Source organism: Capricornis sumatraensis, chromosome 6, assembly GCF_032405125.1.
Source record: "Capricornis sumatraensis isolate serow.1 chromosome 6, serow.2, whole genome shotgun sequence".
Lineage (NCBI taxonomy): Eukaryota > Metazoa > Chordata > Mammalia > Artiodactyla > Bovidae > Capricornis > Capricornis sumatraensis.
Genome location: NC_091074.1, coordinates 86,195,801 through 86,302,478, shown reverse-complemented (window position 1 = coordinate 86,302,478; position 106,678 = coordinate 86,195,801). Strand labels below are relative to the sequence as shown.

Genomic DNA, 106,678 nt, shown 5'->3' with positions numbered 1-106,678 from the left:
AGGGGTTATACAACCTAAAGATCCCCTTTAGCTAACATGTCTGTTCTCCCTGGAATTCCTTTATCAGCTAGCCTTTCCTTCCTCTCTAATTCATCCTCTCAGCCTCTTCCTGACACTTCAGGCTTCCTCGGTCTTTCTCATTCCTTCTCAAGAACAGTCAAATAATTCCTCTCTAGGTTCAAATGAGCATCACCATCCTCTTCTCTGAAGCCTGAATACCTACCAAGTCACTCTCAGGAGGCTTAACTTCCACCTGGGTGTAGGCTAACAAAGCATCTTCTCAGCAAAATTGTGCCTTTTCATACATGGATTTCTCATTCCAGCTGCTAAGTAGTAATATTCTCCATAATATTGCAAAAACAGTATAGGCAAAAGGCAGATCTGTGGTCAGGTTTGTGTCCTGCATAGCAGATGTACAGAATGGATTTGTGAGGGCAAGATGGAAACCAGGAAAATCACAGGTTCTTACCCTAGCAGATGGTGGTAGTGTAGGCTGTTCCACTCCAGGGCCCTCCCTGTGCTGCCATTCAATTACTTTGCTTCAGGCTAGAGATACAGACAGCTTCCTCCTCCAGTCATGTCCAACCAGAAGGCAGCTTTCCCCTTGGTGCCATTTCCCTAGACTCTCTGGGTCACTCTTACAGCCTCTTGAGAGAGAAGGTCTTAAGAGGCCTCTTAAGACCTCACCTCTTATTGTGAGGTCTATACCTTAAAGAACTGAAAAAAAAGACATTAAACAGATACCTGTATATCATGTTCATAGCAGAATCATTTATAGTATTCCTGAAGTGGAAATAAACCATGTCTCCATTAATTGATAAATGGATACATAAAATGTAGTATGTCCTCATGATGGGATATTATTCAGCCATAATAAGGAACTAAAGTCCTGTTTATTACAGGAGTAAATCTGGGAATTGTTTTTTAGGAAAGAAAAAAAAAAAAAAGAAAAGCCAGCATAAGTCCACAAATTGTATGATTCTATGACTATGAAATGCCCAAATCAGGTAAATCCTTAGAAAGGTGATTAGTGGTCTCCAGTGGCTGGGGGAGAGAGGAATAGGAGGAATGTTGCTAACCAGTATGGGGTTTTCCTTTTGGAACGATGAAAATGTTTTGGAAATAGAGGTGATGGTTGTACAACACTGTGAATGTCTAAAATGCCATTGAATTGTACACCTTAAAATTGTTCATTTTATGAACTTAATTAACTTCAATAAAAATAAATAGAATTGGTAGCTAAAATACTGAAAGCAATGTGAATCTTTCTCATAATCACTTTACAAACTCGTGGAGGGTTACTCCGGCTGAGCACTATGAGAGGGTTCCCTGGGTTTTACTTTGGAGTGAATCTGGCGGCCGGTTCTTGGCTCCTCCCTCACGGGGCGGGTCCAGGAGCGGAGCTTGGCAGGCAGGGGTGGGGCCCGGGAGCCGCCAGACGCCCTGACGGGCGGGGGCGCGGGGGCACGTCAGCACGAGCTTCGCCGGTTGCCCGGAGAACCCATGACAACAAAAGGCGCTGGCGGCGGCGGTGGCTGCGGCGCGGCGGAGTGAAGTGAAGCCGAGAAGTCCTGCGCTGCGCTGGCCGCCTGAGACGGGCTTTCTCGAACCGGTCTGTGAGTGGCAGGCGGTCCGGGCCGGACTGGAGGTCCGGGTCTGGTGCGGCGACAGCGCGTCCTCTGCGCCGGCGTCCTCGGCAGGCCGTTGGGAGGAGAGGGTGCGGGCCGGGGGACTGGGACCCGCCGAGGCTTGGCTGGCGGGGTGGGCAGTTGGGGCGTCAGCAGGACGGAGGAGGGCGCCCGAGGGGCCTGAGGTCGTTGCTGGGGTCCCCCGGCGAGTGGCCGGGAAGTTGGGTGTCCCATGAGATAGAGGGGCTTGAGGAATAGGGACGCGCGGGAACCCCGGACCGAGCCGCACGAAGTCGATCTTGTCTATTATCTTGTGTTCATATTTCCAGCTGTGGGATCTGAAGAGGGACGGGAAAGGCCCACCCTCCTTGGGGGTTTCGTTTTGTCACAGGCCTCCTTTTTCCATTGCGAATGTTGGAACTTTGCTGCATTCTAAGCTCTGCAGAAGTCTGAAAGCCCGCTCCCTCACAGCAGGAGATAATTGAGAGAGTAAGGGTGCCCAAATTCTTTCTTTGAAACATTTTTAAAAATAAAACTTCGCCCCCTCCCAGTTTGAAAAGCTTCGTAGTTTCCCTATCTTTGCTTCCTGTCTTCTTCGTCTAGTTCTTTATGCATTTGGGGCTCACTACTCATTTGCCAGAAAGTTTCTTACGAAAATATTTATTACTTACAAACTACAATTTTTAGATAATCACTACTATTGAAAAGCCAGAGGCCCAAGATGACTTCGGTATTTGGGACACTTTTCTAATCAGTAATGGCATCAGTAATCAAACATTTCTCCTTCCTTTGCTCAGATTTCAAACCTCCTTTGAGTGGGCGTAAATATCACCAACCAATCATATTTTACCTTTCTTCAAATTTATTGGTTAGATAATATATATGCTTCTGATGGCTGTATTTGATCAGTATCTAAAGAAGTATAAGTACTATGGATTTAAAAAAAAGAAAAATAAATTCTTTTATACTGATTTTTTTTTTTTTGCAAGCTATATGTTTATGGGCCCTTATTGGTTTTTAGTGATTAGAGTAGGTGGATTTCTGTTGTCTCTGTATTCAGATTGTTTATAGATAATCCTATTTAAAAAATCAATAACATGAAAACATTCAATTACACTTGTACCTTTTGTTAGCAATTTTATTGGAAGTAGTTAGGTTTAGCTTAACATAGACTGTTTTGTTTTAATGTGATGGTATTAAAAAAAACTAATCTGTGTGATAGAAACTCCTAATATAGGTGTTCAGAGACGTTTGGAAGAACTAAATCATACTACATCCCTGTGGTTTCTTTGGAAAAGTTCCCAATACCAAATGTTGTATAGTCCTTTATTATCCAAGAAAAGATTCACCAAATTTATGAGTATTTGTTTTTTCAGTGCAGAATTTCACTAGAATGATTAAAACTGCCAAGGTTAAGTGCATCTCTTTGGCCATTAAAGATAATTTGTTGACTCTGTTTTGGGATTTTATAGCCCAGGGGAGCTGCTATTTTTTTTAACTCTCACTGGGCTCTTAGTACAGTGATGTAAATGTTTTTTTGTTACTGTGATCCTTTTCAGACTGTCCACTCCCCAAATTATAAATGCACAGTACTACTGCAGAGTTCTTTTTAAAGGCTAGTGAATACTAAATGTGTCTTAATCAACATTTTCATTGCATGTAGTGCTGAAAATATTATTTTAGTCCATTAGTCTGCTCAGTTACTAGAGAGCCCTTCTCCATAGGGCTCAGCCCCACCCCAAACTGATTACTTTTCATCTGCATTTACTTGTTACTGATTACTTGATTGTTACTTCCTTTTTCTCTTAACTTTTATAGGAACAAGACTGTGAACATTCATTTACAACTTTTTATGTCAACATATATTTTTGTTTCTTTGGGAAATATACTTGAGAGTAGCATTGCTGGGTGAAATGATAACTGTGTTTTTAACGTTTTGAGGTACTACCAGCCTGTTCCCAATGGAGGAGGGCATGGCAACCGACTCCAGTATTCTTGCCTGGAGAATCTCATGGACAGAGGAGCCTGGCAGGCTACAGTCCATGGAGTCAAAAAGAGCTGAACACAACTGAAGCAACTTTGCACACGCACACAGGCTGTTCCAAAGTGGCTGTATCATTGTATATTCCCATAAGGGTTCTATATTCTCTACCTTCTTGCCAACACTTATGTGATCTTTTTTATAGCTATGTCAGTGGGTATAAAGTGATATCTGATTGTGTTTATGTATATATAATTTTATATAAATAAAATTTATTTATTATGGGCTTCCCTGGTCACTGAGCTGGTAAAGAATCTGCCCGCAAAACTGGAGACCCAGGTTTGATCCCTGGGTAGGGAAGATCCCCTGGAGAAGAAAACAGCAACCCGCTCTGATATTCTTGCAAGGAAAATGCCATGGACGGAGGAGCCTGGTGAGCTACAGTCCTTGGGGTCACAAAGAGTTGGACACTACTGAGCAGCTAACCACTACACTACATGATTTTATTTATTTATTATTTCTTTATTTTTTGCTTGGTCTTTGTCGATTTGCCCTGGCTTTCTCTAGTTGCGGTGAGCTGGGGCTACTTACTCTTTGTTGTAGTGCACAGGCTTCTCATTGTGGTGGCTTCTCTTGTTGTAGGCTCTAGCCCAAAGGCTCAGTAGTTGTGGCACATGGGCTTAGTTGCCCCGCAGCATGTGGGGTCCTGGACCAGGGATTGAACCTGCGTACCTTGCATTCCAAGGCAGATTCTTAACCACCGGACTACCAGGGAAGCCCCCTGGGCATTTTTATATCATCCTTGAAACTCTCTTTTCAGATCTTTTGCCCACTTAAAAATTTTTTTTTTCCTTCTGAGTTGTAATAGTTCTTTATGTATTCTAGACACAAATGGTTAATAGATATATGATTTGCAAGTATTTTCTCCTGTGGCTCAGCAGTATAGCATCTCCTGCCAATGCAGGAGATGCAGGTTCGACCCTTGGGTCAGGAAGATCCCTTGGAGAAAGAAATGGCAACTCAGTCTAGTATTCTTGCCTGGAGAATCCCAATTCATGGGGTCACAGAAGAGTCAGACATGACTGAGCGACTAAATAACAGTAGCATTCAGTGAATTGTCTTTTCACTTTCTTTCTGTAATCAATATTGTATTTTTTTATTTTTTATATTCCTTTAAAAATTTTTATTGGAGTATAGTTGATTTACAATGTTATGTTAATTTCTGCTATATAGCAAAGTGATTCAGATATATATATATATATATATATATATACACACACACACACATTCTTTTCCATTATGATTTATCACAGGATATTGAATACAGTTCCAGTGCTATACAGTAGGACCTTGTTGTTTATCCATTCTATATATAATAGTTTGCATCTACTAACCCTAAACTCCCACTCTGTCCTTCCCTCATCCTTTCTCCACCTTGACAACTGCACATCTGTTCTCTATGTCTATGAGTCTTTATCTGTTTTGTAGATGAGTTAATTTGTGTCATATTTTAGATTCCACATACAAGTGATACCATATGTACTTGTATTTGTCTCACTTACTTCATTTTGTATAATAATCTCTAAGTCTATCTATGTTGCTGCAAACGGCATTATTTTCCATTTTTATGGCTGAGTAGTATTCCATTGTCTATACATACCACATCTTCTTTATCCATTTATCTATTGATGAACATTTGGGTTATTTCCATGTCTTGCTTGTTGTGAATAGTGCCAATATCTTTTCATTTTCTTGATAGTATCCTTTGTAGTACAAAGTTTTAATTTGATTGAGTTCATTTTATCTTCTTTTCCTTTTACCGCTTATTGCTTTTGCTTTTGGTGATATAAATGAGAAACCATTGCTAAATCCAGTTCAACAATGAATTACCCTTGCGTTTTCTTTTAAGACTTTTGTAGTATATACTTGCTTTACAACGTTGTATTAGTTTCTGCTGTATAGCAAAATGAATCAGCTACTTTGTTGTTTAGTCACTACATTGTGTCCAACCCTTTCCTGACCCAATGGACTGTAGCTGGCCAAACTCCTCTGCCTATGGGATTTCCTAGGTGAGAATGGTGGAGTGGGTTGCCAATTCCTTCTCCAGGAGATCTTCTCAACTCAGGGATTGAACCCACATCTCCTGCATTACAGGCAGATTTTTTACCGCTGAGCCATCAAGGAAGCCATATATCCCCTCTTTTTTAGCTTTCCTTCCCATTTTGGTCACCACAGATCATTGAGTAGAGTTCCTTGTGCTGTACAGTAGGGTCTCATTAATTATCTATTTTATACATAGTTTCAGTAGTATATATATGTCAATCACAATCTCAGTCTCCCAATTCATCCCACACACCCCTCTTCCCCCTGGTATCTATATGTTTGTTCTCTCTGTTTGTGTCTCTATTTCTGCTTTGTAAATAAGATTGTCTATACCAATTTTTTCAGATTCCACATATATGTATTAATATATGATATTTATTTTTCTGACTTGCTTCACTCTATAGGTCTCTAGGTCCATACATGTCTATGGAAATGTCCCAGTTTTGTTCCTTTTTATGTCTGAGTAATATTCCATTGTATTTTGTATGCACCATATCTTCTTTATCCATCCCTCTGTTGATGAACATTTAGATTGCTTCCATATCCTGGCTGTTGTAAATAGTGCTGCAGTGAACATAGGGGTGCATATATCATTTTGAATTATGGTTTTGTCCAAGTGTATGCCCAGGAGTGGGATTGCTGGATCACGTATGGTACTTCTGTTTTCAGTTTTTTAAGAAACCTCCATACTGTTCTCCATAGTGACCATATCAATTTACATTCCCACCAACAGTGTAAGAACATTCTCTTTTTCTTCACACCCTCTCCAGCATTTATCGTTTGTAGATTTTTTGATGATGGCCATTCTGACAGTGTGAGGTGATACCTTGTTGTAGTTTTTGATTTGCACTTCCCTAATTAGTGATGTTTAGCATCCTTTATGTGTTTTTTAGCCATCTGTATATCTTCCTTGGAGAAATGTTTGTTTAGATCTTCTGCTCATTTTTTGGTTGGGTTGTGTGTGTTTTTTTAATTGAGCTGCAGGAACTGTTTGTATACAGTTTTGGCGATTAATCCTTTGTCAGTTGCTTCACTTGCAGATACTTTCTCCCTTTCTGCGGGTTGTTTTTTCTGTCTTGTTTATGGTTTCTTTTGCTGTGCAAAAGCTTTTAAGTTTAATTAGGTCTCATTTCTTTATTTTTGTTTTTATTTTCATTACTCTGGGAGGTGAGTCAGAAAAGATCTTATGTCATAGTGTTCTGCCTATGTTTTCCTTTAATAAGAGTTTCATTGTGTCCGACCTTACGTTTAGGTCTTTAATCCATTTTGAGTTTATTTTTGTGTATGGTGTTAGGGAGTGTTCTAATTTCATTCTTTTACATTAGATGTCCAGTTTTCCCCGCACCACTTATTGAAGAGTCTGTCTTTCTCCATTGTATGTTTTTGCCCTCTTTGTCATAGAAATTAGGTGACCATAGGTGGGTGAGTTTATCTCTGAGCAGTCTATCCAATTATTGATCTATATTTCTGTTTTTGTGCCTGTACCATACTGTCTTGATTACTGTTGCCCGGTTATGAAATTGGGGAAATATATCCTCCAACTTTATCCTTTTTCAGTATTTTATTTGCTATTCTGTGTCCCTTGAATTTCCATGTGAATTTTAGAATCAGCTTTTCAATTTCTACAAAGAAGTCAGCTGGGATTTTGATAGGCGTTCTGTTTAATCTTGAGAGCAGTTTGAGGAACATTGCCGTTTTAAGCTTTCCAGTCCATGAACATGAAATGTTTTTCCATTTATTTAGATCTTCTTTAGTTTCAACAATATTTTGTAGTTTTCAGAGTGTAAGTTTTACATGTCTTTTGTTAAATATATTCCTGAGCATTTGATTCTTCGTAATGTTATTGTAAATGGAATTGTTTTCTTAATTTATTTTTCAGGTTGTTCATTGTAAATATAGCTACCAATTCAATTTTTAGTGTATTAATCCCACTGGAGAATTTTAGAAAAAGTGCCACATAATTTATGAATGAAACAACAGTTTTTCTGTTAGTTTTGGTTATCTTTGAATAAAAAGTTTCATTTTAAATTTACATTGACTTATAGAAATCCTTTACACTGTTTTCATGGATTAATTTCTAACATTTGTGACAAAGGGGAGATGTTATTTTTCAGTACATAGCTGTAAAGTCTAATATAAGGGTTTGCTTTGTACTACTTGTGTACATATGTACAATTACCAGTTATTTCCTTGCTGTATGTTTCTAACTCCCCAGTTATTCAATATTTAAATAAATGAGCTGGGAAACATATTACCATTATAGAAAGAATGGCATGATTGAATCCCATTCACTTATCACTTTGCTTTATCATTTACTAACTCATGGCTCCCACCCCCTAAATTATTTTGCTGCAAAGCTGGGCATTGTATTGTTTCATCTATAAATTATATAGGTATACTTTTTCTAGACAGATTAAGTCTTTGTAGCTATCTTATATTGGAATAAAGCCTGCTCTAATTGACTTCACTTTAGAAGATGGTTAGTTTATTAGGAAAGAAGAGTCAATAACTAAATTTTGTTTTTATTTTGATACACAGGGGTCCAGATCTTACGTAAAATGGATGTGTCTCACACTAGATGATGGATATTAAGTAGAAAATCTATTTAGTAAAATCTAAGCTGCCATGGAAGAAATACCAGTTAAAGTTGCTATAAGAATTAGACCTCTGCTGTGCAAAGAAGTTCTTCATAATCATCAAGCTTGTGTGAGAGTTATTCCAAACACCCAACAAATTATCATTGGGAGAGATAGAATCTTTACTTTTGATTTTGTTTTTGGCAAAAATTCCACTCAAGATGAAGTTTATAATACCTGTATAAAGCCATTAGTGTTGTCACTCATTGAGGGCTATAATGCAACCGTTTTTGCCTATGGACAGACTGGATCTGGGAAGACATACACCATCGGAGGAGGCCATGTTGGTAAGATTCTCGTACTCTGACTTTTATTTGAGATAAGAGAAAGAAGTTGAAATACGACAGTGCCCGACACATAGTAGGTGCTTAGCATATTGATTGAGTGAAATAATGAATAGGATAATTAGATGTGTTCATAAGATCATTTTTGAAAGATTTGTTTTTAAATATTGAAGTTTCATTAAACAGTTTAATTTATCATGATGTTTGCTTGAGAAAAGACCTTTAAGACAATATTCAATGTTCAGCTCTTTGTCATTTTTTCACAGTTCTGAGATATAATTGACTTGTAACATGGTGTTAGTCCAAAGTATATAGCGTAATGATTTGATATATCTACATATTGCAGAATGACACAGCTTAACGTTAGTCACCTCATGTAACTGCATGTTTTTCTTGTGATGTGAACTTTTAAATTCTACTGTCTTAACAGTTTTCAAATATACAATACATATTGTTAAGTATAGTCACCATGCTGTACATTACATCCCCAGAACTTAATTATCTCATAGCTGAAAGTTTTTACCTTTTGAGCACCTTCACCCATTTCACCACCTCCCAACCCTGGCCTCTGGCACCACTTTCTCATTTTGAACAGAACTTCAAATAAGAGAGAAATGAGTTAACATGATCAGATTTTGCATCTTTTAGTATTATAAATGTTGAGAGCCCTGCAACTAAGACATAGAGGCAGTAGCAGAAACATATTACGTAAAGTGTTTTTTAAACATTTTCTAGCCAGATTTCTATTTTATCTTTCTAGCTTTATTGAGATATAATTGACAAATACAGTTGTAAAATATTTAAAGTGTACAGCGTCATTATTAGATAAACATATACAGTATGAAAGGATTCCTCCCATCCAGTTAACATATCCATCACCTCATGTATAAGCAAATTTTTACTTTTATAACAATATTTTTGGATAGAAATTCTGTTGTTTGTAATTCTAGTTGAGAAAGGCGGGATCATAGGATTTTCTTTAGAGCTGGAAGGAACCTTGAAAGTAGTTTCTCTTCCTTTCTTTGGCTTCAGCCAAAGAGCAATGAAGGGCTTGTTCAGTTAGGTGGCTGGTGATGGAGATGAGATTGAGAGCTAGGTTCTCTGCTGAGATCGTTTACTGTATTGGGTTTCCCCCCCGCCCCCCACTAAAAACAAACTTTGAATGTTGTGCATATGTATCATGGTCTAAAATTATTGTTAATATTCTGTCTATGTGTAATGATTCTCAGTGTGTTTGCTTTGATGCTTCTCAAACACTAAATACGTGACTTTCAGGAACATCTCTTTTTATAAGCAGGGATTGGTAGGGAGTTAGAGGGCAGCTGTGTTGTCTGATGCAGCTCTCATTCCAAGATTAAATGGAGGAGTCATAAGTGCCCAATATCTCCTACCCCTTCCTGTTTTTTAGAATCACAGTGATATACAATTAAGAGATTAAAGATACTAGATTATTTTAGTATAATATAAATAGTCTCCTGATAAATAATTCAGTTTTTTTCTACTACAGGTTGTGGGTTTTCTTGAGCACTTAGCTTTGTTTTTTTGATTGGCAAATGTTTTATGTTCTTTAAGACTCAGTATATGCCTTATACTAATAAGAGTTAAAAAATTTTCACTGCTTGGTGACATACAGCTAAATTGTTTTTTAAAAGGCCATGAATCCAATCTTAATTCCTTAAGGGAAAAAGTTATTAAAGTTATCTATTGTCCTAAAACATTTTAATTGGTCTAAATACTTCATTCCAAAAGAAATATCACCATTAGGAATAATTTTTGATTCCCCCCTACCCAGTTAAAAAAATTAATGTGAATTATAAAAAGAATTGCATATGATGCTTAAGAAATCAAATTGAACAAATGAAAGCTTTTCTCATTCCTAGGAAATAACAGCTTGCTGTGTACGTTACTGTCTAGAGTCCTCTAGACATTTTCTAGGCTTACTACAAGTATTCACACATGTAGTTTTTGTTTTTTTGTTATTTGTCTATTTAATGAGGTATTTTATACCTGTAATTCTGTAACTTTTTTTTTATTTAACAGTATAAAATATCATTTCATTTCTTCCCATTTAGGTCATAGGATTTCACCTTTTTTTTTTGACTGCACATATAATATTCCATAGTTTAAATGGATCATAGTTCGTCCATTCCAGCATTAAGGGACAGTATTAATGATTAGGTTTGATTTTTACTGTTATAAAAAGTTGCAAGGGGTTTCCTGGTGGTCTAGTGGTTATGATTTGGTGTTTTCACCACCATGGCCTAGGTTCAGTCCCTGGTCAGGGAACTTAGATCCCACAAGCTTCGGAGTGCCCCCCCAAAAAGTTGCAGTGTGTATCTTGGTACATTTAACTTTGGATCCATGTGCTAGTATTTCTGTAGAATAGATTCCTAAAAGTAAATTTGTTGAGTAATGGGTGCGTGCTAATTTGCTTCAGTCGTGTCCAATTCTGTGCGACCCTGTGGACTGCATACTGCCAGGCTCCTCTGTCCATGGGATTTTCCAGGCAGGAATACTAAAGTGGGTTGCCATGCCCTCTTCCAGGGGATCTGCCCAACCCAGGGATCGAACCTACCTCTCTTATGTCTCCTGCATTGGCAGGCCGATTCTTTACCACTAGTGCTACGTGTGTGCACATTTAAAATGTGAATAGATAGTGACAAATTATCCTCCAAAAACAGTGTACCTGTGTATATTTCCACTACCAATATATGAAAGCCATTTATTTGCTCTTATCCTTGCCAGTCACAGGAACTCATAAATTCAAAATATTTCTCTCACCATCTGGTAGGTGAAAAATTACACTTTGTTTGAAGTTGCATTTCTTGATGTTTTTGTGAAAATAGCATTTTCAATTTCCCAGGCTACCTATAGAGCACCAATTCTAGGTCAGCCATCTACTGTTTGATTATTGACCATGCAAATAATGTTTTTTTCTCCAGTAAATGATTGCATTTGCAGTGGCTAGGGCTTCCCTGGTGGCTCAGATGGTAAAGAATCCGCTTGCAATGTGGGACACCTGGATTCAATCCCTGGGTTGGGAAGGTCCCCTGGAGGAGGGGATGGCAACTTACTCCAGTATTCTTGTCTGGAGAATCCCCATGGACAGAGGAGCCTGGAGGGCTATATAGTCCATGGGGTAGCAAAGAGTCGGACAGGACTAAGTGACTAAGCACAGCACAGGGTACCATGTTAGGCACTGGGGTAAAATGAAAATCTTTTTTTTTTTTTTTCAGTGTAATACTTATTGAAAGTCACACTCATTTTCCTTCTTTTCAGAACCTTGAATTTACCAACTTTTACCAAGCATAATGTCTAAAAACTTTTCATTTGCATACTCTTTAAATAGTGTATGAAAGCTAAATGATGGCTGTTGAAGTATAAAACTTTATAGTTTCTTTCTGAAATAGTCTGTTTCAGGAATATAAGTGTGACATTGAACATGGGTGTTAGGTAAAAGACCACCAGGTACACCAAAAAATGTTTAACAGGCTTTAATGGCGAAGCGCTTCCGGGTGGGGTTCCCGGACCCAAGCAGGGCAGGTCGAGGAAATCCGCGCGCTGGGCCGTGTTGGAAGTTTGCTTATATACGCACGCTGCGAGGGATGGCTGGGCTAGCGGAAGGGGTTTGGATAGGTTGCCGGTTCGCGGCGTTGCGAGCTGATAGGTTTCTCTGTGCGGCTGGGGCGGGGTGGCTTATGCAGCTGAGGCCGCGCGGTTCATGCAGCTGGGGCAGGGCGGCTTTAGCTGGCGGAGTGTGCTGTCATTGGTCCCCGGGATCCGGGAGGCTCCCTCCGTTAGGGACTTCCCCCGTCGGCGGGGGAGAAGAGGGGGCGGCTCGTCATGGCAACCGGCGAAGTGTGCTGTCATTGGTCCCTGGGATCTGGGAGGATCCTCCGTTAGGGACTTTCTCGCTGGCGGGATGGAGAGGAGGAGCGGCCCATCATGGCCCCCCGGGGTCCGACCTTACAATGGGATCTTTTGGTTACCAGAATACAGTTTGAAGCTTTAATTATAAATATTATTTGTAATTCAGCTTTTTGTTACATCTTTTGAATTGCTGTGCTTTGTTATCTGTTGAAATGGGAAATGAATGAGCTATTTCTGATCAGCCTCATATTCTAAGCTAGAATGTATATATAATGTTGGAGTTTATAAATAATGCTATTGGCTAGTTCCTGGAAGCTCTCTAGAAGGAATTTTCACTTTCTTGTACTGGGAAAACCTGCAGCTTCCTTCACTTGCCACACGATGGTGATCTTGCATCTTTTTGGGGTTTTTTGGTGGTGCCCTGGGCAGTGAAAGTGCAGTCCTAATCACTGAACCACCAGGGAGTTCCCCTGTCTTGCATCTTGAATTAAGTGAATGACTGTCCAGGTTAATAAGGCTCAGGTTTTCAGAATGTCTGTTGCCTAAAATTTGAACATTGATAATCTTCAACTTGAAAGCGAGTTGTTTTTAAGGTTCGTTTGTAAGCCATTTTTTTTGTAGCTTGGAATGTATTTTCCATGAAAGTGAAGGTGTTAGTTCCTCAGTTGTGTCCAACTCTTTGCGACCCCATGGACTATAGCATGCCAGGCTCCTCTGTCTATGGAATTCTCCAGGCAAGAATACCAGAGTCGGTTGCCATTTTCCTGCTCCAGGGGATCTTCCCTACCCAGGGATCGAAGCCAGGTCTCCTGCATTGCAGGTGGATTCTGAACCACCAGGGGAAAAAAGCTCAAGCTTTTTTCAAAATGTGCTTTTTGGCTAAGTGTCAAGAAATATGACACCAATATATTTTTTTAAGGGTTCTTGCTAACATAAATGAGTTGCATTCCATTGATTTGGAATACAATAATAGTCTACCTGCATTGTAATAAATGGTCTAAAGAGAGATATTTTAGTGCATAGGACTGTGAGATAAGTTGACCTAACCTGGGCTCAGTTTCTACTACCTCTGTCTGTTTTGAACTTCATTGGTACCAGTAATGCCTGTTGCATTCCTGGGGCTTTTAGTGTTTCTTTATAAATCTTTTATTTTTGCCTTAAACTGTTTTGTTGTTGTTGTCTTGTCATTTGATTGTCAGCATTTTTGTTTTGTGCTTTTTCCAATTCTATACAGCATATTTAGTTTATTTTTGTAATATATATTTAAAACTTTTAGACTATATATGTATTTCTGAAGGTAAAAATTCAAGTATTACAACTATGAAAGTTTTCCTTTCTTTTCTCTCCCTGTCCTAACTCCCCAGAGGTAACCATTTTTTGTGAATTTTTTCAGAAGTACCCTTCACATAGATCTATATGTATGTTTTCTTCTACCCAAGTGAAATTTGCTCTGCAGTTTTTTTTTACTTTATGGATCTTAGACATCTGTTTAAAAATAGATGCATGATATACCGTTGTTAACCATTCTCCTACTAATGGATTTGTTAGCGTTAGAAATTTTTTCTCAATTACAAGTCATCTTTCAGTTCAGTTCAGTTGCTTATTTGTGTCCGACCTTTGTGACCCCATGAACTGCAGCACGCAGGCCTCCCTGTCCATCACCAACTCCCAGAGTTTACCCAAACTCATGTCCATTGAGTCAGTGAAGCCATCCAACCACCTCATCTGCTGTCATCCCCTTCTCCTCCTGCCCTCCGTCTTTCCCAGCATCAGGGTCTTTTCAAATGAGTCAGCTCTTTGCATCAGATGGCCAAAGTATTGGAGTTACAGCTTCAACATCAGTCCTTCCAATGAACACCCAGGACTGATCTCCTTAAGGATGGACTGGGTGGATCTTCTTGCAGTCCAAGGGATTCTCAAGAGTCTTCTCCAACACCACAGTTCAAAAGCATCAATTCTTTGGCGCTCAGCTTTCTCTATAGTCCAACTCTCACATCCATACATGACTACTGGAAAAACCATAGCCTTGACTAGACGGACCTTTGTTAGCAAAGTAATGTCTCTGCTTTTTAATATGCTGTCTGCTGCTGCGGCTGCTAAGTCGCTTCAGTCATGTCCGACTCTGTGCGACCCCATAGACGGCAGCCCACCAGGCTCCCCTGTCCCTGGGATTCTCCAGGGAAGAACACTGGAGTGGGTTGCCATTTCCTTCTCCAACGCATGAAAGTGAAAAGTGAAAGTGAAGTCGCTTAGTTGTGTACGACTCATAGCGACCCCATGGACTGCAGCCTTCCAGGCTCCTTTGTCCATGGGATTTGCCAGGCAAGAGTACTGGAGTGGGTTGCTATTGCCTTCTCTGAATATGCTGTCTAGGTTGGTCATAACTTTCCTTCCAAGGAATGTCTTTTAATTTCATGGCTGCAGTCACCATCTGCAGTGATTTTGGAGCCCCCCAAAATAAAGTCTGACACTGTTTCCACTGTTTCTCCATCTATTTCCCATGAAGTGATGGGACCGGATGCCATGATCTTAGTTTTCTGAATGTTGGGCTTTAAGCCAACTTTTTCACTCTCCTCTTTCATTTTCATTAAGAGGCTTTTTAGTTCCTCTTCACTTTCTGCCATAAGGGTGGTGTCATCTGCATATCTGAGGTTATTGATATTTCTCCCGGCAATCTTGATTCCAGCTTGTGCTTCTTCCAGCCCAGCGTTTCTCATGATGTACTCTGCATAGAAGTTAAATAAGCAGGATGACAATATACAGCCTTGACGTACTCCTTTTCCTATTTGGAACCAGTCTGTTGTTCCATGTCCAGTTCTAACTGTTGCTTCCTGACCTGCACATAGGTTTCTCAAGAGGCAGGTCAGCTGGTCTGGTATTCCCATCTCTTTCAAAATTTTCCACAGTTTATTGTGATCCCTACATTCAAAGGCTTTGACATAGTCAATAAAGCAGAAACAAGACCTCTTTGGTGATCCTTATATAACACATTTGGTTGTATGTGCATGTATTTCTGTAGAACTGTCTCTGAGTCAGAGAGTGATTATGGTTTCAACTTTTGATACTATCGAAACTAATGGTTCTCCAAAAAAGCTGTCCGAGTTTACATTCTCATTGTGTTTTAGAGGACCGATTTGCTCACCTTGAGGAAATGGGGCATAATCAATTTTAAAAATCTTTGCTCACATGGTATTTTAAATAGTGAATAATCATAGTGATCAGATCATTGTGAACACAATCTTTCATCAGTTACAACAGTGTGATTTTAATAGTATTTTAGTGTTAATAATTGAGAGAATGCTGGTTAATTCAGTCTTTGCTGTGTCTTAAAATAATTAATAGCATTGCCCACTTCCCCTTTCTCTACCCACTCCACGTGCCATCCACCATCCCACGTCTCTGCTCCTCTTTGTAGCAGAACTTTGAAAGTGTCATTCATCTGTGACTCATGGTGTCAGTTCTCTCCATCTGATACGGCAGTTGTCAAGATATCACAGATGACCTTCACTTTATTAAATGTGTTGGTCATTCCAGTCAAACTGGCCTTTCAGCAAACTTGGTACATACTCTTCACTTGGATTTCAGGTCACCACATTCATAGTTTTCCTCCTACTCTCTTGCTAATAGTTCCTCTTAAGTGAACCCACAAATGGTTAAATGCCCAGAGCTCACTCTTTGGTGCTCTTCTCTTCTGACTCTCAGCGGTTCCTCTTGATCTCAACCAGCCCCATGATATTAAATACTGTTAGGTAAAAGACGACCAGGTACACCCAAAAAATGTTTAACGGGCTTTAATGGCGAAGCGCTCCCGGGCGGGGTTCCCGGACCCGGGCGGGGTTCCCGGACCCGAACAGGGCAGGTCGAGGAAATCCGCGCGCCCAGACCGCGTTGGAAGTTTGTTTATATATGCACGTTGCAAGGGATGGCTGGGCTAGCGGATGGAGGTTTGGATAGGCTGCTGGCTCGTGGCATCGCGAGCTGATAGGTTTCTCTATGCGGCTGGGACGGGGCGGCTTTAGCTGACAGTGTGCTGTCATTGGTCCCTGGCATCTGGGAGGCTCCCTCCGTAAGGGACTGAGGAGGGGGCGGCTCGTCATGGCAACCGGCGAAGTGTGCTGTCATTGGTCCCTGGGATCTGGGAGGATCCTCTGTTAGGGACTTTCTCGCTGGCGGGAGGGAGAGGAGGGGCGGCCCATCATGGCCCCCCGGGTCTGACCTTACAAATACCATCTATATGTAGCTACCTGACTTCCAATTTTTAACCTCCAGTCCAGACTACTGTCTTGAACTCTGATCTCGTATATCCAACCACACCCTCTTAGTTGTATCCTTAGTAGATACCTCACACTTAATAAATAAAAAATGAACTTCTGCCATTTTTCCCTTAAATTAACTCAACACACACTCTTCCCCTTGTCACTTGATGACAGCTCCACTTACTCAAGGCAAAACCTTAGAGTTGTCCTTGACTCATCACTTTCCCTCACATTCTGCATCCAGCCTGTCAGGGCATCTTAATGGCTCTCCCTTCAACATAAATCTAGAATCTGGTCACTTGTCATCTTTCTCTGCTGCCAACTTTGTGTCACCATCATGTCCTCCTCTCCCTTGAACTCTCTAGATTCCTGGGTTAGTGCACTGGTCTCCTAAGTGGTCTCCCACTTCTACCCCTGCCCTTCTATGATCGATGTAAAACCCAGCAGATAGAATGGTCTCTTAAATTCCAGCTTACTCCTCTGCTCCAGTGAGACTCACGTCACTCAGAATACGACCTAAAGCCTATCGTGGTCTACAGGCACCTGCGTGCTCTGATTTCTGTCACCTCTCTGACCTTGTACCCTGCCTCTCTCCCCTTGGCCCCTCTGCTCCAGCTACACGGGCTTCCTTTGTTTCTGGACCACACTATTTTAGCACATTTGCCCTTGCTGTTCTGTCTGGGACACTCAGATATATACATGGCTCCTCTGCCACCTCATTCAAGTTTCTCCTCAAATGTCAGCTTTTCTGTGATGCCCACATTATGACTTTCCAATTTAAAGTTGCAATCACCTTCCACCCAAATACCCTTACACCTCCAGTCCCCCTTACCTTGCCGTATTTTTTTCTCCAGGCATACCTAATGCCTTTTAATATATGATATAATTCACTTATTCTTCTTTTGCTGTTGTCTGTCTCTCCTAGTACAGTTCCATAAGGGCAGGGATCTTTTCCCTGATTTGTTCACTGATGGTTCCTGGGGTCCTAGAATACTGCCTGGCACATAGTAGGTACTATATAAATATTTAATGAATGCATGAATGAAGTTTGAGTAAGCGCACGCATGTGAAAACTTTTGCTCCTGAATTTTATAGTTACGGTTTTTAAAAATTTGTAATAGAAATTTGAGAAAGTAAATTTATTGATGGTAACTTTTTTAATCTTTAAAAATTTATTTTGAATGGGAGGATAATTGCTTTACAGTGTTGTGTTGGCTTCTGCCATACAGCAGTGTGAATCAGCCATAAGTATTCATATGTCCCTTCCCTCTTGAATTTCCCTCCCACTCTCCCCACCCTATTCCCACCCCTCTAGATTGTTACAGAGCTCTAGATTGAGCTCCCTGACTGTAAATTTATTGCTTGTAGCTTTTCTTATATCTTAAGTTTCAGATGGGCTTTCTTTTTCTAAATTTTCAGCTTCAGTTGTGGAGGGTCAAAAAGGTATCATTCCTCGTGCTATCCAAGAAATATTTCAAAACATCTCTGGAAAGCCTAGCATTGACTTTAATATAAAAGTGTCTTATATAGAAGTATACAAGGAAGACCTAAGAGATCTTCTAGAATTGGAGACATTAGTAAAAGATCTTCACATCCGAGAAGATGAAAAGGGAAACACAGGTAAAGTAGCCTACTTAATTAATAGCCTTCATTAGCAAATGAATATGATCTAGTTCAGTTTCTGGACATTTTCCAAGGATTCTTTAAAAATAGACAAAGAAACAAAATGAATTTGTTTTTACTTTTAAATGGAGTAACTTACTGATTACCAGTAGCAGCTAATTCACCTAGGTAAAAAGTAGAAGTTCAGACCACTTGGTATGATGAAGTTATTAAGTTGTAATTCAAAATATAGCTGATGCTTGAACAATGTGGAGGGGGTTGGCAGTTAGGAGTATTGACCCCCAATGCCGTCAGAAATCCAAGCATAACTTACAGTCGGCTTCTGTATCCATGGTACTGCATCAGTGGATTCAACCAATCTCAGATCGTGTAGTACTGTAGTATGTTACTACTGAAAAAAAAAAGCCATGTATAAGTGGACCTGCACAGTTCAAACCCATGTTGCTGAAGGATCAACTGTATTTATTTCCAATAATCTGCCCCCTTCCTGGTCTGACCTTAAGAAAGACTATGACATAGGCTAAATTAGTTTTGCATTGTTTTTTTTCTCGCAGAGTTACCCTGAGATGGGGATGGCTTCTCCCTTTTGTGTTCATCCAAGTTGATCCAGAACTGTCCTTTCTGCCTTTCTGATTTGGTCCCAGCACACCTGTTGCTTCCTCTTTTTTAAAAAAGAATTTAATTTAGAGTTTTTGTGTTTGCTCCTTCATACTGACATTTAATATCTGTCCTCTGTTGCGCTTCTCAAGGTTTGACTTTTTGTACTGTCAACTTGTTAATATCATTAAATGTCTGTTTGGAAATAGGAGAAGGTGAGAATGGGAAGGTCAAAATACAAGTATTTTAAAGAATAACACTTTCTACTTTTTTGTTTTAAAAGATAATATGTTCAACATAAAACATTTAGAAAACATAGTAAAGTATAAGGAAGAAAGTTAAAGTTCAGAACTCAATTTTGGCGTGTTTTCTTCCAGATTTCTTTCTCTGATTTTAAAAAATTAGACTTGCAACTCCACGTATCATATTATATCTTATATTTTTACTTAATATTTATATTGTAAGAATTTCCACATCATTAAATATTTTTCAAATTTATGACTTTATGTGGTAATTTTATCTTCTGAATATATAATCTATTTGACTAACAGTCCGTTGTTGGACCTTACATTTAGGTTTTGGATTTTCCCGATTATTAGTAACAGTGAGTGTTATTGCATGTCTTCTGCTAGAAAACACATTTAGTAGAATCTTGCTGGAGATAAAGGATCCTGCCAGAGGAATGATCATGCCTGAGGCATTTCCTAGCGGTTAGGAAAATAAGATTGTTAGCTCCTTCATTGGCCTGCAGGGGGCAGTAAAGCTTGTCTCCTTGTAGGCCCTGTCTTTGCAGCCCTAGCATTCCTGAGTGTTTGAAGGAATTGGGTTTTGGTTTTTTTTTTTTTGAAAGAAAACATACATGGTACTCGGTAGCCTTATTAGATAATTTTGTATAGTTTATCTTTTCTAGACAAAATTCAGACTGATGTTTTGAGCTTATGTATCTTATAAAATGTAATTATTGAATGTTTTTATCTTTTATTAAAAGTTACAAAAATAATACATTTGTTGTAAAATAGAAAGTACAGAAGTGTACACTGTCACTCCTGATAAGCTTAATGATCAAAATACTTCATAACTGATAGCAATCCTGCAAAAATTTTAGTAGAATGTAAGTCTTAAGACAAATTGCTGCTTACCTTATAAAATGTCCCACTCACAACCCACATGCACTTGTTTGACATATGTATTGAGTTTCTCTGTGTCAAGTGGTAGTTGGTATCCAGCCTGGATGCTACACAATTAGCATCACCTTGGAAGTTTTCTTTTTTTTAAGCATTTTTATTTTTTTGGACTGTGCTGGATCTTCATTGCAGCATGCAATCTTCTCTAGTCATGGTGCAAGGGTGACACGTGAGTTCTAGTTCCCTGCCCAGGGATTGAACCCAGACCCCTTGCATTGGGAATGCAGAGTCTTAGCCACTGGACCACCAGGGAAGTCCCACCTTGGAAGTTTTTTAAGAAATATTGATTTCTGTGCCCCACTTTTCATAAATTCTGATGAAGTAGTATAGGATAGGGCATGGGTGTTGGTACTTTGCCTTTTATAAAGGTCCCAGGTGATTTTCAACTGGGTTTGAGGACCATAGTTAGTGCCAAGCTATAGCCTAGCATTAGAAAACTTTTTAAAAGTCATGCTATGATTTATGTTTACATTGTCATATTTTATAATCACCATAGTTTAGCACTCCCTGTTGTAGTACAGGTACTTTAGAAATTTAAATGAACTGGGCTGTTAAGAAGAGTTGTCATGTTGAAAACAAGGCAAAAAAGTGAATATTGTTTCAAGAAAGAGTGACATGTTAGGATATGATTAAAGAGGAAGCATGATGCTGTATCTTGAGCACAGATTTATTGCTGTGATTCAAATCCCAAATCTACCTACTCCTTTTTGAAATATTTTTGGATATAAACGGATAATGCATGTAGTAAGCTTCAGTTTTTTTTGGTTCTATTCTGCCATTGAAATAGAAGCTTTTTTGCTTTTTTTGAGTTGCCTTGCACTCTGATGTTACATAGGAGAAACCTGTTTTTTTGGAATGAATAACCAGCTTTATTTATACTGAAATATTCATTTATTACTGGGTATGTGGTAAAAAACCTTATTAGGATGGCTTGAATATTAAAGAAACTCAAAAGAGGCTAATTTCTTTCAATTAATTTACTACTTACTAATTCTTTTGAGTTATATAGATAATTAATCTATAATCTTTTAATCAGTATGTTAGGCTCTACAAATCAAAATACTGGAATCAAGAATTTTTCTTTTATCAGCCATCTTAAAGAATTGAATGTGATTCCAAAAAAAAACACCCTAAATTGTTTAAAACATATATGCATATATTACATCTTTTAGAATTTAAACATCAAAATGAATGCCATCTATTAAAATAATCCTGTTAGAAGGTTATCTAAAATTATTTAATGATGTTGCTGATGTTACTTTTTTATTTTAATGCTATTGATAGAAAAGCTTTGTATTGGAGTATAACTGATTAATAAACAATGTTATGATAGTTCTAGGTGAACAAGGAAGGAACTCAGCCATACATATACATGTATCTGTTCTCTCCCCTGGATCCCATCCAGGCTGCCATATAAATTGATCAGAGTTCCATCTGCTACAGTAGGTCCTTGTTGGTTATCCATTTTAAATACAGATACTGATTTTTTTTTTTTTCAAAGGGCCTGTCTTAGCTGGGCAGCTTAGCAAATGAAAATTGTTGTGTGGTTAACTTAACTCTACTGTATTTTGATTAAAACTTGTTTTACAAACTTGCTGTTGCTATTTTAAGTGATTGTTGGGGCCAAGGAATGCCAGGTGGAGAGTGCAGATGAAGTGATGAGTCTCCTGGAGATGGGAAATGCAGCCAGGCATACGGGTACGACCCAAATGAATGAGCATTCCAGTAGATCACACGCAATTTTCACCATCAGCCTTTGTCAAGTGGACAAAAATAGAAAGGCAGCTGAAGATGGATCATGGCATTCCCATCGGCATATTGTCTCAAAGTTCCACTTTGTGGATTTGGCTGGATCAGAAAGAGTAACCAAAACGGGGAATACTGGCGAACGTTTCAAAGAATCCATTCAGATCAACAGTGGGTTGCTGGCTTTAGGAAATGTAATAAGTGCTCTTGGAGACCCACGCAAGAAGAGTTCACATATTCCATACAGAGATGCTAAAATTACCCGGCTTCTAAAAGACTCCCTGGGAGGCAGTGCCAAGACCGTCATGATCACTTGTGTCAGCCCATCCTCCTCAGATTTTGACGAGTCCTTAAATTCTCTCAAATATGCTAACAGAGCACGCAACATTAGAAACAAACCCACCTTAAACTTTAGCCCTGAGTCAGACCGTATGGATGAAATGGAATTTGAGATTAAGTTGCTTCGAGAAGCTTTGCAAAGCCAGCAGGCTAGTAGCAGCCAAACTAGCCAGATCCATCAGGAGGGGACTCCTGATAAAAATAAGATCCATTCTCTTGAGGAGCAAGTCACTCAGCTACAAGGAGAATGTCTGGGTTACCAAAACTGTTTAGAGGAAGCCTTTACCTTCCTGGTGGATTTAAAAGATTCTGTGAGACTAAACGAAAAGCAGCAACACAAACTGCAGGAATGGTTTAACATGACCCAGGAGGTCACCTTGTTCAGAGGACACCGGCCTGTTGGAAACCTGGAAGAAGGACCACAGCATATTACAGTTCTCCAGCTGAAGCGAGAGCTTAAGAAATGCCAGGTACTTAGACACCGCCTTAGTAGGTAACTTGTTTAAAGACTAAATTTATTTGGGCAAGTAAGAGTCATTTTGGGGTTTCAGAAGTTTTAGTCTTTTTTTTTTTTAAAGAGTTATATGTAAAATCTCATTTGCCTTTACTGTTTTTTTCTCCCTTTTCTTTTCCTGTTGCTTTTCCTGTTACCCTGTTTTTTCTCTGTTTTCTTCTCCTCGTTTTCTTAGCTCCTTCTCTTTTCTCCTGATATTTTAATTTGTTGTATTTATTAAGTAGACTCTTGTGAACCTGGTTATTAATTTAGAGAATGAAAAGAAACACAGTTTCAGAAACAATATTAAGTTAAATTTTATTGTTTTTAATCCCTCTTTAGGTCAGTGCTTTTTGAAAGAAAAATACTTCATCTCTTGAGATTGGAGTTTTGATTCTTTAGAGAAATCATCATGTTTGATAATATTTAAGGAATGTAGCTATGTACATGTATACATATTATATATATGTTAAACTAAGAGTTACATTTCTCTACTTGTCATTCATAAAGACATTTATTATTTAAAGATTATGTGTCATTGGGGAAATAATGGAGAACAGACATACCTATTTATGCTTATGTGGCATTTGCATTCTGGTAGGCAAATGGATCGGAGAAGGCAGTGGCACCCCACTCCAGTACTCTTGCCTGGAAAATCCCATGGACAGAGGAGTCTGGAAGGCTGCAGTCCATGGCGTCGCTGAGGGTTGGACACGACTGAGGGACTTCACTTTTCACTTTCATGCATTGGAGAGGGAAATGGCAGCCCACTCCAGTGTTCTTGCCTTGGAGAATCCCAGGGATGGGGGAGCCTGGTGGGCTGCCGTCAATGGGGTCGCACAGAGTCGGACACGACTGAAGCGACTTGGCAGCAGCAGCAGCAGGCAAATGGTTATTCCACCATTTTTTTAAACATAGGAAAACATATAGGTAATAAGATAGCTTTCTAGTTAGAAATCTTTCTTCAGTATCTTTTTTAATGTGTATTAGAAAGAAACCTCTATTACAGCAATTCTCAAACTTTTTTCTCACAAGGCTACTTTCTTCAAATTGAGGTCCCCTAAAGATCTTTTGTTGATGTAGTTTGTATCTATTCATATTTACTGTATTAGAATTAAAACAGAAAATGTAAACTACTAGTTCACTCAGAACTAACAATAATAACATGATTAATGTTAACATAAGGAGCATTTTTTCATGAAAAATAACTATTTTCCAAAACAAAAAATTTAGTAAGAGTGGAATTGTTTTATATTTTTGCGAATCTTTTCATGTCTGACTTAATAGAAGACAGGTGGATTCGCATATCTCTCAGCATTCAGTTTGTTGCAATATATTTAGTTGAAGTGTGTGAATAAAATCCAGACTCATCTAGATTTGTAGTTGGAGGGGAAGAATATATTAGTGATTTTTTCAGGTAATTGTGAATATCCTTTGATATTACATCAAAACTCAACAAGTAGAAATTTCCTAATGGTTACTTGTGTGGGATTTGAAACCATTTTGTTACATTACAGTTCACTGATTTTTATCTTACATTTTGAATGGATCTTTTATCCACATGTGATTTTTGAATCAGCATGCATTGGATACTTGAGAAATATTTGTTTACTAAGTTATGAAGATTTTTCAGTGTTAACATATTCACAATATAATATTAAAAAATCACATTTATTAATATCACCTCTGATCTCACCTCCTGCAAAATCTTTAAGTATTAGGAGCTGTCAAGTTTATGGTAGCAGAAATGTTTTCCAAAATTCTGATTTTTGTACGAAACTTGAATTTTATCATTTGCAGTAAAAACTGTTAGTTGTTTTCCTTGAAATGATGTCACACACCCAAATGTGAATATCTTATCTCTTGTTCTTTACAGTAAAAATAGTACCCTATGAAAAATGTGGCTACTTTAGCTTGTAACTCAACAATTGCACAAGATTTTTTGCACCAGGTAACTCTCCTCCTTCAGTATACAGAAGAACTACTTTATGCCTGCCCATTTTGACACATAGAATACTAAACAAAAATGCTCATGTGCTGAGATTTAATAAAACCATTTTTATTGCTTCATCAGGATATTCTTAAGTGGTTCTCCATCCTCTCATAAATACCTCTTAAGGGACTTTGTTGCTTTTTTCCTCCATGATTTGAACACAGGAGCATTATGTGAACATGAATATACTCTACAGATAAACACTTTTTAAAAACACTTTTAAATAAAAAATAAACAATAAAGCTGTAGTTTATAAAGTACATGTAACAACACTGTATGCAGCACTGGGAGAACAATCACGTTGTAAGCTCTCAGACTGACAGTTAATTGCCCAGAGCAGAGGATATGGGCTAATGAATATTTTATTTTAAAGAGAGAAAAGTCATAAAGGTCACGTAAACAGGGTTATAAGGACCATCAGGGTCATGCATCCTGTCCTATGTGGTCATTCAACATCCCAAGCAGAAAAAAGAAGAAACTCTCCCAAAGCCCCAAGGGAAGGCTGTGGCAAAATCAAGGCTGGCCTCAGTCCATGGGTTCCCAGTGGAGAGGCCTGTCCATCTCCATGCCACCACCTGAGGAGTCATGTGCATGCTGTGTTTTTGAGAATGCAATTTTGTTTGCAAATCAGCTACTCATTCTTCTCTTGTCCTGTGTCTTAGTGGAAAGAGCACAGGCTTTGGATCCAGACAGGCCCTGAGGTTGACTGTCAGGAGTTTGGTTTATCCACTGTGTTGTCCTGGAATGGTGTTCACTCACTAAACTTCAGTTTCTTCATGAAAATGTTTAATTTCTTCAATGAGATGTTTTTAAAATCCCAAGTTACAATCTAGTATAAAGTAAGCCCTTGACCAATGTTGATTTTCTATTTATTTAGTTCAAAATTTAAAAGTATTATTTGCATATTCCAAGTTTATTTGGTGACAGGAATAATTCACCTGGAACTAAGAAAACTATATATTTAACCAGGTTTCCAAACATCTTCAAAATATATCTCTTTGTAGTGAAAGGGTGCAAAGTTAGCAAATGTTCTTCTTTTAAATATCCATTATAAATATAGAGCATTCTTATACTATATAGGTCAATTTGGGAAATGTGACCTTTTTGATTTCTGAAGACCCACATTAAAAAACTCATGGCAGTTCTAGAAAACTTGTAAACACCTTATTGAATGTACTGTAGACTTTGAATAACTGGCTTCAGTCTTAAAATACAAGAAATAAAAATAAGGACTGTCTTCCTATCTCTTTGGTAACTAATTATTACATTATACCAGTGATAGGTCCTCTCAGCTGTTTCTGCCTTCGTTATAATAGAGAAACAAGAAAAAAAGGGTAAGAAGATTTTAAGAGTCATTGTCAGGCTATCATTAAACCACAGTTTTTGTGGTATTAGGTGATTTCTCTTGAATATTTTCCATGGTGACTCTCTCTTGTGCTTTCTTTCCCCCCTCCCAGTGTGCTCTTGCTGCTGATGAAGTAGTATTTAATCAGAAGGACTTGGAGGTGAAGGAACTAAAGAATCAAGTGCAAATGATGGTGCAGGAAAACAAAGGACATGTTGTTTCTTTGAAAGAAGCACAAAAAGTGAATAGATTACAGGTAGAGTTAATGTACCTTGCTCTGTGTATTTCACTGGAACAGTACCTGACTAAAATAGCATTCTAAATGATAAGTAGGAATGTTTGCAAAAATAGGTTTCAGTTGAAGAGTTCTGAACACAAACACCTGAAAGAGTTATTACAGTTTTCCCCTAAATTGGTGTAAAGGGAAAACATTTTTATTGTTAGCTTGACTTATATTTCACAAATATAGAGCCTAATACCCAGGAATTTAATTTGCAAGTCATGTTGTAGTTATCCTTTCTTTATACTTTCCCTTCTGTTGTTTGCCAGAGTAATAGGCGATGGGATATTGTTAAGTGTTGGAAGGTAAACACATCATTTAAAATTTTGATTTGTTAGATTACTGTTTTATTCTCCATCAATGATTTGCTCATTTGGTTTGGCCAAATCTTTCAAAGTCTATATCTTAGTTTTTCTGTATTAACATGGATGTGCCTTCAGTGTAACATGGTATGTCCCTAAGTATTAGATTGGCTAGAAATTTAGTTTGGATTTTTCCATAAGATATTTTGGGCCAACCCAACATTATACACCCCGGCTGTGAACCCTCCCGTCCCCCATACAGTTCATTTCATTTAAAGCCTTTAGCTTCCTATCAGGGAGTAACTACTGTCCTGAATAATGATCTGATCCAGGAAAAATTAGACTTTAATTTTGACATTACTTTCTTCTTCTTTTTTTTTAACCATTCTATCTCTGTATTAATTTAAAAACATAGCGAAAGTAGTGTTAGTCATTCAGTTGTGTCTGACTCTGCAACCCATGTACTGGAGTCTGCCAGGCTCCTCTGTCCATGGGATTATCCAGGTAAGGATACTGAAGTGGGTTGCCATTCACTTCTCCAGGGGATCTTCCCAACGCAGGGATCAAACCCAAGTGTCCTGCATTGAAGGCGGGTTCTTTACTGTCTGAAAACATATATAAACTAAAATGTGTTGTTCAGTGAATTATCACAAAGAGAACTTCTACCTAACCACCACCAGTTCAAGAAACAGCAAACTGCTAGCCCCAGGAGATCTCAGTCTCTCCTCGGAGAGAGCTGCTCTCCTAACTTTGATAGTGATAATTTCCTTGCTTTCCTTTGTGGTTATTATATATCCTTGAACTCTGCAATTTAAGTTTTGGAATTTTTATAAATTTAATCATTCAGTATACATTCTTTAGTATCTGGTTGCTTTTACTGAACATTTTGTCTATTCTACTTCATCCACGTTTTTGTGTGAAGCTGTAGCTTGGTTAGTTTATAGCTGTATAGGATATCATTGTATGACTATTTCACAATTTATTTTTCTTTTTACTGTTGCTAGATTTTTTTTCTATGAATTTTCTCATACATGTCCCCTGGTGCACACACATGCATTTCTCTTGCATTTGTGCCTGAATTGCTAGATCATACATAGGGTAGGCAAATCTTCAACTTTAGTGAATAATACCAAACTTGTTTTCCAGTTTAAACTTGCACCAGCACTGTATAAGCATTCCTGCTATTCCACTTGCTTGCTAGCATTTGTTACTGTGAATTTTTTAGATCTTAGGCAATCTGGTAGGTATGTAATGTTATTTTATTGTGTTTTAAAAAATGTATTTCTTGATTTTAAAAATTTATTTATTTATGTATGGCTGGGCTGGGTCTTTTTTGCTGTGCACAGGCTTCTCTAGTTGTGGAGAGTGGGGGCTACTCTCTAGTTGCAGTGTGTGGGCTTCTCATTTGCAGTAGCTTCTCTTTTTGCAGAGCCTGGGCTCTTGGGTGCGTGGGCTCAGTAGTTGTGTATGGCAGGTATGTAATGTTATTTTATTGTGGTTTTAATTTTCATTTCCCTGATGGCTAGTGAAGTTGAGCACTTTTTCATGTTTTTTCCTTTTTTTTTTTGGTCTTTGGGTACCTTCTTTTTTAAAAATTATTTTTGGCCACACTGGGTCTTTGTTGCTGCACCTGGGCTTTCTCTAGTTGCGGCAGGAGCTACTCTTCATTGCAGTGAGGGCTGTTCTTTGTTGCAGTGAGCAGGCTTCTCATTGCAGTGACTTCCCTTGTTGCATAGCATGGGCTCTAGGCACTTGGGATTAGTAGTTGTGGCACACGTTCTTAGTGTGAGATGTGAGATCTTCCCAGACTAGGGATCGAACCTGTATCCCCTGCATTATAAGGTGGATTCTTAACCACTGGACCACCAGGGAAGTCCTTGGGTACCTTCTTTTGTGAAATGCTCATTCAAGTCTCCTGCTTGTTTTCCTATTGGACTAAGTCTTCCATTATTATGTTTGCCTTTCATATTTAAGCTCTATAGTCCTGAAACTGATTTTTGTATGTGGGATAAAGTAAAGGTCAAATTTCAGTTTTTTTCCAGGTAGATATCCATTTGTTCCAGCATTATTTATTGAAAAGGCCATCTTTTCACCACTATTCTGAGTGCTGTTTGTCACAAGTCAGGGTTCCTTCATGCATGAATGTATGGTGTATTTCTGGGACTTCTGTTGTACTCCATTGGCTTGCCTGTCTTTGGACCAGTGTCACATTTCTTATTTATTGTAGGTTCCTGATAAGTGTAGATGTATCACTAACCCATGAACTTGGTATATTCCTCCATTTACTCACGTTTTCTTTGGTTTTTCTCAGTAATGACTTTTTTGGGTTTATGTTTATATATTGAACATCTTTTGTTAGATTCATTCCCAGATGCTGTATTTTTTTATGTGACTATGAATGGAATCTCTTCAGATTTCCATTTTCTTGTTTGTTGGTATGTGTAACTGTATTGGTTTATGAATATTGATAGCTTATACCAAGCAACTTGATAAAATTCATTTTTAAATTCTGATATTTTATGTAAATTCTTTTGGATTTTCGTTTATGATCGTGTCATCTGCAAATGATGACATTTTTATTCCTTCATGATCTTTATGCTGCCTTTTTTTTTTTTAACAATTCTTCATTGACTTTGATCTTCAATACAGTATTGAATACAAGTGGTGATAGGAAATGTTCTTGTCTTGTTTCCAACTATAAACGAAAAGCTTTCACTGTTTCACTATAAGTATCATGTTTGCTGTAGGTATTTTTTTATTTATTCTTTATCAAACCAAGGAAACATTCTTTGCTGAGAATTTTTATTATGAATGGATATTACATTTTATCAAATGATTTTTCTTTATCATGATTTTCCCACTTTATTCTGTTAATGTGGTGAATTGTACTGATTTTTCCAATTTTTACACCAATCTTATAGTCCTGAAATAAACCTTTTTTTGGGGGGGTTATGATGTACTGTTATGCTGGGGGTCCCCAAGACCACCCTCAGGTTGGATGTTGTACTTGGAGGACTCAGCATACAGTTGTGCTCATCAGTTCAGTTCAGTCTCGCAGTCGTGTCTAACTCTTTGTGACCCCATGAACTGCAGCACGCCAGGCCTCCCTGTCCATCACCAACGCCTGGAGTCCACCCCAACCCATGTCCATCGAGTCAGTGATGCCATCCAACCATCTCATCCTCTGCTGTCCGCTTCTCCTCCTGCCATCAATCTTTCCCAGCATCAGGGTCTTTTCAAATGAGTCAGCTCTTCGCATCAGGTGGCCAAAGTATTGGAGTTTCAGCTTCATCATTAGTCCTTCCAATGAATACCCAGGACTGATCTTCTTTAGGATGGGCTGGTTGGATCTCCTTGCAGTCCAAGGGACTCCCAAGAGTCTTCTCCAATACCACAGTTCAAAAGCATCAATTTTTCGGTGCTCAGCTTTCTTTATGGTCAACTCTCACATCCATACATGACCACTGGAAAAACCATAGCCTTGACTAGACTTACTAGGCATGGACCTAATAAAAGAAAGCAAATGGAACAGGGACATAGAGTGAAGTCCAGAAGAAATCAGGCACAGGCTTCCAAGAACTGTCTCCCAGTGGAGTCACCCACATGTACTTAACTCCCCCAGCAAAGATTGTGGCAACTCATGTGAAGAGTTGTCTACTGAGGAGACTCAGGTTTTATTGAGAACTGGCCATGAAGGCATTCTCTGACCACCATATACCAGAATTCCAGACTAGCAGAAGGAAAGGAAAGCAGGTGTTCAATATAAACCACCTTGTCTGCACAAACACTTTGAGCACAGTGAGCCACTCTTACTTGATAGGGTGTTGGGAACCCTGTTAGGATCCGAGTTCCCAGACACCAGCCAATGAACAACCTCGTATGCAGGTCCTTCAAAGGATAGCAGTCAAGTCTTCTGTGTTAATTTACTCTTTTCTACAAATGTCCTTGATTTGGTTTATAATTATTTTGTTTAGGATTTTAGCATGTCTATTCATGTGTATATTTTCTTTTCTCAAAATACTCTTGTCAGATACTGTAACAAATTAGGTTAACCTAATAATTATTAGTACTCTTGCCTGGAAAATCCCATGGATGGAGGAGCCTGGAAGGCTGCAGTCCATGGGGTCGCTAAGATGGACATGACCGAACAACTTCACTTTCACTTTTCACTTCATGCATTGGAGAAGGAAATGGCAACCCACTCCAGTGTTCTTGCCTGGAGGATCCCAGGGACCGGGGAGCCTGGTGGGCTGCCGTCTATGGGGTCACACAGAGTCGGACACGACTGAAGTGACTTAGCAATAGCAATAATTATTAGGTTAACCTAATAATATAGTTTAGGTAGCATTCCTTCTTTTTCTATCCTTGGGAAGAGTGTGTGAAGAATTGGTATTATTTCTTCCTTAAATATTGGTTGAATTCACTTGAAAAATATTTGGGCCTGGAAAATTTCTCTGTGGAATGTTTAATTATGAATTCAGTCACATTTTCCTTTTGCCCCCTTGTTGGTAAGGTCTGTTTTTCTAAGAATGTAACAGCTGTTTCATATTTCAATAAATATGCTGAAATGTTTATAATAGTCTCACCTCTTTAATGCTTTTAGACATGTAATGATATCCCGTTTTTCATTCCTGGTTATTTGTGCCTTCTCTCTCTCTCTTTTTTTTTCCTTGATCAACTTCACCAGAGGTTTATCAATTTTTTTTAGTCTCTTCAGAGACTAAATTCTTTTTTAAAAATTATAATTTTATTTATTTACTTATTTGTGGCTGTGCTGGGTCTTCGTTGCTTTGCTCCAGCGTTTCAATCTAGTTGTGGCAAGTGGGGGTTACTCTCTAGTGCACAGACCTCTCATTGCAGTGGCTTCTTTTGTCTTTGAGCACAGGCTCTAGACCACATGGGCTTCAGTAGTTGCAGCACCTGGGCTTAGTAGTTGCAGTTGCCGGGTTCTAGAGCACAGGCTCAGTAGTTACGTTGCATGCGCTTAGTTGCTCCCCAGCATGTGGGATCTTCCCAGATCAGGGATCAAAGCTGTATCTCCTGCATTGGCTGGCAGATTCGTTACCATGGAGCCGCTGGGGAAGCCCACAGAGGGCCATTCTTGACTTTGATGATCTTCTCTGGTATATGTTTGTTTATTCTTTAATTAATTTCTACCCATATCTTTATTGTTTAGTTTTTTTCTGCTTTTTTTAGGGGCATAGAATCCTTCTAAATTGTTTAGATGGGTGCTCAGTTCATTGATTTTTAGCCTTTCTATATATTTTTAACCATCTATAATATATGCATTTAAAGTTATATGTTTCCTCCTAAGCTTATCTTTGTCTGCATTCCTCATTTGGCTCAAATTTTTCCTGATTTTTATTGTGAGTTTTTTCTTTACCTGTGGGTTATATAGTTAGTTATTTTATTTCCAACACATGAAGGATTTCCTTTTATTAATTTTTAGCTTAATTGCATTGTTGTCCATTTAAATTCAGTTCTTTGTGTTGAGACTTGCTTTATGGCTCAGCATAAGGCCAGTTTTTGTAGATATTACAGATATGCTTGAAAAGAATTTGTATTCTGTTATCATTGAGTTCTCCTAATTCTGTTAATCCTCTTATTCAAATCTATATTTTTACTCACTTTTTTGGTCTTTTTTTTTTTTTTTGTCCTATCAGTATTTTAGAGGGATGTTAAGATCTCTTACTATAATTTTTGGATTTGTCTTGCAAATACAATTTTTGCATTTTATATATATTGAAGCTGGGTTATTAAGTACCTAGAAATGTAGAATTGTTACAGCATCCTGGTGAATTGACCTTTTTTTAAAAAATCTTTTTTTAACTTCATTTTATCTCCCAACGGTTCTTGCATTTAAGTCTATTTTATATTAACATAGCTATACCACTTTCTTTTGATAAATATTTACATGGTATCTCTTTTTCCATCTTCCCTTTAATCTTTCTTTATTGATTTTAGTTATGTTTCTTGCAATTAGCAGGTTAGACAATTTTATAGTTCTTTCTGGTAGTCTTTATCCTTTAATTGGATTGTGAGTTCATTTCTGAATTTAATATAATTACTATTATATTCTGGTTATAATCCCACCATTGTGGTTTTTACTTATCCTATCTGCTCTATATTCATTTTTCTCTCCTTCTTACATTTTTTTGGATTTAATTGCTTTAAAAGTTGTACTTTCACTGTTTTTAGTGGTTATCCTGGGGAGTATATACCATGCACTCTTGACTTAAAACAGTTAAACTGGTATTTTTACCCTTTCCCTGGAGAATAAAAGGACTCCATTTAGTATCCCCCTTCAACTTATATGCTATTGTTTTATATTTTTATTATCTGAATATGTGGTTTTTAAAATAAAGGTACATTTTATAGTTCAGCATTAACACAGTGAAACTTTAGGGTTTGCTTTTTTCCCCCTATCTAAACATTATAGTACATGTGAAGTATTTAAAATGAATGACCTTTCTTTTTGATATAATTTTGTGCTTATAAAACAAAGCTTATGTACTTCAAATTTTTTCTTTAGAGGATACACAGAAAGCTAAACTACACAGTGTCTCTCTCTCCCCCAAGCACCCATAAACAACACATTCTGCCTTTGATTTCCAAGTTCGTTCTCCCACGACTCTCAGTTGCTTATCTTCTATCTCTGTGTTTGTGGCTTTCTTTTTCACTGAGTAAAGGCTTTCACTTCACTGCACCTGTTACCACTTTCTGTCTCCTTTGCTGTCATCTTAGCTGTTTGCCGTTTTCTATACTTTTCAACTTTCTAGTCTTTTGTTACTTCTTGGATTTCACTCTGAAAGTTCAGACTTCTATAAAGATCAGCTAATCATAGTGCTTCAGTTGAGCGAGCTAACCAATCACAGTGTATGGGGCAGTGTCTTGTACTAACTCATTAGCTGTATTTGTTCCTGCTTACTATTCAAAAGCTTTTAACACTCAGGACAATCCTAAATTCTTGTGAACAGCAGGCTAGTCTTTGGGGTTTTTGTTTGTTTGGTTGGTTGGTTGGTTTTTAGAATTTTTTTTTTTTTTTTTTTGGCTGCGCCTTACAGCATGTGGGATCTTAGTTTACCGACCAGGGATTGGACCCATGCCCTCTGCAGTGGAATTGTGGAATCTTAGCCACTGGACCACCAGGGAAGGCCCAGAAGGCTAGTCTCTGGATAAGTTAGGCTTTATTGTTTTGTTAAGGTAGTTGTGATTTTGTGATCAATGTACAATTTATTTTTAATCATTAACCCATACTGAGTCTCTCCATTTTTTAAATTCTTCTCTTTCTTCTATAAAGAATGAAAAAATAATAGAACAACAACTTCTTGTGGATCAACTGAGTGAAGAACTAACAAAACTTAACCTGTCAATGACTTCTTCAGTAAAGGAAACTTGTGGAGATGGGCCAGATACCAGGATACTTGAAAAGAGACCATACACTGTACCATTTGATACTCGTTTGGGGCATTATATTTATAGTCCAGCAAGATTGGATTCCAGGAAGGTAAAGTCTAAGCATTAGTTTCTTTCTTTTGAGGTTGTATACAATATAATATCACAGTGTATTTATATAGTCTTAGCAGGCTTTTTTTTTCTGTTTGGTTTCATAGACTTTTGTGTATACTCTTTTTCTGTTATCTATACCCTCTTTAAAATCATGCTTCTTTTCAATAAAATTAATGATTAAGAGAAGGTATAGTTGTATTTGAAAGGAAGAGTTGAAGATAATGCTTAGATTTATCAAGGAGAAAAAAAAGCTACTCTTTGCCATCATATTAATATTTTCAGATATGACTAACTCCAATATCTTCATAAATTTTTTTGTTTCTTTAATCACACCAAGTTGATGAGGTTGGAGATATTTATTTTGACTTATTTGGTCTATTTTCAAAATGATATCCATGTATTAGTCAGTCTTTTCTGATATAATTGCTGCTGCTGCTGCTAAGTCGCTTCAGTTGTGTCCAACTCTATGCGACCCCATAGACGGCAGCCCACCAGGCTCCTCTGTCCCTGGGACTCTCCAGGCAAGAATACTGAAGTGGGTTGCCATTTCCTTCTCCCTCTGACAATTAATTGAGACTGTATAAAAATCAGTATGAAGTTTCATTTAATTTTTAAATTTTACTTTATAAATTTTATTTATAAAATGTGTATACATATATGCAGATGCACAGATTTCTCTTGAAAAATCAAAATCAAGGAATCTCCACCATGGAAAAGACTAATTAACAGACTCATGAATTTTGGTTTCTATTTATTAATTTTAGGAAAGGAAATGATTTATTTGAGATATGTTGGATACAATCCAAGGGATAAGAAATGTGAGAGGTGTCATAGACTTTGCAGTCAGGCAAGCTTGGGTGTGAACACCAGCTCTATGATGTAGGCCTGGAGGGATGACTAAACCTGTGTGAACCCCAGGCTCCTTATCTGTCGGGGGGGACCTGTGAGGGGTATAGGGAGGACTTACATGAGATGGTGACTCCAAAAGTGCCTGGCACACTGCGTCCTATAACATACATATTTATGGGGTACCTCTCCTGTGTCCCAGGCTCTGTGCCTCAGAGTAAGACAGATGCTACTGTTACTGTATAGTTTTCAGTTTTGACTGGTTGGATTTAAATTTTAAACTTTTGCTGCTATTAATTTCAGTTGAACTTTCTAGAGTTATTGATATTTTCTTTTGGTTGAATGTATGGTAAATTTTCATACAACATTTAAGAAGAAAGATAAGTTCTTTATAGAATTGAAATTAGATATCTATTAATTCTACTTAATTTTTTTACTCTTGGTTAGTAATGTGAATTTCCGGTTTCTGTGCATTCTCTTATTTTATAAAAATAACATTTTTTTCTGATCATAAAAGTTAGACATTTATTATCTCTCTCAGTGTCTGTTTCTTTCTCTTTTTTACTAGACTTTCACACATACACACTCGCACACATATTCTTTGAGGAGACAGCTCCACAGGGTATTGAGAAGGAGCTAGGCCCCTCTGTTCTTTTCTCTGGTTGTTTGATTAGACCTGAAACAGCCATGATTGGAATAAAGATTTCCACAGTTATTGTTTCAAATTAACAAATTCTTTTTTTTTAATTTTAATTAATTTTATTACCCCCGTTCACTTTCAAGGGTTCTAGTTTGGAAAACATATTGTGTGATTACCATAGCTTAGAAGAGGGCAGATACACTATAAGACTTGTAGCTCCTCTGTGGTTACAGGTGATCTCCAAGTTTGCTTGTGACCAAGTGGAATTAAAATGTAACAGGAAGAAAGAACCAGTGAATTTTCCAAAAGATTGCTATGACACAGAAGGAAAAGATCCTGACCAGAGACAGCCCCTTATGTTGATAAAGGGAAACCCTTTTCCCAGTGCTGTTTCCTTCTCTATGGATGGACATATGTATTCAAATGAGCAAATTCTTAGTTTTGTTTTTAAAATTTAGTGGCTTCTAGCCATTAAAAGAAGGGGAAAAGGGAGAAAATGCAAAGGTAATATAACCAGCAGTTTTGAGAGTTCTCTTTCTCCTGTTGTGTGTCCAGAACTCTTGGCCCCTCTCTTGCTTAGACTGCTGCAGCAGACACAAAGGCTTGTATGGGAAGATACAAAGCACACCAAGCCTTGTTCAAGTATTGTTTCCTGTTACATTGTTCTAGAGTGAGAGGAGGATTTCAAATTAAATACCAAAACTGGCTAAATTAAGCCAAAGAAGACATCTGAAATACCATTTCATTTTTTTCCCCAAATTTCTGTCTCCTTGGCAGAAGTTGGGCTAATATTTTCCAGCTCTAATATTTTCTTTTGAAATTCAGCTCTAATATTTTCTTGAAGTAAAAACAATCTGACAAGGGAAATATTTCCTCAACTTAAAATTCTCTCAAAGACAAAGGGGGACAATGGCTTAATCAGTTTTTAAAAAATATTTGGTTTTGGTTATATTGGGTCTTCATTGTTGTACTTGCTGCTGCTACTGCTAAGTCGCTTTCTCTAATTGCGGTGACCAGGGCTTCTCTTACTGCAGAGCACAGGTTCTTGGCACATGGTCTTCAATAGTTGCAGCGTGTAGGCTCAGTAGCTGAGGCTCGTGGGCTCCAGGGTGTGGGCTCAGTGGTTATGGTGCACAGGCTTAGTTGCTCCCTGGCATGTGGAATCTTCCCAGACCAGGGATTAAACCCATATCCCCTGCATTAGCAGGTGGATTCTTATCCACTGTACCACCAGGGAAGTCCTTGAATAAGTTTTTAAATTGATTACAAAAAAAGTTTAATTTTATTTCCTATGCTTTAGTCGCTAAATTGTGTCCAACTCTTGGATCCCATGGACTGTAGCCCTCCAGGCTGTCCTGTGCATGGGATTCTCCAGGCAAGAATACTGGAGTGGGTTGCCATTTCCTTCTCCAGGGGATCTTTTCAACCCAGGAATCAAACCTGGGTCTACTGTGTTGCAGGGAGATTCTTTTCCAACTGAGCTGTGCTGTGCTGTGCTTAGTTGCTCAGTTGTGTCTGACTCTGTGACCCCATGGGATGTAGTTCGTCAGGCTCCTCTGTCCATGGGAATTCTCCAGGCAAGAATCTTGGAGTGGATTACCATGCCTTCCTCCAGGGGATCTTCCCAACCCAGGCATCAAGCCCAGGTCTCCCTCATTGGAGACGGATTCTTTACTGTCTGAGCCACCAGGGAAGCTTACCGACTGAGCTACAAGGGATATATTAGAGGGAAACAGTGAAAGGATCTTATTTATTTTAAAAGCATATTACTGAGACTTCCTTGGTGGTCCAGTGGCTAAGATTCTGAGGCCCCCCAGCCTGGGTTCGATCCCTGGTCAGGGAACTAGATCCCACATGCCACATCTAAGACCCAATGCAACCAAATAAATAAATATTTCTTTAAAAAACACACTACTTATGTGTGTATGTATACATATATATGTACTTCTTACATTTATTTTTAATTGGAGGAAAATTGCTTTACAATGTTGTGTTGGTTTCTGCCGTTCAACAAAGCAAAGCAGCCATAACTATACATATATCACCTCCCTCTTAAACCTCCCTCCACTCCCCTGATCCCACCCCTCTTAGGTCATCACAGAGCACCAAGCTGGGCTCTCTGTGTTACGTAGTAATTTCTCACCAGCTATCTATTTTACACGTGGCAGTGTATATATGTCAATGCTATTATATATATATATATACACACACACACACATTTTTTGTTTGTTAATACTTAATTGCTATTTAGATTCAGCTACTTCAGACACTTTTTAAAATTTATTTATTTTTTAATTGAAGGATAATTGTATATATACTTTTATAGCTAGCTTTTCTTACCTAATGTATCTTGAACACTTGACAATCATTAAATATTCTGGAATATATCATGATTTTGATGGGTAATAACATTCTAAGTGAATGTCATTTTGTACTTTTTCCTGTTGTCGCACATTTGTTTTCAACTATCTCTTAATCTAAAAGGTTTAACACCAAAATGGAATTTTGGGATTTATCTACTTAAGTAGAAATCCTAAAGAAATTGCCCCTCACAACTAAATATAACTTATCAAATTAATAGAAAAAAAGAGTAAGGGGCTCATTTGTTTTAACAGATACTGGAAACTCATCTAATGAAATGTAAAATTGACCTAGATTTAAACTTAAGGCAAAAATGTAACAGAGGTTTCTGTTTTCTTAATGTTATAATTAAAGCCAAATGCTACTGTTATACACACCAAAATGGTACTTTGGAAGGAAAAAATTATGAAGCTGGTACCAGTCATTACGTAAGTTTAAAATAACACCACATATGCTGATGATGCTACCATTTTTCATTGATTACAAGCCTCACATTTTTTTTCACATTTTATCAACTATGATGGTAGGATATGTTTTACAGTTGATGGTATTTCATAGATGAGAGCTTTTCTTCTTTCTTGATGGTATAAAAAATAGGGATGTGTCTTAGTTGATGACATTTTAGATCTGATGAAATATGGCATTATGAAAAGGAAATAAAAGCAGTAGGTAAATAATATCACTTTCAGTACTTGACATTATTGTATAGTAAGAAAACCAACTGGAATGTTCTTAAGGGATATATTTTTAAAACCTTATGGAATCTTCAAATTCACAAAAGTGATAATACCTGTATAATCTTTTCTTTTTCCTGAATGAATTACATTTTTATTGAGTCACAAAATTCTTGTGCATTAAATCCCTTACACTGAAGTCAGCTGCCTTTTTAGTTTTCACTAAGATTTTATCTTTCACACAATGGCCATTTCCTCCCCCCCAAATAATTAATTTTGCTTTTTAATCACTTTTTTTGCATACATGGTTGCTCATGATGAAGCAGAGCTTTGTGAGATGTGTCTGCAGAGGTTCTCTTGGAAGGTTCCCTTGCCAATCAAACACTCATTCCAACAAAACACAACAACTTCATAGTAGCAAAATGACAAATTGCATCTCATGAACCTTTGTGGAACTTTCAAATTCAACTACAAAATTAAATATGTGAAAGCCACAATCTATGGTAAATGAGTTGCAGCACATCTAATGAAACAAAATCAAATGTATCACTAGTGAGAAGAGATTATCTTAATGTATGATGATTGAGAATATTACGTTCAAGTCTGGGTATTGAGAATATTACGTTCAAGTCTGGGTATAACACCTTAAGTCAAATTAGATTATTTTTGGAAAACAACCAAGTTATAGAACCTTGGGGAAAATCTTGAAGTAGCTCTAGATTTAGTCTGAATTATAGGGGACATAATGACTGTGTTTAGGTATTTGAAGGCTTGTCATTATTGTTAGACTTTGTCTCTAGAACTAGGACCAGTGAGAAGCAGTGCTAAGGGAATATAAAGAGGGATTTATTAGTGAAAATTCTCAAAATAATATTAGAGGTTTCAGGGCGTAATAGGGTCCCCACAGTGAATTTGTTTAAGCAGAGGCTAAACGATAATTTGCAGTATTACAGAGAAGAGTTAAACCTGGGATGAGTTGAACTCTAATCTTTAAAGTTCTGTCCAGTCCTGTTGCTATGTAATTCTCAGAAAACACAATTAAAATAAAAAAATTGTTTTCTAGTTGGATACACCTCAATTATCTGAATTATTACCCAGCTTATTGAGTACTTACATTATGACCAGTATCATTTAGGATATGGTTGAAAATGCAAGCATATTCTCTGGGGAGCAGGGAGTGCAGAAGCAACTAAAGAAAGCAGGACCGAACACTTAAGGTAGCAAGGGGACATATTATAGAAGGCTTTATGAGCCAGAAGAGGTTAAAAGCCATTCTTTTGTGTGGAATGACTGCTAAGGAATTAATTTTCTGAATGTTTACTCATTGTGGCAAAACCTGTTTCATTATTAAGCTGGGTCATTTGATTTTCTTTGTAAAAAGAACATTTGAAAGCAAGTTGAAATCCTGGAGAACAAAACTTGATTCTAAACAAAGTTTTATTTGCTCCTGAAATAAACCCCTCCTCAGCCCCCTACCCACACCGCCAGCAAAGAGAAACCTTGAATTCTCTTGGTTATAATGCAAATGGCCATGCTTGGTACAATGTGCTTGTTAGATAAATACTTCTTGAGTTGGTTCTTCTGTAAATAAACTCCCTTGCTCTCCCCCATATTCCAGAATTGGGAGGCCACCTAGAAAACTTTACCCCTATTCGTCATGGTGCTGGTATGACACATGGCCTTATTAGGTGACCAACAGTGGAGGCACAAAAATCAAGTATTGAGAAATATCCAGTATCAGATAGGCTTTTCTGGGAGGGGATGTGAAGAAACCTCCATCAATTGAATCTTGAACACCATATGGTATATACATTTTTACTATATGTTGTAATTTAGTAGCTTATAATAATTTATATTAATAAATTGAATGCTTCCCCTGAGATCTTATTGTTTACCCTTTTGGGTAAATTACCTTGAGGTTTGGTTATAGAGACAGATAGGTGGCTCAGATGGTAAAGAATCTGCCTGCAATGCAGGAGACCTGGGTTTGATCCCTGGGTCAGGAAGATCCCTGGCGAAGGGAATGGCAAACCCACTCCAGTATTCTTGCCTGGAGAATTCCCTGGACAGGAGAGCCTGGTGGGCTACAGTCCATGGTGTCACAAAGAGTCAGACATGACTGAATAACTAACACTTTCACTTATAGAGACATGGCTAGAAAGGAAACATTTGGTAATAGAAATGAAAATAAAGGCAATTTCTAATTCATAGTTGTTTTCCAAGGTAAATTTTTGAGAACTTAAGGCCAATAGAAGCATGTTATACTATAGAAAGTTTGCAGGCAGCCCATGAAAATCTCCTTATCCCATGATACATATTAAGTATGTTACTAGGGCATTAATCAACTATCCCTGACTACCACAGGTGAAGCCTGAGTTACTTTTGAATTTCCAAATCAGGAATATCTTACCCTGGCAGAGCGAGTGGCAGTGGTTCTGGATTTCTTCATGTGGTGGGATTTTGATTAGGGGAAAATTACAGATCCTTAACAACACTGCAATTCTCCAAGTGTTCAGAACTGGGAAGGCTGGGGGCAGGGCAACAGTTGTGCCCTATTACACTGTGTATGGGCTTCACATGGGTTGGGGAGTGCCTGAGCTATGTTCAAGAGCTGTGATGTTTTCACTCATGATTCTTTTTGAGTGCTGGTTTTCTCTGAAGCTATAACTGAAACCAGAAGAGCTTTCTAGAAGAGGGAGAACTGTGTAGATTCTGAAAGAAGTGTATATCCATGAGACACAATAGTATTGTGAAATGAGTTTTGACTTTTTTGTAGGCAGTGCGGGGAGGGAAATGTTATGTTTTTAGTGATTGGCTCTTAGTGATTGGTTATTGTCTAATAACCTCTTAGAAAACACATTTTGAGCAATATGATAAAAATAGACCCTTTAAAAAATCACTTTTTTTGTTGTTGTTGTTGGGTGGGGAAATCACTTGTAAGGTCCACACAAGTCCTTCTGTATACTCTCTGGATCGACTAGTTGCGGGATTTCGAACACAAAGTCAGATGCTGCTGGGTCACTTAGAAGAACAGGATGAAGTCCTCCAATGCCAATTTTCTGATAACAGTGATGATGAAGAGTCAGAAGGCCAAGAGAAATCTGAAATTAGGTATGTTAATATATATATTAATATTGACTGATTTAATAAGCATAATCACATGATACAGTAAATATACACAGAAATAGGTTTTTTTTTAACATTAAAAAAATTTTAGTAGAAGAGTTAAGTGGTTTTTGCTACATGTACTATCAACTAATGTGTTACGAAACCAGTATTTGAACATGTCAGTCTAACATCTGTAAAATAATTGTATTTTTAGAATGTTTATGGTGATTGGAGTTTAATTTTCAGAGAAAAAGATTTGGATTTCCTAATTCTGCTGCCACAGTGGCAAAAAACATGAATTTTCCACTGGGTCCAACATGGTGGGGAGTATCTCTTTACTTGCTGAAATATTAGTAAATTCCATTTATTTTATGTAAGCCATAATTTAAAGAGTAATTTGGAGGAAAACTAATTTGAGGGCAGATTAAAAATGACTAACAGACAAATTACCTTTGGTCCTGGCCTTTTCCTTTTTTAGACGTAGAAGTTGCTCATGGATTCAGAAGCCAGGCTCAGTTTGTTCACTTGTTGAATTGAATGATATTCAGGATCAAACACAAAAGTCAGGATTGGAGAATGAAGGTACACAGACTCTCTCGAGTACTTTAGATCTAATATTTATAAGACACTTCTCTTTTTCTTCAAGCAATAATTTAAGAAGCATCTAGGGATTCTCAGAGACAGAAACTTGGTTTGGAGTGCCTTCCTGGCTTTTCCTTTATGTTCTCTGCTCTGTGCTCTGATTTCTTGTTCTTTTTTACTCCTTAGTAAAGCTTTTTCACCAGTCAATTCTAGATAGAGTTATAGGCTAAATCTCTCAGAATGGGGATTTTATATTCAAACTTGAGTTTGACTTCCCACTCTTGCCTTCTTTAAAATCCATCTTAAGTAATTTACTGGGTGTTTCTTCACTGCTTCACTGGCACCCATGCCTACCATTAGTGATGTATTTGACATTAGAGCCAACTTAGTCTAGCAGATGCTTGTAATGTTCACAACTGATGAAAATTTTATGCATTAAAAAATGGCATAAAAGATGTTTATGTTGCAAAAACTGTATGAGGAGATTTTAGCTCATTTCTCTTGGCTTATGAGTGGTAAAAACACAGAGTACAGAGAATATAAATAACATGATAAATAAGTCCTACACTGTGAAAATAGCATCTTTTTTAAGAGCTTATGCATGTGATGTTAAAACATGAAATGAAAATAGATTTTTAAAGTGTATAATAGTATAGATAAGTGCTACAGTCACCATCCTTGAACCGTTTGTTACTGGTCTACAACCAGGTAAGAAACTTTTGTCAGAATGTGAATCATCGGTGCACCAATTCCTTCATTGAGGAAGTCTCACTATGTAAAAAGTCTCAGCTGAACTAAAACAGTGAGGTAATTGTATATTCTGGTACAAGACAGTAACAAACAGTATGGGGCCGTGTTCTGATTAGTCTGGGATAGAATGCATTCTCTGATTACAGTAAAACGACAAGTTAGTAGGAAAAAAAATGAAAACCTCTACCCATCTGGAGATTTAATAGCTTTTTTAAGTATCTCAGATTAGAGAAAAAGTCAAATTGCAGAATATCTAAGAGTAATGAGAAACTGTCAGAACCTGCAGGATATGACTAGAGCATATACATGTTTTAAGGAAAGGAAAACTCACTGTAAGCTGGAAAACTAAAATCACAATTGCCATTTTTTTCCTTCTCTGTTTGTCCCTTCCTCTGGTACTTCTAGACTGCTTCTGTGTCTGCTTTTTTTATTTTTAAACTCTACTTCTGTTAAATGTTTCTGAGCAGATAGTTTTATTTCTCAGCTTTGTTTCTTTTATTTTGAAGATTTAAAGATTGAATGTCTCCAGGAGAGTCAAGAGTTGAATTTGCAAAAGTTAAGAAATTCAGAACTCATACTTACTGAAGCTAAACAAAAAATGAGAGAACTTAATATTAATATCAAGATGAAGGAAGATCTGATTAAAGAATTAATTAAAACAGGTAATAGTATCTTGTGAACCAGCTTATAGGAGAAAGAAAAGGTTCTAAAGGTGCTTCTGATATTGTAACATTTACTTTAATTTCTGATGCTCAGGACTTTCCATGTCAGCCTGGAATTTGGTATAGCAAGGTGTGCTCTAAAGCCAATACGTGGAGGTTAATTATCAAAAGGACTTTATTATGTTCGCTTTTATCTATGAATTGTCCTAACCAACCTCTGTGGTCTTTAATGCTTTTTGTCACTTTTTAAAGAAACATTATACTTGGCTTCTGGAAATAAAATGTCCGAGATGTTTTCCTAACTCATTTTAGTAAATACCTATTTTAAATTATTGGTCTTTACTTTCTTGAATAATTTGTTTTTAACATTAATTACAAGCTTTGTATTTTAACTGTAGATAACTTTTGTTTTTCTGAAGATGTAAGGATTTGTCCTTGAGAGCTGTCCTCTTGAGTGAGCCAGGCTTTCAGCTCCTCCCCTTAGTCCCAAATTCTACCAGGTTGGGTGTATATGCCACCACCTTTCCTCACCAACCAGCTCTATTAAGCTTGCTCTAAAATGCACGCCTCAAGTTTTTTGGTTCCCCCAACTAATGTACTCAAAGTATAAGCCTTGACTACTATGAAATTCAGTAAAGAATTGAAGGAATAAGACCACTAACATTTCTTTTCCCCAGTTCCAATTCAGGACAACTCTCTGGTCTCTTGGGGGAACTGAAGGAAATACTATTAATACTTTCCTCTTCTTCAAGCCCAGGACTATAATCACACTCAGACTACACAGTTGTGGGTACCAGATCCTCTGCCAGCAAGGAGAAACTTGCCTTCCCTCTCCCACCTCTTTCTTGCAGTCTAGCTTTCTAGCTGTCAGTCTTCCTTTCTCAACTTCCTTTCCCCTACAGTCAGACACGACTGAGCGCGCGCGCGCGCACACACACACACACACACACACACACACACACACACACGCACGCACGCACGCACACGCACACACACACACACACACACAGATGCTGTCCAAAGCATTTTCGTTTCTCATTCCTGGCAGTGCATCCTTCTAGCTCCAGTTATTCCATGTGTTTGATTTTGATTGTGCTCCTTCCTCGTAGGCAGGATCGATGCCAATAAACCTCCCTTAGGTGAATCTAGGAAACAGTTTAGGGGTTTAAATAGCTTCTGCATTCCCATAATTTCAGGGTAGTGTGCATAGAACTTGAGGATATTTACTGCTCTAAAATAAATGATTTTCTTTCAGATAGGTTATCCCACCATGGGATATCTAGCAAGCACACTTTTGTAGCCTGGTGTACCCATCCTGGTTGCCTTAAAATAGAGGATATCTGCACTTAAACTGAGCAGGTTCTCTTCTTGCTCATTAGAATGGAGGACAATTTGGAGCTTACTGAAGACCCTTAGAGATGGTGTTTAGCGGAAGGGTCAATGTGTACTTCCTTTTCAAAGCCCTTTCACTGAAGACTTCCCCAAACAGTAGCTACTTCAGCCAAAATGAATAACAATGACAATTATACTGTATTTCATCAGTTTTAATATATACTTTTTTCATATTTTAATATCTCTGAAATCAGAATGCATCTTAAAAATCAGTGGCATTTTAGCATTTTATCATGGTGTAATCGGTACTGTAGTTTTTCTTAGTGGTTCATAAAATATTGGTGTGTTAAACAATTTTGGGATCTTAGAGTCACTAAAACATTTACAGTTAGTCAGAATCAGAATTGTAGAGCTGGAAAACAACTTACATGTACTAATTTATAATTAATTAATTGAGATTTTTAAATTAAAAGATTTTTATTAAAATTTTTTACTTTAAAAATAAATTAATAAAAAATTAAAAGATTTTATTAAAAAGTTAAAGAATTTTAAAATTCAGAGATTTATTTTTAAATTAAGAGATTTTAATTTATTAAAATTAACAAACTTTTATTAAAAATTAAGAGACTTTCAGTATACCAGTATAACAACTGGACCCTATGATTATTCCTCCTATGAGCTCTAGACTCTTACTTTCCACTGCCATGGGTTTGCTAGTCCAGGGATAGCTGACTATTCAGAATAAATCAGAACCAAGTTTTCAGGGTCAGTAGCTGGGCTTAGAATGAAAAGAGATACAGAAACAATATTTATATTCTGTTTTTCTCTATGTTCTAAATATAAGAAAAGCATTTCAAAAAAATTTATCTTTAACAAGTTCAAATATCTCTGATTTCAGAGATATTAAAATGTGAAAAAAGGAGATGAAAAAGGAGAGGGAACCAGCTCTACATTAAAGGCTTCTTAAGAAACATGACAATAAGATATATTGTGACCTTGTTTGGATTGTGATTAAAATAGACTAATTGAAAAAAAATAGGCTAATTGTAAGACATTTTGAGACCATTGGGAAAGTCTGAATAGGGACTGGTAGATATTAACATTGTTAGGTATGATAATGACTTTTGGTTATTTCCATATTCTGTATAAATGCTTATTAAAGTATTAATATACATAGGTAATGTTATGACATCTGGAATTGTTTTAAAGTTTTTAAGTAAATAAAAGAAGAAAAAAGGCATAGATGAAAAAGCAGTGGCAAAATCTTGGTAACTCTTGAATCTGGGTGATGGAGATTCATTATAAGGATTATTTCCCTACATTTGGTATGTTGAAAAATTTTCATAATAGTACAAAAAAGAGAATTCAGAGATAGATTATGGGTAGTAGGAAGACAAATTATAGTAAGCCAGGGGCCAGAGAGTCATCCCACATACGTTTCTAACTAGAGTTTGATGCCTGCAAAGGTAAACTGCAAATTCAGAACAAAAGATGAACCAGAAAGAAGACTGAATGACACCAGATGGGGACAGTCATTAAGGATCTAATTCTCAAGAGCCCAGATGACAAGTTGTGTTTGACTGGGATGTGAAGGGACAGCTGGGTTTTTAATGCCATGCCTTAAATAGTTACATGACCAGCATTTTAAGAGTAGGGAAATTTATGTTTTTGGTGTTTTACTTAGTTTTTAAACATAATTTATAATTGTTATTACTATTATTATTATTACGAAGGTAATGATGCCAAGTCAGTAAGCAAGCAGTATTCTCTGAAAGTAACAAAACTTGAACATGAAGCAGAAGAGGCAAAAGTGGAACTAACTGAAACAGAAAAGCAACTACAGGAACTGGAAAACAAAGATCTTTCTGATGTTGCTTTGAAGGTAAAATTACAGAAGGAATTCCGCAGAAAGATGGATGCCGCTAAGCTAAGAATCCAGGTAATTTAAAAAATGTAATTGAGAAAACTTATATAAGGCTTCCTGCTTTTGAGGATTCTTATACCTAGTTAGGAAAGAAGTAGAATTCAGTTTTTACTAGAAGAACTGGAAGGCAAGTTTTCTTTTCCAGTATGCTGGTGGGTTTGCATGGTTTTAGTCTGTGTAGTATATTTCTTCATTCAAGAAGTGTATTTTAACCTTTTTATCAAAACCACATGATTATAAATGAAGATAACCACAGAAATAGTGTTATTTTCTGAAGGATAAAAGAGTAACTAATGATTAAATAATCATATATAAAACATCTGGTATGTATATAGCACTTTCTTGACATTCAACAATGATAACTTTCAGATAGTTTTCTGAAATTATAACTGATTGGTTTAAGAAAGGTTAGTAACTGAGCACTACTGCATCTTATTCTTAATTCCCTAATGCTGGACTTTGCTATAACCCCAAATATAGCTAGAGTTAAAAACTTAACATTCTATGAGAAATACTCCATTACAGGGAGTTACTGTATATGAAATTACTCCCAGATGCTTTTGGTATGGTCAGAGTGCTTTGTTAGTCTGCTTATAGTGTATTTGCTAAAATGCCTTTTCCATTTCTTTTGATTCATAATCTTTTGCTTTCATATTGTTTCCACTGTAGGTGGAATGAAATTGTAGTTAACCTAGTCAGCGCATTAGTTGTCTGTTTTTTAGCTATGCCACAGTTATTTTCTTTAAACAAGATAAGTGTTCATTGCACACCTCCTGTGTACCAGCTTCTATTCTAGATGGGGATGCAAAAGTGAATAGAGCAAGAGTCCCTCCTTCTAGAGTTTTTAATGCTACCTAAAATATATGGATGTCACCATTAAAGGTTCTTTTTACTTAAGTAGCCCTCAAGTCAACACCAAGTTAAAATAACATGATTTGACACTTTGCACTTTCCTTCTGAATACATATTTTCCCTTAGCAATTCACCTCAGAGAGTCTTGGGATCAATTCTTTTTTATTTCTCAGCCATTTAAATTAAGGCTATGATATCTAACAAAGTACTCATTTTAACAAAACATTAGTAGAACAAAACAATTAAGAATTTTCCTTTGTGGTTATTATGAAATTAATAATTTCATAGGTTTATATCCTACTTTTAGTACTGATAGTAATTCTTATACTCAAAATCAACAAGAACCAGTCTCGTGGTAATCAGTCTATTCAGATTCTCTATTTCTTCATGATTCAGTCCTGGAAGATTGTAGGTATGTAGGAATTTATCCATTTCTTCTAGGTTATCCAATTTTTTGGTTTATAATTATTAACCATAGTCCGTTATGATCCTTTGTATTTCTGTGGTTCAGATCAGTTCAGTTGCTCAGTCGTATCCAACTCTTTGCGACCCCATGGACTGCAGCATGCCACGCCTCCCTGTCTATCACCAACTCCTGGCATTTACTCAAACTCATGTTCATTGAGTCGGTGATGCCATCCAACCATCTCATCTATTGTCCCCTTCTCCTCCAACCTTCAGTCTTTCCCAGCATCAGGGTCTTTTCCAATGAGTCAGTTCTTGGCATCAGGTAGGCACAGTATTGGAGTTTCAGCTTCAGCATCAGGCCTTCCAATGAATATTCAGGACTGATTGCCTCTAGGATGAACTGCTTGGCTCTCCTTGCTGTCCAAGGGACTCTGAAGACTCTTCACACCACAGCATTTCTGTGGCATCAGAATACAAATCCAGAAACAAATTCTCTTTCATTTCTGATTTTATTTTATCTCTTTTTTTCTTGCTGAGCCTGGCTAACTTGTCAATTTTGTTTATCTTTTCAAAGAACCAGCTCTTAGTATTGATCTTTTCTGTTGTGTTCTTTTAGTCTCTATTTTATTTATTTCTACTGTGATCTTTATTGTTTTCTTTCTTCTACTAACTCTGGGCTTTGGTTGCTCTTCTTTTCTTAGTTTCTTTAGGTGCAATGTTAGAAGATTGTTTATTTGAGATTTTCTTGTTTCTTGATGTAAGCCTGTATCACTGTCCACTTTCCTCTTACAACTGCTTTTGCTGTGTCCCATAGATTTTGGACAGTTGTGTTTCCATTTTCATTTGTCTCAAGGTATTTTTGATTCTTTTCTTTGTGAACCCATTGGTTGCTTAGTAGCACATTGTTTAGTCTTCACGTGTCTGTGTTTTTTCCCAATTTTCTTGAGATAGCCAAAATTATTATTTTTCTAAGTAGGTTATAGCCAAAATTATTATTTTTCTATGGAGGTTATTATGTTTGCCATATACATCTATACCTTAAGCCTTATTTGTGGATTTAGCAAGGATTATTTTTATGATTGAGATTAAAAGATTACATGAAGGATTATTTATAGTGTTTGTGAATTATCATGTCCTTTTTTGTTTTCCATGTTTCTTGCTGTGTAACTTTTTCTGCTGAAAGTGCTGATAAGGAAAGGAAAGAACTTAAGTTCAAAAGAAATTCTGATAGGCCAAGGACTGAAATAAGTTTCCCTTGTAGTTTTAGAAATTTCTGTACCTTTGCTATATACATGCATAGCTGGGGATGCTCAAGATGACAAGGATGGTGGTAGGGAGAAGAAGGATGGTGATAGTTAAGTGTCTACAAAGTGCTCTATGCACACGAGATGTTTTATATGTATTATTTAATCCTTTAAAGTGTGTATTTTTACATGCTTACAAATGAGGAAACAGGTTTAAGAAGGTAAAATAACTTACTCATAGTCATATAATTGTGATGATAAAAGTGGTTTTTGGTACACTAACAGTTCATACCATTTAAAAATATTGAAATACTAGTTGTTTTATTGGTAAAATGAAGTTATTTTAGTTTTTAAAACTTAAATTTGTTTTAATTGAAAAATCTGAAATCTGTATTCTTTGCCTTTAGATATATATATAGCATTATATGTTGTATTAATATTTTAATGCTAACAGAGTGCACATTCCACATTTGAGCATCTGTGGAATAAGCACAAGACAATGACACTATCTCACTTTTAAATAAGATTATCAGTACTTACACTGATGTTTTCAATATCATGTGGAAAAGACATTACAGTACTAATATTAACATTTTTGCTCCAATATTGCAATTACTGTCAAAAAGAAGTGACAAAACCAGGGTCCAAATTCAGACTTGGGAAACTGCAGAGTCCTGTGGCATCCAAGCTAGTAGTATTCAAAGTAGTCCACTGCAGATTGTTCATTATTGGTCTGCAGTGGGATAAAGGTAAATAGGAGCACAGCTTCCCTCATCAAAAAAAGTCTTGCATAGAAACACCATCAGCTGAGTCTAATAATGTCCTTCATGGTGCAGGCTGACACCAGTCTGTGACTGGTACTGGTCCACAGACCACCCTTTGAATAGCCCTGCTCCTAAGCTACAATGCATCTGTGAATATTTAATTAAAACAAAATTTTTTTCCCTAGCAGTTTATTGCCAAGATAAAGGAAATAATTAATTGTAGTTTGCATAACTTACAAATAACCTCACCTTAACTTTATTTCATGTGAGATATACTTAGTGCAGTGCTAAAGTACATAATACAAATCTATGTTTGTTTGATCAAGATTAAATTGAAACACTGGTATTTTATATTAGTACAGTAAGCTCTTCACAGATGTTCACAGATTTTTAGTGCTGTCTATGGATAACTTTTGCTAGAGAGGAAAACTTTATTTATGATAATTAAAATAATTATAATGGTTACTGTCTGGGAAAATGGTATCATTTCTGATCATTTTAACTCAGGGATTAATGATTTAGGCTATAGCTGGATTTTAAATATGAGTACAATAGAATACTATACAGTCACATAGAAAGAACAAGATAAATTATATAGAAAAAAAGGAGGTGGAGAATAGTCTACCTAGAATATATATACATAAAGTTATTTATATGCATATAAATTATTTCTCAAAGAATACTGTTTCAGGAAGCAGGACAGGTAGATTAGCCATCTGAGATAAGTGTCTTTTTAAATGTAAGTTCAGTTTTGTATTGTTTTAATTTTTATTATGTACAAAAGTATATTTAAATTAAAACACTCAAAAAAAGAAGCAGCGATGTTGGTTTTGTTCTGTTTGGCTGCCAGCACCAGGGAGGTTCATCATTCTTTACATCTTGTGAAAATTATTATAGTTGACCACTTGTAAAAGTAGAAATATAGAAAACAATTGTGAAACTGTCAAGAATAAATTAAAATCTAGGAAGAAATGCCAACATGCGTAATTAAATGAAAAGTTTTAAGTTCACTGGAAGGATATGAGAAATGCACTTTTTCATTTTTAAATATTCCATGTGATCCAGGTCTTACAGAGAAAGCATCAAAATAGTAAGAAATTGGCATCACTGTCAATCCAAAATGAGAAACGTGCTAATGAACTAGAGCAGAATGTAGATCACATGAAATATCAAAAGGTACAGCTGCAAAAAAGACTTCGAGAAGAAAACGAAAAAAGGAAGCAACTGGATGCAGAAATTAAGCGGGATCAACAAAAAATCAAAGTAATATTGTCATACTTTCCTGCTAAGCATAATATGAAATGTTCAATGGCTCAGAGCTAATGAAACCAAGGTCTTGATTCAGTGGGCTTGTGAAGTATCTAACCTTGGCCTGTCCTTGGCTGCTGTTCCCATTCTCCTTAAAACTTTGTTGATCTACATAGTAAAAGCTATTTATTGAATTCTGAGTACTGTCTTGAAGGCTTTGACTTCACAAAAGAAAGTGCAATGATAATTTCTCTAACTAGGACCTTAACTTCAGTTGAGGCTGTCAAAAACATAAATTTATGAAGCTGACTTTCTAAAAAATATCTAACATTTGACTAGGATTTCCCATTTTTAAAGTGCTTTGACATGCCTTGTCCAGGTATCAGCATAGGAAAAAGTACGAGGTAAAAATGATGGTACCATTTCATTCCTAGTGTGCAGAAAAGTGATCAGACCTCTGTGCCTAGCAGTTGTAGGCTGGGAGGAACTAGTGGTATCAGCCCAGGCTCTGGAGCTTGGCTAGTGTGTGTTCAAATCCCAACTCTCTCATTCTTGGCTGGACCATTTATTGGGAAAATCACTTACCCTCTCTGTGTCTGTTAATTCTTAAATATCTTTATCATACTTGCCTCAATAGGGCTCTTCTGAAGAAAAGGAGGCTGATAATAATCATAATAACAACAATAATGAACACTTATCTAGCACTGTGTACCAGGCTCTGTTCTATTGAAATGTTAAGCCGAACCCATGGTTTGGGACATAATTGGAGGTTTCCTAGATTTTAAACTTAGGAAAGTAACATATTCTCAGACCTTAGAAAAAAGAATGACAGAATTTAGACATGGAAGGGAACTTAAAGAGCATTTAAGCCAAGTTACTGATTCTTTATTTTTTTTTAAACACTATTGAGATAAACTTCACATATCATACAGTTTACCAATGTAAAGTGTATACATAGTTCAGTGAGTTTTGGTATATTACATCAGTGATTTTTATAAACTGTGGTAAAATATAATATGAAATTGAACATTTTTACCTTGTTTAAGCATATAATTCAATGGTGTTAATTACATTCACAGTGTTGTGCAACCATCGTCTCTATCTTTTTTTAAACTTTTGCGTCACCCTCAGTAACCATTAAGCAGTGAGTCCCTTTTCCCCCCTCTTTCCCCCAGCGCCTGGTAATCTTAATCTACTTCTATATTTATGAATTTTCCTATTCTCAACATTTTATAAAAGTGAAATCATGCAATATTTGTCCTGTGTCTGGCTTATTTCATTTAGCATAAAGTTTTCAAGGTTCAGCCATGTTGTAGTATATATCAGAACTGCATTCCTTTTTATGACTGGGTAATATTCCATTACATACATACACAACATTTTTTTTCTACATTTATCTGATAGACACTTGGGTTGTTTCCACCTTTTGGCTGTTGAATAGTACTGTGATAAACATTGGCATAGAAGTAACTGTTCATGTCCCTGCTTTCAATTTGGACTTGAAATACCTTGATGTGGAATCCCTGGGTCATATGCTAATTCTATGCTTAGCTTTTTCAGGAACCACCAACTGTTTCTGATAGTGACAGCATGATTTTACATTATCACCAACAATGTTTGAGGGGCCTGATTTCTCATCTTCATCCACACTTGTTATTTTCTCTTTCTTTTTTGTTATAGTCACCCAAGTACATGTGAAGTGGAATGTCATTATGATTTTGATTTGTATTTCCATATTGACTAATGATATTGAACATCTTTTCATATGCTTATTGGCCATTTGTGTATCTTGTTTGGAGAAAAGTCTTTTGAAGTTGTCTTTTTAAATTGGATTGTCTTTTGTAACTGAGTTGTGGGAATTCACTCTGTTCTGGACATTAAAGTTTGATACATGACTTCCAAATATGTTTCTGCATTCTGTAGATTATCTTTGCATTTTCTTGATAATATTCTTTGATGTGCCAAAGTTTTACATTTTTATGATGTTCCAGTTTATCTATGTTTCCTTTTTTTTTACTTGTGCTTTTAGTGTCATATCTAAGAATTAATTTCCAGATCTAAGGTCATAAGGACTTAACCACCCCTGTGTTGTCTTCTGGAGTTTTATGGTTTTAGCTCTTGTGTTTAGGTCCTTGGGCCACTTTGAGTTAATTTTTGTTTGTGGTGTGAGGTAGGAGACTACCTTCATTCTTTTGCATGTGGAATTCTAGCACCATCTATTGAAAGACAGTTATATTTCTGTTGAATGGACTTGGTACCCTTGTCAAAAATCAGTTGACTATAGATCTGTGAATTTGTTTCTAAACATTCAGTTCTATTCCATTTGTTTCTGTGTCTGTCCTTGTGCCAGTACACACTGTGTTGATTACAGTAGCTTTGCAGTAGACTTTGAAATTGGGAATTAAGTCCTCCAACTTTGTACTTTTCCAGCATTGTTTTGGCTATTCAAGGACCTTTGCAATTCCATATGAATTTAAGGGTCAGCTTTTCCATTTTGGCAAAAAGGTCATTGGAATTTTGATAAAGATTGTGTTGACTGTGTAGGTCTCAGAGTAGTATTGGCATCGTGGCAATATTAAGTTTTCTTATCCAGGAGCATGGGGTGTCTTTTTTTATTTTTAATATTTTCTCCATTTTATTTATTTATTTATTTCATTTTCTGGCTATGCTGAGTCTTAATTGGTCTGGAGTTTTTTCTGTAGTTGTGGTAAGTGAAGGGCTACTCGTCATTGCAGTGAGCAGGTGTCTCATTGCAGTGGCTTCTCTTATTGGGGAGCATGGGCTCTTGGCACAAGGGCTTATTAGTTGCAATGTGTGGGCTCAGTTGTTGTAGTTTCTGGGATCTAGAACAAGGGCTCAGTAGTTGTTTTGCAGGGGCTTCATTGCTCCACAGCATGTCAGATCTTCCTGAATCAGGGATTGCACCGGTGTCTACTGCCTTGGCAGGTGGACTCTACCACCTAGTCACGGAAGAATCCCTGGGGTGGTCTTTTCATTTCTTCTTTAATTTCTTTCATAGTATTTTAAAATTTTTAGTGTGCTAGTCTTTTACCTTCTTGGCTAAATTTATTCCCAGATATTTTATTCTTTTAGATGTTACTGTAAATGGAATTGCTTTCTTAATATTCTTGAGTTACTCATTCTTAATATTGTGATAGTTATTATTATAGAAAATAAATAACATTTATTATTTATCTTCATTCAATACTGTGCGAGGCACTTAGTGCTTTATCTCATTTATGTCTTTTTCTGTTGCTATATTTCCAGCTTTTCTTTTTCTGCTAGATTCTTTCTTTAAACAGCTTAGATTTTTCTCATCCGAAAATTATTCTTCATTAACTTTATACTTCTGTCTCTCTCTTCTTCCCTTTATAACCAAACTGCTTGGAAAAGTTTACTATATTTGATTATGTTTCTTTTCTTTTCATTTGTTCTCTTGTCTTCTCCAGTCTGATTTCTGGGTCTTGGCGGTGCCATTCACTTCAAGCTCTTGAGAAGTACATCAGTGCTCTCTCTGTGACTGAAGTCCTTAACACTGCATTCAACATAGTTAACTGCTTCCTCCATCTTGAGATATTTCCCCCTTTGCATTTGTAAAGTTATATTTACCTTGTTTTTTTCTTCTCTGATTGCTTGTTCTTTGTCTTTGCTAGCTTATCCTACACTATTGTTTCTTTACTTACGGGAATTACTCCAGACTCTAGCCTATGTCCTCTTTTTCTTCCGTACTTTGGCCTGGGTGACATCTCATTTCTTTTCCCATGACTGCAGTTTAACTCTGACAACTCCCAGGTTTAATCCTTAATACCAGATTTGCCATTAGAGCTATGGATTCACACATCCAACCATTGGCATCTTTATTGGGTTGTCTTATAGGTGATCCACACAGTCAAAGGGTTTGGCATAGTCAATAAAGCAGAAATAGATGTTTTTCTGGAACTCTCTTGCTTTTTTGATGATCCAGTGGATGTTGGCAATTTGATCTCTGGTTCCTCTGCCTTTTCTAAATCCAGCTTGAACATCTGGAAGTTCACGGTTCACGTACTGTTGAAACCTGGCCTGGAGAATTTTGAGCATTACTTTGCTAGTGTGTGAGATGAGTGCAATTGTGCAGTAGTTTGAGTATTCTTTGGCATTGCCTTTCTTTAGGATTGGAATGAAAACTGACCTTTTCCAGTCCTGTGGCCACTGCTGAGTTTTCCAAATTTGCTGGCATATTGAGTATAGCACTTTCACAGCATCATCTTTTAGGATTTGAAATAGTTCAGCTGTAATTCCATCACCTCCACTAGCTTTGTTCATAGTGATGCTTCGTAAGGCCCACTTGACTTCACATTCCAGGATGTCTGGCTCTGGGTGAGTGATCATACCATTGGGATTATCTGGGTCATGAAGATATTTTTTGTATAGTTCTTGTGTATATTCTTCCACCTCTTCTTAATATCTTAATACCAAAGCCTTTGTATGGATCACAACACACTGTGGAAAATTCTTCAAGAGATGGGAATACCAGACCACCTGACCTGCCTCTTGAGAAATCTGTATGCAGGTCAAGAAGCAAGTAACAACTGCACATGGAACAACACACTGTTTCCAAATTTGGAAAGGAGTATGTCAAGGGTGTATATTGTCACCCTGCTTATTTAACTTATATGCAGAGTACATCTTGAGAAATGCTGGACTGGATGAAGCACAAACTGGAATCAAGATTGCCAGGAGAAATATCAATAATCTCACATATGTAGATGACACCACCCTTATGGCAGAAAGCAAAGAAGAACTAAAGAGCCCCTTGATGAAAGTGAAAGAGGAGAGTGAAAAAGTTGACTTAAAACTCAACATTCAGAAAACGAAGATCATGGCATCTGGTCCTATCACTTCATGGCAAATAGATGGGGAAACAGTGGAAACAGTGTCAGACTTTATTTTTTTGGGCTCCAAAATCACTGCAGATGGTGATTGCAGCCATGAAATTAAAAGACACTTACTCCTGGAAGGAAAGTTATGACCAACCTGGACAGCATATTAAAAAGGAGAGACATTACTTCTCCAACAAAGGTCTGTCTAGTCAAAGCTGTGGTTTTTCCAGTGGTCATGTATGGATGTGAGAGTGGATTACAAAGAAAACTGAGCACCAAAGAACTGATGCTTTTGAACTGTGGTGTTGGAGAGGACTCTTGAGAGTCCCTTGGACAGCAAGGAGATCCAACCAGTCCATCCTAAAGGAAATCAGTCCTAAATATTCATTGGAAGGACTGATTCTGACACTGAAACTCCAATACTTTGGCCACCTGATGTGAAGAATTGACTCATTGGGAAAGACCCTGATGCTAGGAAAGATTGAAGGTGGGAGGAGAAGGGGATGACAGAAGATGAGATGGTTGGATGGTGTCACCAACTCAATGGACGTGAGTTTGAGTAAACTCCGGGAGTTGGTGATAGACAGGGAGGCCTGGTGTGCTGCAGTCTCTGGGGTCGCAAAGAGTTGGACACGACAGAGCGACCGAACTGACTGACTTATAGGTGAATTCAGGATCTTTCTTACTTATCTTCTCACTACTCTTCCTCCCTGCTCCCTTAATGGGGGAGAAAGTAAAATTTTCTTGTGTACTTTACATGATGTTTCAGTGCATTCAGTTGAGTAAACTAGAAATTTATCAATCACTCTTGACTGTGTCCTCTTCCTCCTTACCCGTATCCAGTGAACTAAAAAGTTCCACAGGCTGAATCTTCTGATGGTCAGTTCTCATTCATTGCCAACAGCCTGGTTTGTGTGTTGCAGTCCTTCCTTCAATTTGAGGAGCAGGCCTGCCTCTCAGTCCTGTGGTCTTTGGGTCTCAGCTTCTCATCTCTCACGAATCCTGGCTTAAACCAAGACATAGCACCTCTAAATCTTTGTTTAAGGAAGAGAAAGAAGCTTTTGAGTAGAACACATAGTCTGCTGAAATGCAACTCTTCCGGTAACTAAAACTTAGCACTTTATCTAGGGTAATTTTGTTCCTTCTAGCCATATCTCTCAGTATTTCAGGAAAAGGAACAGTCTGCCCTGAAGATATATTGAAATTTCTATTACTTCATGCAAAAACAGCATCTGCTCAGAGTCCTAAGGGACATCTTGTTCAGAACTAGCTTTCTAACATTTCATTTTTCACGTGACTAAACCATTTCCAGTGAATACTAGGACTTCTGCATAGGTTCTTCTTAGAGCAGCAGTTCTTAACTGAAATAGTAAAGAAGAGGTATGGGAACCCCTGAAATTGTGGATCAATGTGTGATATGGGACTTTTACTTCTCTAAGCACCAATTTCCTCATCTGTAAAATGGGATTTATAATGGTATCTGTTTCATAGGATTATTGTGAGGATTAAATGGGATAATTAAATAGATGTAAAAAGCATAGCATAGTACCTGGTAGACAGCTATTTTAATATTATGTTAGAGATTACAATATGTGGTAAAGGTAATAATGTCTAGAGCAACATACAGAAGAGGGAATTAGATCACCTGTTACATACTTTCAAAGCATGTGTATAAAAACGAATAGTAGAGAGTCAGCCCTGGTATAAGGTGCCTTTATTTCAGCATCCTAAAGTCGCCGTGACTGTGACAGAAGCTGAATTACAACTGTGAACAAGCAATAGGGAAGCATGAAAAATTAATGGTTAGTAAATATAAGAGGGTCTGAATTCACCCATAATTCAACTCAAGTGGGCATAGAAAAATTCTTTATTGAATCTATAGTAGCCTTGTGTTCTTTATGACACTCCTCCCAACCTGACCAGCCCAATCCATGTCATAATAATTGCTGGAAATATCATAGGAACTAACCAAATATCCAATCTGTTCAAACTTTATTCTGATAGTTTAGACATTTTCTTCAAATAATTCTCAGTTCTCTTGAACAAGAATATTCAATTTCCTCCTCTCCATGCTTCTCAAAGGTAGGCTCTAGTGTATGTGGTGTTCCATTGTGCAGCTTTATTGCATCACATGGAGTTGAGGAGGAGGGACTTCCGGAGTTTCAGTTGGTTCTTGCATGTGACTGGCTGGAATCTGCTCTCCCTTTCCACCTTTCCCTCCTGGCCCCTGGTGTGAAGTCAGTATAGTCTATAGACTGGTCTCACTTTCAGTGTAGAGTGTAGAGGAGCTTTGGCTTCATCTCTTTTCCCTATTTGTCCTTACCTCGTCATCCTTATTCTCCAAGTGCAAGGAGTCCAATTAGTTGCTGTTCCCTGATCATAGTTCTGTTCTTTCAGCAAGACTGCATGGACTTATGTGGGTGTGAAGCCTCTGCACTGCAGTCCCCATTCTCTCTGCCCTCAGTGACAGGTCAAAACTTCCTAGGTCAAAACTCAAGAGGAAAACTGGGACACACATATTTCTTACTCTCTTTTTCCTCCTTTCTGCCATTTCCAGACCTGGAAAATGGTAGACTTCCCTTTTACTTCCTTTTTTTCAGTACTTCCAAAATTCCCTATGGAAACTGTACCATTTGGGCGTCTTTCCTGGTAACTCAGATGGTAAAGAATCTGCCTGCAATGCAGGAGACTCGGATTTGATCACTGGGTGGGGAAGATCTCTTGGAGAAGGGAATGGCAACCCACTCTAGTATTCTTGCCTGGGAAATTCCATGGACAGAGAAGCCTGGTGGACTGTAGTCCATGGGGTCACAAAGAGTTGGACACAACTGAGCAACTAACACACACACACACACAAGGTACAATTTTCACTTTATTATGAATTTGTCAGAGCCCAATACCTTTGGAAAACAAGAACTAGTAGAAAAATGAAATAAAAATTAAAATATGCAATAAGTCTATCTTTTAATTATTAGATTCAATAGACATAAAATTATTCTGTTGAATTGTTGTAAAAGGTTCTAAACACTTACTTTTAATTTCTGTACTTATCCATCATGGACCAGTAAGAAATAGCAGTGCGGACCAGCCCACTTTGAGTTCATGGCCTCCTTCCAGATTCCTGCTAAGCTTTGGTGGTGGACAGTAACATCGTCTCTAAACCCCAGTAGAACACATGGGCCCTCTTGACTTGACTCTTAAGATGTGAATGGAAACTGAAGGAATTTGGAAAATACTCTTCAGAGGACCATGATCAGTCTTGAAAGACTATTCTCATGCTGCAAAATCTGAGTTTTGAATGCTGGAACCTGAGTATTACTTTTCTTTTTACATTTCTCCTGTGATAAATTCTAATATCCCTGTTGTATATGGGTACCTTGGGTGGACTCACTGAAGGTAATGAACTCAGAAAGGCAAGAGAAAAGTGGATTTATAATTTTCATACTCTTACCCCTGTTACTATAATTTGTAACACAGGCGAAAAATGAAAAAAATACCTAGCTTTCCTAGTAAATGCTGATTTTTGCTGTGAGATTTTATTGCTTGAATGAAGGGCTAACATTATTTTCTTCCTTAATAGCCCCAGGCTTCATCTACTTGTTTTCTTTCTCTTTGCAAGTAGGAAAGTAAATATTAAATTGATTATCTGCATAAATACTTAATGATGGCCATGTAGTAAAAGCAATAAGGTGATTTAAATTCCTGTTTTCTATAGGAACTGCAGTTAAAAACAGAACAGAAAGATCTAAAACTGAAAGCTGAGGACCTTGATGCATTTAAGATGAAAAGGAGAAAAGGTTCGTTTGGAAGTATAGACCAACTCCAGGTTTGTCAATTCTATTTAGTGTTTCCTGGTTTCTTTTCAATTTGATGATTGTCTAAGTAGAGGTAAAAAGAGGTGGACTCTAAATGAAATCTTCAAACACTAGACTCTTCCACTGGAGTACAAAATTTCTAATATTTCTCCTGAAACATTTCTGTTATTAAAAATTAATTTCTCATCCAGAAATTTGGTGTACTTTTGTTTTGTTTTGAATTTATTTATTTTAAATTGAAAGATAATTGCTTTACAGTATTGTGTTGGTTTCTACCAAACATCAACATGAATGCTGTATTCTTACTTCAGTAGAAATGAGTTTATTTGAATGTTGTGAAATGTAAACATGAAAACTAGATTGTGTTTATCCTTATGTCAAGACTGGTTTATTCCTCTGGAAACAGATATATTTCTAACAAAAAGAGCTCTCTACTCAAACACAACCAAATTGTATATGCAACATATGTCATATATTAAAAAGCTATTGTCTTAATGCCACATTTAAAAAAATGAAATTAATAAATTAATATCAAAGTTCAAAGAAACAAAATTTTATGTAAATTAGGAATCACAGTACTAAAAGTCTTAAAAATTACTGTACTTAAAACTATAATTACCCTCAAATGCAAATGCATCAACCTAATTCTGAAAATATTATTTGCTCTTCTTAAGTCTTATATATTAATATTTTAACAGTAAGATTTAGGACATGCATGTGTTCTCAGTTAGTTTACTAGTGCTTTTTAGAAATTAGTTAAAGAGCTTTCTCTCTGACATGCCTGGTAATATTATTTCTGGGTGGAAGGGTATGTGGAGGAGTAGCAGTGGTAGGAAAGCATAGACTAGTTAGCGCCGCTTTACAAAATGTTAAGAATCTAAATTTAAATGAATACAATAATAGGTTCTCACAGCCTGCATTGACTTTATTGGGTTAAAATAATAATAAACAAAAAAAACCTTCCTGCTTTTTAGTGTTCTAAAACAACATTTTCCAGAATTTGACTCTAAAGATTATAAATTAATCAATATGACTATCCAAAAAACTTATAATAGGACCTTGTTTTGATATGAAACTCTTTTATAAGAAGAAGTATTTAAAATTGGCACTGTGTGGTAGGACTATTTACTGTAAGAGAGAAGAGACAAAGTAAGAAATTTTCAGAAAACTTACTAAGATACTGTGAATTGCACAGATCATAACTTTATTATTTCCAGCGCAGGAAAATTCATTCATTTATTATTGTTTCTCTAAAACACCTATTACGTTAGCAGACTGCTACCCAATCCTCAAGGGCTTCCCTGGACCTGGCGGGCTACAGTCCATGGGGACGCAGAGTGTCTAACGCGACTGAGTGACTAAGCACAGCACAGCACCCAGTCCTCAAAGCACAGCTAAAGTATTGCCTACTCTGAGGCAGGCATTGATGTTACTTCCATTTCTCAGAACCGATCCCACCCTCCATTTTGGCATACATATATCTAGGAGTTAGCTGCATACAGCATTTATTATCAACAGTCATCATTTTTTGGTTTCTCTTTTATTGGAATGGAGCTTACAGAAGATCTCTTACTTAACTTTCAAACCCCACTCAGTCAAGAAATGTTTGTAGAATGTGTTGCTAGTCTTCATAGGGTCTCATGTGTGGCGTTTCTAAGATAGAGCTGGATATAACAAAACTAAAGTATTTCTGTCATTGTTCTGGGATATTCTTACTGTTCTAGTAATTGTAGAGCTGCTATTTTAGGGTTTAGTATTATTCACATGTGCTGTTGCTTATAGGGCCATACTATCTAGGTCTGGATGAAAAACTACAGAGCCCTGGACTCTGGATCTCACTTTGCCTTGGCCACTTTGCTCATTTTTTCTCATGCATATTCACTGTCTTATTGTCTTAATATAGATTTCTGGGAACAGATTTTTTTTTTTATCAAGTTTGAGAAGAACTGGAAAATAATACTATATTGATTTGTTTTCTTGTTATTTAGGAAGCATTGCTTCATTACTCTGTCCCAGTGCAGGTGGGCACTTGGTAGAGTCCATCTTGGACAGTTATTCCACTCACATTTTTGTTTGTACTTATTTCTAGGTACCCTTAGCTCAAGATAATACTGAGATGCTTATTTTGAAAATCTTTACAGCGCACTTTATTTTGTAATTATTTGATGTTGACAGGTTACAATGCAGAGTAGATTTTCATGCCTTATCACCTATGTCTTTCCACTATGGCTATTCATTTAGTCACCTCCTTGGTTAATTGAATCAGAAATTCATTCAGTCATTCATATAACATTTTATTAAGAGTCAATCATAGGCAAGGCAGTATAGCAGGCACTGGGGCTAGAGAGGCAAAAAGCTTTGTCCCTGCAGTCAGGCAAGGAGCTCATTCATTAGTGCTGAGATAGAGGTAAGCACCTCTGGAACAGATAAGATTTCCAGCGTGTTCTCAGAACTGACTCTCAGTATATATAAAGAAAATTGACAGCCTTAAAAATCCCAGACTCAAGCATTTTCAAGGAATAAATTTTAACTCCTTATAAAACAACAAAGGAAGATGTTAACTTAGAACCACTTCTTGACAGTTTTGGACAGACACTGTTTTGTTATTCTCACTGTTCATTTATGGTGTTCCAGATAGCTTTTAAATGTTCATTTAAGGTGTTTAGTTAGTCTGAAGTTATATTATTACCATATAATTTTTATGGTGAAGAAAAACAAATTGTAACATTTCTTTGGACTTTTAATGTAGAAATTGGATAAACAAAAGAAATGGTTAGATGAAGAAGTAGAGAAAGTTCTGAACCAACGCCAAGAATTAGAGGAGCTGGAAGAAGACTTAAAGAAACGGGAGGCCATAGTTTCAAAGAAGGAGGCCCTGTTACAGGAGAAGAGCCACCTGGAAAGTAAGAAGTTGCGATCTAGTCAGGTATTCTGTTTAATATGCTCTTTGACTCTGGTTGTAAGCCATATAAATTGAGATTTATTTTTCTATAAGGTAAATCAAACCACTGTGAAGTTAGAAACCAAAAGAAAACTTTTCTGGTTTTCAGTGTATTTGGCTTATTAGTGCTTATTTAATGACCATCAGTAAAATCTATTGCAGTTTTGAAGTAAAATGTTCAGTGTTCTACCAAGTATGAGTTATCTATTATTAACTTTTGGTGATATTTAAAAAATTGTAGTGTGTTATACATAACATAAAATTTACCATTTTGACCATTTTAAAGTGTATAGTTCATCAGCATTAATTATATTCAGTGTTTACAACATCACTATTATCTATTTCCAAACTTTTTATTATCCCAAACAGAAACTATGAAACCATTTAGAATAACTTGCTTGCCATTTCCTATGGAAGCCTTAGTGGATATTTTAAAAATAATCTGTACCATTAGAGAGTGAACATTGGGTGAAGGTTGAGTGAACATTGGTAATCTGGAAGAACAGACTTGAAAATGATCCAACTATACTACTACTCCTTGGAAGAAAAGTTATGAGCAGCCTAGATAGCATATTCAAAAGCAAAGACATTACTTTGCCGACTAAGGTCCGTCTAGTCAAGGCTATGGTTTTTCCTGTTGTCATGTATGGATGTGAGAGTTGGACTGTGAAGAAGGCTGAACACTGAAGAATTGATGTGTTTGAACTGTGGTGTTGGAGAAGACTCTTGAGAGTCCCTTGGACTGCAAGGAGATCCAACCAGTCCATTCTGAAGGAGATCAGCCCTGGGATTTCTTTGGAAGGAATGATGCTGAAGCTGAAACTCCAGTACTTTGGCCACCTCATGCAAAGAATTGACTCATTGGAAAAGACTTTGATGCTGGGAGGGATTGAGGGCAGGAGGAGAAGGGGACGACAGAGGATGAGATGGCTGGATGGCATCACGGACTCGATGGACGTGAGTCTGAGTGAACTCTGGGAGTTGGTGATGGACAGGGAGGCCTGGCGTGCTGCGATTCATGGGGTCGCAAAGAGTCGGCATGACTGAGCAACTGAACTGAACTGATACTACTACTTACAATTCCTACAAAAGAAAGAAGACTTTGTATAATACAGATTTGTTTATTTTTCTAGTTATAGACTGGAGTATCTTTACAAAAATTTTTGTTGTAGGACTTGGGTTTCATGAGCCATTCAGATAAGTGGTTTTATGAAGGACTTTACCTCAGTTTCAGGTTTTTAGAAATGACTGTAGAAGTATTATAAGGACCAGGAGAAGTTTTTTTAATAATAGCAGTAGCAACAGTAGCATCTGAAAATAAAGCTGACTTGCCCTAGACTTTAAGAAAACTTTCTCTATAAAGAGAAAGACAAATCCCATATAATATCACTTGTATATGGGATCTAAAATATGGCACAAATGAACCTGTTTATAAAACAGAAACAGACTCATAGACTTGTGTTTGCCAAGGGAGAGTGGGGGAGGGATGGACTTGGAGTTTGGGGTTGGTAGATCCCAGCTATTACTTTAGAATGGATAAACAACAAGATCCTAATGTATAGCCCAGGGAACTATATTCAATGTCCTGTGATAAACCATTATGGATTATATAAAAAATAATGTATATATGTATATAACTGAGTCACTGTACAGCAGAGATTGGTACGACATTATAAATCAATTATACTTCAATTTTTAAAAATTGTAAAAAAAAACTTTCTGCACAAACCTTTGCCTCCAGCTGACCTTGAGTCTGAGGTCAGTCGTGGAATCATGGAATAAGCTCTGCCTCTTTAAAAACCTACCTTTCATCCAGCATAGATGTACCACTAGGTCTGGGGTGATTTTTTGACATGTTCTTAACTTCTCCACCTTAGTGTAACATGTGAACAAGATCTTCACTTAACCTCTGTTCTGTCTTCTGTTTCCCAAACATGTCGAGATAGCTTTTAGCAGCAGGCTATTGGACATTGGGGTAGGGGTAGCCCTTCTATCCAGCCTAGTTGCTGGTGCTCCATCCAGGTAACTTGTCCACACTAGCTGTCAGGGTCAGGTTTTAGAAGCTGCCCGCCTCCCCGCAAAAAAGAAACATGTAATGACAGCAAAGAGGATTTACAAATCAATGTATCAAGTGAATAGACAGAAGAAAATACCTGGGACCTTTATGATACGTTCTGTATCAAAAAAGAAAAAACAGAAAAAGAAAGGAGTGAGAAGGAAACTCTTATTCCTGAAATACATTTACTTTATGATGCAGGAAGAACAAAGAAAAGAAAGTAGATGTTTTCTAGTTTCAACGAGATGTAATATTTAGGAAGTAAGAATATACTGAGGTAAGCATAGAGTGCAAATAAATGAAACCCACAGTGAAGTGAAGTCAAGTCGCTCAGTCGTGTCCGACTCTTTGTGACCCTGTGGACTGTAGCCCACCAGGCTCCTCCGTCCATGGGATTCTCCAGGCAAGAGTACTGGAGTGGGTTGCCATTTCCTTCTCCAGGGGATCTTCCCGACCCAGGGATCGAACCCAGGTCTCCTGCATCGTAGGCAGATGCCTTAACCTCTGAACCACCAGGGAAGCCAGTAGATCATAGCAAAATTGATTCTTTGAAGATAGTTTTAATTAAACAGAAGAGAAACTTGAGACATATTTCAGGGTTCTTTTTGAACAGAGGATATTACAAAAGATAAAACAAAGCATATTACATATTTTTTCAGTATTTACTATAAGATATGATCGTATCCATTTCAGATAAGAAACACAGTATAAAAAAGCCTATATTAAGGCTTCCCTAGTGGCTCATTGGTAAAGAATCCACCTGCCAATGCAGTAGACACAAGTTTGATCCCTGGTCCAGGAAAATCCTACCTGCCGTGGAGCAACTAAGCCTGTGTGCCACAACTATTGAACCTGTACCCCATAGCCCATGAGCTTCAACTTCTGCAGCCCACATGCTAAAGCCCGTGCTCCACAACAAGAGAAGCCACTGCAATGAGAAACCCTCACTCCACAGCTAGAGTGGCCTGCTCTCACTACAACTAGAGGAAAGTCCATTCAGCAATAAAGACCCAGCACAGCCAAAAGTAAATTTTAAAAAAATTTATCTTAAAAAGTCTAAATTCATACCATGTACAAATAAAATGAATCAAAGACCTAAATGTAAGTGCTAAAACTATAAACATCTTAGAAAGAAACATAAGTATAACTTTTTGTGACCTTAGGTTAAGCAGTGGTTTATTGAATATTACACCTAAAACACAAACAACAGAAAAAATTAGATAAATTGGACTTCATCAATATTAAAAGCATTTGTAATGTAAAGAACACCATCCAGAAACTGAAAAGATAACCCATAGAATGGGAGAAGGTGTTTGTACATCATTAAGTCTGTATTTAGAACAGATGTAGAACTCTTTAAAAGCTCAGTAATAAAAAGGCAACCCAGTTTAAAAATGGGCAAAGGATTCAGATAGAAATTTCTCCAAAGATTTGTGAATGGCCAGTAAGCACGTTGAAAGATGCTCAACATCATAGCCATCCGGTAAATGCAAATCAAAATTTAAATGAGATCCTGCTTCATACCCACTAGGATGATTATAATCAGAAAAATAATTTTAGTGAGGGTGTGAAGGAATTGGAACTCTTACGCATTGCTGGTGGGATTGTAAAATGGTGCAGTTACTTTGGATAACATGTTGAACATAGAATCCACTCCTAGGTGTACATTCAAATCAAGTGAAGACATAAGTGCACACAAAAACTTGTACATGAATATTCAAAACAGTATTATTCGTAATAGTAAAAAAATGAAAGCAACCCAGTGTCCTTCAACTGATAATATATAAACGAAATGTGGTACACATTCATATAACGGAATATTATTCAACAGTAGAAAGGAATGAAGCACTGATACGTGCTACAACATGGATGAACTCTGAAAACATTATGTTAAATGAAAAAAGTCAGTCATAGTAGACAGTTTCATAGAGACAGAAAGTAGAATACTGGTTACTTAGAACTGGATCAGGGCTTGGTGAGGAAGTAGAATGAGTGCTAGTGGGCATAGAGTTTCTTCTGAGAGACTGCTGAAAATGTTCTGAGATTGATTATGGTGATGGTTGCACAAGTTTGCAAATATACTTAAAACCATCAAATTATACACTTTAAATCGATGTATATGAACTATATTTTAGTAGAGCTATTACTGAAGAAAACCTATAAACACATAAAGGGAAAAAATAGTAGGGGAGATGACAGAAGACAAAAGGTTACCCAAAAAATGTAAGCTGGAAAGGAGATAGATAAGTGGTTACTGGCTTAGCAGAACAGAAAAAGCTGAAATCCAAGTGCCTAGATGAGGGATACCAGTGAGAGTCAAGCCTTTATCTTTAGCTTTCTTAGTAACAGCTTCACAAGCTATAATTCACATAAACATGAAAAAAAACTCAGAAATTAAGGGACCATGAATTTTAGAAGGGAGGAGTGAGGCTTGAGAATGAAAACAGGGCATGGTCGGGAAACCATCCTTTTCTAATTCTGGACTAGATGATTTATTTTCTGAAGATTGAGCCAAGTACAGCAAAGGGCTGGGGTAAGTCAAAATAAACAGGGAATGAATGAAAGTCTGAATCCTGAGATATCCATTCCCTAACCCCTTCATATATCCCTAAATGCAGGCAGCCAGACTTATACTTCCCAGCAGAAGATTGGTAGATTTTTCTGAAATAGTCCCAGGAAAAAATACCCTAAAAATTTACATTTGGGAGCCCCCAACTAAGTGTCCAGGTTGCAGGTATATCCTACTGTCATAAATCTTAACCCACCACAGTATCAGCATTTTATTACCTGACTCTTAAGTATGATGGAGATCTCAGGAATGCTACTAACATTAAAGATGGAGGCCAAAAAAAAAAAAAAAGAAGAAGGTGATCAGAGAAATTAGAGATAGAACAAGGAGCTGAAAAAACTTTAAAAATCTTACTGTGCTCAAGGAGGTAAAAGCTGATACTCCCATCCATAAAGCAAGAATTGCAGGCTGTAAAAAACATGAAAGAACTTTTAGAAATTAAAAGCTCTGAAGGATAATGGTAAGAAACATCTCAGAAAGTAAATAGAAAATAAGAGGAATAAAATTTAATTGACAGATAAACCCACAAAGTCCATCATCCAAGTAACAGGAATTCCAGAAAGATAAAACAGAGGCAACAGGGGAAGAGGAGATTATCAAAGACATGATACAAAAAATTGCCAACACTGAAGATATGAAACTCTGGGTTGAAATAGTTTATCAAGGGCATAGAAAAGACTACCAAAAGCATATCATTGTATAAATCTTGAGAGTCAGAATGGCACTAGAGTGCTCAACCTTCTTCATTAGAAGACATGAAGCAGTCTTAAAACTCATAAGGAAAATGGTATCCAAACAAAGATTCTCTTTTTAGACTAATATAAATTAAATGGGAAGGCAGAATACAGACATTTTCAGGTGAAAAAAATTATCTATAACCCAGCCTGTCTCATGAAACTACTAGAGGATGTGCTCCTTAAAATGAGGATACAAGCTATGGAAAAGAAAGACTTGGGACCCAGAAAATGTGCTCTAATTGGAAATTTTCAATAGTACCAAAGGAAGTCCAGGAACAACTATAGTCTAGTTTGGAGCAGGAGGATGGAGACTCTAGGCAAAATGTTTCCAGAAGAGAAGAGAATGAAAATATTCCCTGATTAAGTTTTGATCAACTGAAAAAATAATGTTGAGAGGAATTTTATAGTTCTATTGGAAAGGAATTAGTTACAAGGTAACCAAAAAAATTGTTCCAGATGGAAATATGATAATTTTGTCCTAGATAGTTCAGTTATGAATAATATTCACAAAGTCATGTAAACTATTGATTTAAATAAAAACTGTAATATAACTTAAGTTGGGAGAATATAAGGAGGGGAAATACAGACAAGGAGGCATAAGAGTGCTAAATCTTATCTTTCATAATAGACAACCAGTAGACAGTATCTAAAATTGGTAATGTTATTTAGAAACATGGACATAAACCAGAAGAAATAGCTTGAAAGGTTAAAGATGGTCATTTCTAGGGAGCAGGAATCAGAGAAGGGTGGCGTAGGAGACTACTTTTTAAAAAAATTATAAACCTTATGGTGGTATATACATGTAATTATTTTGATGAAATACCAAGACCAGGCACAGCCAAATAAATAATAAAAACATTTTTTTTAAATCTCCACTTAAAAAAGACATTCAACTTAAGACTTAGAAAATGAAGCCCGCCCCCCCCCCCAAAAAAAAAAATCCATGGGAGAAAATAATAATGTAAGAGCTAAAAATATGTCCACATAGTAGTTTTCTCTCTGTTTTTTCCTAATTTATTTAGGAAAAAGTCTGTATTTCTAATAACTGACCTTAGGGTGTCTGGTTGATTAACTTTTTAGGCTTTGAACACAGACAGTTTAAAAATATCAACTCGCCTGAGCTTGTTGGACCAAGAGTTGTCTGAAAAGAATGTGCAGCTCCAGAGCAGCACAGCTGAGGAGAAAATAAAGATTTCAGAACAAGTACAAGCCCTCCAGAGAGAAAAGGATCAGCTGCAGAGACAAAGAAACAGCGTGGATGAGAAACTTAAAAATGGTACCGTGTTGTCACCTGAAGTAAGTCAGTATGCTTTGGAACTGGAAGTACTCTATGACGGATCACTTGGATGATTCCCTTCACCTTTGCTACCCAAACATAAAAATGATAAACCTGATCAACTTTGTTTCCTTGAGACTTTGTCAGATGTACTGAGTTTCCTTGTCACCTGTTTGGTGCCATAAGCAAGGCTTGACTAGAGACTGTGATGTCCTCTCATGAGAGGTCCATGAATGTGGCCCCTTCCTAGCATTGCCAGGGATAGGGAGACTCACAGTTGCCTTGAGTATGGCCTTTCTCAGCTGAGGTTTTCACAGAACACAAAAAATGATTTGAGGGACTCTTTTTCTCATTTCTTCTAAAGAAGATACCTTTTCTTTATGCATCTTTCTTGGGTGATACTTGGTAATTCATCATCTATAACAAAGGCCTAGAGCATTAAGGGTTAATTGTTTTAGAAAGTACGGAAGCATTGTTCCACACTAAGTCCTAGCCAAGTAAATATGCAAAATTCAGCCCCCAATAGAAATACCTTTTAGGAGTTTTCATTTAGGGGAACATGTGGCTTCTCTTCATCATTATTTTTTTAACTGTGTAAAAGATGTTGCATATATTGGCTACCAAATTGTCCCAGACTTTGTCTTTTTTCAAAATTTTATTTCAGTTGACAGTGGTAACCATAACTTATTATTTTATCAGACAAAGATGAACTTTTGAGCCTGAATTTTCTCTGCAAATATTTATGGTCAAGGTCCAAAGTAAGGGAAAGTTACTAACAAAAAGTAAGTGGCTGGGAATCACCTTGCTGTATCTCTGTAGTGTTTTAGATTTGAGCAAGTATGAGAAGAAGTTGAAGGGCTGATTAAGAAGGAACAGGGGAGAGGATTTAATAACATTATTGTTCATTGAGTTGATGAAAGAAAGACAAATTTGACTGGAGGTTATGTGACATCATGAGCTTCTACTGCCCTATTTTATAACTTAATTTGGGTAGCTTTGCCAAGGACCACAGAATGAGGTTTTCCCCTCAAGGCTGTCAAAGTCAACCCCCAGCCCTGCAGATCTAAAGGTCTGAGAGGCTAAAATTCAGCAAAACGTTTGAGTATTTAAGGAATTCTTGAGTGCCCAGGACAGTTCCTGGGCCCTATGGAAGAAACAAAAAAGTGGAAAACATTTTGCTTCTCTTGAGGAATTCTACTCCATCTGAGGAGAAGAGACAGAGAGTTGATAAAACTCTAAATCTTGATGAATATAAAAATCAAGTTATAGATAATGTAATAAAGCTATGTTGTTGTTGTTGTTTAGTACTAAGTCATGCCCGAATCTTTTGCAACCCCATAGCCTGTGGCCCGCCAGACTCCTCTGTCCGTGGAATTTCCCAGGCAAGAATACCGGAGTGGGTTGCCACTTCCTTCTCCAGGGAGTCTTCCTCACCCAGGGATCAAACCCACGTCTCCTCATTGGCAGGCAGATTCTGTATCACTGAGCCACCAGGGAAACCTAATAAAGCTATACTTAATACATTATTTATCCAAAGCAATGCAGTGATCATTTGGTGGAAGATTGAATTAAGGCAGCATTGGTGAATCAGAATCTTGAGCTGGATTATGAAAAACATGGTATGTATTGATAGATATAAGAAAGAAGGTCATTTTAGATAGAACACTGTCAAATAAGGCATAGAGATAGGAATGAGCAAATTATGTTTGCAGAGTGGTAGAGTGTCCATTTTTAATTTTTATTTATTTTTTAATACAATTTTTAAAGGTACAGTTACTATAAAATATTGGCTATATTCCCTGTGTAGTATAATATATCCTTGTAGCCTGTCTTACTCCCAGTTGATTGTACCTCCCACTCCCCAACCCCTATTATGTGCCCTGCCACTGGTAACCACTATGTTGTTCTCTGTATCTGTGAGTCTGCTTCTTTTTTTGCTGTTACATTCACTAGTTTGTTGTAAGTTTTAGATTCTACGTATAAGTGATACAGCATTTGTCTTTCTCTGTCTGACTCACTTACTATAATGCCCTCAGGTCCATTCTTGTTGCTGCTGCAAATGGCAAAATTTTGTTTTTATGACCAAGTAGTATTCCGCCACCCCACTACAGTACTCTTGCCTGGAGAATCCCACGGATGGAGGAGCCTGGTAGGCTGAAGTCCATGGGGTCGCTAAGAGTCGGACATGACTGAGCGACTTCCCTTTCACTTTTCACTTTCATGCATTGGAGAAGGAAATGGCAACCCACTCCAGTGTTCTTGCCTGGAGAATCCCAGGGACGGGGGAGCCTGGTGGGCTGCTGTCTGTGGGGTCTCACAGAGTTGGACACGACTGAAGCAACTTAGCAGCAGCAGTATTTCTTTGTGTATATATACCACATCTTTATCCATTCATCTATTGATGGACACTTAGGTCGCTTCCATACCTTGGCAGTTGTAAATAAAGCTGCTATGAACATTGAGGTGCATGTATCTTTGCAAATTAGTTTTTCTTCCCAGATACGTACCCAGGAGTAGAATTGCTGGGTCATATAGTAGTTCTTTTTTAGTGTTTTGAGAACCCTCCGTACTGTTTTCCACAGTGGCTGTAACCAATTTACATTCCCACCAACCGTGTATGAGAATTCACTTTTCTCCATATCCTCACCAACATTTGTTATTTGATGATGGCCATTCTGACAGGTGTATATCACACTGTGGTTTTTTATTTGCATTTCCCTGATGATTAGCGATGTTGAATATCTATCTCCTCATATACCTGTTGGCCATATGCAGTTCTAGAGGGTCAGTTCTTATCTTCAAGAAACATTTGAGTTTCTATTTTATGAGGAATTCTGTAACTAAAAACGCTGTGATGTTTTGTGGTGAAAATAAAGCACAATGCAAGATACTTATTTGGCAGCCACCATGGATTGGTTTGAGGGAAGGGTAGAAGAATGGTAATGTCCATTAGACCCAAGAGCTAGTAAGATCTTAGAATATGACGAAGTCCAAGTTATACTATTTCATTTAAAATGAGTGATTTCTATTGTATTATATCTAGGAAGAACATGTTCTTTTCCAACTTGAAGAAGGGATTGAAGCTTTGGAAGCCGCAATTGAATACAAGAATGAAAGTATCCAGAGTCGCCAGAACTTGCTCAGAGCTTCATTTCAAAACCTCTCTCATAGTGAAGCAAATGTCTTAGAAAGACTAATTTGTCTGAGTCCTGTTGAGATTAGAGCTGTTCTTTTCAGATATTTCAATAAGGTTTGTTTTTCAGGGACAGAGGGTTTTCTTATAAATAGGGATCAAGATGGGTATACAGCTCACATATATGCAGACTTTACAGTACTGAATGTTGTCATCTGAAATCTTTGTGCTTGTCCAAGTATTGTAGGCCTAAATTTTAGTGAGGTTCTTAAAATTGAAGGGTCGCTTGAAAGGAGGATGCTTTTTGAAATAGTTTTTAAATCCAAAGAATTTAATCCATATATTCTTCAGGCACTATTAGTTGGATGTTTTCTAGATTTGGTTGTTCCTACTTAGCATTCATGAAAAATCAAGGGACCCTCCAGGTTTGGATTCCCTTTCCTTCATTGCTGGGTAGGGGTACCTATACTTTCTCATCATATTCTATGAACTGAAATAGAGATGAAATGGTACATCAGTGACAAAGGTAGTGATCGATTTTAGCATTAACCTGGGTGTGCTTAATATAAATTAAGGTATTTTATACAGATTTGACAGTTTACTGATAGAGATTTCATAACATTGAAAATTCATAACATTGAAAATTATATCTGTCTTTTCTCCAGTGTCTTCTCTTAATATATATATTATGAAATGTTAAGCAAGTAAATTACTTTTTTCTCTGAAAAATATATTCAGTTTAAGATAATATACAATTAATGAAAAATAAAACACTGACGTTTTAAAATAAAGTTCTAATTCTGTGAGACAAGTGAAATAAAGATGAACAAATTAATAGAAGTGTTATACACAGCCCTCCTCTTGGATAATGATTATCAGAATGATTATACTTCTATCATTGATGTGAGTGCATCCCATCACTGGGTGTTTGGAGGGCAGAAATAATGGTACATATTGTCTGAGGCTTTGATACAGATAACTCTTTTGTGGTGGTCTTAGTGCAAGGGCCAAGGTCAGTGGATTTTTCTAATCTTAAGAACCCTTGATAGAAATTAGTATTTTTCTAGAGAGAAGGTCTTTACATTATTAAGAAGTACTGTGACACAGATATTGTCTGAAGTGTTTTTACTTTATATCAGTGCAGAGAGGAACCCACTGGACTAAAAAGTACAGTCTCAGGCCAAACTCTATTTACAGCTGAAAAAATTCTGTCACTTATTTATAACATTCACTTTGGAGTTTAAAATGAGAATAATCTAGATGTTACAAGAGTCTTTAGAATTCTTGATATTTTTTTAGACTGGGAAAATAGTTATAGGATTACAAAGGTAAACTACAAAGATTATGTCTAAGAAATGATGGAGGGGTGATGGTTAGACCAACATTACATTTATTTATTTATTTATTTTGGGAATTTATGTATTTATTTATTTTTAATTGGAGGTTAATTACTTTACAATATTGTATTGGTTTTGCCATACATCAACATGAATCCACCACAGGTATATATTTAAAATGAAGTTGTTACCAGTTCAGAATCCCAACAAATTAAAAAGGCTGTTAGGTTATTTTGTGGGTTTGTTACAAAGCATTTGCCTAGTTATACCATGGTGATTAAGGGCGTTCATCTTTATGAAGTCTAAGGAAAAGTAAATTAATCTATTATATTAGGCTGTCTACGACAGTTAAAAGGTCAAAAAATGTCTTTGCTAGGTGGTTAATTTGCGAGAAGTTGAACGGAAACTAAAGTTACAGAATGAAGAAATTAAAATGAAAGTTCTGGAACGGGATAATGTGGTTCGTGAGTTAGAATCTGCACTGGAACATCTGAAATTTCAGTGTGACCGGAGACTGATCCTCCAGCAAAAAGAACACGAGCAAAAAATGCAGCTGCTGTTACATCATTTCAAAGGTAACTGCCCCTTCTCATCAGCTGTGTGAAGATGATGTAGAGGAGGGGGATCAGGAAAGGAACTGGGTCAGTTAAAGCCTAACATGCATAAATAATTACTACTAACACATGTTTTGTGCTTTGTGTGTTTGGGTCCACATGCTGGGATACCCCTATGGATGTAAGGCACTTCATGCCTGAAATGCCATCTCCTCTGCCTGTCTCCAGCAACACACAGAGAACTGCTGCAATCCTGTTAGTTATTTGTCTAGTTACTATGTAGGAATGTGGGATGACATCTGGCTTGGTGATATATAGCTGAAAAGTTCCCCATTTCTAGGATATTGAACCTTGATATTTAAATCACTTTACCTTTATAAAATTAAAGTAATAGGTTCTGTAAGATTTCTGGTTATAGTTCTCCTTTTAGTTATATCAGTTGTAAATTTTATGCTTTAAAGATTATAGCTTAGGTCAAAATTAGTCTACCATTGATGGGCACATACTGTTTCTTAGCACATAGTAGTTTAGTTCAGCTGTCAACTGTGGTGTGGAAAGACTTGCCATAGCAGTTGGTCTCCACAATACCTGGGCTTATGACTGGTACACACACAGTTCTTATAGTAACAAAATCACTGCCTAGCGATACTTCAGTGCCTAGAATACTTCAGTTCAGGCAGCTTAGCTGTTGAGTCTTCATTCTCGTGAATCTAGAGCTGGAAATGTGGTAAAAGGGATCTGGAAGAAGCAACCCAAGTAAGCAGAAAATTGGAAAATCTATGCATTGGAGTGTTGAGGCAGTCTGCCTGTAAGTTAAATTTTATAACCAATTAATTAGCAACTAGTTGCCTGATGACAGGACTTCCTTGACTGGATTCCATACATCATTTCATTCAAACATGTTCTCTTTACATCATGTTATTCTGTCTTACGTCTCTAAAAGTGCTCTTTTAATAGAATTTTTAATATGTTTTTTCAAGTGATTGGCATTTTACAGAAAAGCTCATGCTTTAGCCAAATGAGAACATTTTAAAAATCATTCATTACTATAGCTGGGACAAGTTTTTCATAACTAAGTTGTAACTGAAAATATTTATGTAGGAAACATTCTGTGCAAAATTCTTAGAGAGATGGGAATACCAGGCCACATTACTGGTCTCCTGAGAAACCTATATGGAGGTCAAGAAGCAACAGTTAGAAGTGGACATGGAACAACAGACTGGTTCAAATTGGGAAAGGAGTATGTCAAGGCTGTATATTGTCACCCTGCTTATTTAACTTATATGCAGAGTACATCATGCAAAATTCTGGGTTGGATGAAGCACAAGCTGGAATCAAGATTGCTGGGAGAAATATCAACAACCTCAGATATGCAGATGATACCACTCTAATGGCAGAAAGTGAAGAGGAACTAAAGAGCCTCTTGATGAGGATGAAAGAGGAGAGTGAAAAAGCTGGCTTAAAATGCAACATTCTGAAAACTAAGATCATGGCATCTGGTCCATCACTTCATGGCAAATAGGTGGGGAAACAATGGAAACAGTGACAGACTTTATTTTCTTGGGCTGCAAAATCACTGTGGATGGTGACTGCAGCCACGAAATTAAAAGATGCTCCTTGGAAGATAAGCTATGACAAACCTAAACAGCGTATTGAAAAGCGGAGATAATTGCTTTGCCGACAAAGGGGTGGGTCCATATAATCAAAGCTATGATTTTTCCATTAGTCACGTATGGATGTGTGAGTTGGACCATAAAGAAGGCTGAGTGCCAAAGAATTGATGCTTTTGAATTGTGGTGCTGGCAAAGATTCTCAAGAGTCCCTTGGACAGCAAGGAGATCAATCCTAAAGGAAATCAGCCCTGAATATTCATTGTAAGAAATGATGCTGAAGCTGAAGCTCCAATACTTTGGCCACCTGATGCAGAGCTGATTCATTGGAAAAGACCCTGACACTGGGAAAGATTGAAGGCAAAAAAAAGAAGGGGGTGACAGAGGATGAGGTGGTTTGATGGCATCACTGATATAACAGACATAACTTTGAGCAAACTCTAGGAGATAGTAAAGGACACTAAGCCTGCATGCTACAGTTTATAGTGTTGCAAAGAGTCAGACAACTGAGCAACTGAGCACAGGACCATTTTCTAGATTTACCAGCAGGAGAGAGTAGGTCTGAAGGTGTATTTCTGAAGATGAGTAAACTGAATTTTACTGGTTGTAGAACATAACTCAAAGGGGACTGTCGTAAACATGCCTAAATATTAGAAGTTTTAAGTTATATTGTGGCATAAACTAGAGGTTTACTTATGGCTTTTTTCCCTCTTCTCTTTTCCTGGTGGTTTTTCCTTTGTAATTTAATCTTTCAGCCTTTTCTGACAGGTTTCTGGTTTTTCTGGTTGTATATTTCTTTTTTATTTTCAAGTTTCTTGGCCACACCACAAAGCATGTGGGATCTTAGTTCCATTCCATAGTTCCATTCTTAGATCCATTCTTAGTTCCATTCCTTAGTTCCAGGAATGGAACCCACGCCCAGTCTTTTTTTTATTAAGCTGCTGCTGCTGCTGCTAAGTCACTTCAGTTGTGTCCGACTCTGTGCGACCCCATAGACGGCAGCCCACCAGGCTCTCCCGTCCCTGGGGTTCTCTAGGCAAGAACACTGGAGTGGGCTGCCATTTCCTTCTCTGATGCATGAAAGTGAAAAGTGAAAGTGAAGTCGCTCAGTCGGGTCCAACCCTTAGCGACCCCATGGACTGCAGCCTACTAGGCTCTTCCATCCTTAGGATTTGCCAGGCAGGAGTACTGGAGTGGGGTGCCATTGCCTTCTCCATTTTTTTCTTAAAGCATTGCATTTATTTTTAAAATTAATCTATTTATTTATTTTTGGTTGCACTGGGTTTTTGTTGCTGCACAGGCTTTCTCTAGTTGCGGAGATTAGGGCCTACTCTTCACTGTGATGTGGCAGGCTTCTCATCACGATGGCTTCTGTTGTTGTGGAGCACAGACTCTAGGTGCAGGGGCTTCAGTAGTTGCAGCACGCCAGCTCAGTAGTGGCAGCTGACAGGCTCTAGAGCACCTGCTCAGAAGTTGTGGCACATGGTGTTAGTTGCTTCTCGGCATGTGGAATCTTCCTGGACCAAAGATTGAACCCATGTTCCCTGCATTGGCAGATGGATTCCTGTCTACTGTGCTACCAGGGAAGTTCCCTGGTCGTATATTTCTTGGGCCTATAAACCTTAGGCTTATGACTTTTATATATCCACAGTTCCTGATATAAACTTTTAAGACACTGATGCAGCTGGACAGAGTTCTAAATGTAGACCTTACTTCTGATGTTCTGAGGATAAATTTAGTTAGTAACTACTCAAAAAGTGCTTATGAATTATGAAAAATACATAGTTTTAAGGGTTAGGATGGGGAAGGCCTCATCCTACTTTGAAAACATTTTACAGGTAGTAGAATCCATATTGTAGCTGAAAACAAATCCATTCAAGGAACAGATAAACACGTAACATACTTCTCATCCTTTAAATAGAGTCTGGGAGCTCTGTTAGGATTTTCAGTCATTTATTTTAAACTGATTTTAAGTGTAAATTTCTGTTTTATAGAGCGAGATGGGGAAGGCATTGTGGAAACTTTAAAAAATTATGAAGATAAAATCCAGCAGCTGGAAAGAGATCTATATTTCTATAAGAAAACCAGCAGAGATCTGAAGAAGAAACTCAAGGAACTGATAGGGGAAGCATTTCGGCGGCAACTAGTACCATCAGAAAGTAAGAAATTTAGCATTACCTATTGCACCAACACCATAGCACGATTTGCCATGGAGCCTCTCTCAACTGATTGGATTATTTAGAATCCTGTCTCTGTAACAAAAATAGTTGTCTAGTCTATGTGTAAGACAGAACCACTGGATAAAAGAATAAAAGAACAAATGTATATGTGTGTAGGAAATGATCGTTTATTGGATTGTCTACCATGTACCAGGGATTCCTATATTTTCTAACTCACTAAAATTCTTAGTTCAGTTCAGTTCAGTCGCTCAGTTGTGTCCGACTCTTTGCCACCCCATGAATCGCAGCACACCAGGCCTCCCTGTCCATCACCAACTCCCGCAGTTCACTCAGACTCACATCCATTGAGTCAGTGATGTCATCCAGCCATCTCATCCTCTGTCGTCCCCTTCTCCTCCTGCCGCCAATCCCTCCCAGCATCAGAGTCTTTTCCAATGAGTCAGTTGTTCGCATGAGGTGGCCAAAGTACTGGAGTTTCAGCTTTAGCATCATTCCTTCCAAAGAAATCCCAGGGCTGATCTCCTTCAGAATGGACTGGTTGGATCTCCTTGCAGTCCAAGGGACTCTCAAGAGTCTTCTCCAACACCACAGTTCAAAAGCATCAATTCTTCGGCACTCAGCCTTCTTCACAGTCCAACTCTCACATCCATACATGACCACAGGAAAAACCACAGCCTTGACTAGACGGACCTTAGTCGGCAAAGTAATATTTCTGCTTTTGAATATACTATCTAGGTTGGTCATAACTTTTCTTCCAAGGAGTAAGCGTCTTTTAATTTCATGGCTTCAAACACCATCTGCAGTGATTTTGGAGCCCAAAAAAATAAAGTCTGACACTGTTTCCATTGTTTCCCCATCTATTTTCCATGAAGTGATAGGACCGGATGCCATGATCTTCGTTTTCTGAATGTTGAGCTTTAAGCCAACTTTTTCGCTCTCCTCTCTCACTAACCCTAAATATAGGATAGCTGTTGTTTTCCTGTTTTATAGGAAATGAAGCCTTCTGATTATCATAAAAAGTAAAATAAATAGAGAATGATAAAGATAAAATAATATTGTATGTATTTCTAAGATCACTCAGGTTTTTCCATATTGTAACCTCTGGAAATTCGAAAATATAATAAAACCATTGTTGAGACTAGGATGTTTTCTTGCATAATTATATGTAGATATGTAGAAATACCACCTTCCTCAATGAAATGATAAAACATGACAAAGAACTTTGCAAAAGCAAAAACTGCCATGAAGGTGATATATCTATGATTAAAACATATTGTCTTTAAGCCCACCAGTAGAAAGCAACCAATATCTCTAAAATAATGTATTCTCTTTTTATAAAAAAAAATTGGCCTTCCTTTAGAGAAAGTATTCTTCTAATAAGTTAAGAATGGTTTTGAAAGTTGACTTTACAGTCTTTTTTAGAAACACAACTACTTTGTACCTGTAAAGAAAACTATTGGGTTGTTAAAAAAATTTATTCAGGTTTTTCTGTACCAGCTTATGAAAAAACCTGAACGAACTTTTTGCCCAACCCAGTACTTAAAGATGATTACAAGAGGTAGACAGTACACCTGAAACTAATATAATGTTACATATCAATTATATTTCAACTTAAAAGATACTGAAACCATAAAAAATAGAGTCCAGTAGAGAATGATATATGTGTACAATGAAAAGATGTGTGCTGAATATATAATGTAAGCAGAATTAACATAGTTTTAAATCTTAAAACTCAGTAATATTTTATTTTTCTGTTGCTGTTATTTTGTTTTTTAATTTATTTATTTATTTATTTTAATTGGTGGCTACTTTATAATATTGTAGTGGTTTTTGCCATACACTGACATGAATCAGCCATGGGTGTACATGTGTTCCCCATCCTGAACCCACCTCCCACCTCCCTCCCCATCCCATCCAGTGCACCAGCCCGGAACACCTTGTCTCATGCATGGAACCTGGACTGGAGATCTATTTCACATATGATAATATACATGGTGCTGTATATTCAGTGCTGTTCTCTCAGATTATCTTACCCTCACCTTCTCCCACAGAGTCTAAAAGTCTGTTCTTTACATCTGTGTCTCTTATGCTGTCTTGCATATAGGGTCATCATTACCATCTTTCTAAATTCCATATATATGCATTAATATACTGGATTAGTGTTTTTCTTTCTGACTTACTTCACTCTGTATAATAGGCTCCAGTTTCATCCGTCTCATTAGAACTGATTCAAATTCATTCTTTTTAATAGCTGAGTAATACTCCATTGTGTATATGTACCATAGCTTTCTTATCCATTCATCTGCCAGTGGACATCTAGGTTGCTTCCATGTCCTGGCTATTGTAAACAGTGCTGTGATGAACACTGGGGGACACGTGTCTCTTTCATTTCTGGTTTCCTCAGTGTGTATGCCCAGCAGTGGGATTGCTGGGTCATATGGCAGTTCTATTTCCAGTTTTTTAAGGAATCTCCACACTGTTCTCCATAGTGGCTGCACTAGTTTGCATTCCCACCAACAGTATAAGAGGGTGCCCTTTTCTCCACACCCTCTCCAGCATTGATTGTTTGTAGACTTTTTGATAGCAGCCATTCTGACCAGCATGAGATGGTACCTCATTGTGGTTAAAACTGAGTAATATTTTAGAAAAGTAGTTCTAATGCTACTTTATATTTATTGTATGTATCATTTATAGGCATTTTCCCAAACAGTTCTATTTAGTCCTAAACTCGGTAAACTGGTATATGCTAACCCCATTTTTAGATGTGGGAATTAAAGCTTAGCGTGGCCCAGTGACTCAAAATCAGACCAGTAAATAGAACATGGTCTAAGGTCCCTGGTTTTCTAATTCCTGGTTCTGTGTTCTAGTAAAAAGTCATTTTAGGATAGAGATGTGATACAAACATACCAATTCTGCCAAAGAGACCAACCTTTCTGATTTCAGTGTAGTAATACAGAGGTATTTACTCATAAAAGTAAAACATTTACTTGAAATTCTTCCTGTGACATATAGCTGAACCTTTTACTTGAAATGCTATCTGCAAAAAATTAAAGTGTAAACAGGTATTAAGTAGGGAACAAAGCAATTAGCGTAAAGCCATTTTTGCTTTAAAAATACACTTTCAAATTTGAGATATCTGAAATTAGCTGTTTACTGTTTAAATGGCCCATTTTTATACTCCTGAGTCCACTAGACATCTCTTAAAATGACAGTGTGGTGTATGGTGGTCAACAGGCTTAAAAAACCTAGATCTTCATCATGCTCTTTAATGAAACAAACACAAAAAGCTAAAAAAAATGTTAAATAATCTTGGAGATGTGTAAAGTGAGGATAACTCATATCTTACCAACTTAGCTGGGAAGTCTAGTCTTTATTTTTGACCTTGTAACTTGCAGGATCCTAGTTCCCTGACCAGGGATGAAACCCAGGCCCCTGGCATTGAAAACTCAAAGTCCTAACCACTGGACTACCAGGGAATTCCTGGAGGTAGACGTCTTAATGATGTTGAAGATGTTATCTCAGCTAATTTGCTATTTCCCCTAGAACCATCTTAAATATCTTTATTTTTAGCTCTAAAAAGTAATATATAGTCATTATAGAAAACTTTGAAAATATAGAAAAAAAATCAGAAAAAATTACCCACAATTCTACCCACAACTATTAATATTTCAGCATAATTCTTTTCAGTGATCTCCTTATGCTTTAAAAAATTCATTTGGATTCATATTGGTGAAATAGCTTGTACTATATCGTATTTCAAAATGCTGCTCTAATATAATGGAACCCTTCTCCACATTCCAACATGCTAGAGGCTGTTCACTTTGGAGACCTGCTGCGGATATAGGAACGGCCTGGCATGAGATTTTTTTAAATGAAACCATTTGAATTATAAAATATAGCTGTTTAAGTATATCAAATTTTGAGTTCCCTAAGCTATAGAGAGTTTTTTTTAAGCTCTTTTTTAAAAAATAAATATTTATTTTAATTGGAGGCTAATTACTTTACAATATTGTATTGGTTTTGCCATACATTGGCATGAATCCACCACGGGTGTACATATGTTCCCCATCCTGAACCCCCCACCTCCCTCCCCATCCCATGCCTCTGGGTCATCCCAGTGCACCAGCCCTGAGAATCCTGTATCATGCATCGAACCTGGACTGGCGATTCATTTCACATATGATAATAAACATGTTTCAGTGACATTCTCCCAAATCATCCCACCCTCACCCTCTCCTAAAGAGTCCAAAAGACTGTTCTATACATCTGTGTCTCTTTTGCTGTCTCACATACAGGGTTATTATTACCATCTTTCTAAATTCCATATATATGTGTTATTATACTGTTTTGGTATTTTTCTTTCTGGCTTACTTCACTCTGTATAATAGGCTCCAGTTTCATCCACCTCATTAGAACTGATCCAAATGTATTCTTTTTAATGGCTGAGTAATACTCCATTGTGTATTTGTACCACAGCTTTCTTATCTATTCATCTGCTGATGGACATCTAGGTTGCTTCCATGTCCTGGCTATTGTAAACAGTGCTGCGATGAACATTGAGAGACACATGTCTCTTTCAATTCTGGTTTCCTTGGTGTGTATGCCCAGCAATGGGTCGTATGGCAGTTCTATTTCCAGTTTTTTAAGGAATCTCCACACTGCTCTTCATAGTGGCTATACTAATTTGCATTCCCACCAACAGTGTAAGAGGGTTCCCTTTTCTCCACACCTTCTCCAGCATTTATTGCTTGTAGACTTTTGGATTGCACCTATTCTGACTGGAGTGAAATGGTACCTCATTGTGGTTTTCATTTGCATTTCTCTGATAATGAGTGATGTTGAACATCTTTTCATGTGTTTGTTAGCCATCTGTATGTCTTCTTTGGAGAAATGTCTGTTTAGTTCTTTGGCCCACTTTATGATTGGGTCGTTTATTTTTCTGGAATTGAGCTGCAGGTGTTGCTTGTATATTTTTGAGATTAATTCTTTGTCAGTTGTTTCATTTGCTATTATTTTCTCCCATTCTGAAGGCTGTCTTTTCACATTGCTTATAGTTTCCTTTGTTGTGCAGAAGCTTTTAATTTTAATTAGGTCCCATTTGTTTATTTTTGCTTTTATTTCCAGAATTCTGGGGGGTGGATCATAGAGGATCCTACTGTGATTTATGTCGGAGAGTGTTTTGCCTATGTTCTCCTCTAGGAGTTTTATAGTTTCTGGTCTTATGTTTAGGTCTTTAGTCCATTTTGAGTTTATTTTTGTGTATGGTGTTAAAAAGTGTTCTAGTTTCATTCTTTTACAAGTGGTTGACCAGTTTTCCCAGCACCACTTGTATATTCTTGCCTCCTTTGTCAAAGATAAGGTATCCATAGGTGTGTGGATTTATCTCTGGGCTTTCTTTTTTGTTCCATTGATCTATATTTCTGTCTTTGTGCCAGTACCACACTGTCTTGATGACTGTGGCTTTGTAATAGAGCCTGAAGTCAGGCAGGTTGATTCCTCCAGTTCCATTCTTCTTTCTCAAGATTGCTTTGGCTATTTGAGGTTTTTTGTATTTCCATACAAATTATGAAATTATTTGTTCTAGCTCTGTGAAAAATACTGTTGGTAGCTTGATAGGCATTACATTGAATCTATAGATTGCTTTGGGTAGTATACTCATTTTCATTATATTGATTCTTCCAATCCACGAACACGGTATATTTCTCCATCTATTAGTGTCCTCTTTGATTTCTTTCACCAGTGTTTTATAGTTTTCTATATATAGGTCTTTTGTTTCTCTAGGTAGATATATTCCTAAGTATTTTATTCTGTTTGTTGCAGTGGTGATTGGAATTGTTTCCTTAATTTCTCTATTTTCTCATTATTAGTGTATAGGAATGCAAGGGATTTCTGTGGGTTGATTTTATATCCTACAACTTTACTATATTCATTGATTAGCTCTAGTAATTTTCTGGTGGAGTCTTTAGGGTTTTCTGTGTAGAGGATTATGTCATTTGCAAACAGTGAGAGTTTTACTTCTTCTTTTCCAATTTGGATTCCTTTTATTTCTTTTTCTGCTCTGATTGCTGTGGCCAAAACTATGTTGACTAGTAGTGGTGAGAGTGGGCACCCTTGTCTTGTTCCTGACTTTAGGAGAAATGCTTTCAATTTTTCACCATTGAGGCTAATGTTTGCTGTGGGTTTGTCATGTATAGCTTTTATTATGTTGAGGTATGTTCCTTCTATTCCTGCTTTCTGGAGGGTTTTTATCATAAACAGATGTTGAATTTTGTCAAAGATTTTCTCTGGATCTATTGAGATAATCATATGGCTTTTATTTTTCAATTTGTTAATGTGGTGTATTACATTGATTGATTTGCGGATATTGAAGAATCCTTGCATCCCTCTGATAAAGCCCACTTGGTCATGATGTATGATCTTTTTAATGTGTTGTTGGAGTCTGATTGCTAGAATTTTGTTAAGGATTTTTGCATCTATGTTCATCAGTGATATTGGCCTGTAGTTTTCTTTTTGTGTGTCATTTTTGTCAGGTTTTGGTATCACAGAAGAAATCAAAAAAGAAATGAAAATATGCATAGAAACAAATGAAATGAAAACACAACAACCCAAAACATGTGGGACACTGTAAAAGCAGTGCTAAGGGGAAGGTTCATAGCAATTCAGGCATACCTCAAGAAACAAGAAAAAAGTCAAATAAATAACCTAACTCTACACTTAAAGCAGCTAGAAAAGGAAGAAATGAAGAACCCAGGGTTAGTAGAAGGAAAGAAATCTTAAAAATTAGGGCAGAAATAAATGCAAAAGAAACAAAAGAGACCATAGCAAAAATCAACAAAGCCAAAAGCTGGTTCTTTGAGAGGATAAATAAAATTGACAAACTGTTAGCCAGACTCATCAAGAAACAAAGGGAGAAAAATCAAATCAATAAAATTAGAAATGAAAATGGAGAGATCACAACAGACAACACAGAAATACAAAGGATCATAAGAGACTACTATCAGCAATTATATGCCAATAAAATGGACAACTTGGAAAAAATGGACAAATTCTTAGAAAAGTACAACTTTCCAAAACTGAACCAAAAAGAAATAGAAAATCTCAACAGACCCATCACAAGCACAGTAATTGAAACTATGATCAGAAATCTTCCAGCAAACAAAAGCCCAGGTCCAGATGGCTTCACAGCTGAATTCTACCAAAAATAAACTCTTCCAGAAAAATTGCAGAGGAAGGTAAACTTCCAAACTCATTCTATGAGGCCACCATCACCCTAATAATTCCAAAACCTGACAAAGATACCAGAAAAAAAGAGAGTTTTATATATATAACTCTCTCTTTATATATATAAACTATATGAATGAAGTATTACATGCTTAATAATCAGTATCCTAGTTAACACATAACAGTTTTAGTATTCAGTTGATTGGGTTTCAGTAGTCATCTTTTCATTGCCTGCCTGCCAGACTTTATATGCTTTGAATATTTTTAGTATTTCCAAGTAGCAAAGAATTACTGTTTTGACTAAAATATCTTGGTCACTTCTTGATCATGCTTCCAGCCCAGTGCATCTGTTTTCTAACATTTTGTGAGGATAAAATCAGTTAATATGGACATGCAATCCATGTACTTGTTTAACTATTTAAAACTATCCTTGTATCAATTAATTTATTTAAATGTCACCCATTAATTAAAAATCTAATAGGCTTAGCTATGAGTGATGGAGGACCTAAAGCTGAATGGAACTCAGGTCCTTGTCAGGGAGCTGATAGTCTCATGGTGGGGTCAGTTGTAAACCAGAGCAGAGCCGGTAAATGATCTATCAGAGGTTAAAATCTAAGGACCATAGTCTTCCTCAGTAGGCCTGAGGTAGGCTTCATGGAAGAGATGGCCACCCTGGTGCAACTGATATTGACAGAGTATCCTCATATCAATTTAAGTCACTTACAAAACTATGTGTTAGGATATTAGAGTCAGAAGATCTGGTTGGGATCCTAATTTCTTTTACTGCCTGTGTAATCATAGATGAATTAAATCTTTGTTTAGTCTCTTCCATTAGTGGTGAAATTCTGGAAAAGCGAAACTGTATTGTGAGGAATCTAAGTGGCCTTGGGAGTGAACCTTTCCATTGAGCCCATCCCTGCCCTTTCTCTTATGATCTTTAAAAACTAAGATGCCTGGCTTCCTCCCCCAGACACTATGACCTCTGGGCATCAGGATTTCTTTTTTCATTGAAATATAGTTGATTTACAATATTGTGTTAGTTTCAGATGTACAGTAAAGTGATCCAGATACACACACACACACACACACACACACACACACACACTCAGTTGGTAAAGAATCCATCTGTAATGCAGGAGACCCCATTTTGATTCCTGGGTCGGGGCGATCTGCTGGAGAAGGAATAGGCTACCCACTCCAGTATTCTGGCCTGGAGAATTCCATGGACTGTATAATCCATGGGGTCGCAAAGAGTCGGACACAACTGAGTGACTTTCACTTATCACTTATATACATACACACTCTTGTTTCATATTCCTTCCTGTTATAGGTTACTAGGCATCAGGAGTTTTAAAAGTTTCCAGGTGACACTAATGTGCAGCAAACTTTGGAAGCCACTGTGATCAACTTTGTACCTGCTACTTCCATTTGAGGATCTATGTCATTTGCCAGTTCTGGTTTTTTGTTTTTGAGAAATTTAAAAACTAGAAAATCAATCCTTTTTTTTTTTTATTGAGGTAGAGTTGATGTATGATGTTATGTAAGTTTCAGGTGTACACAGAGTTATTTTCAATTTTTAAAGGTTATATAGAAAATCAATTATATTTTAAACCAGGTTCATAAACTAAAATGGCTGCAGGAGCCAGGAAGCCAGAGTGAGCAGTGGGGCTACAACGGCCATCCACACTGGCAGGGGCAGCTCTTCTCTGGCTGCTGTTGCCAGGCAGAAATTGTTAGTTTCTCTCCTTTTTCTATAAAATCCAGAAATCTGTATTTTTATGTGAAACTTTTCACTTTTTAAATTTTGCATCACATATTATTTTATAGGCTAAGTAAAACAAATCTGTGGGCCAGATTTGGCTTTGGAGCTGCCAGTGTGCACCTTCTGTTTTTAAACTTGATATACGCAGGACCAGAAGTGTACTAATTGCCTCATCAACATATGTTAAAGTTGGCATTTTTCTTTGCGTTAGGTCTAGTACCTATATGGACTTTCTTTAAGTTTTGTCTTTGATATTAGATGTTTCTGTGATTTGACGGCCTCAAGCTTTGCTGTCTTCACTCACTCCTATCAGTCATTCCAGCGGGATGGTCCCCTCTGAGGGGTATGCTGTCATTTCCATTTTGATGGTGGGAGCTGTGGTATGTACCCCAGAGTACACTCAGATGGAAGAACCCTGCTCTCTTGCTTGGAGTCCCAACCAAGACTAGATTTTCACACATACAGCTACCCTGGTGGCTCAAAGGTTAAAGCGTCTGCCTGGAATGCGGGAGACCCGGGTTCGATCCCTGGGTAGGGAAGATCCCCTGGAGAAGGAAATGGCAACCCATTCCAATACTCTTGCCAGGAGAATCCCATGGAGGGAGGAGCCTGGTAGGTAGGCTACAGTTCATGGGGTCGAAAAGAGTCGGACATGACTGAGTGACTTCACTCACTCATGCCAAGTCAGAAGATTCCCTGGAAATATGACCAGGATTTGGGCCGTAATTCACCAGTGGCAGGCCCAGCAGAGGCAGGTGTGAAAGAGCTCCACAGAGGCCGAAAGGACTCCTATGTTTCTATGGGTGCCAAAATCGCTCGAAAACTTTCAATTTTGTTCTATTAATAAAGAATTCTGAGTTATTCACATGCAAATGCCTCTAAGTGAAATAATTCATTTTTACACTTAAGTCACTTAACAACACAAGCTGGAAGACATAATTTATATTGCATGATACTATGATTAAAATACCTGTTTTTAAGGAAACCTCTAATTATTTTTCTGCTTTTTTGATTACTTTTAGATCATGATGCTGGAGATGGAGTTCAGAACCCAGAAAAAGCCGGCCTGGCTTCAGAAGAATTAAAATGGGCATCCAGAACTGAAAGTATGAAATTAAGTGGAAGGGAAAGACAATTAGACAGTTCCACAAGCAGTTTAAGAACACAGCCAAATCCTCAGAAGCTCTGGGAAGATGGCCCAGAATTACCTCCAATGTATAGCTCTGCAGCACCCACTAGTGGGCATTTGTTAAGCAATGAGGACAAAACCGAAATAGATGAAAATCAGTTTACAAAATCTAACAGTCGACCATCATCCCAAGTTCAGCCAGTCAGAAATGTGGGACAGCTGCATGGTGTCACACCTGTAAAGTTGTGTCGCAAAGAGTTACGCCAAATTTCTGCCTTGGAACTATCATTACGACGTTCCAATCTTGGAGCTGGGGTTGGATCTATGACTGCTGATTCCCTTGAAGTAGCTAGGAAAGTGAGTGACTTAAAAACCTAGGCATTTAATAAGAAAAACTTTAATTTAGAAGATGTGTAAGATTCCTTTTTCTAACCTGTTAAAAATTAAATTTTAAGTTCACTAGCTCTTCCCTCAGGATAAAGAAGAAGGAGAGGAAGGAATCCTTTTGTATACTGTGAATGTGTGTTTTCTTCCAAGATTGTTTTGCTCTAATTATTATATAAACTTCAGTTTGAAATTAAGAACTAAATATTGATTTGCCCAACAAATACAGCTTGTACATTTTCATATTTTTCAATCACAGAAAATATCCCATTTTATTATTTTGTTACTTATGTTATTTTTGTTAGTTTTTCAAACTTTCACTTGTAAAATAAAGCTTTTTCTTTAACTAACTAATGTTTGAGTGGAACAGAAGCAAAATCACCCTGATTTACAGAAGTCTGCTCTGTTAGAGTAACCCACTTTCTTACTGACTCCAATTTTTCTTATCTGATGCTGCTAATGTTTTCTTTTGTTCTTTCTTCTGTTGCTATTGACCCTGACCATCTTACCTGGCACCCAAACTGTTGTCCTGTGCTCAAAGACTTCTAATTTCTAGCCCCTAGGGAGTAGGATTCCTTGGTCCCACTGGTAAAAACCAGTTCCTATAGGAAAAGAAAATCAAACCAAAACTAACTTCTAAATTGGTGAATAGTTTTTATATCTCTAAAGTATGGTATTAAAAATAATTTAAATTATGGATTAAATAGACTTCTGTGGACTTAACTGGGAATGGAACTGTAATATATAATGTTGGCCAATTAGAAACTGCTTCATCCAGCAAATTTACAAACAAAGTTAGAAATTTAATTTGTAACAGAGCCTATTTGAAGCCAGACTGGTTTTAAGCCAGGTTTTTTTTTTTTGTCTTTGGTTTGTATGATATATACTTAATGTATACCATATATAATGTGTGATATATGTGTATTGTTTTGCTAAGTCATATCCAACTCTTTTGTGACCCCCATGGACTGTAGCCCACCAGGTTCCTTTGTCCATGAGATTTCCAGGCAAGAGTATTGGAGGGGTTGCCATTTCCTTCTCCAGGAGATCTTCCTGACCCAGGGATTGAACCCACATCTCCTGCACTGGCAGGCAGAATCTTTACCACTGAGCCACAGGGAAGACTGCTATGTGTATAAAATGGCACAAGGCCCGTGTCTTAAAAAAGCATATCAATCATATATTTAATAATAAGTACAGGTTTATTAATGAAGGTCCTAATTTTAAATTCCTTATAAGATTAAGTACTATTTAGAAATAATTCATATAAGAATATATTTTAACTTTGGAATTCTGCTGCCTGCCCAAGAAATTGACACATACTTGTTTTACCTGTGGAAATACAAATGCATTTTCTAAAAGCCAGCTCACTAACAAAACAATAAAATTTATATTAAACCAACAATGAGTAGATTTAATAATGCAAATGTGAACTGACTTCTAAATAACAAATATATAATTCTTCCCCTTTTTGGTTAAACATATATCCTTTATGTGCTATGATGGATTTCATGTACATACTCAAACACACATGTTAAGAATGACCTGAATAATATATTCTAGGAATGAAACTTTTGTCTTTCTATTTAGTCAGTGCACTTACAAAGGAAACAAAGTTTTAAGGCACCTCCCCAAAAGCAAGTACAATTTTTCTTACATATACCACTAATAAATTTTACTTATTTCACATGCTGTCCTTAAGTCTGAACATTTTGTCATTGTGTTTGCCTTTTTGCATGTGTATGAAATATGTGGGGTTTTTTTGTTCGTTATGTTTTTTCCACCTATAACAGCGTTTGGAAAGAAAGATATTTGCCTCCATAAAGTACTAGTTCCTTCCCTAACTCCAGAGTGTTGTAGATAACGGAGTTGGAGAACTCTGAATATGGGAACCGTGAGTAGCAAGAACATCAGTGAAGCTGCTTTTGTGCTTTAATGTTTGTTTTCTTTTGCTAATGTTTTTTTCCCCCTCAGTTCTTCATATCTTCATGAAGTCAGGGTCCAAGAAGTCAGCAAAAAAAAAATAAATATATATGATCTTCCGTAATGTGGACTTGATTGCCATTGGCTTGTTTGTAACAGCCCAGGTCAATAAAGTGATAAATGCTAATTTAAGGATGGGTGTCTTATATTTTAAAACAAAAGGTCTTATACAGAGTCTTAGAATGAATTGCTAAGGAGTCGAGTCCTTAATGGGATTTAGGTTCTGTAGGCACAAATTCTTACACATTAAATGACATGACATATGTCATTAAAGTATGACATGTTTTGCTCTTTGATTTATTTCCTTAGGCACATACTTAAGATTTTTATAAAACACTGGAGTATTAATAATTAAAGTTCATTGCCCACTCATGTGCATAATTCCTCTCTCAACTTAAGTGGAAACTTTTAAAGTACTCATGTGTATTTTACATTTAAAGTTATAGCCGGCTCCCTTGACTAATACTGATAAAACCTTTCTATTTTCAAAAATTAAGAGTGAAGCTGAGTGAGATCCTTCCGTGATAAATGCATTGGGTATGCAGTATTTTGAGCTCATCTGGACAGTAGTGTTCAAAGAGTGTGTATGGGAGCATCGGTCTAATGGGAGAAGTATTTTATCACTGTCATTGTTTCCCTGATGCTGATAATAAAAAAGGAGACTGACTTTTCATAAGTTTTATTGGTTTTAAATTCTCTCCAAATAATGCACCCCTCAGTGCTTGCAGCAGGGGTGCCTACTTCCATTCCTTGCTTTGGAATACAGAGCATGCATGACACCACATACTGGAGTAGTGTTTGATTTTTATAATGCTATTTTCATTTTGACCCCAAAAATACCCCAATGTGGCAGTAATTAGAATGAGAAATTATAAAAAGAAAGCTCGGGAAAACTTGATGTTTAGTATTGGCTTTTGATATTTTATATAGTTCTTATTTGTCCCTTTTTAATCTCTCTTTTCCTAGAAATTTCCACAATGCATCAACAGAATAGCCACTATTTGAAATGCTAGCAGTGTGATTTAATTGAACCCAAATATATTGACTTAGATTTAGGTATTGGTTTCTGTTGGTAAATTATTATACAACACACTACTACTGAGTTACCTCTGTACTACCTGAAGAGAAAAACACAACAATCTCACACTCGGTTATAACAAGCAAGATCCTTATATGCCCAAGGAACAAAACCATTCGTAACAGAAGACTAGAAAACTAAACATTTAAAAATACTTGTGCTTAAAGCAGAACAAAAGCAATATATCAGTGAAGTGAAATAATATTTTCACACTGTATTATTGTGTTTTCAGGCTTATTACAGTATATGTTGTTTAGTCACTAAGTCATGTCCCACTCTTGTGATCCTATAGACTACAGCCTTCCAGGCTCCTCTGTCCATGGGATTTCCCAGGAAAAAATACTGGAGTGGATTGCCATTTCTTTCTCCAGCAGATCTTCCCAACCCAAGGATAGAACTTGCATCTCCTGCATTGCAGGCAGATTCTTTTGCCACTGAGCCACCAGGGAAAGCAAAATAGATTTTTCAAGTCCAAAGTGGTAAATATTGTTCGAAATTATTTGATCTGAGAGATATCTTAAAAGAAATACTTCTTGGGAATTCCCTGGCAGTCCAGTGATTGGGACTCCATGCTCTCACTGCCAAGGACCTGGATTTGATCCCTAGTCAAGGAACTAAGATCTCACAAGCCTTTCAACGTGGCCAAAAAAACCCACCACTTTTTGAACCTTGCCCCAAGTAACAACAACAAAATATAGGTAAATTATAGCTTACTTACCCCTCACTCCCCAGAGTTCCAGGATTCAAAAAGCTCTGATAAAAACAGGAGAAAAAAGAGCTTTATTTTAAAGCATTCCATAGGCCAGCAAGGAATTTTCAAAAATATTTTGAGAGAATATATTTTATCTCTCTTGCAACAACACAAACTTAACTTCAATCATGGGCTGTCTCTAAACTCTGAAGAATACTCAAGTTGGTACTGAATTCGCCATTTGAAAATAGACACATCCCGGTTTTTACACCAATTCCTCCTCTTATGAATATTGTTTATTCAGGATTATGTGAAAAGACACTCTAGACTGAATGGAAATTGTGGAGCCATTCAGTAGAGAATTATAAGAAACTATTTTGGATAAATTTTGTCAGCCATAACAAACTAAAGAATAAAACTTAGATGGTTACCACCAAAGAACCACAAATAGTATCCCAAAGCAAGCACTCTAGGCAGAATTTACAGAATTTATCTTCGTAAAACAATACTTAACTATTTTGCTTAATTTTTCTTTACAAAATATCCCTAAATTTTTCTACTGAAAAAAAGTCTTCCATTCGTGATTACAAACCATCAGCTATTAGCCTTCCTTGAGAGGCTGAACTTACTTTTGTTTGTGGCCTGCAGTGGAGCGTCACTGTCCACCAAGAAAAGGAGTGAGGAGTTAATCTGAACTCAGCTGACTGATAATTTTGGTAATTTATAAGTATTAAAATTGTCAGATTAGGCAGCATTTGAATTGTTCCATTAGAACCCTGGGAATAAGCCTGTTTTACAGGAATTTCCAAGCCAGCACTGGGAGTCCCTTGGCTGGAAGATGACCAGAACATGATCAGAGTGATCCAGGTTATAATCTTATTAATGGAGTACATTAAATAATTGTATTTTCTAAAGCACCAAATAGACGTTTTTTTTTTAGAAAAAGCAATTTATGAGCCATTCCTTATATTTAAAATCAAAATCTTATTTTTCAAATGCAACTCTATTTAATAAATGGGCAGCAAAACTACTATTTTTACTATATGTAAATAGCCTGTTTATCAATTAAATATATAAAAGCGCTTTGAAGACTAAAGCATCATATATGTTTATGGTAGAATTATTAGGTTTTCCATAGAGCTGACTGTCAAAATGGAATAACTGTAGGACAAATGTGGTTGCTTAATTTATATTAAACATTTTAAACTCTCAGAGGTTTAATTATATATGTTAGCAATAGCGGAAATAACTATTCTGTGGAAAATTGCATGTGAATTCTATTCTCACAAGAAAATATTTTAAAGATTTGGCTGTCTATTTTTATAGGCCTAAGAAGTAGTTCTTACGGGCTCTGCTGGTAGCTGAGACAGTAAAGAATCCACCTGCAATGTGGGAGACATGGGTTCACTCCCTGAATTGAGAAGATCCCCTGGAGGAGGGCATGGCAACCCACTCCAGTACTCTTGCCTGGAGAATCTCCACGGACAGAGAATCCTGACAGGCTACAGTTCATGGGGTCGCAAAGAATCGGACACAACTGAGCAACAGCGCAGCACAAGAAGTAGTTCATGACTATTGATTTGATTTATGAACAAAAAATATGTTTTCTCTGGGTTTTTAGCCACCAGTTTTGGGCTATTTGTTACTTATTTCTTTAGTAACAATTACATTTTTGAGTTATTGATGATCCCTCTGGCTAGAAAATAACTTCCTTAAACTGAAAAGTCTGCCTTCCATTTGGTAAATATTTTAAGCTTAATTTTTTACTCTGGGAAACTGAAGAAGTTAATTTTTTGGTACGTGAATAAGTATGTGATCAAATTAACAGCAAAGTCAGGCTTTTGAGGGATTGATACTCTTAGCTACTATATATGAAAAGTATATTAAATTAAATCTGACATTACCAATGGTGAACTTCTCTGTTAATATCCTGAGGAAAGTTCATTTCCCTTAGTTTGCAAGTATCTGCCAATGTTAAGGAATATTTTGTCTCTAATTTGATCAAAGCACCCATAACATGTACAGCCAAGTAGTCAAAGAGAAGGCCAAGACTTTAAGAGTAATGGAACATACAATCAGAAGTATTCCAGTGGATTGTGAACAAATAAATCAGAGGGTAAGAATACTAACGTATGCTTTTCCTGAAAGAGTTACCTTCAGTGGGTACTGAGGTCCTCTTCAGTTCAGTTCAGTCACTCAGTCGTATCCGACTATGTGACCCCATGAATTGCAGCACACCAGGCCTCCCTGTCCATCACTAACTCCCAGAGTTCACCCAAACTCATGTCCATCGAGTCGATGATGCCATCCAGCCATCTCATCCTCTGTCGTCCCCTTCTCCTCCTGCCCCCAATCCCTCCCAGCATCAGTCTTTTCCAATGAGTCAACTCTTCGCATGAGGTGGCCAAAGTATTGGAGTTTCAGCTTTAGCATCATTCCTTCCAAAGAACACCCAGGACAGATCTCCTTTAGAATGGACTGCTTGGATCTCCTTGCAGTCCAAGGCACTCTCAAGAGTCTTCTCCAACACCACAGTTCAAAAGCATCAATTCTTCGGCACTCAGCTTTCTTCACAGTCCAACTCTCACACCCATACATGACCACTGGAAAAGCCATAGCCTTGACTAGACGGATCTTTGTTGGCAAAGTAATGTCTCTGCTTTTGAATATGCTATATAGATTGGTCATAACTTTCCTTCCAAGAAATAAGCGTCTTTTAATTTCATGGCTGCAGTCACCATCTGCAGTAATTTTGGAGCCCCCCAAAATAAAATCTGGCACTGTTTCCACTGTTTCTCCATCTATTTCCCATGAAGTGATGGGACCGGATGCCATGATCTTACTTTTCTGAATGTTGAGCTTTAAGCCAACTTTTTCACTCTTCTCTTTCACTTTCATCAAGAGGCTTTTTAGTTCTTCTTCACTTTCTGCCATAAGGGTGGTGTCATCTGCATATCTGAGGTTATTGATATTTCTCCCGGCAATCTTGATTCCAGCTTGTGCTTCTTCCAGCCCAGCGTTTCTCGTGATGTACTCTGCATAGAAGTTAAATAAGCAGGGTGACAATATACAGCCTTGACGTACTCCTTTTCCTATTTGGAACCAGTCTGTTGCTCCATGTGCAGTTCTAACTGTTGCTTCCTGACCTGCACGCAGGTTTCTCAAGAGGCAGCTCAGGTGGTCTGCTATTCCCATCTCTCAGTAAGGTTTATTACAAAGTTCACTATCTCACTAGTCACGGAGAAAGGAAACTAGATGTAAGGACCTGAATATGTGAGTTTAATTGGCCAGGCTTGTGCTTAGTCGGTCAGTTGAGTCCTACTCTCTTGCGCCAGGCTACGCAAACCAAAAGACCCTTCAGAACCAGGCCAGTACCCCAGGATTTGGTTCTCTTGTTGGGGAAGAATCTATGCCTATCTCAAAGGGTGGGTGAGCTGATAAAGTGACTCATAAATTCTGAAAACATCACAAAAGCATCTACAGACAACAGAGGGAAATTTTCTATAGATATTTAATTTATAAGCATTTTCCCTGCTATATGTTTTCTATTAACCTTTTATTATTGAGGATAGAACTGGGAACTAAAAGCTCTATCACTCAATGTAGTTACGTTCTGGTGATAACATTCTGTGGAGGAATAATGCAGAGTAAGGGAACAGATTATCAAGAATGATTTTTTTTTAGTATGAAAATTGTTTCTGAGTTAGGGAAACACACACAAAGTTGTGAAAACTAGATGTAAGCTCACTGACTTAAAGGTTGCTTTTCAATTGACCTAATTCATGCATGCTCAAAAGGGGCAGGTATCATAAACTGCATCTGAACAAAAATCACATCTAGCCAGTTTTTGTGGGAGGGGAAGAGCACTGACTAATTTTGCTGAGCCATTCTGTCCTTTCATAAACAGGAAACTGTTCTAGATCTATTTGTTTGATCTCTACAATTGCTTAGGACTTATTTCAAATTCAGGATCACATTTCACTTACAAATTTTAAAATGGAGATGTAATTTATGTAACAGAACTTACTATCTTAAAGTACAGGATCATATTTCACTTAAAAATTTAAAAACAGAAATGTAATTTATGTAACATAAAATTTACTATCTTAAAGTACATAATTAAGTAATTTTTAGTATATTCACTATGTTGTCCATCCTTATTAATTCCAGAACATTTTCATCATGCCCAAAAGAAAGTGTCTCTGTTAGCAGTCAGCTCTAATCTCCGTTTTTCCCCATCCTGATGGGGGAAAGATTGAGGGCAGGAGAAGGGGGTGACAGAGGATGAGATGGTTGGATGGTATCACTGACTAAATGGACATGAGTTTGAGCAAACTCAGGGAGACAGTGAGGAATAGGGAAGCTTGATGTGCTGCAGTTCATGGGTCGCAGAGAGTCAGAGATGAATGAGCGACTGAACAACCACTATCCCCTGGCAACCACTAACCTCTTTCTCTCTGTGGAATTGCCTATTTTTGACATTTCATGTATCCTTTAGCATATGACTTCTTTCCTTAGGTTGTTTTCAAGATTCATTCATGTAGCCTAAAACAGTATTTCATTCTTTTTTGTGACTGAGTAATAATCCATCGTGTGGATATATCACAACTATGTTTAGCCATTCATGTGTCGATGGACATTTGTAATGTTTCTTTTTGCTGTTATGAATAACTATGCTATGGAATGCTATAAACATCTGTGTACAAGTTTTTATGTGAGTATGTTTTCAGTTCTCTTGGTTATATGCTTAAGAATGGAATTTCTGATTCACGTGGTAATTCTATGTTTACCTTTCGAAGAGACTGAAAAACCATTTTCCACAGCCACTGCACCATTTTACATTCCCACCAGCAGTTACAGTGGGTTCCAGTTATTTCCATTTCCAACAACACTTGTTATTGTCTGTCTTCTTATTTTAGCCATCCTAGTGAATGTGAAGTGGTATCTCACTGTGGTTTTGAGTTACATTTTTCTAATGAATGATGATTTTTTTTCATGTGTCTATTGGACATTTATTTATGTTCTTTGGAGAAATGTCTATTCAAACCCTTTGCCCATTTAAAATTGAGCTGTGTTTTCAGTGTTGTAAGAGCTCTTTATATATTCCAGATATAAGTCCCTTATTACATATATGACTTGAAAATATTTTCTCCAATTCTGTGTTGCCTTTTTACTTCCTTGATGGTGTCCTTTGCATTGCTGAAGTTTTTTCTTTTGATGAAATTCTATTTATTTTCTTCTTTTGGTGGTTTGTGCTTTAGTTATCATATCTAGGAAACCACTGCCTAATTCAATATCACACAGATTTATACCCAACTTTCCTTCTAAGAGTTTTATTGTTTTAGTTATTACCTTTATGTCTTGGGTCCATTTTGAATTAATTTTTGTACCTGGTGTGAGGTACAGGTCCAACTTCATTCTTTTGCATGTGGATATCAAGTTAGCACCGTTTGGTGAAAAAAACTATCTTTAATTTATTGAGTTATCTTAACACCCTTGTTAAAAACCAGTTGACCATAGAGGTTTGAGTTTGTTTATGGACTCTTGATTCTATTCCATTGGTTTGTGTCCTTATGCCAAGACCATACTTGTTTACTGTAGCTTTGCAGTAAATTTTGAACTTGGGAAGTGTCAGCCTACCAGCTTTGTTCTTTTTCAATACTGTTTTGGCTACCGGGGGAGGGGGTCCCCCTTGAGTTTGAACATAAATTTAGGGACAGCTTATCCATTTCTGCAAAAAAGGCCTGTTGTAATTTTGATAGGAAGTACGTTGAATTAGTTGCCGTATGTGGAGAGTATTGAGATCTTAACAAGTTTTCCAATCCATAAACATGGTCTATCTTTCATTTATTTAGGTCTTCTTCAGTGTCTTTCAACCATGTTTTGTAGTTTTCAGTGTGCAAGTCTTACCCTTCTTTGGCTAAATTTATTCCTAAATATTTTATTCTTTTTGATGTTATTGTAAGTGAGCTTGTTTTCTTTATTTCAGTTTCAGAGTTTTCATTGATAGTGTGTAGAAATATGACTAATTTTTCTATATTGATCACACTTTGTGGCGAATAGTAAATGTGGGTTAGAAACACATGAATCAAGGAACTTAGGTAATGTTCACCCATAAACTGACTTAATGAGCAGAAATCCAACTTGTTATTGTTGTTGATGATAACTTTTTAGCTGATTATTTTAAGATTATTCCTTCAAGTATTACTTCCGTTTTTCTTACTGCTAGGTGAGGAGCGAGTGGTAACCGCAAAGAGCACAGGCAGGTAATTTGGCATTTGCTGTCTGTAATCTCGGTTCTTTCACATGTATTTTTCCTATTTAAGTAAAACCAAAGGAACGATCCTCAGCACCTTGTCTCTCTGCATCATGAGGATACATTCTGTATCCTCAGTGCTGTATATTGTAAAGATTAAGGGTGATGCAGAGAAAGCTAATTTATTCAACTGATTTCTATGTTCTAGGTCTTATGCTAAGTGCTAAATGATAAAGAAAACTCAAGGATCAAACCTGAGTCTCCTGTGTCTCCTGCATTGCAAGCTGATTCTTTAACCACTGAGCCACTGGGGAAGCCCAAAGAAAACATAGTTTGATAAATCACAAATCCATCCACCAAGGAGCACATAGTCTGCTGAGTAAAGACAGTAATATTTTGACCATTTGAATGTGTAAAGGAGCATGACACTGTAGTGACATACAAGTGAGTTAAAGGCCAAGTTTCTATTTTAATGGGGCTCACAATCTAAAGGAGAATATGGTAGCTCTGGTAAAAAAAAATATATAGAGAGAGGACACAATGGGAATATGGACAAAGGACTTTTAACTTTCAAGGGTGAGGGAAGGCGACCCTAAGAAGGTGCCTGTTGTGTGTGGACAAGTTGGCTTTTAGAAGGTATAAGAACAAGAGAAATAGCATTTTAGACCAAGAAACCTCATTCCAAAGGCTAAGACATGATCGTATACTCAGGGAACTGTAAGCAGATAAGTAATTGTCCTAGTATATTGGAGACTCCAAATAAGGGTCTGCTGAGTGACTGAATTTAGGACTGGATGTAAGAGATGGCTGGAGCTGAGGATAGGAAGGTGGCTGAGATCACTAAAGGACCATACCAAAGAACTGAAAGGCTATGGGAAGACTGTTGCATTTATTCTGTGCAGTTTACACAGCAATTGGACTGGTTTAATTTGCTGCCCCAAATCTTTTTTCTTTAGACACAGTACAGATGATGTACAAAATACCAGAAGAAAGTTTAAAACCCATTTAGTTCAATTCAGTCGCTTAGTCGTGTCTAACTCTTTGTGACTCCATGAACCGCAGCATGCCAGGCCTCCCTGTCCATCACCAACTCCTGGAGTCCACTCAAACCCATGTCCATTGTGTCGGTGCCATCCAACCATCTCATCCTCTGTCGTCCCCTTCTCCTCCTGCCCTCAAATTTTCCCAGCATCAGGGTCTTTTCTAATGAGTCAGCTCTCCACATCAGGTGACCAAAGTATTGGAGTTTCAGCTTCAACATCAGTCCCTCCAATGAACACCTAGGACTGATATCCTTTAGGATGGACCGGTTGGATCTCCTTGCAGTCCAAGGCACTCTCAAGAGTCTTCTCCAACACCACAGTTCAAAAGCATCAATTCCTCGGCACTCAGCTTTCTTTATAGTCCAACTTTCACATCCATCCATGACTACTGGAAAAACCATAGCCTTGACTAGACGGACTTTTGTTGGCAAAGTAATGTCTCTGCTTTTTAATATGCTGTCTAGGTTGGTCATAACTTTCCCTCCAAGGAGCAAGTGTCTTTTAATTTCATGGCTGCAATCACCATCCACAGTGAGTGTAGAACTAATTATTTGCAAATAACTAATAGGTGATATTTATGTCTATATATATTACATTGATTTCAAGCAAAGCTCCTGAGGAAAATACTTTTTTGGGGGGGTCTAGTGTGAGAGAGGGTATTTTAAAAATTATATGTGAAGTATAAAATAGCCTTTCATGACACAATTCCATATTCATGTAGGTCATTTTTCAAGTTAGTGACATTTGACTTCATATAAATAGTACACTATAAATAACACCACAGTAAGGGCAAGGGAAAAAGGTAGCTGAGTCAAAATACTATCAAAGCCATATTAACATTTCAGTTTTGTAGTGGGTAGTGTGAAGGTGGAATGAGAAAGTTTAGCCTTTAGTGCTTTGATTTATTTAATTCTCCTGGAAAAGGTATTTTTTAAAAGTATTAATCAGGAGTAGTTCTACTCACAATCTTAATGTTACTGTGGGATGATTCATGATCAGACAATTAAACTAGCTGAATTAAAAACAATAAAATGACAACCTTTCCCTCTTCTCGCTTGGCATTAATTTTTTCTTGAAGAAATGTAATTTTAATTTTTTCAATGTGATAGTGATATGGTTTGAGTCATATAATTACAAGGTTCATACAAGAAACAGAAGGCCCTGTTTCATTGGCCATCACTCTGATGCCCACTTCCCAAAGGAGACGGCTGTCCTGCTATTTAACTCCATGTTTCTAAAGAGCATCCTTCTACCGCCATGTCTTAGTTGTTCTGTTTTAGCCATTTTATGCCATTTCCTAATTTCCCCATATACATATATTGCTCAGTGTTTACTGTATATATTTTAACCCCTTTTTATACATTGTCCACCACATCCCATGTTCTATCAGTCAAGAGAGGTTAGTTATGCTGCATTAACAAATTACCACAAAAACCTTGGTGGCCTACAACAATAAAGGGTAACTTCTCATGTACCCTGCATGTCAGCAGCAGGCCAGCTGCAGTTCACGCTAGAGTGTCAGCACCTGGGACTCTGACTGCCAGAGACAGCCTCTAACAAGTGTCTACCTTGTGGCAGGCCTAAAGATGGGGCTCCAATGCTTCTGCCCAGAAGTGACACATTCACCTGTGACCCTATTTCCTTAGCCACCATGATTCACACTGCCAGGTCTGACATCAGTGGGCAGGGAAGTATAATTCTCCTCCAGGGAAGTAACATTAGGTATTTTCAAACAGTCATACAGTCCACCACACTTGTTTTGTTTTCCCTGGAATTTACAGTCCCTTCTTTCTTGGGTTGCTTAGTTTTCTCTAGATGTATCACCATTTCATCTATGTTCCACCAGAGCTGTGAAACATAAGGTTCAAACCCGTTAGGAAACTGATCATGTTGTGTAGGGGGTTTTGGTTGCCACTGCTTTTTTTTTTTTCTCTTGGAGACATCCCTCCTGGAGCCCTCCATTCTCTGTGTCAGAGCAGATGGTTTGCGCTCCAGGTCGGCTCCACAGTTGTCATCCGCGAACTTCCCTTCACCTTTATCTCAGGGATTCTCCCTACTTTCTCCTTTGTTGGTGCTCCTGGTTCAGAGGAAAACCAGGTAGGTTTTCTTGGTTTATACCCTTATTTTGATGAGGTACCTCTCTGTCGGGCTTCCCAGGTGGTGCCAGTGGTAAAGAACCCTACAGCCACTGCAGGGGACATAAGAGATGCGGGTTTGATCCTTGTGCTGGGAACATCCCTTAGAGGAGGGCAAGGCAACCCATTCCAATATTCTTGCCTGGAGAATCCCATGGACAGAGGAGTACAGTCCATAGGGTCACAAAGAGTGGGACATGACTAAACCAACTTGGCACACACCTCTCTCTAGTAGATTCCTGAGCACACACAAGGGATATTTTTGCTTTGACATCTTTTCCTGCTCCCTGCATTGGTTCTATTTCCTTTCTTTTCTTTTTTCTTCTTTCCTTTTTTCTCTGCCTCTTTCTCTGCCTTTTTCTATTTTTCTTTCTTTTTCCTGTTTGTTCATTTCAGGCTCTTTCATGTAAAGAGGTGTCTTCAAATAGCTGGAGATCCTTGACTCCACCCATCTCGTTTAAGAACGAGATGATTAAAAGTTGATGACAGTCTTTTCAGGTGGGACTAGGATTTGTCTGCTGTCGGGCTTCACTGTAAAGAGGTGAAGAGCCACATTCTCCATTCTCAATTATCAATATTTGTGTGCCTTTTCTTATGTCCTGTTGGTTTTCCACCCAGAGGAATCTTCTGATTCACTGACAGGATCACAGCGAGAATCTGAATTTGGAAAAGAAACTGGTGGGGGTAGGGTGATGGGAATATGTCTCCTAATTCAATATGCACAACTTCATTTAATTCTGCTTTTCTAAGGAGTGAGTCACCCCTGCCCTCAGCTCTGCCTGGTATCCAGAGGAGCTCTGAGTCAAACCTTCCAGAAAGCAAACTTCCTGAATGCAGAGTTGAGACAGCAGGGAGTGGAGATGGGGACTGGGGGTAAGAAGGATCCCACTGTTCTTCACAGTAATACATAATACAAAACTTTCATAATACATTCTCATTTTCAGGCCCAGTCTACTGCTTTCAGACGTGGGGGCAGCTCTAGTTTCAGAGCCTTTCCAGGGTCTGGGATGTGAAAAGGTTCACCCTGGCTGGCTCAAACCCCTCCCTAAAGCTTAGGTACTGAATTTCTCAGTTTGGGTAAACTAGTTATCACTCATCTATCTCTTTCCATGTTCCTAAGTTTGTTGACATCCTTCTTCAGCAGGGATCTCTTTTCCTGTTTGCTATGTCTTTATGGGTTTATACCTTTTTTAAAAAAAATCCCTTCTCTTTCATTTTAATGAGAAAAGAAAAATGTGTGATAATGAACCACGTTTAATTGGAAGTCTCCTTACCATTAACATCATAGATGTAATGAACATCTTTTCTAAGTAAGAAAAGTCCAAGTATGACTATTAGTTCAGTTCAGTCGCTCAGTCGTGTCCGACTCTTTGTGACCCCATGAATTTCAGCACGCCAGGCCTCCCTGTCCATCACCAACTCCCGGAGTTCACTCAGACTCACGTCCATTGAGTCAGTGATGCCATCCAGCCATCTCATCCTCTGTCATCCCCTTCTCCTCCTGCCCCCAATCCCTCCCAACATCAGAGTCAACTCTTCACATGAGGTGGCCAAAGTACTGGAGTTTCAGCTTTAGCATCATTCCTTCCAAAGAAATCCCAGGGCTGACCTCCTTCAGAATGGACTGGTTGGATCTCCTTGTAGTCCAAGGGACTCTCAAGAGTCTTCTCCAACACCACAGTTCAAAAGCATCAATTCTTTGGTGCTCAACCTTCTTCACAGTCGAACTCTCACATCCATACATGACCACAGGAAAAACCATAGCCTTGACTAGACGGACCTTAGTCAGCAAAGTAATGTCTCTGCTTTTGAATATGCTATCTAGGTTGATCATAACTTTTCTTCCAAGGAGTAAGCGTCTTTTAATTTCATGGCTGCAGTCACCATCTGCAGTGATTTTGGAGCCCAGAAAAATAAAGTCTGACACTGTTTCCATTGTTTCTCCATCTATTTCCCATGAAGTGATGGGACCGGATGCCATGATCTTCGTTTTCTGAATGTTGAGCTTTAAGCCAACTTTTTCACTCTCCTCTTTCACTTTCATCAAGAGGCTTTTTAGTTCCTCTTCACTTTCTGCCATAAGGGTGGTGTCATCTACATATCTGAGGTTATTGATATTTCTCCTGGCAATCTTGATTCCAGCTTGTGTTTCTTCCAGTCCAGTGTTTCTCATGATGTACTCTGCATAGAAGTTAAATAAGCAGGGTGGCAATATACAGCCTTGATGTACTCCTGTTCCTATTTGGAACCAGTCTGTCATTCCATGTCCAGTTCTAACTGTTGCTTCCTGACCTGCATACAGATTTCTCAAGAGGCAGGTCAGGTGGTCTGGTATTTCACTATGACTATAGGCAGTTCTATAAAACTTAGATATAAGTATAATAATACACCTAAATTTTATTGAATGCTTAATATGTGCTAAATGGTCCTTTTTTTAAAAAAGTTTTGGCTGTGCTGTACAGCATGCAGGATCCTAGTTCCCTAATCAGGGGTCACATCTGTGCCCTCTGCATTAGAAGCATGGAGTCTTAACCACTAGACCACCAGGGAAATCCCTAAACCATCTTTTAAATGCTTATTTGTATTATATATATATATATATATATATATATATATATATATATATATATATATATATATATAAATATTTTATCTTCACAATAACCCTGAGATGGATTCTGTGATTCAACACCTAGCAGTCTGACTCCAGTGCACCTACGCTATACAATGTGGTGCATCATGTCTAAACTACAGGAAATCTTATTTTCAACTTGTCAGGTCTCTAGTCAATCCATACTTATTGGTAACTTAAGCTATAGCTGAGGTTTTTCTCACAGACGTTGAGTATTTACAGCATATTATTTGTTGTGGCAAGGCGAGCATCACTTTTGAAGTGTCTATTTGAAGATACATGTTGGAGGTAGAAGAGAGTAATTTATGACAAATTCTAAAGCGGAGTCATTTAAACTGGGAATCCTGGCATGTGTTTGTTTTATAATACAGACAGATGGGCCTTTCCTCTTAAAGAAAGCAGTTACCGTCTGTAATCTAAGGGGTCAAAGAGAAGCAATTACAAATCCCACATTAGTAACACAACACTAAAACACTTGGGTAAATGAAACATAACTGCCAGAGTTTAATATCTTAAAGCACTGATGGCCTTGAACACCCTAACTCAGAGAATTCAGCTCTTCATTCTTTGTAGATTTTAGGACAAGGTATATCTTTCAAATCCTTACTGCCTCTCAATTCCTTGACCTCTCTTGGAATGATCTTTGCCCTCTGCATCTCAGGTACCCACGCTTATGGTCATTCCCTATACCTTGTCATTACTTCTAATTTTAATTTCAAGCCAGCTACTCTCCAACCCATCTCTTCTTTTTTTCAGGTCGTTCTCTAAGGTACCTAAACTCCAGCAATTATTCAACACATTCCACTCACTCTCCCACCTTTTCACAGTTCCCCATGGCTCTCAGTTCTCCACCTTTCCGTCTCAAATCCTTCCTTCTTACCATGTCTGAAATCGGAATGGCTCCTTTGCATCTACCTTCAACTACCCTTTGCCCATTTCTCCCCATCATACTTGCCTGACCAAATCTCAGGCCTGGGTAATCAGACTGCCTACTCAGTGCCTGCACATGAGCAACCAAATCTGGCTGGAGAAAAATGTGCAATCATACTGACATATTTCATGACTGTAGCCCACCAGGCTCCTCTGTCCATGGAATTCTCCAGGCAAGAATACTGGATTGGTAGCCATTCCCTTCTCCAGGGTATCTTCCTGACCCAGGGATCAACCCTGGGTCTCCTGCACCATAGGCAGATTCTTTACTGTCTAAGTCACCTGGGAAGCCCTCACTATACTGACTGATCTCATTACAAATTCATGTGGGCCCTTAGTAGTGCCTGAAACCTTACCATGCTTCTCTCAGTTCCCTTCTTCTTCATCTCTACACCTTCTTTCTTACTGTCTGCCAATCCCAGGGTCTTGTAGTCATCTGCATAATCTAACTGGCAGGAAGGAAAAAACGAATGAAGGAGGCATAGTGGCCTGGAAGTAGCCCACATCATCTCTGCTTACATTCCAGTAGCAATAACTTCACATTTGACCATACCCAGCTGAAAGAAGGAAATGGCAACCTACTCCAGTATTCTTGCCTGGAGAACCCCATGGACGGAGGAGTCCACGGGGTCGCAAAGAGTCGGACACGACTGAGCGACTTCACTTCACTCACAACTGAAAGAAAGTCTGAGAAAAACGCCTCTGTGCCCAGGAAGAATGAGAGAATACACTGTGATGGACAAATGGCAGTCCCCTAAAATGATGTTGTTTCTTATTTCACTGAGAAAATAGAAGCAACTAGA

The 106,678-nt window shown here is 37.5% G+C and overlaps 1 protein-coding gene across 6 annotated transcripts; it reads left to right on the top strand.

The window, feature by feature from the left end:
* Positions 1 to 8,337: 8,337 nt before the first annotated feature.
* On the top strand, positions 8,338 to 89,488 carry KIF27 (kinesin family member 27). 6 transcript variants are annotated; one of them, XM_068974160.1, is made up of 17 exons: positions 8,338 to 8,635; positions 18,178 to 18,378; positions 21,774 to 22,717; positions 26,191 to 26,334; positions 33,961 to 34,167; positions 41,632 to 41,803; positions 42,279 to 42,380; positions 43,637 to 43,792; positions 46,858 to 47,063; positions 51,382 to 51,579; positions 60,139 to 60,249; positions 62,988 to 63,164; positions 69,622 to 69,837; positions 72,861 to 73,067; positions 74,664 to 74,862; positions 78,446 to 78,610; positions 88,637 to 89,488. In XM_068974160.1, the coding sequence occupies exons 1-17, from the start codon at positions 8,338 to 8,340 to the stop codon at positions 89,119 to 89,121; spliced, it is 4,188 nt and encodes a 1,395-aa protein (XP_068830261.1). In that variant the 3' UTR covers positions 89,122 to 89,488. The 6 variants fall into 6 exon arrangements, with proteins under 6 accessions (XP_068830261.1, XP_068830262.1, XP_068830263.1 ...); XM_068974161.1 differs by lacking the exon at positions 51,382 to 51,579; XM_068974162.1 differs by lacking the exons at positions 60,139 to 60,249; positions 62,988 to 63,164.
* The last annotated feature ends 17,190 nt before the right edge of the window (positions 89,489 to 106,678 follow it).

Coding starts and splice junctions, on each gene's coding strand:
- KIF27 (XM_068974160.1), top strand. CDS start 8,338: ATGGAAGAAATACCAGTTAAAGTTGCTATAAGAATTAGACCTCTGCTG. Junction 41,804..42,278: donor AGAGAAATCTGAAATTAGGT/ATGTTAATATAT, acceptor CCTTTTTTAGAC/GTAGAAGTTGCTCATGGATT. Junction 60,250..62,987: donor GAAGTATAGACCAACTCCAG/GTTTGTCAATTC, acceptor CTTTTAATGTAG/AAATTGGATAAACAAAAGAA.